Genomic DNA, 144179 nt, shown 5'->3' with positions numbered 1-144179 from the left:
AGTTGTCCACAGGCATCTAACATTTGACATTTCACACTTGCTGACATCTAAAAGATCATGTGTTATCTACACTGTTTCCTGTTGAAAGATGATAAATCCTTAACATTTATGGCTTGTTATTCCATCCAAATTATAATGTTATCAAATTATATAAACTGCAGATGTATCCACATCTTCTTTTCTTTTACCTTCATGGGTTTCTGTAGCTGGGAGAAAAAAAAATCTGTCTATTTGTGGTGGTATACAAATAAAATTGCACCTTTGCATGAAATTTAATGAATGCTGTAATTCCAGAGAAAGGAAGGAAAGCCAAGTACGGGGTGAAGAACATATTTAGCCTGTGGCTAAACTTTCAAAAATGACTTATCTTCAGTCGGCAGAGGTGTAAACAAAGCAAAAATGTCCAGCATGGTTGGAACACAACTTGACACAAGCTAATAAAGCTGATGTTAGAGTGGTTTCAGGGAGCTGCTGCTGCTCTGAGGGGAATATTTAGATCAAAACTGGCAGCATTAGCAGCTTTCACTGTAGGGCAGCCAGCACTCCTCACCACACAACCACAAACAAAAAGCAGGGATCTTACAAGTTGAACAGGTAGAGCTGTGACTCCTCCGGGGTGTGTGAGCTGGGATTGTGATGGTAGGGGCGTATAGCTGCTTTCAAATCCTGTGCACAGTGCTGGTGATTAGGATGCAGCGTTTGGAGAGAATATAGAACAACTTCTTCTACTTTCCCTGAGATTCATGTTTTGAAAATTATTGATCTATATTGTAGAACCATTCCCATAAACCATGTAAAAGGTCAGCTACCATCCTTCACTGAAAAGGGAAAAACGTTACTGTTCAAATATAGATTTATTTCCATATTCCTTCATACAAACATTTTCCAAAAAAATAAACTGTTGAAAGGGATGAATCAATATAAGTGCACAGTCATAGCTATGAACCACAAAATAGTCAGAGTGAGTAAAGCTGTGTGATGATTGGATATAAAGCAACAGACGGGAAACCTCAAGGTTGACACAGAATAAGAAAAAAGCTGTTTTTGTTGATGTGTCCCTTCCACTCTGTATTGGTCTCCAACACCTGAGTTGTAGAGGAGCAAGCGCTCTCAGCACTCTCGTCAGGCATAAGTACATTGGAGAGGTTTTGCTCCTGTGTGCAAAGACTCATTGGATTAGAAAGATAATTATGGGCAATTTCATTCCGACTTCATCCCCGAATGATTACACTGCAGGTGCAGCTCCGATGCAAATGTATCCATCATTACTAGTCACTTAATCTTGGGTTGAGTGTGTGAGTGTGTAAAACATTTTTTCCTTTGAAAGAGGGAGAAAATCAGAGCCAGCAATTTTCACTTGTTTTCAATGCAAATCAACTAGTGGAAATGTTGTTTTGACCCTTGTGATAGGCTTGACTAATGCACTTAAGAATGGAACAAGTGCCACTTCAGATTTCAGAGCATTTCCTCTCATTTCATTCGTTTTAAGATGAATTTCCACTCCATCTGTGGTCATTTATTTGCAGCGTGACGAGTGCACACCGGCTCTTTGTTGAGTAACTGTCCCCTCACCAACACACATCCTCTGTATGTGAGCACGGAAAAACTGGAGATGACCATCCACTATCAGTTAACAAAACGCTCCTCTTTGATTTCATGTGTTGCGTTCAGGTGGTTGGCCAGCTCTTGCATCACAGCATCTTTCCCAATCTGATCGTTCCTCCTCTTTTCCATGATCACGTCCTCCAGGCTCTGAAACTCCAGGACGTGGTTCTTCTTTTCTGAAAAGAGTAATTTTAACCTGTATGGCTGCTTTCCAATCCGTATCTCTCCTCCGATTTTGAACTCCCTTTTGCCAAAGCGGCACCAGGCGGCAAAACACTCCGAGTTCCTCCAGTACAGCTCTTGGTCTCGCGAGCCCACATGGTCCAGAGCGTTGCGCACAATCACCTCCGGCGGGAGCGCACGGTACCTGTAGAGGCCGTTCACTATCCTGCCTTTTTTGCCCTGGCTCACATCGGCGAGAAAGTTGTTCTTTATCTCAGCCCGGTGCAAATGAACCACCTGGAAGTCCCCGACGTACACGGCCCAGTGTGGATACTGTCCGGTGGCCACGAACTCCAGGAGGTCTCCCGGTCTGCACTTGTTCAGGAGACTCTCCGCGGTCTGCGTCGCGGCTCCGCTGTGCCTCTCGTAGACGCTCTCCTCCCGGTAGTAGATCGCGCACTCCAGCTCATCCTGGGGGTCGAACGGCTTCTCTTCGTGGTTCACCGCGTGGTTGTCGGATGAAAAGCGGTCCATGTTGTCGTCCTGGTCGTCGTCGTCATCGTTGGAGAAAATGTACGAGACGCCGATCCGCGGTCCGCCGTCGTCGTCCGGGTCGAAGCCATTTGGGTCCGACGTTGGCACCTCTGCGTAATTTAAATGCGTAAGTTTCTCCACCTGGTTCCCCATAAGGGTGACAGGTGGATGGAGGGAGGAGGGGTGGGGAGGGGGGGAGGCTGGAGCTGAACACGGGAACAGGATCCACCTGTTCAATAGGCGCACTCACTTCACCCGAGGAGGAGACGGGAGGAGGCGCAGCGTCTTAACTAAATCCAAAGCGGGAGAGACGGCACCAATAATCCATTGTCCAGCTGTACGCGTGCATCCAGATGAACACCCACTGAGGCCGCCTGCAACAGAGACACGGACGGAAGACTTAAACAGAGTTCACCACACAGATGACAAAGTTAAAACACCACGCGTGGTTGGCATTCCCAACAGGTATGACCTGACACACCTGTTGGCTCAGCGTCTCCGCCGAACTCACACAACAACTCCTGCCACGTTGACTTTGTATAGCTACACCCTCATCCCTGTGCAATGTCACACACACGCACACCCTATCTACCTTTAAGTGTGGACGTGAATTATTCATCTTCATTTTTTCAGCGGGTCAATTCACATTAAAGTGACCGAGCGGCGGACACGCACTCACCTGCAGCTCAGCTCGTCTCTGCAGCTCCTTCTCTCTCTCTCTCTCTCCTGCGGTCACATGTGTCAAATCAGCAGGACTTTGAGATTGAGGCCGGCAGCTGCTCTCCTTCCTGTGTGGTTTGCTCTGCTGTACAGACTGTCTGTAGTAAGCTGTGAACCACAGTGTTTTGTTGCAGCGAAACTCATCCAGGACCTAGTGACTGCTGGGAGGTGTTGCCATTTAAAGCGACAGTACGCCTCTCTGCCTCATTGCCATATTCACTCCAGTGTTGTTCAAGATACTGAATCTACAAAGAGGCTTAAATGTTCCTGTAGGAGCCTAATATTATTTGCACAAGAGGCCTATCAAAGTAAAATATTGCCATTATTCATTAAATCAATTGTAAATGTTCACAATAGTAAGAGCTTCTATATTAAAACTATGTATTTTAAAATTTTAGCCTATAAAACCAAGATGAAGAATGTTATAGTGATGCATAGGCCTAATTGAAAAAGAAAGTACATTTATCATACACACACACACACACACACGCACACACGCACACACACACACACACACACACACACACACACACACACACACACACACACACACACACACACACACACACACACACTGGAGTCTACATGTGATCAATACAGTGATTTCTCAAAGCGAGAGGAGGATCCCTAAAGGTGAAAAACAATTAAAACGCACAGTATATCTTGATTATTAATCCATAAATTTTCATTAACAAAAGCCGTTTTAATGCATTTCTACAAAAGATGTGTGAGCCCATTAAAAAAAAAAAAGTCGATAAGGAAATCATAAAATGTCAACATTTTCACGAACAGAGAATACGGGATGACACATCCCGTATACAGGAATGATAAGAGGGGCAGTTAAGGGTGAGGAGGAATAACATCCATCTAAAGACTTCCTGTCTGCTGTTATCAACACTGGATGATTAGTTTCAGACCAAAATGATGTGGGGAAATGTGACTGGGAAGAAAATGTTTGTACTGGTCAGACAGCCAGTCAGTAATTTCAGTATTTACATACAACTCAGAAAGTTGTGTAACAAGATTTAAAAGTTAAATCAGATTATACAGTGAAATCTCTTCTGCTATTTGCATAGTTGTATGTAGTTTACAGCAATTTGCAGCGTGATGTAATCTAACGACTACAGCTCAGGAGTAAATGCTGTTAAGTGCAGTTTTCGTCATTCTGAGGAGTAAGAAATAACATTTAAAAATGTATTTGATAAATTAAGGGCACACGTTCTATTAGATTTCCCACCAAAACAGAGGGTATATCATTTGAAACAGCAACACAGAACTTCACTTGATCTAATCCAAGCTGACTTTACAGAATTACAAAGCTCTTACTGCGTTTTTCATTGAGAGAAATATCAACTTTGCATTGGATTGTGACATTTCGCTTTAAAGCTTCCTGAGCTATACAATGTTTAAAAGTATTTCTGAAACGCACTCTGTCTGAATGCAACTTTCAGCAGTTCCCTTTTTAAAGCAGACAACATGACTTGTCATAGGACGGAGGAAAGTACAGGCATAAATAATGACAGGTGTTTAAAAGTCATGGCATTAGCATGTAAAATACCAGCACCCTGACACTGAAGCAGCTGAATGGGATTCAGATGTCATTCATTTCAGTATTTACACCTGTGTTTTCCCTTCTGTCCAAATTTTTCCTAACTGCAGTATTTGAGTGGGAGCACAGGAGTCCTGAAGCAGGAGGCTCCTGCAGGTAGATTTACACAACACACACAGTCAACAGTTTGTTGTCGTCTATCTACTCGCACTATATTTTCTGTAAATTCTGGTCTCGGCTGCAGCCTTAAACACTCAACTCTGCTCTGTAGGAAACTGCTATATTCACTTCAGAGAGGAGGGGGAGGTGAGGTGAGGTGGACAACCCCAGAGAGAAGAGAGATCCCCCTGAGAAAGCTGTGAGACGGTTCTCAACTTTGTCAGGCTCCTTTTTGATGGGAGTGTCAAACTGTTCGGATTATGCCCCCCTAAAAAAAAGAGCAGGAGGGAGCAAAGAGCGGCACCTGGATCAAACCAGAGTTCAGAGTGGCCGTCTTATCTGAACCCTGCTGTTCTCCTCCCTCCCTCCCTCCCTCCCTCCCTCCCTCCCTCCCTCCCTCTCCATCCAGCTCTGGCGCTGCCCCAGCCGAGGACTCCTGTGCCAGAGAGTGGGACTGTTCTCACTTCCACCAAGAGGTAAAATCCTCCTCGGACAAGCCAGATATCCAGGCTTACAGTGTCTCAGGCAGCCATTACACCTACTTCTTGGAGCTTTTGAACAGATGAATGTGAATTCCAGATCAAACATAACGAGAAGGCAGCAAACATCTATGGGGAATTGATTGGCTTTTTTTTTTCCCTCCCCCCCCCCCCCTCAGCATTGCGTGTATGTGCAAAACTGTGATTGAATTTCTGAGGTTATTTACAGCACCCGGATCCCTCAAAAGAAACAGCTTAATGGCTTTGCTTGTGATATGGTGAAAGCAATGCTGATGGTTTGTTTGTGTGCGCACGTTCCACAAATTGAACGGCTGTTGTAAAAATTACCTGTGACTTAACATGTTGGTGCAATAAACAAGATTAGGATTCACAGGGAGGTAATTCAAAATGAAGCCGAGTGGAGAAATGAATGAATCAACATTAGCTAGATCATTTGTTGCCAGTTAATAACTTCATTGGAGAAATGCTCTTAGTGCTGTGTGACGCACTCTTTGGAGGGAAGGAGCAATTAGAGATTTTTTTTTTTTTTTTTTAAATGCCTGATGCAAGGTTATTAAAAGATTAGCTTTACCTAGTTTCATCTCAACACAGCCTTTGTTTGTTTCTCTCTGGAACAAAGACCCTTCACAAGCAGTAAGAGCAGGCAGGAAGGGAGATTTAATCACTTAAGTGCATTCCTGCATACGTTACTGAATGCTTTGTTTATGACAATCACAAAACTGTTTTTTTTTTTTTGTGGAAGTTCTTCTGTTGTCTCCAGGATCCTCCTTCACTTATTTGCAGTGAGAACTCGTCTTATTTTGAAAAAGGATAACAAGGCACGTGATGATTTAAACAGTTCCAATACTCCTTAATTGAAGGTGAAAGTGAATTCACTGATTGTTTATATTTCTAAATACAAATACAATGAGCACCTCCTGGATTTAATTATCAGTGATGGTAATTAGCATCCCGCAGGCATACCTGGAGCTGAGATGGGATAATCCAGAGATGAGAAGTTCACGTCTTCTACTGTGGCTCTGCTGACTACATTAATCCTGGGTCCTCGTGCAGAGGCTGCTCTCTTGTGGTTCTGTCAAATTACTGCATCGTGTGCGACAGAAAAATAATTGAAATGTTATGTTTTTACCTATCCTCACATTACAGACACACAACCTCCGTGGTGTTTATATAAGCAAAGTTTGAAGCTTTTATTCCCATTCAACAAGGCTTTTAAAACAAAGTAGAAAAAGCTCCACTTGAAATACAAAAGTCATCATCATGTCAACAATAATCCAACACCAGCCCACATAGGCTAGAACTGAAAGCAGTGATGAAAACAACTGTCTCAAAATAGGACAAACGTCACACTCTTCTCTTACTGTACAAATTATTACCAAAGCGTTCTTTCTCTTTTATGATAAATAACTACGTCCGGTTGCTGTTTCTCTTTTGGCTCTGGATCTTTCTCCTCAGCATCTGGTCAGGAACGAGGTCTGACTCTTTCACATCCGTGTTCCCACAGCCCACCACAGGACAGCTGAGAGGAGAGAAACAGACAGTACAGCAACACGTTAAAAATATCTCTACGTATTAACCTTGTACCTGTCAGAGGGTTTGACACTCAAGATTTGTAATTTGTGTCAACCATCTTTATTTTTCCTTCCTCTGCCATTGAGGCTGTGCTGCACCCATGTCTTTCTGTCCGTCTGTTTGTTTTTTTAAGAACAAAATGACTCAGAAACTGAAACACGGGTTTGCAGTGTGGGAAGATCCAGACCATTTGTTTAACTCGTTTTTCTCGGAGGTCTGGTCTATTGGACACATAGTGGCTAATCTGGACTAATGGCAAGTTTCCTCGTGAGCTGGGTTTTGGCTGTAGGGTGAGAGAGGTTGGGAGAGACGGAGAGAGCCGGGCCAGAGGGCGAAGAGTGTAATCGATCACGCTGTGTTGTGGTGATCAGCCCAGCGGAGCAGGCTGCACTGCCCACTATTTTACGATTTTTATGGTTTTTTGGCTCATTACCATTAAGAAAGTGTCTGATGAGCCAAATGTCATTCCATTCCTTATAATCATGCGTAACTTAAAAGATGTACATGCTTTGAATTCCTTAGATATAGTAACACACTGCTGCTCTAAGCTGAATGGATGGCATACAGCACGTCACGGACGGCTCAACCCCGAGAGACTTGATACTTGGGTTGAACTTTCTAAAAACTGACTTGTGAGCATATCTGTTGTTAGCAGCGCCTCATTTATTGAAGTATAATTTTACATAATACATATTTAAGTGGTCAAATGCCTGGTTGCCTTTGCTTCATTGGGTTCGCTTTTCTGCGTTTTTATTCAAATCTATGAATAATACATTGAAGGAACCTCTTCAAACAACACACATGCACTGGTGAGTGCTGTTTGAAGCTTTGTTGCCCATGAAGACTTGAATGATGATGGGCACTTCAGGGCTGCTACTTTATAAAAGATAGCAGTGAGTGATGAAATGCTGTTGTACCTGTAGTCAACACTAATCAAGGAAAGCCCTCTTGGGTATTCCTGCTATGACTTCACATGTCAAAGTGTGCACGGTGACCACAGTCACGACTCAAGACAATAGGCAGGTTTCGTCGACAACAACATACGTAGACAGGCTCTGGGATTTCATCAGTTTTCCTCTAGGACAAGCCGCATTTAATTTGACTCCAACATCAAAGCGCTATAATAAAGAAATTGTGAATTAAGGCAGACTGCTGGTCCCACGCCAACCCGCCGAGTTGTTTACTGCAGCAAAACCTAATTCAACTTTCTAACAGTCCTCCCAGGGAGATAGTCTTACCGGCATTTCTTTTTCTGGCTGTGCCGTGTTTTGATCAGACCCCGTATGGCTTCTTCATCATAGTGGTGGTTGCACTTCTTATTCTTAACCGGATTCACCATTTCCACCTTGAATACAGATACACAGAGGTGTGTTTATAATGACACACGGTAAAACACAAATTGAGAGAATTCTCTGCATTTTTCTTCTTCGTGTCTAATATATTATTATCAGTGACTAGGTACAGACAGGTAACAGACATAGATGACAGTGCATAATTTCTAAAAAGTAAAATAACACATCAACAAGCTGGAGTAGTGTACCTGCGTCAGTGGGCAGGTCAAGTTGACTTGACTCTGAGCGACAGCGATGTCCTCATCGAGCTCCTCCATGTCTTCTGCTGACTCTTGGTTGGCTGAAAAACACAAAACACATACCGTACATACGATGTGGATGAAAGTACACACCTATTGAATACTGAAACATTTCTCTGTAATACTTTCAGAGCTAATCCTGGATATATTATCAAATGCTCATGGATTTTACTACAGGATTTAAGCCTCCATACACATGAATAATTTAGCACCATTCACAAACAAGATACACAGCCACATGGATTTATATAGCAGCAGATAGCCTTGAGACATTACACCAACAGATACAGTTCCCTCCCTGGACACACAAAAGCCTCTCCCACTGACACAGGTACAGACATCCAACATACCCACCCACACATTAAACAATCTCTCCCATGTTTTGAGTCCAAGTATTTATTGCTGTTGTTTCACTGCAGCTACAACTATCGAATGACTCAAAGGTCACTGGGGGCCTAGGGTATTCAAGAAAACTCTACATGTTGCCCGCTGAAAGTCATCTTTGCCACACTGCAACGTCACAGCCACAGCTACAGCTATGTGTCACCTCCAAAGTTTGTGCACCTTAATAGCAGCATGGAGTGATAGTTCTGACACTAATTCAGCAGACAGCAGTGATGTGACGTCTGATGGGTTACTTCCTCTCAGAATACATTGACTATGCATGAAATGATCTCAACTCAATTCACAAAGTTCACACCTTTAAATGTTTTCTCATATATATCTATATCTATATATATTTTTAACTGGGGAACTTCCAGTCAACCAGGGGAAAATGTCATGGCCAAATGCAGCAGCAAGTTCACTTGCAGCAGAATAGAGACAACCTAAAAAAAAACACAGCATTGTCTGTGTGAGGCCACCTTTTTAATAAGGGGTGCGATGAGGACGACAATTAAAAAGCAGAAAACAACAGCTACAGGGTGTAAGGCAAACATAATTATTCGGTAAATAAAGGGAGTTGTTTGTTTAAAACTAAGCTAATTATCCTGAACCACATCCCAAGATTCCTCTCCCCCCTTTGGTGAGAAGCTCTCCTGCAAGCACAGCTATTGTCAGAGTCTATTATAAACCCTGAGTCCACTGCACAGTCTAGCAATGACAAATTCAGACGGCTCCCCCGCCCCTTGTTTCTTTCTACAGGCCTCACCTGGGTTCAGAGAGTTCTTGATGCTGTCCTTGAAGGCCACTACTTTCTGGTGACTGTGCAGATCAGCATCAGAGAGTCTGGCCGTTCTCTCTGTGAACAGCTCCTTCACTCTGGCAGACAGGCTGAACATGGCCTCTGGCTGCTGTGTGGCAACCTACAGAAAATGAAGTATGTTTTATACTTTTTCCATGACCTTTACAATTCAAAGTCAACTTCAGTGTTTTTCTCTGGTGTTTCAAACTTCCACAAAATCTCCACATTTAAAAAAGCCATTCTAAAAACGCTGTGCGCTAAATTACTTAGGAAAGAATCAATTTGTCTTATTGCACTTGCCATTAATTTACGTCGTTCTCCCACTAATGCAGTTTTAGCCTGACCTGCTCACTTAGTATAGAGGAAAAAACATGTTTTCCATTAATGTAATTAGGCTGTGCTAGATTGCTCTCACCTCAGCTGTGACTTGTTGCACAACATCAACAAAGTAGTTAATCTCCCTGTCCAGTTTGGCACACTCCAATATCATGGCCTCCATCTCTTTGATGCCAGGGTTCACCTCCCCATCTGAAACACAATGAAGCACAGTGTTAGAGTGAGTTAATAGCTTCCTTACTGATAAGTCAGTGTAAATATCAAACTGAGAAGATACTATTTTACAAGTAAATGTGCTGCATTCAAACTAAAAGTCATTTGGCAGCAGAGAGGTATTAGTCGCAGGTAGTGTTGCAGTCCGGTCTTGTTGACTTGTCATGGACTCAACTAGATTTTTACTCGGTCTTAGTTGAGCTGGACTCAAGGTTTTTTCCCAAGACCAGTCAAGACCACAGCTGCAGTGACTTTTTTTTGTCAAATGTCAAATGTCTCTCTCTGTCACTCACTCACTCACTCACTTTGGTTTATGTAATGTAATTCAATACATTTAAGATAACTAAAATTGTTATTCAAAAGTATATGCTTGTGTAACAATAAAAAAAAACCTTAGTTGCATCAGTGTCAACAGTGGGAAAGACTTCAGCAGGTTCTGTGCTGCTGTGTTATTCTGTTCAATCCAAACTCTGTTTCATGGCATAGACTTTATATAATAATTGTAATATGTAATGTAAATATCGAGCCACATGTGAATTATAGTGGTACTGAATACAGTGAGGGTCTTCAAAACATTGGTTTGGTCTTGACTTTGTCTCGGGTTAGGTGGTCTCTTGACAGCAGCACTAGCAGCAGGTGACTTGAATTATAATTAATTGCTATAAATATGGATGATTACCTCAAACCTTAAATTAAGCTCAGTATCAGTGTTGCTGGTTTCATTTACCAGCCGTTCTGCACATGGGAAATCAATAGTACCACCACATCATTGAACACAAACACAGGAGACAGACAGTGACTTTACTCACCTTGTGCTTCCGCCAGGTCCATCGCCACATCGGTCACTATGTCCATTCCTGTCCCGATGTCTGTCTGACAGGACTTCAGGCTGGTCAGAGTCCCGTGGACGGCGCTCAGAGACATTACGACGACTGATTTTTGTTTTAACTTTTCGACTCTAACTCACAAACATAACAAATGAAGCTAACGTCACGTTAGCCTAGCTTGCTAACGTCTCCTGTTTCTGCTCTGTTTGGTTTAACCGGCGAACCAGCGACCTCCTGTTGGTGAAATAACAGTGTTTTGTCTCCGTATCTTGGTAAAAAGTTAGTGTGAAATAAGCACTGTACATGTAAAATACGTGTAACTATTACAAATCACCCGCGAAACTACAGTTGACTCCCGTAGGCAGCAGCGGTTCAGTTTCCATTTCCGGGTTTGATTTTCAAAGTAAAGGTCTCGATGAACAAAACAAGAGACAAAACACAAAAGTATGAACGATCGTTTTTATTAATGAATTTCATTTAGAAATGGCAAATGTTGGCACAAAGATAATTCATATTAATTGTTCTATCTATGTACAATCTCTTATTAGTGCATTAAGACATCAATGGTCTAAACAATGAAATGTTAAGTAAACGGTTCTTCTTCACAGAGGACATATCAACATGTCACCTACAAAAATCACAGGAGAAATTCATATTTATAATGACTGCCAATCATTTAGCTGTTGCAGGCCTGATAGTGTGCAAGCTGGCTCTTACTGGTACAGAGCCATGTCAGTAACAACTGTGCTTATCCCGCTATGACGAAGTCAAAATGTCTGCCGTGAAACAAGCCTATGACAGCATCATTTTCTGATGAAGTGGTTCATCCAGATCTTCACAATACTGTTCTGAACTCATCAAAAATGAAACTGGGCACATGGGCTTCAGCCACCTAAAAACAAAAGAGAAAGTAGAGTGAAATGCAAGTTGTAACTGCTCAAAACTGTCTCATGAAAATATCACAATGCATTTGCTAATCGTATTTTGCTCATATCACACTAGCGACTGTAAACTGTGGTCTATAAAATGTTTTTAAAAAAAATGACTAGCAGCATTACACAGCTGAAGGAAGCCATACCTTGCGTGACAACTTCGTGTATTTCACATAGTCTTCCAGGAACATCAGAGCTCCCACCACGTCAGAGGGCATGTCAGGGATCTTCTGACTACAATGGATTAAAATGGAAACTCCAATGTAATTTCATAAAGCCATAACAGGAGACACCACATAGTATTCAACTAAAGCAATCAAAAAGGACGTTTACTTAAAACCAGACAGCAATAAGTGCTTAAATATGTAATTTAAATAACAATTCGTTACCTTGTGCACTGCTCCATGATTGAGCGGATGAACTGACCGATGAGAGCCAAGAACTGATGTGTGTATCTAGAGTGAAACTGCTTGAGGAGGGTGAGCAAGCCAAGCACCAGTGGAGGCCAGTCAACTGGGTCAGTTGCCTTCCTGCAGGTCATTCCTGAAAAGACAAAAGGCATGAGTTATGCACATGTACAGTACATGATGTGGATGCAGCCTTACAAACACTAGTAACTCATGTACATTGACGGAAATATCCACCACAAAATGTACGACTGTGATACCAAGAGTCCTGTGCGCATGAATTCCTTGAACCTTTCAGGTCCAATTATTAACATGCTACATTTCCCCAGAATAATCCTCTATGTATGGTGAGTAGCCTGTCCACCACCGTCACACTCTCAGAAATACAGAAGCCGGTAATGGGTGTAGTATCATGTGTCATGTGTGTGGTAATGGTTTGAATGAAAATTATAGTCAGCAAAACCATCTAGGGCCAGAGCAACATGTGCTTTTTCCGAGATTGGATGGATTATCAGAACTAGAAAACGAGGCTCTGATTCATCGTAATACACTGGGTCACCTGCTGCACTCATAGATTTACGATTGAGTAACATCAGTACTTTGATTAGAGCTGTGCGTTACCTTGGTTTTTGTTGTACTGAAGTTTAGGCAGCTGAGCAATGATAAAGAGGAAGTTGATGATGGGAAAGTAAGGCAGACGCTTGGTGGTGATGTAGATCTGTGGATGAAATAAACAGAGAAAAAGGTCAGAACATCCTCCAAAGTATAACCAAACAAAGAAACACTAGACTTGGAGAGAGTGCAGATGATTAACACATGTGAAAAGGTTCCTGTTTGCTGCAGTTTCTAAAGTTTAAAATAAAAATTAAAAAAAGAACAGGTTGAAAATTTGCCATTTATCACATTGTGTGGGAAGGAGCAACCGTAGTCTGCTGCGCTGCACACCTTGTTGAGTGGGTTGTGAATGCCGCCAGCCTCCAGGTAGGCAGTGATGTCGTACAGAAGAGTATTGTCCTCTTTAGGGTAGGGCAGGGACGGGTCCTGGTAGTGGGCTTCTATGTCTGCCAGCAGAGACCTGGCAAGGTCACAGTCAGAGGTGACATTTAGTAAGGGAGCAAAAAAGGTTGAAAGAAAATCTGAATTAGGGCTATTATATGTGCTGAAATCATTTTTTATTATTATTATTATTATTATTATTATTATTATTATTATTATTATTATTTTCTTCTTAAAGCGAACAGCATAAAGTCATTAAAACTGTATCAGCTCATTTTTGCATTAGTATATAGTGCTTCTAATAATGTGCTACTATTAAAAGGCCATAACAATGTTGCTATTAGCTTTCTAGCAACAGTGTAACAATTAATGATAAATATAAAATACAAATATGATGGTTAATAGTGTCTGGCAACATTTTGACTTACTGTGGTAATCCCTATACACCCTATTATCAGGCAAAGCTTTAAGAGCATTTTGCTGCAACATCAAACAGAGGTACTATTGAATTATAAGCATTTTACAGGGAAACCAAACTGACTTGTTGAGGTTTTCCAGGGCTGCAGATAAGTGTTTGGAGTCAAACTTGCAGGAGTAGTTCAGCTCATTGGCAATCTGCTGTCGGAGGATCTGCATCTGACCAACCTACGAGAGACACCAATATTAACATTATTATTTTTTTAAATGGCATTTCGCCTTCTGCTGTCTAACACTAGAGAATAACTTGGACCAGTACCTTCATGATGGCTTCCAGGTATGCGCCCCAGACCTTCTGTGTTTTGGCCACAGCACTTGCGTACACTTTGCTGGCATTAGCTATAGCATATAATACAAATGTAAAAAAAAAAAATCACATTTTAGTATAAGGGTTAAAAAATCCTGGCAGGTAGGAATATTTCCTAAATCCTACTTACCCACAATGCCCTGCACCGGGTTGACAGCACCCAGCATCGCCTTAAAGACATCTACCACTGCTCTGTCCTTTAAGATGGTCTTCTGAATCATGGTCAGGAAGTTCTGATGGGAGAGACAGGTTGTTAATGCTAATGCCCCAGCAGACAGACATAGCCTTACAGACTAAGTGACAGCAGTTTGTTGATTAGTATTTCACTCTCCACCTACCCTAACCCTTAATTTGTTGTGGGATAATTACCTGCAGTTCTTTGACAATCATGAAGCAGAGCAGGCGGTCCAGTCCATTAAGGCCAAACGTACCCAGAGTGCCCTGGATCTCAGAGAAGAGCCTGTTGTTGGTCACCTCCTGGTGGCTCTTCAGGTCATACCAGGTGTTCAACTGGTCAATGTAGCACGTTACCCTGGAGGAAGGATCCACATTTACTCATGAGCATAAAAATACTGCAGAATCTTTCATTAAAGCTGTACAGAAAAGAAAATTGAATTTGAGCCCACTCTAGGTCATAAAATTAGTGTAATAACTCGGGATGAAAGTGTGTTTTTTTTTTCCGCATTGGATAATGCAGCCGCACGGATTATACGTCATGTTGCTCACGATTCATCAGCCACGGATATTGGATCCGTCATCCATCAATCAAACGTCTGAGACACACACACACACACACACACCGAGCTTGGTCTCGCCCCAAGCTTTGAATATCCCGCCCGCTCGATAACGACCAATCAAATTAGTTTTCCTTACTCGGGTAAACTCGTGCGGCAACTCGGCGCAACGAACAGGACAAACGGCCATTTCTGTACAGCTTTAAAGCCCAGTCGTTGTAAGAGGAAAACAACAGTGCCGACAATCACACTATCATATTAGCGGAGACGTACTTTGGATCAGTGATTCTGAGAATCTCTCTGCAGAGACGACCGATGAAGGTGGCGGACTCATCCACAGAGGGAAACTTGGGGATGGGGATGTGGGTGGACTGGTGCACACTCTGCCAGTCCTGGATCTGATTGGCACAAGGAAAGAACCATTCAGTCAATCATAGTCCCGTTAATGACTAGAAAACCAGGTCAGATCAGTGCTCAAGGATTTGATCAGAAACTGTTAACAGCACGTTAATGTTGGGATGTCTTGACCTTTGTTCTGAGGAAGCTGTTGCATTCCTGCTCCACGTTGTAGTTGATGATGCGCGACACTTCCTCCTGCCAGATTTTAAGGCCATAGATGCTGACGTAGTCTTGGATGTACTCAAACGACCTGTAGAAGCCGTCCATGGTGGCTGCCATGTCCTTCAGCTTGGGCATCAGCTCACTGGGCTGAGAGAGTGGAGTATTGTACGTTTATTTAAATGAATCCTTTAATTTTTCACAGTTGTTTACCTTTGTCCTCACAGGCCAAGAGCAAATACACATCAGTTCATAACTTTTTTAATTATAATTATAATCAGCCAATAAAAAAGTGTTGTAAGTAGTCTGGGCAAAACTTCTGACTATAAATTATTAATTGTTTTTGTCCTCTGTCCTGGAGAGATGATACAATTAATAATTCAGTGCTTTGATTTCACACAGACCAAACACTTCACAAACTTGTGCTCAAGATTGATAATGAGTGGCAGAGTGTACACATGAAAATATGCATTGGATCTGATGTCTGACCTTAGTTTTGGGATTGAAGATTAACCCCTTGTGCAAAGCATAAGCCACTCTCTTCACCAGCTCCTTCCTGATGCCGTCCTCCAGAAGCTGCTTAGGGTCCACCTACAGCATCACAGTCATTTAGTCAAGGAAAATCCAATAGATTAAATTATCTCTGGATAATAATCTATATATAATTATTCAGCCATCATGCTAAAGGTAAAGATAGAAAACTTGGAACCAAGTCCAAACTGCTTCATCACATCTTCTACCTTAATAATCCCAACTAGAGTGGTCTTCATCATCAGGATGCCCTCAGTGAAAATGGAGATGTCATGAGTGAGTTTGGCCACCTGTAATTACAAGAAGCAGAAGGATATTAAGGCACACATATAACAGAGAGACATCAGTAAACCTAAAATTAAATCAGTCCAATGTAGATGTTTGAAGTTTTAACTGTAGTCACAAGTTACACTACACTTTAAGAATCACTTGGACTACATTTCAAAATATGCATTTTCAATATCAGCCTGATAAATTCAAATAAAAAAAGAAATTAATCAAATTCAACCAGGGCTCTGCTGGCAGTCTATTTCTATGTCCATCTATCTTTTCTCATTTCTTTTTCACACCAAAAGCTGTGTGACTGAAACATGTTTAGAAATGCCACTTGTTCGTGATTGCCTCAGACTCACATATAGCAGACGGGTTGACATCAAAACAGAGCAACTTGAGGCCTCCAATATGATCATTTTAAATATGTATAAGATCTAATTATTTTTTTCATTACTTCAATGACATTGTGAATAACACTCAGTAAGTAGAGTGACTGTTTCAGCCACAACAGTTTGTTTACTTCATAGCGAGCCCCGAGCTGGGAGTAGTCCTTCAGCTTGTCCTTATCCAGCCGTGTGGGCACTTCCATGATGTCATGGATCTGAAGCTTGATGATTTTTGCCAGAGAGGTGAACATACTCTCTGGGATGATCTGAAGCACCTGAAAACGACACCAACAACCAAACTCAAATTATGTTTGATGGGTTTGAGAAAAAGGAGTCAAAATATTCTTAGATGGTACATGACACCAATCAAAGGAAATGTCTGTGTACAACTAAGAAAAAATCCTGAAGCATTAAAGGGATAGTTCACTTTGATAATTCACAAATTTTCTACTCACCATCATGCCAAGGAAGGGTTCGGAGAACTTTCGGATTTATCAAAAACGCTTTTGGAGTTCCAGGGGAGTCCAGCTGGCAACGGATTTTCATATAATGGCGGCGGATAGAGCTCACTTTTGAATCATCTAAAACACACACTATGAAACATCCAAATACCTCCATACTGCTCGTCCATACTGACCCAAGTGTCCTGAAGCCGCCACATGAAAAAGTTGTTCGGAAAAAAATAATTTGATCTCTGTTTTTAGCCTTGTTGTAGTAGTAGTTCCCAGTGGCTCTGTTGATGTTTGTGTGCATGCGTGACATTTGCTGCCAGATGTTTGTTTGTCATTGTAAACCATTAGACATGATGTAACCACGGAAGAACATCTATTTGATGTTTCATAGTGTATGTTTTGGACGATTTAAAAGTGAGCACAATCCGCCGCCATTATATGAAAATCCGTTGCCAGCCGGACCACCCCTGGAACTCCAAAAGCGTTTTGATGACTCCTCCAAACCCTTCATTGGCATGACGGTGGGTAGAAAATTGGTGAAGAATCGATTTTGGGTGAAGTATCCCTTTAAGTAACATACAATGTGGTACATTGAACAAGGAAGCAGCCTTCTATATAAGTAAGGAGCAGCTCAAATCTTATTTTTATGACATGCCTTTAATCAAATCAATTTTTATTTGAGATTCCTTTCATATGGTTTTATGGTTTTTATATCTTTAAATTGCATTTACTACTATTAGTCTTTTTTATTACCCGAATCACCTCTTTTATTTCTCTATGATCTTATCTCTTTTTCCTTTTCAGGATGTTATTGCCTTTTTGTTTTTTATTGCCTTGATGTGCCCTGTTTTTAAGTATCTGTCGTTTTGTCTTTGAGCTGCGGTTAGTTTTATGAAAGGTGCTCTATAAATAAAATGAATTGTTATTATTACTATTAGTTATCGTAGTAGTAGTTATTAGTAGCCTATGATGAAGATATGTGTGCATATGGCTCTAACATGACGTACCTTTCTGACATAAGCCACCAGCTCTCCAGAGTAGAACTGCGACACACTCAGCAGGTCGGCACTGTTGGCTTGGTTGATACGGAGCAATGGAAGATCCAGTGCAGATGCCAGCTGGTAAAACATACACACACACAAAGTGTTTTAATATTACAGGCAACAATTTCAAAACGAAGGCAAATTTATGGGAAAAAAACATCAATTTTGTCTGTGTCCGCGGGTATTAAGTGGGCACAAACAGACTGACCTTCAAAAATGTAGCTCTCAGTTTTGTGACCATTGATGGGTTGACTCTGATGCTCTCCTGCATTATAGATGTGAAGCTGCAGAATAAAACATAATCCAGAGATCAGATCAACAGACTGTCTCACAGAGTTTGGATGGACATATCTGCAACCATCAACATTTTATGACAAAATATTAAAGGATCAAAGGAAAATTTGTAATTAATAGTGTATTTAACTGAACTGTATAGCAACCAAGGATTCAGACCACAGTTTATTTGTGGTACTCTTTGCAATTTCTTCCTTTAACAGCATTTTGTGTGGCTTAAATATTTATCTGCGATTCAGTACCTGTCAATTATCTGCCATGCGTAGGAGAGGTCGCCGACTATCTGCATGGTAATGAGCACTTCTTCTTTGATGTTGATGGTGCGGATCATTTGGTGCAGGAACTTTCTGGTGTCAGCCAGGAACTGACAAACCTGCAGGTTAGACTCCAACTGGTGGAACTCCTGGACCTAAAAATGCAAAGAAATGCATTTTTATAGGTCCTCATAACTGCACAAAAATAAACAACAGAGAAAAGAAAAAAACAATCTCTTTTTGGCTTATAAGGATCATTTGTAATTTATATCCATGGACAAAATAATTGTGTGAAAGGAGATTTAGACTCAACTCAGTTTTCAATGAAAATGATATTTGTTTTGGTTCTAAGTTTATAATGGACTGTGGTAGAATTGCCAGGAGAAAACAAAGATCTTGCAATCCATTAAGCCAACAAGACGTTTCTATTATGTATTCTAATTCGTTTTTATTTATAAGCATTTTATAGCTGTTCATTCTGTCTTTGTTTTGCTACTGTTTGTAGACAGTGTTCTTGGATTTAGTAATTAGCCACATGCATTAAGATAAAACAATGAAAGCAAGCGTGAAACTGCATAATAATAAAACATGGTTCAAATAATGTTATCAAATGTTACTCACCTCAACAAGAGCCTGTATGAGCTGAACTGTCTTTCTCCCAGCAGCTGTAGAGTCCTCATAGTTCAAAGACTCGATCTGCTTTGAGATTTCTCTGAACCAGGCTTGTAAGTTCTCTGTGAGGAGTAATAAAGGTGTGTAGTACAAGCAGACAGATAATGTTATCAGTGTGTGTGTCTCTCCACTAAAGCTGGAGTCACAATGACAGAGTAAGTATGACTGATGTAAATGTAATCCGCCTCTCCCCACATGTGTTTCTTTTATGCAGGTTTTCCATGATGATTCTCTGCCTCAACATTTTTCCTCTGGAGAGCTTCAAGCTTTAACTCACTCCAACATTTGTGTTCCAACACCAAAACAATCCATGACATCAAAGCATGAAATGCTGCATGGTTGAGGCTCCTTTAGTCGCTACCATGTTTTTTTGCTACATGATGTGTAATCCTTCACCTTATCCATCATCTCACCGTTTTTCTCCACCCTGGTGAGCGGTTTGATGCCAGAGAAGACTTCGGCCAACTCAGTCATTCTCTCTGATCCCTCCTTCTTGTAGCTCTCCCACTTGATCTGCTTCTCTGACAGCATCTGCTTGAACATCTGGAAGAGGGACAGCACAGATGCTGAGTCGATGAGGAAGGATTAGTCTGATGAGATGTGTAATGAGAACGTTAGATTTGTGTCCTCTCCTAATGATCGACTGGCAAACCATATGCTTGTCTGAGCAGACAACACAGCAGACACTCCAAACAGATACACACTTGGCTGAATCAATTACTCATTATTGACATTAATTTCACATTTAACTGCTAACTTCACATTTTTCACTATTGACGAGTGACTCTCACCTCTTTGAGTGTGAACTCAAACTGAGCTGTGTCTAGAAGGATCTGGAACAGGATCCTGGGGTTGTACTTGGAGTCGTTGAGCACTTGGTCTTTGATCTGACGCAGTCGCTTGTTGTTTGGGTCATAGGCTATGAGATGGATTACCGGTAAGTAAATTTTCAGTCTTTCCAAAATAAAGCCACAAATCTGAAATTCTTAAAGGGATAGTTCAACATTTTGGCAAATTGGCCCATTGCCATAATCCCTATAGTCTTAGGAGTAGGTTTGTTACCTTTAAATGTCGGTGCAAGCTATTTTTAGAACGGTGGAGGAGCAGAGCCGTGAGCTGCTCAGAGCTAAGCTACAGAAGCTCATGGGATTTCTTGGTTTCCCATCTCATCAAACTCATCAAATACACAATCCAACAACTCCAAAACGCTCTGGTGGACAAGTTGTGACCTGCACGTTCACCACGCTATGAGATAATAACAGAACGTTACGAGACAGAGTTGTTCTAGAGGTAAATGCAGAGACTGCTTGATGAAAAACTGCCCCAGACGGGAACTCGCATCAGCGGTTTTGCATGAATTTACCTCTAAAACAACTTTCTCATAATGTTCCGTTATTATAGCAGAAATAATGTAGCGGAAATAATGAAAGTATGGCAAACAAACATATAGAACAAGCATATCTCCAAAATCAGGCAGGTTTCCAGGATGCCAAGTAGCCTACCGTACTCATTTTAAAAAAAAAGAAAAAAAGATCAACAACTTCATGATCGATTACCATGGTAACGAATGAAGCTTCGATTTTTTGGGTCAGCCCTAGTATTTGATGAGTTTGATGAGGGAAACCAAGAAATCCCATTAGCCTCTGTAGCGTAGCTCTGAGCAGCTCACGGCTCTGCTCCGCCGTTCTAAAAATACTTGCACCGACAATCAAAGGTAACGAACCTACTGCTAAAACTATAGGGATTATGGCAATGGGCCAATTTGCCAAAATGTTGAACTATCCCTTTAAGCAATGCACTGTATGAACTTTTTCACAACAACTAACTAGAAACGAATTAATTAATTTTATTTTGAACAAACGTGTCTAAAATGAAAAAAAAAAAGTATATCATCATCAAATCATAATATGCACAAGTTCGAAAAAGGAGTAGGAAGAAATGAAATTCAGGCTGAGAGAAAATAATATATTCACATTTTTATGACATTACTTATTCAGGAACAGGCTACATTGTGGCTCCAAATTGAATCTGCCCACTATGCTCACCTGACTCTGCAGAGTGCAGCATCAGCCAGCGAATAGCGACATTACAGTCCCTCAGACAGTTGAGCAGTTTGGGAATGTTGTCCAGGATGATCTCCTCCCTCAGGAAACCTTCCTTCAGCAGCTGCTGCACCTGAGGCCTCAGACTCTCCATGCTCGCTGCGTATCTAGTGGCCTTAACACACATACAGTAGCGATGGTGGTGGTGAAAAAAACATCTTTCATCTTGGATTAATCATATATTCACTCCCACTAACGGCCTTTTGAAAGCCTGGCAGTGTCGCCACACAAGGACAGACAAGGATCATTCAGCTGATTCATATCTGCCATGCTGCAGAGCGCTGCAGAGTTTTCTTTGTGATCATGACACTGTGGTTGTTTGTTCTTAGGCCTGAAAGACACACTGGATGTGTGGCGTGAGCTGCTGCTGCTGCTGAGAATCACTCCGAGTGGTCACACTGACTGCATCTCATCGTCTGCAGAGGGCTCGAATGTTAAGACGTCTTGTCATTATAAATTTATTTCTTATTCATTTTTGACAAGAAACATCAAAGTGCCACCGTCTCTCTCCACATGCAGCTGCTACAGCATTCAAAATAGATTCCTATCTTCTCATTTCTGTGACACATTCAGATTCATGTGCCCCGAAATGCACATCACTATGTTCTGCAGCTGCACCACTCACACCATGCAACCAGTGTGTCCCTGGTCTTACACTCTAGCTTTGGTTTCAGCTCATGAACTCACTTTTACTTTTTAACAAGCTAACTCTTCCAGAAAAGTACAAAAAAAAGGTCTTTCTAAAGTCACTGATTTGATTAATACCCTTGTGTTTCAATTTGAGATTCTGCATAGTCATTTCCAACTCCTGGACACTGTTATCAGGAGCTGCATACAATAGAGTGGCACACGGAGGGAGTGTAAATTGAATAAGCTGGAGTCTGGATGACATTGAAGGAGATTCATTTGTTTTGTACCTGCTCCTTGGTGTTAGCAGAGTCCAGGGTATAATTGAGAGCAGTCTTAGCCGCTTTGTATGGTTCCCAAGCCTCCACCAAGTTCACTGTGATCCCCATGTAAATGCTGATAACCTGCAGACGGACAGGCGAACAAACAGTTGAGGTCAGTACGAATGAAAAACTGCAGATCACACGCTGAATCTGATATCATGTCAAGAAGTCATTTATATTCAGTTCTTATCAGTGAATATTAAGCATACAGGACCTCCAGTGAACTGTCCTGTCATATAAAAAATGTCTTACCCAGTTGTCAGGGAAGTATTTATCCACTATCTCTCTCATCTTGGCCTGCTGGGTGTGGAGTATGGACGGGCTGAAGTAAAGGCAGACGTACAGCATTGCTGCCTGGTTAGCCAGCGCCGTGCTGCGATGCTCTGGTAGAGGGTACGCAGACACCTGACAGACACGAGGAAACATTTGTAACTCATACAATCTGCAACTAGGGATGTCACAATTACTTGTTTGCACAATTAATCGTGGTATTAAACGCCACAATTAATTAATCGTAAAGATTTTTCAATACCGCCACTTTCCAAAAAAAGATTATGTTGGAAACACAGAGGCAGATGTGCACAAAAGTTAAGGTAAATGTAAGAAATACTGGTCCATTTACCTAACGTAACATACAATTGGTAGGAATTTAAATGTTAGCATCTCATTTGTGATAAAAAACAAACAAACAAACAATTAAAATGAACTTAAACATTTGGTATAGATGACAATTAATGATTTGAATATTTGAAACACTTCCCCTGGAGGATTAATAATTGGTAATATATGAATAGTAGATACTTAAAATATTTAGTGTAAAAATGTGTAATGTAATTATATTTTGACTGTATTTGATTTTACACATTCATATGTTGTGAAATTAATTAATGCATAATAATCGTGATAATCATAATACTGTGATTAATTCTCTGACAATAACCGTACAAAGAAAATCTATAATCATGACATCCCTATCTCCAACAAATGCAAAATCACAACAAGTCAAATAGGAGCGCACAAAATCATTTCAGCTTCTAGACATCTGTGCAAAATGTTTCTCACTTGGTTGTAGATGTCATCCGAGCGCAGCCTCCCAATGACCATGCTAATAAAGGTGGCACTGATGGGAACTCTCTGGAAGTAGCTCTCTGGGTAGTTGGCTGGGCGTTTGGCTCCGGGCTGGCTGGAGTAACCGGTGCTGCGGAGGAGCTTGCAAATGTCGTCAAGGTTGGAGTCACCCGACGAACGAGCGGCGCTGAAGAAAAGGTGGAACGACGACACATTGTGAAGTGATAAGACAACAACAGAGGTGTATTTTTAGGAGAATGTGAAAGTGACTCAACATCGCTGTGAGCAATCTCGCTGGCTAACAAGTGATTGAGCACATGGAGCTCATGAGCCAGTAGGTGTACATGTGTGGGTGTGTGTGTGTGTGTGTGTGAATCACAAGTGCACCTGTATCTATAATAGGAAACAAGCATCCTCTCTCTGACCTCTCCTTCAATTTTCTGGTCAATAACCAGCAACATGACTCCGTACAGATACAGAGCCTCGCACTGGGTGGAAAGACAGAGATCACACAGTCAAATATAATATAATAGCAACTATCTACTCATCAGAAACGGGTAACAAAAGATGCAACATTATCTTACTCGAGTCGTTTAATGTTATAAAATGAAAACTTACAGATTTGCATCTGTGTTACTCACTAGAAGTTGTTTTCCATCCTCATTTAGAAGCACAGTCTCGAGGGTCTGCTGAATATAAACACCCTCATGTAGGTCATCCAAATATCTGGAGTGAAGAGGGGAATGATAAGACACCATCTTGCAACGTAAGGGCTTAATTATGTCTTGTGTTTTAAAATGGGGAAATGAGAAAATGTGATGTGAGCGTCAAACACAGTTTTGACTGAGCTGAAAGTGAACCTGACCCCCCCCACCTGTCTCACCTGTTAAGATCCACTATATATTTGTGGACGCTCTCAAAAGCCAGATAGAACCTCGACAGAATCTCAATGTTGTTCTCCCTGAACTCTTCATCCAGGTCTTGAAGCTCAGGTTTGGCTTCCAACTTCCCCTCATAATACTCTGGGCCCTGGAGAGAGGACGGCATCATAAAACAAACCCAGTGCAATCAATACTCATATCCTTATGAAGATATACACAAGGCTATGGAAGTGGGGCATCCAGTTATTTAAATTAGAGAACTATTATTGTTGTAAATCATACATAGAGCTATGTTTTATGCTTACAGTAGCACATAAGTAGTATTTAATGTGCACTTATTTCAAATGAGATTAATTTCCATCTTCCTCTTTCTACCATTAGTTAAATACAAGTGCTCACTCCTTTAGAAACTGAATATACATCATCTGCCTAATTTCCTTAAATCTATAAGACCCAAATGTATTTGTCCTCTCTATTAGACCGCAAATAATTCCTTGTATTGTTTAACTATTCAAGGCTCATAAATGATCTTGCAAGACAAAATCGAATCCGCACCTTGAAGTAGCTGAAGTCACAGATGATGTCTCCATATTTCTGCTGGTCACTTTTGTCCTTGAGTCTGAAAACTGTAGGGATGAAGTCAGAGAGGCGCAGGAGCTCAGCGATGATTGCATTTCCTCTGGAGACGATCCTGAGGATGGCCTGCCCACACAGGTTGTTCTCCGCCAGGAAATCCACCATCGCGCCGATGGAGAGAGACTGGAGGGAGGATGATGATGTACAAGGCAACCACACCTTCACCCTCTGTTATTCCAGTGGATGTCGCAGCTAAAAAAAAAAGGAAAAACAGTTTGAATACATAATGAAAGATGGTGTTTCTCTTTTCATACAGGGACAGAGTAGCTTCATCTGTCTCCAGTACCTGACTGGTCCTGAGCTCTGGATCTCAGATAAGTAGAGGGCAGAGGTCAGGGCTCCAGACTAACATTTTTTATTAGGAGCACTGTGGCCTGCAACTTAAAATTTCCCGGGTGCAAACAGAAAATGTAGGGGCACCCACTGTAAATCAACTTGCAAAGCAAATATTCACATTTCCTTTTTCAGTCATGATCCTCACACACATTGGCCACCTGTAATGGCAGATACCAGATTCTTTGAGTCAACCCTTATGTTTCACCAGTGTTTTTAAAAAAAAGAAAAAAGAGAGAGATGCAAATGTACAGGTTGCACATGTGCAAGTAGATGAAACTTTTACTCTGAGTCTCACATTTTTAGGGGTAAAATGCCCCCATTTAGGGTCAGTCTGGAGCTCTGGAGTTCATAGTTAATAACATTAGTATTACTAGTCCAGCCTCAGTGGAGGTTTCCCCACTTTAATATGAGTTGTTAAAGCGTTAATGCACAACACTGCTTTTAATGTTAGTCCATAAACGTCTCTAACATTAGCACTAGCTCTCGTAATCTCCAGGTTTCTCGAGAACACATTAAAACACACTGAATGCACTCGTTTAACTGAGACGTATTATCATTTTGTCTCTAAACTTAATTTAAAGAGTGTAGTACTTCTTCTACAGTCATGCAGTCACTGTTAGCTCCCTTACCACCGAGCTACCGTAAGCCGCAGCCTGCTAGCAGCTTTCATCAGCCTTCATGCTACACACGACAGCACACCAAGATATAAAAACACATCTGTAAGCATGAGTAACATTTGTTTTACGTTTTCATATTTTAATATAACGAGTTGTGAAGATCTAAGACAGCAGAAAAAAAACAACAACCTTGCCTCTTTGAATCTTTCCTTCCCTGTTTACTTCCTCATGACCAATCACATGACGCTTCACGCGGGGTGTGTGTTTGATTCCGTGTCTTCGACGCACCGGCGGAGACGAGCGGGGACAACCGCCACAAGTAAATAGGCTACAGTATTATTTGTGAAGGATTCTTACATTTCCTTTCCACTTAAGTTCATATGATAATTCATTTCAAACAACTCACAATGGGAACAAGTGTAATTCACAATGAAATATAAATTAGCACCTCAGCCTGCAGATATTAGCCTATGGACCCAACCAGGTTGGTTGCATGCATGAAGTTTCTGTAGATGGCGACAGAGATCCACTTTACCCTGAGTTTCTCTCCCACATTGAGGGTCTGTGAGTGCAGATTTCTGGCTCCGCGGGGATGCAGTGATTTGCAGGGATCGAGTGGTGGTGAGAATAAGCTGGAACCGAAATTAAACCAACCTACTGTGGAAATCCTCAAAGGTAAATCCACAGGGAAGAGAAAGTATAACATCCTCTGGCCTTCAGCTGACAAAATATCCTCCTCTAATACAATATCTCTTTCTGAAGGCCTCTGAGGGGACTTTACTGTCCCTTCCACAGTAAATCATTCCTCATTTATCAGCATCGATGCAATAATGTTTAATTTGCAGCAGAAATAACAAACTCTAACTTGTTAACACTGAGGTCTACCGGCAGCCACTGTGTCCTCGCATTGGTTGAAATGAACTGACAGCCTGCATGATCAACATGTGGTCAATATGGATGAATAGGCATAAGCCCTCATGTTTCCTTCAAGCTCTGATTGAATTGGACTTTGATTGCCAATAAGTCTTACACACTGGCAGGCACTTCCTTTAAGCAGTGTGAGCCAGAGGTTAATAACAGTCATATGGAGAGAGCTGTTTGTTTAACCTGTCACCTCTCTGTGTGGCAGAGCAGAGCCAGGTTTCATGTCAATCCTGAACCAGCTGCCATGACTGTCATTCTTCAACATTCAGCATTCACCCCCGGAAAGCTGTTGTCAGTACACTGCTGACTTTATCATTGACATGCAAAGGATTCTCCGCTTCAGGTGTTTATTTGTTTTTGAATTTAGTTTTATTTTTTAAGATTTTTATCCACATGCTGCTATTATTTCACTCATTAGTGCTGAGTGGTACTTGACAGGTAAATGGGAGACAGAGGAGGTTTGTGTCATCCTGAACACCGTTGCCTCTTATCTCGCTGAGCCACCGTTGCAACAATATTTCAATGCATTTTATAGTGGGACAGAGGAGGAAGAAGACAGACAGGTACAATTTAGATTCATTGCTCGCCTCTCCATTGACCGGGCTGTTCACAAACTACACACTGTGTCCCTGCGGCTGCTGGATTTATTACCCATTTACCATCACACCAAGGTCACATTCTCAGCAGCACCGGGGTCAGCTACATAGGCTTCCTGGGAAGCATCATGAAAGGTTTTTAACTAATGAGGGCTCTCACTACACAACGTCTTTATTAACCTCCTGGTGCCTTAAGGGTTTTCTCTTCTTGTTATCCTGATCTGGAAATTGCTTTTATAGTAAAATGCCAAGTTGTTTGTGATAAATCCTTTTGTACGTGCAAGCAAAGGGCAGCAGCAACAGTGTAACTCAGTAGTATTCCACGCATGTTGTATATTCATTTAGCCATTGAGTGAAGTGTGACCAAATGACACTCACATCCTGCCCATTAAGAGCATTGACGGCTCTCAGATCTCGTTCCCAGAGTAGCCTGTCGGCCATTGACTGCTGGGTCAGGTAATTATCATTTGTCAGTGAAAGCCTTCAACGGGCTGACAAATGGTCATTCCCTTTTTACCTGTGAGCTACTTTATGTAATAACAAACTCACCGAGCGACAGACGTTGAATAATGTTTTCAAGAAAGAGTGGCACAGATTTATCAACTGGAGCTTGTTACCAGTCTTCAGCAGAGGAGTCATTTTGAAGCTGTGAGTGTGCAGCATTTATGCAAAAAACACTCTTGATGCACATGCACATGAATGTGTGTCTATGCCTTGACTCATTAGTACAAGCATGTGTGTTGCATGTATGTCCGTGTGTGTGTAAGTGCGTCCCTGTGTCCCCTTAGGTCCTGTGTGCCCTTTATTAGTAGCAGGTTGACTCTATTCAGCTTGGCTAGTGATTAAACCCTTTCATGGCGGGAACTTTCACACCGCTGTGAACCATGTGAGGTGATTAAAGGCTGCTCAATTTGTATCCAGTCCCACTGCTATTCTTCCTCATTGATCTTTTTCAGGCCCTTGAAGTGAGAGCTGCACACAGCAGGCTTCTCTCATTGGAATAAGACGGGATACACTGGCTGCCCTCCTCTTTCTGTCTCTCTGCTCTCATGTCAGCAAGTATTTCACGGACGTGTATCAAATCTAATTACTGCTAAAATTAGCTGCCATGTATAGCTGGTATTTAATGGGGCTTATGTGATTGATTTTGTTGTGTTTCCTTTGATATTGTTGTATGAATTTAATGAGGATCTTTTATGTTTAACAGCAAGTAAACACTATCAATCACATGGACAGGAAGCGCTGATTTGTAGAGCGTATGAACAAATAGTAGAGCCACAGGTGATTTTTGAGGGAAAATGTAATGAATTTGTTCAAATATTGTTGTTTTTTAACCCTTTTTATTAAAAAATCTAAACATCATCAGCCATGCAAGCAGCTCTGTGAGACTGTGCTGAGGCTCAGTGGTGCTTTGAGCTAAATGTTGCTCTCAGCATACTAACATGCTCACTCTGACAGTGCTAAGATGCTGCTGTTTAGGACTCGGGATAGTAAATTTACTTTGTTAGCTGGCATGGAAAATGTGCGCATGGTAAGTAAAGGTAAATGTTTTTGTAATTCACTTTTTCCTTGTCAAGGTGTTATACAAATTTTAACCCCATAATTTGATTTTCATCCACATAGTTGAATTAAGACTTTACTTGATTCCTTAGAAAAATGTGTCTACTCTCAATTTCCCTCAGGAGTCCACAGCTAAAACACAAATTCAACACTATTACAGATTGCAGAGAGACAAGAGACAGCCAGGAGAAGGAGTGATTACATCACCAATACTAGATGCCAAAACACTTCCCACAAGGAGTTTTGAGGCTAACAAGCAGTTACAGGACAAATAGCAAAGACTGATTGTGGTAATGCTCTGATATCAGATCTGATCAAGCAGCAGATGTCTTTTTTTTTATTGCAAGTCATTACTGCTGTCATACGTATTAGCATATAAATGGCTTTTAGGCCTTCTGAGACCTAAAAGTTATTGCATGTGTAATTGAACCTGATCTCTGCTCTGTGATTGAGATGTTCTAACACACACACATTGTCGTGCACAAAGGGTGGTGAGCATATTGTGCTCATGTAGTAGCCTACATACACACATATCTTTCCTTTGTTTCTAACACATATTGATACAAACAGTAGAGGAGAAAGGGGGACGAAAAAGAGGAATGATGATAGTTATGATAGATATGACCTTTTGCACCTTGAACTTTTTCCAACTATTTGGATCAGCTGCCTGAAAACTGTTTCTCTATATAGCTTTATTGACTGATAGATATGTTTGCCTTGAATGATCTGCTCAAATCCATTAATGCACAGATAAAACAGGAGAAATGCAAATGCAAATAGTCAACAATTCAACAAAACTTGGGAGCAAATGCAAAATATGCATTACTTTCTGTCAAAAGAGTGTCTGCTGTTCATTGCAAAGAAAGAATAAAATATCAGTCTTTTACAGAAAATAGTAATTCGCTCTGAATTTAAAAAGGGTCATGACAGGGTGAAAGCTTTTTATGTCTGCCATTCAAATTTGTGCAGGCCTTTATGAGTGAAGCATATCACAGAAATTACTGCCAGAAGCAGAATTAGACTTTCATTATTCACTGGAGTTAACATTCACATTAACCTTAGTGTGCTTTTATCTTTACTGACAATTTTGACGAGAAATAATAATATCAGACTGATCGTCACAAGACAATGACATTTTTGTAAAGAACAAGAAAGCCCTTCTGGCTCTACATAGCACAGACTTACTTAGCCAATAAATTTAACATTTTGGTCATGGATTTAGATTCATTTGCCAAATTATCTCAGTGATATATTGAATATAGTCTAAGAAATGAATAAAAAGAGGCGTAATTTACATTTAGCCTACTATGTATTAATTTGGAGCCATCCTGTGCTGACCTCAATGCCTCATTTACATTTTCTAAGTTCTATATGAAAATCAATTGACATCCATAAATATTAATCAGTTACAAGCGATAGAAATTTCACCTAACAGCCTGAGAATGTATAAATGGAAGGACCACGCTTCTCCTCTCTCTTGGACTAAAACCAGATACAGTAGTTTGCTGTTTGCTTTCTTGCTAAACATTAGATGAGAAAATCTATGCGCCCAGCAGCTGGTTTGTGCACAAAACACTGTTACAAAGCCAAGCTAACCAGATCTGAACGAAACAAATGAGATGTAGCCTACTGGGTCAGGCTCTTTGTTTTGTGTTGCTTCAAATCTAACGCAGCCGTGAGAGTGGCATCGATCTTCTCATGTAACTCTGGGCAAGAAAACTATTTTGGGGGCTCCTGGTGTGTGATTTTAGAAAATATCCATCTACATGACTACATGACTCCCACTGAAGGTGCCAGAGGTACGGTATCATGGAGCCCTCCATTTAAATCTTCGGGGGCGATCCTACCCGCCACTTCTGCATCGAGGCTCTGACACTTCCATTTTTCACATCAACCCTTCATTTTACTTTTCGTCCTGATCCTCTGAGATGTGATTTGTGCATTTCAGCATCAACGCAGATGAATGAGGCTACTCGCCAAGGCTGTCAGTCTCGGTTGGGAGGGGACATTAAATCATCACATCCAAGGCTGTGCTCTACATGAAAGAGACACACATACATAGCAGTTACACACCCACAAATGGCTGTGTGTGTAAGTGCACATGCATAATCACCCATGTGTCTGCGTGGCTGTGGTATATACCAAACATTGTGATTTTTCGTGCGAATATATGAGTGGGATGTTTAATAACAAATCTGCGCTGCATTACAGTTATTGCTGACCTCAAAATGTACTCAGAAGGAAATAATAAATCTCCATTTGGCTGTTTAGTCTTTGGCTGCCTGACTTGCTGGCTGGCTGGGAAAACTATGCTGACCTGGGTGCATCCAAATTAGATATTGGCATGGTTGCGTGTATTACACAGTGGGAGTGCTGCTCTGGCTCAGTCACCCTGCTGCTCTAAATCTGGCCAGTACTCAGCCCAGCAAACACAATGCAACAGCAGGGACACAGCATCTCCACATTGTTATTAAGCGGTAGATAATAACTAAACACAGATGTGTGTGTCTGTGTGTGTGCATGCATGTGTGTGTATATAGATATAGGTATGTATTTGTCTCTATATTTGTTATATATTTGTCTGCATTCCTGGTTGATTTCTTCTTACTTTGTTGTCATGTTGGTTTTGAAGTGATGCAAATGAAATCCTACTGGAAGTCCAAAAATACATTTCAAAAAGTAAAGTGAGGGACTGTTACAAGTCTGCATGGATATACCACTTTAAACTCCTAGAATAAAAATTCAGTGACATATAAACAAAGCACATCTGATCAGTTTAGTGGCAGATGCTGAAGAACATTCATCTAACCACATCAGTCAGCGGCGACACGACACGACACCCCCCTCGTAAACCAGTTAAAAGGATGAAAGAGCGAAGAGATGGAAAAAAAAATACCAGAGAGCAACAGAGGGGACGATAGAGAGAGAGAGTAAGAGAAGGAAGAAGGAAGGCAGGAGAAGGGTGAGTGGGACAGAAAGAGGGGAGACAAAAGAGAAAGGGAGGAGGTAAAGAATGAGGAGGTGGGCATCATATCCCTCCCTGTCTTTGATCAGTGGCCCATGGGGAACTGAGGCAGTGCAGATAACTGGTCCACAGCTCCTGAGGAACGCAGCTTCACATTCCTCCTTGCTCTTTCCCCGCTTCTGCAAACTCACTTCTAGTCTTTCAGACCAGAGCAGCTGTGAAAACACATCATGGCTTAATACATGCCAGAAAAGACCTGGCTAATACACTGCAGTACCATTGTGCTGCTGGTCCATATTCACTGGTACAATTCCTCTCAGGGGCAATCTCTTTCTTTATCCCTACCTCACATTCTCTATTTCTAAATTGCATAAATTCATCTCCAAAAGAAAGGTCAGAGGTCATGTTCAACAACAGAGCAGCACTGCTGTACCCAAGGATGCAGTATTTTATTAAAAGGCCACTTCAGCTGGATCAATTTACTGATGAAGAACCTTCACCATCCAATAAAAAGCAAAAGAAAGAATCCAACTCCCCCAATCTTTCAGGCATCCTATTTCCGGTCTTTCAGCAGTTGTAGTGAATCACATATTAATACAGGGCCCTGAACCAAAACCTTCTTTGAAGCACGTTCCCAGTCCGCCAGCCCTGTGCCAAGATGGTTTATGGTAACCATACAGTAATGGACAATGCTGCCACTGCTAAGATTTAAACCCACTATAATTACAAACCCACTGACTGTGTATGAGAAAACAGTATGCCTGAAAACTCATATTACTATTATCACTGTGGAACATAATGCGATTGCCGTATTTTAGTTGTAGTGGCTGTTTTTACATTGAACATATAAAGAAATGACGATGATGTGAGTTTTTCATGGCCATGTACCACACAATCATGCTCCTTTATATCTGCCGAATATAATTTGTAAGCTGGAAAAGCTCTGTAGTAGCATAATGCTTCATTTATAGCATGTTTTAATGCATTTTTACCACGGTCAAAAATGTAAACCCTGAGAAAAATGATGTTTTTGATCACCCAAGGGGAATTTAATTCACACCTATTTGTTGACTCCTTTGTAAATAATAATAGCCTCAAACTAATAGCCTACCAGAAACAAAATTAAATTGTCACATCTGCAGTTTATATGACAATCATGTGATCAAAACTCTTTCTTTTTTTTCTTTTTTTTTTTACAGCCCTGTGGTGGTTGTTTTGTTCTTGCTTCTGCTTTTTTATTGTTTCTCCATTTAACTACTCTTCAACTTCTCCTATGGTTTGATATGGTTCAACAGGCAACAAACCACAACTCACAATCCTCTAGTCTAGTGAAATCAGTGCAGGAGCTCTCCCTCTCTCCCTCCCTCCCTCCCTCTCTGGATGTGAATGGGTGCACTGGAAGCCCCGCCCGCCTCGGATGTAATGGGAGCCAATGATAACGCACCGTGCGCCGTGGAAGGACGTCACATCATCATCATCATCATCATCATCATCGTCGGCAGCAGTCGTTTCGTCCTGGTGGTGGGACTGCTGTGCCGTGCTGTGCTGTGCTGTGTGCCGCTCTGCTTGGCTTGCAGTCTCTCTACAGCAGCAACTCCTCTTCTTCATCTGTGTGTGTGTGTGTGTTTGTGTGTGTGTGTGTGTAACGTTACTGGAGGCATTTACGGAGAAATTAGCCTGTCGGGTTACGTCGTGAGAGAGCAAAGGAGGGAGATAAGTTGTGGACAAAACGAGAGAGAGAGAGAGAGACATGGTTGTTGTGGACGCCGGAGAGGAGCAGAGCAGAGGCTGCCTTTCTGCCTGGCTGTCTTTACTTACTTTGATGCGACCGCTTAGCTAACAAGCTAACTGGGAATAATGTTTTCACAAACTAGCCAGGTGGTTAGCTGTAGCTTTAGCTTGCTTGCTAGCTAAAAAAGAAAGAAAGAAAGAAGCCTATGTTAGATACTAGCTACGTTACACTTAGCCACAATGATAAGCCTCTGTCTACACGGTTTAGTAAAAAAGAAAGCGCAGTGGTAATAGGTTGAATGTTTAGGGGCTGTGCTTGCTCGCCCTGGTAGCTAATTTCCAGCAGGGACAATAGTTGACTGTCCAGGCAACAAGTCTGGTCCACACTGCTACTTATAACAGGCTTAAGTTTGTGCTAATTTTGTGCAGTGTTATTATTAGTCACCGTGTGGCCCCCTGCTTAGTAAGTAAGGTAAGTAATGCTCTTGTTAAAGTAAAGGTAGCTTATATATTTTTTAATACAAAGGAAAGTAGGGTGTACCACTTCAGATGCACCAGATTGAAGGTGAAGGCAGCAGCGCTGTGGTGCATATTATATAGCAGAACCTGTTGTCAGTTAATCGATACAACTTATTGACGAGGAGACGAGGTGGATGGACATTATAAAATCGCCCACATGCGTTGGATCAGTTCCCGGACTTGTGAAAGAAGGCATCTGAAGCAGAAGAAGGTGGTGGTGGGGGGAGACGTGCGCGCACAGCCCTTGCAGCCCGGGGGAAGATGGCGGAGGAGCGCTCCCGCAGGAGACTGTGGTGGTGGTGAAACCAAAACTTGGGGACTCCTACTTCTTCTTGGATTTATCGCCAGACATCTGATCTCAGATCGTAGGACACATGCAGGCCAAAAAACGGTACTTAATCCTGTTCTCCGCCGGTGCGTGTCTCATTCTGTTGTTTTGTTTTGGGGGGATACAAGTCCCGCTGTCCAGCCGGCGGCGTGATGACCGCAGCCTCGCCGGTCATCATCACCATCACCCCGGGGCGCGGTGGCGTCGCTTCCCGGGGTACCTGCAGCCTTTCAGCTCCTGGGAGCAAGATCGGCGCGATGATCACAATGAACACATATCTCCCAGGCAAAAGAGGGACGCTAACTCCGGTGTTTACACTGGCAAACGCTGCAGGATGGACTCCTGCTTTGATTTCTCCCTATGTGAGAGGAATGGATTTAAAGTTTATGTCTATCCCCAGCAGAAAGGGGAAAAGATGTCAGAGAGTTATCAGAACATATTGTCCGCTATTGAAGGCTCCAGGTTTCACACACCTGATCCAGGACAGGCATGTTTGTTCGTCCTGAGTCTGGACACCCTGGACCGGGACCAGCTTTCACCCCAGTATGTACACAACCTGAGAGCTAAGGTCCAAAACCTCCCTTTGTGGAACGGGGGCAAAAACCACATCATCTTCAACTTGTACTCCGGCACCTGGCCAGACTACACGGAGGACCTTGGCTTTGACATCGGCCTTGCAATGTTGGCTAAGGCCAGCATCAGCACCGAGAACTTTAGGCCAAACTTTGATGTTTCAATTCCTCTTTTCTCTAAAGACCACCCCAGGACAGGAGGGGAAAGAGGCTACCTGAAACATAACACCATTCCCCCTTATAGGAAGTACATGCTTGTTTTTAAGGGGAAGAGGTACCTAACTGGAATAGGTTCAGACACTAGGAACGCTTTATATCATGTTCATAACTCACAGGATGTGGTCCTCCTCACTACCTGCAAGCATGGGAAGGACTGGCAGAAGCACAAGGATGCACGCTGTGATAAAGACAACGCAGAGTATGACAAGTAAGTACCACCCAACTACATTTATTCATATTTTATAGTAGCTCTTTGAGATATGAGTTGATTTATGTTTTTGGTACTCCATCTTGTCTCTTTATTTTGTCCTTATTCTTGCCTGAATCAAAACACACTCATATTTAACTCTAATAATGACAAAGAGTCGTCAAGACACCTTGAACTTTACTTTTTTAGGTATCTGTAACCATGGCACACTAAATTTAACTAAATCTTTGTGTTTATGTTGCTGCAACACAGATATTTAAATTCATTAATGATTAATATTAATATTTGTCCAAAACTTTGCCTTTTTATCTGTGTTTTTTCCATGTTTTTTATGCTTTTTATTTCATATTGTGTATGACTGGTTAAGCTATAGCTTTGCTATTATTGGAGTGCAAGGCGATCTCACACAGCCTGGGATGTCTTGCACATCATTTGTTGTTATGCATCCCATATATGACAAAGTGTGATGATAGTCCTAAACACAACATGGTGTCAAGGCAGTCAAAATGCTCTTGTCCCACATTTTATAACAGTTCTATTTGCATTATTGTTATATTCAACAGCAACAGAAACACACTGACAAACATAAAAAAAAAATCAAATTTAAAAAATCAAAATTTAGTGGTTTTCACTGATCTTCATATCATATGACTTAACTTGACCAAATTACACATCACAAGGCACAGATAAGTAGATTAGCTTTAATGTTGTTTTCCACAAAGAGCTACTTTATTAAACGAATTCAATTGATATCCGTATCAGTCTCTAAATACTTCCTATTCACCAGTGAATATGCTTCCATTACTCTTGACCTTTCCACCTTCCTGCTTGTCAGTGTATAATGAACTCTAAATCACTCAGTGTTACAATGTACACACGCAGCTACCTGTTGCCATGATGCTCTGGATTTATGAGCAAAAAAAGATGAGTCCAAGTACCCCCATCCCTGCTGCAGGCAATATTGCACAGCCCCATTGCGTCAAAAAGTTTCTCTGTGATCACCACCCAGCCCTACAGATAAGCCAAACTGATTTCTGTGCCCAAATCTGATGAGCAAACCGGCGTCTGTCTCCCTGCTTTGGCCAGTGGGATTCATTTCGTGTCCCCCCAGACTGTGCTGTGTTGTTACTGGTGACTATATGGCGCTGGGTGTTTGACTGTGGCTCTTTGGAGTGGATTAGTGGGGACAAAGCGCTGGTGCCAGTAAGGGGAAGCCACTCTGGCCCCTGTTTGCTCAGTCATTTCCCAGACAAACCCAACTGCATCAGCCAGGAATGCCCTGGCCCCAAACCGTGTCCTGCGTGACCCCGGTGTTGTTTGGGGGCCTGTGGTGATTGACCCCCATGTTGCGTCTTCATGATGTTGTCAGTTGTTCAGTTTGGGTGACACACCATTTTATAGTGTGTTGAGGGGTCAGCTATGGCACTTGATTGCAGTATGTAGTGAAAACAAATGGTATTTTTTTTTTCTTCCTGTCCTTTTTAACCTTGTGCTGTATTTTCACATCATGTGTTTGCTTAGCATCGATCCTCTCATGTTGGTGTGTGCTTGTGCAGGTAAGTACCAGCTTATAAGGTTCATTCATTGGCTCAGCAGAAGAACATTCTCCATATCACTCTTAAGACACAAGCTATCTGCTCACTCTGCCTTTCTGCCAGTTGACTGCTCGCTGCCAAGTGCTTCCAGGGAGTGATTTCACATAGTGAGATGGGTGGCATCAGAGCCATAACCCAAAGGAAAAAAAATAATCCCCCTGTCATTAAGTAGCATAGGGGGAGAAATGGGCTTTTGGTATCTCACTAGCCCTCGCCAGCTTAGCTCCATTGCGTGGCTACGTAATGTTCAGAGGTTTTCAGTCAGTACATACTCAGTAAGCCACACCACTATAAGTCAACAGGCTTTGGCTTGATCCATAGTCCGCTGCTGAATTATTGTTGAATTATATAAAGTTTATTCGCTCGTTCCAAAACTGATATGGTTACAAGAAGTTATTGCACTTAAATAACGAGGAACATATATTTCATGCTGTTTCAAACAGGAAGCTTGACAGTCCTCTTCATCTGAGCCAACCTGTGACTTTTATTGTGCTGGAATATATGGACTTGAAGGTCTTGCTCACATTATGACCTGGTTTTGCCAGAACACATCCTCATATTTTAGATCTCAGTGTTTGAAATACAGCAGCAACGTTTTCATCATACAGATTTCTGAGGAACAGAGGAAGCAAGATATAATACATTATTTATAAGAAGTTTGTTTGGAAAGGATCTGGTAAAAATATCTTCAACGACCCAATGATTTTCTAGAATACATTATATATATTGTGTGTGAAATAATACTTGATTTTATTCCTACTTTTTTAGGACCTGTGTTTCATACCTGATCTATTGTAGGCTGTGCAACACTGAAATTAATGCTATCTATCAAGCATGTTGAATTTAGTATTCATGGATTACCTGGTATGATTGACTGGCTTTAGCGGTGATGCTAATGGCACATGTGTCATATTTCTTTTTCTGTTGTGGAGGATGAATAATGAAAGGATGCTCATAATATAAAGTAACTCACTCTGATTTTCTAGAAGATGTTAAACACAGAAGGCTTGCTTAGGGGTTCGTTGTTAATTCATTAATTGCTTTCTGGCCACTGTCCAGCAGGACATTGGGTCATGAAAATCCTATTGTTACATTAAGCTTTTTAGCACGTCTGTCTGGGGTATACGGTCGGCTTTTGCCTTTTTTAGGGGTGAATCCAAATGGTTAATATTAGTTCTGACACAACCCATTCATCAGTCCCCAGAAGCCAAATCATTTTCAGCTGTAATCATACCCAGACCTACTTTATATCCTATATTATATCACCCAGTTATGCACAGCTTTCCAAACAAGTGAGATGTGGAGGGGTTGCGATGTGGGTTGGATAGTAGTGGCGGCTGTTGCCAAGGAGATCAATAATTGTTTTTGTATCATGGATCAACTTTTCAAATGAAAAGTGTCTCTGACTTATATTGTGCCATGAACAACACATTGGCTAGAGTAAGCAGCTTGTAGCATGTTGCAAATCGGAATAATATTAAGTAAGCTGAGCTCTTTAAAGCATCTTTGTTAATTAGGTAGCTGTTTGTCAGACAGATTTAGACTCAGGCTAAGACATTGGGCAACTTGTAAATGTGTCATATAACAGCTGTAGGTATGCCATATTTATGCCTGTTCCCTTCAGAGTCATCTGATGGACATAAAGCACAAATTAAAATCTTTAGATTGAACTATTACTTTGCATCATTTTTGGTTTGAGTTCTGCATGCAGGTTGATGTGTGATTGTGACTGAGATGCACAGTCCTATGGGTCAGACAGTGCAGTCTGTGGTCTAACTGGGTGGAAATAATAGTTTCTGTGCCTGGCTGTGGCCCTTTGTGCAACAAATCCCTCTTATCCTCTCCCACTGACAACAAGGAAGTTGTGACAGGCTGAATGCTGCCTCTCACTATAATTACCATGTAATGGCCATGTCATTTTTCTGTAATAGTTGAGAGACTTGATGCTCCAGATGTTAGCTTGGTATGTATGGGGATTTTGATGTGCTTTGTATGGACTTGTATGCTGTAGGTCCCCTGTTTGAAGTGAAATGTGATTATATCTGGGCACGGCATTGCATTCTATACTGTATAATTGTATTTTCTTGTTTGCAGTTGTACTGTACTTTTTATATTCTTGTGATAAATATAGTGCAACAACGACTGAGTTACTGGCCTATGTTTTGTGTTAATCACCATTTGTTTTGTGTTAGTGATGTTGGGAACTGTGACTAGTTTGCCAGCTGGGTGGGGGCTTTTTGCTTTTCCAATGAATATTACTTGGACACAGTACATTTGATGAGATTAGCCTGCATGACGTGAGTAGACGATGAACAATACAAGGAATAAGTTGATGGCAATATTTGCAATAGGCGGAGAAAGCTGTGTCAGGATACTCAATGCATATTGCATTGTAACAAGTTCCTGGGCTTGCTAAGGAATGTACAAGTCCTAAGGTGTGATTAATCAGTCTCTTTTGGCTACCTGCTTATACATCTCTTATTTCAGCTGGGCATGTTGTTCAGATAAAAAATGCCTAGTTATAGGTTTTCCATTTGGCTGGTTCACCTGTTATGTTCCTGCTGTTTCCAGCCAGTGGGAAGAGTCAACTTTCTGCTTCCCTCTTCACCACACTCTGTCTTTCATACATCTGCTCTAGGCCACTGTGCACAAGCCTGTGATGCAGCCAAAGGAGAGAAGAAAAGATACAGCAGGAGGCAGGTCAGATGCAGTTTTAACCTCAAACTGAAAGCCTTCTCACAGCTTGTTTCCAATTAAGAGGCCCTGCCAAGCGAGAGAGTATGAGAGGGATAGAGTGAGAGACACAGAAGACTGGGAGACAAACTGAGAGAGGGAGTTGGAGGGGAAAATAGGACCACAAAGAGAAAGAACATTGAGAGTCTGAGAAACTTAAAGACGAAGGGAGAAAGTAGAAGCAAGTGAGAAGCAGAAAAGAAGAAAAACACATGCCAGCTATCCAGCAGTGAGAGGTGAGTCCAATAGCTGGCTGGGTGCTGACGTTGGTCTGCTAGGTGTATTTATAGACTTGCAGGGTTTTAATCCTCAATATTGGCCAAAGCCCCTGGCAGAGGGCTGCCAGCCAACTTGATGCAGGCTTTGCAGAGCTTGGGGAAAACGATAATCATTGGGGGAGGATGGTCGATCTCAGAGTTCCTGCACATTAACAACTATAAATGCCCCTTTTCAGTCTTGTCTACTCTTGCACTGATCAGTAGTTCGGTTTTTATCTTTAATGGTCTCTTCTGAATAACTGAATATTCCTTGGTTAACCATCATTGTGATACCAAGTAAGCATCAACTCGGTTGTACCAGAGGCAGAGCCTTAGATCCTATGCGCTGCGCCTTGAAACACCTTGAAACAGAAGCACTACTACTAAGTTTGGACTGTTAAAATGCTTTGTCTCATTTCATATACCTTGTTTCAATCATACACTGTTTGTATCTATCTTTCTATTCATTTCAATCACCAGGGTTATTGTTAATCTTCGTGCAATGTTTTCTGAGCTGCTTTAAGGTGAGGATATGCTGTACTTACATGGTAGTGTGTTTTCTCTTGACTGATATCTATGTTTTATTAGGGAAACTGGTGGATAATTATCACACTGAGAGCGCTTCTTCCTGTATCAAGGTTATTGCAGATTGTTCTCATAGTCAGTTTTGCCTGTTTACCATTCTCAGTCCACAGTCGTTTTCTATTATGCAGCAGGCTATGCAGAGTTAAATACAAAGATGCAACTTCAATCGCTTTCTATGGAAGGCTCCTTTATTTGCTATCCACCATAACTCAGCTCTGCCAGTAAACTGCTTGAGTTGACCTCACTGGAAAGAGCCAAATGATACAGCAGGCAGTGAAGGAGACTGGTAAACCACGAAACCACTCTGCATGGATTATATGTTTCCTCTTCATCATCATAGGCCTAGAATTGACACTAACATGACCACATGGTCTGTATTTTTAGATTCAGTTTCTGATGGATTGACCCAGACCAGTTTGACTATGAACATAAAGGTCCAGGTGGTGGAGCAGGGGAGAGGCCTTCAGGTACCAAAAAAATTAAGATGTCCAAGTAGACTCAACACCAACTCTTTCTCACTGTTCCTAGAAGTTATACTAGTCTGTCAGCAAGGTCTTTGTTCAGGTGCACTATCACTTTGATCTAGGAATGAGTACCTTTCAGAATTTAAACTGATACAGTACGGATACCCGTATCCTGGGAACTAGTCCCAGCATGCAACAATATAAAGTTTTCTGTACTTATTTTCTTCGCAAAAACGTCAGTCAAAACTTCAGAATTTTGAAGATATATTGTTATGGTTCAGTGTAAACAAGCAAGCCGGCATAATAAGAGGTCTTCCTTACTTCATGTAAGTGATTGCTGACGGAAAATAGGACTATTTAGGACTTATATTAACAAAAACATTCCACTGATATCTGCTTTAATTGCATTATAGCGGGATCACTGTTTAAAATGGATGCACGGAGAGGAGGGGCTATTCACAAGCAGTAGAGTTTGGTGCCGAAAATTTAAACTCCACCCGCAGGTGTTAAAGCCCTGTCTTGTCGTGGCCCACCCTCTCTTACATTAATTAATAGAGGAAGCCCGAGGCCAGACCCAACCCGAGTCATTTGTATATATTTCAGCCCAAACGAGAGCATTCAGTCGGGTTGGTTGGGCTGGCCCGGCCCGGCCCGTTGGGACAGCTCTGTTGTCAGTGTGTTTGTGAGAGATAGAGAGCAGGGCAAGGAGGGGCAATGTGCTGCACACAGCTCTACAAGGAAATAAGACTTTACACATTTTGTGTTTGCGTCTGGCAGACACTCCTTCACTCACCGTTTGATTTGACATGAATCAATACTCAGGATGCTATGGGAATTTGGTCGGTACTAATAAAAGTACAGAATTCTGTACTCATCTCTACTTTGATCTACCCACAAGTCTTATGTTCTCTTTTGTGTTTTTCTTTGCAATAGATACAAGATAAGCCATAACTAGATGTATATTGCTCAGGAGTTGTTTATCAAGAGACTAGAATATTGTATGCCAAACTAGACTGAAGAGGCTAGTGGAACTACTTTTGCACTGATTCATTTTGTTGTCACTTTAACTGATGTTGCTAATTTCACAGCTAAATGCAGAATGAATCCAATATATATTTTTCCTGCTTGCTTGCTTGGTTCTCTGTCTCTGTCTCGTCTGAAGGTCTGAAAAGCAGATTCAGTCCCACAGATGAAAATCATTTGCACAACAATCGGCCACTGACAACAATAAGTGGGAACAAGCTCTTCCGAATGCTGTGATTGGGAACAAGTTTCTTATTTTTGTCTGCTAATGTTGATTCGTCATAATGATGACAGACAATAGATCAGAAAATATGTCAGTGGAAGTATGTCAGTGTGACGCAGTTTTCCTCCCACTTCCATTCTACTTTTATCTTTACTTCTGCTAATTTTCTACCATATTTTATGTTTCTTGGTGGACAGTTTGTTTGCCTGTGGATTTTAAATACACGACTTATCTGAGAGATTCTCCTCTCATTGTTAAAGCAAGAAAAAGAGCTTTTGTATACTTTTATGAATATGCATCAACCAGATGTTGTGTATAGTGTATCTTCTGCTTTGTGACTACTGTGTACAAGGGGATTTATTTAGCCTGTGGAGCCTAATGGCCCATGGTCTTAGGTTAAGGGGGTGGAGGGCTCAACTAGATGGATGATGCTCATCTTCCTTTAGAGCCTGGGGATTACAAACTGCTCATATTTAGAAAGCTCGTGGTGTAAGTGATAGCTGAAGAAACAAATGCAGGAAAGCTGATAACTGAGCAACCAGGCTATCACATGGCCATCATTGTTATTGCATGTAACAGTATCGTGTTATACAAAAATGACTAAACTAACTCACTTCCTTGTGACAAAGGTTGGTAGGTCTTACTTATCTTGTTAAAGATCAGCCTGTCTACTCACATCTTGGGACTGAAGTTGATTTTTTTTTTATTAAACCTTTATTTAACCAGGTAAAGATTATTGAGATAGAATCTCTGATGACCTGTGCAGAATGTCTCCTAACCTTCTGTCCTTTCACTTTCTGTTGCTTAAAAAATAGGCTCTGGATTTTCTATACAACATATAAGATCATGTATGTTTGCGTTATGTGTGTGTGTTTGCATGCGCATACATCCCAGAAACAGCAGAAACTGAATTGTTTCCCAGTGGAGGTCAGTCTACTCGTCTCTCAATTGATTGCCATCTCATTTTTCACTGCCAGGATTTATAGAGAGGGAGGTTGAGGGTGACCAGAGGGTACTTCCATCAGTGTTCACATCTTATCACTCATTAAATACAACCAGTTCTAGCTGGCTCTCTTCCACCTTGACTTCAACTCTTGGCCACTGACCTGGTGCAGCCAAATTTAAAAAGAGTTGAAATCTGGCACCTGGAGGCATTACTGGTAGTCATCTTTGTCTTGTGTAGCCTACTTGAGCATGTGCCTGAATGGAGTGGTTGCAGTGGTTTTTTGCTCTTGCTTTTACACTCTCTCCCTGATTCAAATTCAAATATGCTTTATTTGCTTGAATGGGTTTTAACCGCACTCCTACTCTCATTGGAGGCTAGTTGTATGGGACAGAGGGCAGTGCCATTTGTTTGCCATGCTCCCCTCCATCCCGGCTCTTGTCCTGACAGGATGATGTATGTCTCGTCCTTGGCAGCAGTGTGCAGGTGATGTATTCCACTTGGAATGCAGGGAGAGGGGAATAGGGAACGGGTCGTCCATGTGCCAGGCACAGAGTGTGGTCCATTCCAGCAAGAGCTTTCTGTCATGTTGAGGCATACATCACAGTTTCCTTACTGCTTGACAGATGTGTTAAAAGTTTGGATGAGTGAAACTGCACGGCATGAAAGTAAGGGATGCTGCCAAACAAATGTGAATCTGAGAGGGTTGGGATGTTGAAAAAGTGGAAAAAAAGAACAAAAACAAAAACTTTTATGGTGATGGGGATGAACTGAGTGACCTTCATGAAGAATTGATCTAAAATCCATTTTTATGTTGTTTTTTTGGGCCTGATTGGAGTGGTTTATCCAGACCTCACACAGCTTTTTTGACAGGTTTGCTAGAACACTGAAGCTTCTGTGGTACTTGAAGTGTGGAAAAGTCTCTTTTCACCTCCAACTATTGGTCTGCTTCCTGAAAGCCCAGTACCACTGATATGAAAAGTACGATTGATTGATTGATTGCGTAAATTTTACATGGAAATTTGATTTTCTCTGGTGAAGTTAAGAGTCCCTGGCGGAGCATCAAGGGACAAAGATGTGACGTTATGGAACTTGCTCATCATTCAGCAAGGCAGTATTTGCGTGACCCATGCGGCACGTTTACCGTCCTTTCAAACACTCAGATAAGTTGCTTGCTCGGCATGACAAGGGCTTTCTCAATTATCCCTCATGTACAATGAAATATGTTGTGAGCGCTACATGCAGAATTAAGCAGCACTCTAAAACCACAGCCAGCCAAATCCTATGGGCTTTTAATCCTTCAGTTAGTGTGGAGAGTAGGCCTGCCAAGCCCACAGACATTTTTCAATGTCTGTGACTCTTGTCTCTGTGCAATGAAATATTTTTTAAATATTTTGTGTATTATTTCAGGGCTGGAGGAGGGGATTACAGTACAATTCAAATATTTTTAAGACTACTTCTGTTTTTATGTGGAGGAGATGGCTGGCAAATCCTAAAGAGCTGAATTACATGACCATGACTGTCCTTGTATCTCCTCAAAGGTACTTTGGCAACATATCGTCACCATGTGGGACTATGCTGAGCTGTGTTAATGTAACCACACTTGGCAGCATTGAAAAATTATGAGCCACCATGTTGTGGGGCATGGCTGGGTAATGACTTGGATCATCAGATAAAACTGGCATACACACACACTCAGATACACTATCTCTCACTGTCCTCGTTGGACTCCATTTTGTCAGATAAGGGCTTCAGACGGCACTGTGAGAGGAAGGGAAGCTCCAGCACTCAGGATGATAACCCTGAGTATGTGATAGTCTGAACTCTTCCGTGAAATGATGGCCTTACTCAGCCTGTTCTTTGTTGCAGTCCTTAACAGATTAAATTAGACTCACAATAATGGTAAAGTCACTTCATTATGCCAAGAAGAAAAGCAACAGAACATTTCAATCAGGATAAACGTGTAACTGATGGCAAGCAAGTGATCTTTACAAAGACATAAAGCAACTTGTTTGTTTATAAAACACTTTAATGTTTTACCAGATGAGAAAGTTGCAGTGTGAAGTGTGTGAAGAGTGAAACAACTTTTTACGGGGACTGTGATTTCGTGCCTGTTGGCTAAGCTTCATAGAGTTTCTCTCCTTCTCTCACCCGGTGAAATCTGTGACTTCCCCTTGTGAGGTCACGACCAGAGGGCAAGACAGGAAGTGTTGTCTTTGATCTTTCCCGCTGTTCAAACTAATTACCTGCCCGCAGCAGCAAGCACTGCTGGCCGTGGAATTCATTAACAGATGATAAAGCTTTGTTCTGGGCCAGTGTGTCTACGGATACGGAGGAACTCAGCTCCCTGAGAGGGTACGGTGCAGTCGTCAGTCTGCTCCCAGATCTGGTGAAGTTGTCCCTGTGTGTAACATTAAGACACTAGAGATCTTGCACAGAAGATTTTGGTATTTGGCTAAATACATGACCTTAAAGAAGTAAAATACTGGACAGAATTGAGGACCTTGATGTCTGATTGAAAGGACTGGCAGAGATTGGTTTTAGAATAAAATAAACTATATCAGAGCAGCTTATTCAGACGTGAGATTTGAGGATATGTTTATCGTCCTAAATATGCCAGTGACCTTAGCCTTAAGACCAACTGACAGTACATCTTTTCATGCATAAGTTGTAGGTATGTGTATGTACTGTACATACATTCCACACTTTAGACTGGAAAACATAATTCTGACCCTGAGGAAGAGTTATTTAGAAAATTCAAACAGAATTGCAACACAGAAAAGAAATAGTTAGAAACTGTACACTGTGCACAAACTGAGCTTCCATTTTTACTTGTTGGTCACATGTGCATTCAGCGTTTACAGTGTGGACTGTCTCAGCATATGGACTCTGGGAGACACAGATACGGATAGCATGGATTAACCTTTATACAGAATGAAATGTAATGTTTGCCAGATGAGCTCATTAGATTTTCATGCAATTGCATTGACCTCATATCCACAGGTGTTGACATGGCTTTATGGTTCCTGCACCCTCTCATTCCACAAACTGGCTGTGGATATGAGTCATGGAGATGAGAAGTAGTTGAAGGGTAGAATTAAGTAATTAAAGTTGTAGACTATGACAGACAGTTGAAACACGAGCGGAGCGAAGCAGCTGGACCTCACTTCAGTTTTCATCGTGCTAATATGTTGGATGCGGTGTCCAAGTCGTACTGAATCTACAGTGATGCCTGTGACATGATATGACAATGTTGTAAGTGTCCCACAGTAAATTACAATCCATGTCAACCTTTATACTCCACCCTCTAGCCTCCTTTTGACCTCAGATATTTTCAGTTTCACTGATTTTACATCATGTGTTTGGCAACTATTGTAGCATATTCTTTTTGGAGCTGATTACAACATTCTTGTAATTATTTTAAAGATAATTCAAGGTCTGCTAAGTGCTGTGCAGTAGAATTTGTCAGTAGCTTTTCACAGCCCCCTTACTTGTTGTTGTTGTTGTTGTTATTTTTTTTTAAGGTTTTAGGACTAGCTTGTGCACTAAGCACGGTTACATTTTGCATCAATGATAGCCAGTCAACATGGAGGTCTGTGTGTGGTGTATCATGGTATCCGTGGAGGATTAGGTCACCCTCCCCCACAGTCATCACATTACTGTGTGAGGATTTATTAGATGGCTTAAAATCTGAGAGGTGGTAGGTAGTGATGTATTGCAAAGCTAACCCTCCTCTCAGTTTAGGGCTTTGTGAGAATGACAATGGTACAGTGACGTCAGCATAGGAGGTAAATTCTATGCTGTACAATTCCACTTTGAATTTTAATTAATTAAACAGACTTAGTAGTATACCCTTGTTGGAAAACCTAGACTCATCACAGTAGCACTGACATATTTCTGATCACATAATGTTGCTTTACTGCAATAGGAACCTGTTGAATGCCTTTGTGGATGTTTATGATTCAATTCTCTGAGGGGGAAACGTTTTTTTAACTCGACAGCAGAGATATTCACAAGTCTTTTTTTGCATGTCCAATCAAGTTTCAAGTCTTTGGTCACAAGTCCGAGTCAAGTGTCAAGTGTCAAGTCTTTGTGGGGTGATTTAGGCTGTTAATTATAGTAGGTAATAAGATAGAAAGAAGAACTGGTTGTTAATTTTTAAATTAGCTCCTAACGTCATCAACTCATGGGGCGTGTCAACACGTGTAGACTTCCACGCGTGCCTTCAGTCATATTCCGCAGCAAAAAATTAAACAGGAGTACTTAGCTTACATTAGCCTGATATGTGCCAGTTTTGCAGCAGTCCTCGTGAAGGAAGGTCAGGCAACAAATGGACGTCTACATGTGCCTCACCTGTAAGGATGGTACCGCTGTTAAAAAAAACAAAAAAACTGCAGTCACATGTCACTCGAGTTCAAGTCGCAAACTCAAGTCCCCATCTTCGCTCGACAGCAGACATGCAGCAAATAAAATATCCCCCCTTCATCTTTCATTTTGAAGAGCATTGCCAAAGCGTTAGCTAAGTACCACAAATTTCTGTTAGTTGCTGCAATTTTGTGTATCTAGGATAAACTGCAGTATTTTCGCTGCTCCCATCATCATTAGCACAGCCACCACCCTGTAATCTCTCTTTCTGTCACTGAGGCAATGGGGCTTCTCTCTCCTCTGTGGTCTTGTAATTGTGAGGTAATCATCTTTTCCCTCTTGAGAGCTAAAAGACTGTGTTTACACTTCGTTTTTGGCGGCTCGACTTGGCGAGACACTAATTTACTCTCTCAGCAACAGAATGCAACCGCACTTCTCGTTATTTTGCACTGGCTTTGATGTCAGCCGCTTTTTTCCCCAATGCATTTGAAGCTGGTTGTCATTGACAGGTTAAATATTTTAATGAATTTATTGATATTTTTAGCAAATGTTTTATTCTCTTGACTGAATTTGAAAATTCTTGAAAGTATGCCTGTGGCATCTTATGCCTCTGCGCCAGCATTGGCTAGAACCAGAAGCATATTGCTTTGGGGTTGTCTATCCATCTCATTCTTGTGGACATGATGTCTTAGCAATGCCTTGAAGGAACTTCTTTAAATTTTGGAACAAACATTCACTAGGATTCAAGGATGAACTGGTTCTACTTTGGGGGTTTAAGCTCTTAATCATTAATATTGGTGTTGCGTACTTTATTTGTGAAGACTGCCCAGTCAGTTCCCTTTAAAATGCCTTCAGTCCATTCTGACGATCATTGGATTTCCCTTTTTACAGTCTTGGAAAGATTACATTTTGACATGTTGCGGAGGGTTGTTTGACATTTGTTGGTGACAGTTAAAATAATTAATACTGGTTTGCAATGCTATGGCCTCCATTTTCCTGTCCAAAGCTCTTCAGCGTGAGCTTAGCTAAGCCCCCTTGGATATTTGGCTTTTGTGGTTTCCTTGGTTAGAACGCACACTTGTAGTCACACTTGCACTTCCAGTCCAAAAATGCAAAAGTCCATTGGGATGTAAATGGTTAACACAAGTAAACAGCATAAACACTCTCCTTTTTCCTTCCCCCTACGACTCAGTCTCTATTTTCCTCTCTCTCCTGAAACACTTGCAGAAGGCCATCTCCTGGAATGTCCTAAAAAAAACCTCATGCCTGTACACATTCACACATGCACACACTCACGTCCATGGCCTTGCAATTCAGCTGTCGCATTACCCCTCGTCCCACATCACACCCACACACAAACAAACACAAAATCCTTCAAAACAGACTTCTCGGTCCAGGCAGATCCAAGCCCAGCAGTCAAGTTTTTATCTAAATCCCTCTCTCAGCGTGGCGGATATTGGATCAGATCAGACACAGCCCACAAGGCCATTTGATGGAGCATTGATAACAGACTCAGTTGATAACAGCCCATATTCTGACCCAACAGACATTACAAAGCCCCCTTCTCCCTGTCATAGCTGTTGTCACGGTTGCTTTGCCGTTAAAGGAAGGAGGCTGTCTGAGAGTTGACAGGGTTTTTCACCCTGGTTTGAAAAAAAGAAAAAGAAAAAGATAAACGAAACAGCTTTCCACACACTGATACTTCACAGAACTCACACAGGTAGACAGTTTATTCTGTGGATGCACATACATATTTTATTTCAGACTTTTTTTTGGTCCTTATTTTTGCTGATCATATTCCCTTCTGTCCTTTAATCTGTTTTATGTTTCCGTCTTCTTTGCCTGTCCTCCTGTTTCCTTACATAACCATCCCAACCTTCATCGCTTTCCCTCTTCCTCCCACCATAACTCCTTCTCTCCCTCCCTGTCCTCAGTTTCCATCTATTCATCACCCTCTCCTTTCCTGCTTCCCTCTGCCTCACCCTCTACCTCTGTGTCATTCAATCCCTCTTTCCTCTCCATTACTGTTTCCCTTGTCATGTCCTTCTATCTCTACCTCCATTCGTCCCTGCTTGGCTGAGGCACAGAGACATTCCTGACCTGGACTTATCTCTCTTACCGAGCAGCCAGTGCAACGGCAGCTCTATCTCCAGCAGAAGTCAGTTACTAACTGTGTAACAGCATTCCTTCAAGATCAGGAGCCTCTCCGATGAATCTGCTCAGCTTCCACCTTCGTTCAGAGGAACGATGCATTTACTGACTTTTGTCTAATGTGTAGATTCATTTATACGTGTTAACCAGAACTTAATTGGTGGTTGATAATTGATCTGTACCTCTGGCAGCACAAGGCCAGCACAAGGAAAACTGTTGATTAGTTGTTGTTGTTGCATGCAAGGTTATTAAAAAAGTGAGATATGGTGGAATAAATGGCAGTCTAGACAATTTAGGGATTGAGCTATATTACTCTGTTTAGCTATGTTATGTTTTATTTATATTTCTTAAAACCACTCTGCTATTACCAGAGAGGGCAATTCTCACCATGGTCACTGCAGTAGGATAATTTGACCTGGGCTGTTTATTCTGACATCTTTATGTTGACTGACTGACAGGCCTGACATTCCAGCACTAATGGCTTTTCCATTAACACTCATTTCATTATCTCTAAGACTCCCTTGTTCTGGTTTATGGTACCCAGTGAGCACTTCAAAGCATCCCTCTCATCAGCCTCATCAAGCTGATGTATGGCTGATTAGAGAAGTGGGCAAAGCTTCCTCCAAACTCCTTAGGGAGTTGGGGAAAATCAGCTTCTCTTTTATGACAAACATTTTCTGGGTAGATGTTGATAAGTCTGGATGTGTTGGTCAGTGTGTGTTGAGCTCGCTGGAACTAACTCTAGTGTGGGCGTGAATCCATTTTGTGTAGGGATATTTGCAGATGAAAAGGTTTTGCTTTTTGGTTCTCCTGTTGAGAGGGGCTTAAGATGGATGGAGACTCAGAATGGGAATTAGAAAAGAAGAGTGATAGAAGATTCAAAGCAGTCTAATTAGGTGAATTAACCTGGGGTCATGTGGAACTCTGGTAGAGCTTGAGACCCCCCGTGTGTGTCTGTAAATGTTTTATAAAGCTGTCTTTGAACTCATTAACCAGAGGAAGATGAGTGAGCCCAAGGTGCTTTGAGGAAATGAGCAAAGTGTGCTTTGTTTTTCAAAAAGCCATGTTGGTACTCACATCATCTTTGCTCCACTGACTCAGGGCGGAGCACATAGCCACCGTTAAACCTTATTAAGTGGATATGTTGTTTTTTTTACACAGTTTTTACTCATGAAGTGTGAAAACAATTAACTTCCATCCTTTCAGTGTGTACTGAAAACAAACACATGCAGTGGTTTATTCTAATTATGCAATCTATTACCACTCAGTCAAGTGAAGTGTTAACAACCCTACATGTGTTGTTCGATATCAACCTGAAGAGAAAAAGTAGGGGGGCACATTAAACACTACTAGGCAGAAGTGGAAAATGTGTGCACAGCAACAAGTCTGCTGTAACTTGTCAGAAAAAAACTAAAACTAAAAAACTTTGCAAGCCTGCTGTATGCATATATCTGGCACAGATCAGCAGGGACAAGTTACAGACAACCAAAGGCCAGAATGCAAATGGTATAACGAACGGAAGAGGAAACAATGACAAACCTATCTAAGCGACTGAAAGACAGGCGTCCAGTTTGTACATAGAATTCAGGGAGTTAGTGTCACTTGTTAACTTTATGTTAACAATACATCACCTACATTGCAACAGCTGGCATCGACAACACAAGTTTGTCTTTCTAATGTTGTTTGTCACTTTTAACTATGGCTTTGTGTGTTTGTTTGCTGTTTTTACCTGTGGTATCAAATTTGGAATTGAAAACTGTGGAATTTCATTGATATTGCTACTGATGATCAGATTTCTGGTATTGTAATCTCCCTCTTCGTGACCAATAAGTTCATAGAAATTGGACAGTTATCCCTGCAGTCAACTGCCTCTGATCAGTTCTGTGTTCTCAGTTGGCATAATAATTATCTAGAACCAGCACGTAGTCTACTGTGGCTCAGGCTTCACAGACAGGGGAGGTATGTCAGCACTTTATTTGGACTTATTTTTCAGTCTACCTCTTAAGTGAAGCCTGTTTTAGGAGAACTAGATATTCCTCCACAGAAAATATGTTCACCAGTGAATTACTTGCTGGTGAAAAGGTAGAATGCTTAATTATAGCCATCATGATACAGCCAAGCTTTGTTACAATGTGCAGTCTTTTTCAATCAATTTTTTATTTTCCCTGAAGCTCTGCTGCCATCCACTTTTTTTTTGTCTCAGTATCATGTCCCCATCGCTGCCCAGGGCAACATCAGCCTGCGCTAATGCTTCAAAAAAAAGTCACTCATCTCTCATGGCTGCAGGTAAAACTGTCACGATTAACCATCCCATTAAGTGAGGTCTCAGACTTTTGGGCCCCTCTCGGTGTCATTCATAATAGTGTTGCCGATTAATCTCTAATTCTCACATCCTGAGGCCACTGGAGTATTTTCAGGTCCATAACTAATTTAAGCAAGTTAGTGTCGTGTTCTTCAGTTTTCCTGGCTGCTAAATTATTTGTCCTCTACCCCTTAAAGTTACCAGGTATTGTCTGCGTTTCATTATTGTAGTCTAATATGAATCCAGACGCAGATGTTAAGCATTCTGCGATGGCAGGCTCTTGGATTGGATTGGTATTACCCTATCCCTACACGTTCAGTAATACCACACACTGTCTAATGTTACCACGTTCCTTATAGATGACTCTAATATACTCTTCCCATACCGAGGCCTCTCCGCTCTCTAATATCTGTCTCTGATGGCCAATTAACCCTGTGTAACAAGAGTATGAGGCATGCCCATGCTCATTAACCCTATGTTATGAGCAGCCCTTTGATTGCTCTGTGGATTTGAAAACAGTAATGTAATGATCCCTCTCATGCGCGAAAACACAAGAGTATGCTTGTTTAGGTTTTTTACAGGTTATTTGCAGGTCAGTTGCAAGTCCTCCACAGAGGTTGTGTGTGTTTTTATGACCCCATGCCCGTCACTGTGTGTCGTACATGTAACTCTCAGTGTGTCGTCCTGTCAGGGAGAAACAAAGCAGCTCGTACTGGCAGTGTCCTGAGCTATTGAAGTCTCTCTGATCTGTATTGAGATCAAAACAAGTCTTTATGTGTGCGGTTGTGTTGTGTGTGTGACATTCTTGCCATGAGTGGCGCTGGCTGCGTGGGGCTTGGATATAGCGAGCCGGTTGTCAACTGCTGTTTTTTTCTTCCTTCCCTTTCTCATCTGATGACACTCACTTTTACTCAGTCCCTTTCAGGCTGAAATTCCTCTGGCTTGAACTCAGAGTCCTGGCAACAGCCAACTGCCCATCAACATGGCTGAACTGTGACAGAAAAGAGGAAGCAAAAAATGAGATATGAAGTCTGTATGGGATGGGAGACAGCAGAAAGAGAGCAGGACGGTAGCAGAGTTGCCTTCATTTTCCCCTGTGAAGTTCATCTTGGGGAGTTTTCTCTCGTTAAGGATTTTCTCCCTCTGATCAAGAGGAGTGATGGCTGCTCTATGAACCGAAGGCATTTTATTTGAAAGAGTTTTTTGTTTTTTTTCAACTTGAGTCTTTGATTATTCAGGTGATCATTACAGACCATTAAATTTAACTCAAGTAAACTACTTGGTGCCCACTGTGGATGTCAATTCATTTCATGGTACTGATGAAATACTGATGAAATTAATCGCGTGCAGTGAATTTACTCTATTATTTTCTCAGTCATGTAGTCTGTAAAATGTCAACACACTTGAGAAGAATGGGAACTCCAATATTTGTATTCTCCGACTCCACTAAACTAAAAATAAACTAAGAAATGTATAGGTTTTGAAAATGATAAATGAAAAACACTTAGCAAAGTTATATTTCTGATCTTGTCATGGTGATAGTATTAGTTACTTTTGTTCTTTTTCTTTTTTCTTTTTTCTTTTTACCCCTAAAACATACAAAAAGACGAGGTTTGAATATTTGTACGGATTCACTTCCTAATTTATTTAGCAGTTCAGAAATCTGCACAAGATGTTCAAAGTGAACACAAAGTGCAGAACAGAACAGAAATCAGATGAAAGGATAAGGAGAGTCATGTTGTTCCCTGTGACTGGAGCAGATGATCTAGTGTCATGTCATGGTGTGTGGTGGATTAACAGGCCTTCTGTCCCAGGACAGACGACAGTTTGTGGGGAGAAGCTTCGTGCATTTTCCACTTGTCATAGATCATCTGAAGCAGTGCCTCTGATTGTGGTCCTCTCTGTTATGTTAGAAATGTGTGTGGTCCCAGTGGATTATGGGAGACTTACACTTTGGCTGTTCTTCTGAGGCTCCTCAGGCACTTGACAGAATGAGCCATGCATTTCTCTTTCACTCCATCCATTCCCGTTGCTAGGAGACTGGTTGATGTTTTTTTTCTTGACCCAGCTCACCTCCTGTTATTCTTTTCTCTTTCTCTGAATCAAACAGTTTTTCCTGCCTGCAATATTAATAAATAACATTGCATTATTATCCTTGAATGAATCGATGAAAATATACGGCGGTGATATAACAGTTGCTCTCCCAAAACATTATACTAAAGGTGAAGCTTTACCATTTCACTGGCCAGTCCAAGCTCCTTTCTCCAACAAGAGTAAACTTGAGGCATGTTCCAGGAATAGGCTGTTTAATTATTGATCTGAGTTATGGTGTTAAAGTGATGATGCTGCATGAGTACACTTAAGATTTTATCCACTCACCTCTCCTGCTGTGGATTGAGGGAAAACTGTTTGCATATATATTTGTTGAATTTGGTCATGATCTACATCCCCCATGTTAAACCTATATGCAAATCACAGTAAGCTGGCCTCCGCGTTTTCATCTTGGTCATCTCTCAAAGCAGACATTATTTCACAATGCCAAATAATAGAAGTTCCTTGGATGTAACTCCATTTGTATGAGTAAGAGCCCAGCCCATAATATCGAGCTTTACTTTGCTCTCGGTTCATACAGAGGGAGAATAGAAAGAGCTTATTGTTAAGTCTTTGTTGCATATTTTTTAAGATATTCAAAATTAGTCTTGGGCATACTGTTTTGACTTTCTTCTTCATTATAGCCACTATGTCTACTCAAACCGAAGAATTTCAAGTTCTTTTTTTAATGTTCCACCGTCTTTCTCTCCCTCCCTCTCTCATGCTCACACACAGTGATAATAAGAAAGAGCTGTTATTTTCTTAAGATGGTTTCTTACCAAAGTGCAACAGAATGGTCAGAAATGTCAACAGTGTGGTCACTCTGAGTGAACAGTTGGTCGAGGACGAATCCCCACTGAATATGTCCAAGTCCACCACATGCATTCTCTCAGTAGAGAGGCTGAAGCCTTGTGCAAACCTCTACAGCAGGATCCTATGGGATGATCAAGATGATGAGCATTACACTATATTGATGTGCCTGTGTGCATTTCAGTGTAAAACCAACATTCGTCAGTATTATATGGAAATAATATATGTGACAATGTGTACTGTAGTCACCTAAAATTAAATGTTAGTTTTAGACAGTAGTTTATCTTTATATTATTCATGCACTCCTACAATGAAATGAATAAAATAAGCTTTCGCTGAAACACCAACTCAAGTTCATTACTTAAGCTGTGTGATTTTTATTTATTCATTTTTTTTCAGTGATGCCCAATCTGTTACTGTGAGACAGCTTTGCTCACCAGCAGCCATCTGCATGTCGGAGCAGTGAAAATATGGGACAAGGCAGGATTTACCTCGTATCATGTAGAGTTAATTGCAGGCATTTGTGTGAGATACAGGGTATGAGTAACTGCTCACTGACATCTATACTACTTTTTCGCAACTGGACCAATCTGTTGAACACCTTCACGGATCACACTGCAGAATCTGGGACAAATAAAAGAGGAAAATGCACATCAGGACAGACGGTAGTTTATGGAGAAGATGCTTTCTCACTCATCCCTATCGTCTCCACTGACATGCGGTAGCATACTGTGAGACTTCTCCTCCCCACAGGCAGCCATCTGGAAGAGTAGGAAAGAATGGAGGTATGCAGGGAGAGGAACATCTGGTCTTCTCTGAGGTTGCACTGTCAGGAAATGTAATGGATGGTGGATTTACACCCTGTCAGACCCAGATAAGGACCTATACTTTTGTTTTTATAAGCCTGTGAAGCGCTCAGCTGTTACGTGGCTCTGGCAGGATTATTTGTCTGTCATGCTTAATGATAGTCTCATCATATCTGCATTGGAATTAGACTAATGAAATGAAGTCATGGTTTTATAATGCACGGTTGAGAGCAGCCTGTGGTTTTATTAACTCCTATTTGCTCCATAGATAATGGATTTCTGTGTACATTATAGTGTATTACTATAGATAGAATCTAGCTTAACTGTAGCTTTTATGCTTTTTGTGGATGTTAATCTTCTCTAGAGTCACTGTAGTGGCTGTTAATTGTAAATGGTATGTGTGCACTTATCGGATTATCCAGATAAATATAACATAATCACCAAAGTTGATTCAACATTGTAGTTGATATTTTGCATTGCACCCCCATATGATGGTGCTGTCAGTGCTTGGTGTAAACACTTCAGTAAGGCTTTGTATTTGGTGATGTAAGGCTGGACATTTTAATCACAGTGTAATCAAAATCTCAATTTGGACAAGTGCAATATAGGAGGAGGAGGAGGAGGAGGTGCAATTCTTTTGATAAATGTAAAATGTGTCACAATAAATAATATTCTCAAGATGTATAGGGACCTATTTGTTTGGTAAAAGACCCAACAAAAAAACACATCATGATTTTTATGTATTTTTGAATGTGAAAAGAAAAAATTCTCATTCCAGCTGAAATCACAATCTCAGTATCAGCCCATATAATCGCTAGATGAAGTTTTTTGCATCTCATGCGGCTCTGTGTGAACTGGTTACTGCAGTGGATAATGCTTTTCTTTTTTTTAGGCCACACACAGAATAAGAACATAATTAAAAAGTTGTGTTTGCTTGTCCACCAGTTGTCCTTGACCTCCACCAGAAAAAAAATCCTTATCCTGGCTTATTTTCAGAGGGAAACTGAGTTCAAAAGATTTGGCCTGACAAATATCCACTAAAATCTGTTTGAGCCTGTCAACTGGACGAATCTACAAAGTGTGGGTGGTGGTAACAGACACAGACTTCTGAGGGGTTTAACTAGATCTTTCCACTTAGATACTGGGTATATATCCACATATATTGCTCACTATATAACAACTCACTAAATGTCAGTGAACCTTGCCAAACAACAAGTCAAACAAACACGACTGAACATAATGTTTTTCGACTCTTAGTTCCAACCACAACACTTTTGAAGTGATGTTTTAAAAAGCCATCGATATTTCACTCAGTGTAATCATGCATTCCCGCTATAGTGTAAAAGCTTTTGAGGACTTGACATCCAGCTGGCTTGGCGCTCTGTGTCTTTGCTGAATGAAAGGAGTTATAGATGGAAGCACTTGTGTGCAGATGAATCCAAATCATTTGCTTGACATTTGGCAAGCTTTCATGAGCATAAACAAACCCAGCAGATTTCAATATGGAACATGAAATGTGTGAAAGGATGCAGCTCTGTAGTTCATGCATGCTTTTTATCGACCGTTAAATTGGTGAGATGGCTCTGGAATTACGGAAATCAATGGTACCTACTGCGTATAATTGAACCTGCTTGTTGTTTTGTTTAAATCTTTCTATTATGCATTGCTACTCTGGTGCATTTTCATAACACCATGTATACAACATAAAACTGACATGTGTTGTCTGTGCTGTGACTCATAGTGTTGACAATACACAGTGTAATACAGCCTCAGGCATAATAAATCTATATACTCACACACACATATATAAATATACAATAAAGTAACGTGTGTGCCAAGAGCTCTTTCCCCACTCCTCTGTGTACACGGATTGTCACTCACCTTCAAACCCATATTTTCATTCTCATGCAAATGTGACTACAAATGATTTAACATGGGACATAATATATGCGCACTTTTACGGTAGTTGTTGTATCTCACAAAACTCTGTCTGAATGCACAACCAGGCAACTCACAAAATACACACTTTCTGACGCACTCTCTCCTGCACGCATGTAATATTGACACTGAAGGAATTCCAAGCAGCTCCTTAATCCAAGCAAGTGCTGACTGAGGCTTAGATTGGATGGAGGGAGCGAGGAAGAAACAAGAGATGTTGAGATGTGCAGGTGAGAGGGCAAGGGGTTTAAAGATGCACGAGAGAGGGGAAGAGAGAGGAGCCAGGATCAAAGTATGAGATTTTCCCTGAAAGTGCTCGTGACTTCCAGGTACTTCATTCTCCAAAAAAAGAAAAAAGAAAAAGAAAGGCGTCTCCTCTGCTGCACTGAGACTGTTTGAGGAAGCTTCATCCTGATATTGGCTGCATTCCCACAGTCAAGATTTTATTACATGTCATTTTAGTAGCAGGCTTTGTAAAGTAAACCCATTCAAACAAATGCAATGGGTTCTGATGTGCGGGGCGGTGACGTCCTCTGTGATTTTGTATTTACCGTCCTGCATCTCTGAGTAATAAACACTGTGCTGATTTAAATGTTAAATTCCTGATGTTTATCTCTGTTTATCGCTCTGCAGATACGACTACAGGGAGATGCTGTACAACTCCACATTCTGTCTCGTACCCCGAGGACGACGGCTGGGTTCCTTTCGCTTCTTAGAGGCTTTGCAGGTCAGTGGCACTGATACAGACGCATCTCAGACGGAGCTGACATTAAATCTGAATCTTTTGTAATAGGTGCAGCACTGATATCTAAGAACATGCAATGTGCAACATTCAACATTACGAGTTTGATTCCTCCAGCACAATGAACAATAAAGCCATTTATCAGTGGCTCGGAGTGGAAAAGTGATGCACAGAGTTACTCCCACTAACTCACTCATCCACTGCCTGCCAGTCTTTTTGTTGTTGTGCAGCTTGTGTTACTTCTGCAGCCTCTGACTCTGACTTCACTGCTGTGCCTGCTTGCCAACTTTTCTTTCATTTTGCTTCCTTTCCAATTTAACTCCTCTCCTCTATTTTCTACACTTAAGCCTCTATTTGCCTCTGTTCCCCTTTGATTACTGTTACACTTGTGTTTTCTGCACCAAGTCATACGGATTTTATTAAAGCTTTGTTATTCTCAAAATAGGTTTTTGGAATAATGTCTTAGACGTTGCTCTCCACCGTGATCAAACTCCAAATGCGTTAATATGTTTGTTAGTATCTTTTGATAGAGAGATGGAGATTGGCCAGGAAACAGGGAAGCTGTTTTGGAGGCTGAAGTTTTTCCTGTCGGTTTTCCAACAGTGCCGAGTCTGTCTTACTTACTAGAGGTCTTATTCATACAATCTGCCTACTCTTAGGTGAACAGAGATGTTGGTGCCTTGGCCTTATGTGACAGAAGCCTTGGCCCAGACCAGAGATCTGTATTACAGATACAACCTTTGCGATGGAATTTTAACTTGAGGAACTTCAAATGCCCTTTTTACATTCACACACCTTGGTTAAAATATGTAAAATGTACATGTACTGAAGTAAATACATGTAGAAGAGTGTGTGAGTAAAACAATGGACAGCACTGGAAGACTCTGTATTTATTGTCTCAAAGCACAAAATGTAGCTGAAGTCAAAGCGTTAGTTTCCTCTGCATGAGTAATGTGTGTGTCAAGTACAAGGAGCACCGCTCCTAATAAAAACAGCAGAGAGATAGTTTGTGAAGGAAATATGTTTTTGAGCAAGAGGAATAAGAGTGATAGCGTTTTTTTAGTTTACAGTAGAAAATGTGCAGTGACTGTGTATTGACTGGAAGGGGAGGATAATTGGACCACAGGGGAGCAAATGGTGAGGTGAAGTGAGACCATGGACTGATGACCAGGATGACACAGGAAGGGGCAAAGCAGTGCAGCTCAATTGAGGTAGCATGCAGACAGAGGCTGGCTGTGGAGCGGAGGGCCCGACCATCGCCTGCAGGTATTAGTGTCTCTATCCAAGCACAACCTTACACGGGAGCACAGAAGTCGACAAGAGCAGGCAGAAATTGGGGAATTTGGGGGGGAGGTTGAAGGCCCGAGTGCTGCAGTGGTTGCACAGGCTCAGCGGAGTATTACAGCCAAACAGACAGAGCACAGTATTGGAGTCGAGAGTGAAGACGTTTAACTGATTAAGCCAGTTGTACACTGACAAGGACCAGCGCGTGCACAGATATGAACACACTTCAGTGCTATTTCATTCATCTTTCAGACGCAGGCGTTTCATTTTCAAGTGTTTTTGAAGTGTGTCTTTTTTTTCCCACTGAACATAACGACCATTTTTATGAAACCACACAGCTTCCTCACTGTGTTAGTGCTCATCAAGGTACTGCAGTGGCTCTATAGTTAATAAAAATGTGTTGGGAGATGCATTGCAGTGTTTAGTTAAATTGCCAGATGTGATATGTTTGAAAAGGACCTTGATGGCATGCATTCGCAGATCATAAAACCATTTGTTGTTGCTTTCTTCTCTCTCTTCTGTTCAGTTTATCTTTATTTTATTGCCCATACAAATACTAATTATACACAAGGGTGATACTTGGTTGTTCCTTTTGAGAACAAATATTTTCCGACTAATGTCCCAGGGGACATGGCACTGACAGGTTCATATTCAGCTTCCCCACACCACTGAGTTAATACATGTATTATTCATACATTATTTCTTGTAGCTATGCGTTTGCATTATTTCCAAACCGTGGGTGTCACAGTTTCCACAGAGCAACTTTTTTTTGACTGATCCTCTCATTAACCCTCAGTGCATTTTGTGCGTGCTGTTTGTGTGTTGCCATTGCAGGCAGCTTGTGTGCCCGTGATGCTAAGTAATGGCTGGGAGCTTCCTTTCTCGGAGATCATCGACTGGAATACGGCAGCTGTGATTGGAGATGAAAGGCTGCTATTACAGGTGGGCACAGCTTCTTCTGCTGCAAAGACTTACTACATACCTAAAGTTGATTTGCTTTAGTTTTTGTCACTGCTGCAAGGGAAGACGAAACATTTTTATCGACAGACCATTGTCCCATCACAAGTTAATTTTCATTAGCGTAAAAGCTTGAGCACATTCAGAATGTTTTTGTGTGGCCGTATCTTGAGGGTTGGTAACACAGCAGCAGTGTTTAGGTGTTCTTTGCTTCTGATTCCCACATGTTGTATTTATGGATACATTTATAATTAAGCTGTTAATTAAAGCTGTTGTAAAGCTTTAGCACTTATTGAGGCAGATCTTGAAGTTTTTCTACAGGCTGTAGTACTATGTGGATTAAATGACTGTATCCAGTACAGACACCTGGGGTCTGCGTTTGCTCTTGCATGTTGACATGTGTTCACCTCTGTCCCAGATCCCGTCTACGGTGCACTCCATCCACCAAGACAAGATCCTGTCCCTGAGGCAGCAGACCCAGTTCCTATGGGAGGCGTACTTTAACTCTGTGGAGAAGATTGTACTAACGACACTGGAGGTACGCGTACATGTTCATGCATACAATAAAAATGCACATGCTTTTTTATTATGTCATAGTAGTAGGGTAGGTTAGGTTAGGTTAGGTTAGGTTAATTTTATTGGTCTCCACCAGGGAGAAATAGTAGTAGTAGTAGTAGTAGTAGTAGTAGTAGTAGTAGTAGTATACACATTCTTTTTCATTAAAAGAAAAAAAAAATCATCAATGGGGATTAATATTAATTATTTGCCTTGTTGTGCAAGAACAATCATGCATGCTTTCACACAGAGCCATATAAAGGAAAAAATGAAACAAACATAGTATGTATCCATTGAAACCTTTTTCAAATAAAGTTTTTGCAGTTTCTCGACCTTGTTCGTCTTAGATATTTACTTTGTGCTCCACTTTACAAGCCACCTCACTGCGTAGCTGTAAACAAAGAAGGAAACTGCTCCAGACTAGCCTAGAAAACCAAGTGGGATGATATATATCGTTAACCAGTGCTGTCATGTTTCTGAGGCCGTTCCTTGTTGTGGCTTGGCTATCAATCACGTCAGTAATTTGTTCCTGTCAGAGTCCATTTATCTGTATTCTTCCTGCTGAGTACCAGGCTATCATACTGCTCTTGGGCTAGAATTACAAACAAGCAGGGAAGAGAGCAGGGAGGAATGAAAAAGGATAAGGCAACATGACAGAGAAACTGACAGGAGTGTGTTAGGCCTAGCTGTAAGTAAGGCAGAATTCAGAGCTGCTGTCATACCAACATCTTGGATTAGCATTAGTGCATCTCCAGAGCCACCAGCCTCTCACTGTCTAACCTTGACATGTGTATCAGTACTGCATCTCTAACTTATGACCTACCAGAATGATAGGCAAAGAAAATGAATGAATCAACATTTTAACCCATACCTAGTGTAAATGTAATTCATTTAACCCAAATGTTCTATTTAAAGCAACAAATAAGAAATGTATTAGTGATGTTCAGTTACATGTACTATAAGCTGTATTGCTGACTGCAGCTTACAGTTAGTTAGTTAGTTAGTTGCTGTCCACAGATAGTGTTACAGAGGCCTCGTCCCCGGGGGTAAGAAGTCAGGGCGCTAGAAAGCAGAGCTGGGATTTCTCTGTCAGCGGGGTGAGGTTACAGGCTCAAGAAGCTGATCTTCGATCTGTTTACACTCTCAGTATCTTAAAGTATCTGTTTGTCTCGACATACCATAGTACAAGAACGGGAAGCGGTCAGAAGTCTTGGCATCTAAAAACCATTTGAAAAACTGACATGATGTCACTGTTAAATTACATTTGCACTACTTTTTTTTTTTTAATCACCCATAACAAGTTTGAGTTTATGAAGCCATGCATGCCTCCTAAGCCAGACCATTATAATTGTTTTGCAGTATTGTTCCCTAAGTTTAAAGTTTGGAATGAATTTCATAAAACGTTTTCAGCTACTGTTTCATAGTCTGTCTGCAGACCTTCATTGCACACAAGTAAAAAAACCCAACATATTTTAGTCTGGCTACTTGATACATTAACAGTGTTTATGTTAACAAAGATGTGGATTATCAGTTTGTTACTCTCAATGATAGAGATGCGTTTATAAATACATTTTTAAAAGATGGGAGAATAATAGACCACATCAAACATAACCAGTCTACAAGCAAACATTAAAAAGAAAATTGAATTAGAGGGTATGAACTTGTTGTGTATGATAACAACAGTTTAATGAACCACTCATTTGTAGTCTGCAGGGTCCTTGTTTGTTTGAAATCACTCATTGTTTCAGTTGTTAATTTGAGACGTGCCAGAGAGAGGATCTATGTCTGCACTCAGTTTCCAAATAGCATGCAAGCTTGCCATGTTTGTTTGATTTGTAAGTGAATGAATAGAGATCTTCCAAGAGCTTTGAACAGATCTGATGTCCTGCTGTCATCTCACTGACCACAGGGGATTGTGTGATTCTTTACTCTGTCTGTCACAGAGCTGTGAGCATTTTACTTCATTGATTGATTGACAAACCTACAGACAACACTGATTTGTGTTGTTTCCTCTGTTGCAATATTTGTGCAGATCATCCAGGACCGAGTGCTGCAGCAAACCTCAAGGAGTAACCTCATGTGGAACAGCCTGCCTGGAGGTCTTTTCACCCTGCCTCAGTACTCCACATACCTGAGAGACTTCCCCTTCTATTACGCTAAGCTGGGTCAGTTAATTATTCATACATATGGTATACAGTGCGATAACAACCTCGGTAATGACACACCCTCAGGTTTGATAGACTCATTTTCATTATGAGACGGCACAGGAACAGCTGGTGCGTAGCATCTGCCGAATCCTTGTAAACTAACATGCGAATCAGTGACATTGCCACAAGTTACGCAATATATCTTTATTAATTCATGATTTGTCTCAGAAGCTCACCAATTAGACCTGCCATGTTGTTGGTTAATTGGATAGATATGCGGCTTGTTGTTGACTTTGGGATTTGGTTAACTGACACCTTTTCCTTAACAAGCCTCATTAAACTTGTTCGGCTTCACTATATGTCAAGTAAACACAGCTCGAGGTAAACAAGCACCAACAAGGAGATGCTCAAAACTGTCAAAGAGATGTTACCTGTGATTCTTACTTAGAAAACATGGAACTGCAGATGACTTTGTGTCATTATGTAACACGAATGTTAAATAATGCATGAGTGAACTTTTCAGGAGGTTGTTTCTTCAGCTTGAAATCCTACTTGACGGATGTAAATTGCTTGTTTTCTTACCTTTGGTGTGTCCCAACCTTCAATGCAGGTATCAAGCCATACTCCAAGTTTACAGCAATCATTCATGTGGTGACTCCACTGGTCTCCCAGTCTCAGCCAGTCATGAAGCTGCTTGTGGCTGTGGCCAAATCCCAGTACTGTGCTCAGGTAATCAAAACCCCCGGACACACAACACTGCGTTACTCACCTCACACCTGATCCACAACGGTGATGAACCTAGTGTTGAATGGAGCTTAATTATGTAGATACTTACTCTATCCAATCAGATGTATGTTTATGGCAGAGTGTTTTAAGATGTTAGACGGTTAAGAAAAGTGAGCAAAGCGATGAAAGGTCTGTTTGTCATGTCACTGTCACTTAAAGGCTTCTGAACGTCAATGTTTTATTCATGTTGGAGATGAAAGGAAGCTGTCTTTATGATTTTCAAACCTCTATGCCACAACAGATCCACTCTGACACTCTGTCTTTTGACAGTTAAATACTATAATCAATGCTAAATAAAACAAATCCAATAGTAATGCACATTGTAGAAAATATAGGAAACCACAGAACCATTTAATGTGCGGCTGTCAAAAATCTAAATTGTTCATAATGATGCGAGTGAGCTCATATCTATAAAGCTGTTTAAGATGCTGATGGTGACTGTGGTGAGTTTATGGTAGTAAGCCTTTTAACCACTGTGTTATATCGTGAATCAAAGTTATTTTTTTCCATTGGACTTTATTTCACCCATTTTTTTTTTGTATTTTCACAAAAAGAATGCACAACAACCATGAATTGTATTTTCCTGCACAGCCATCTTGAAGATGTCAGCACATGTAGTTGGAAGCATTTACAGTTATATGGTGTGTTGCTGTCACATTAACTGTAGGCGGTGTGACAGCGCTGAAAATAGATCAGCAGTAGCATGAGGAAGTTGTTGTCTCCCACATGAGAAAGGAGAAAATAAAAATAGGGTTTGACTTGAAACAGGCTCTTAATGCAGGTTTTTAGATCTGTTCATTTAATGCTAAGCTGGACAGCTCTGTCAAACATTAAATGGCAATTAAAAATTCATCACACATACATAAGGTGTTCACATGACTGGACATTTTGTGTTCAGAGTGACTAAGCTTCGCCCGTTTTCCTTTTGTTGCAGGTGATAGTCCTGTGGAATTGTGACAAGCCTCTTCCTGCCAAGCACCGCTGGCCTGCCACCTCAGTCCCCGTCATTGTTATAGAGGGGGAAAGCAAGGTAAACACCTTCACTTGATGCCTCGCACAGACAGTGTTACTGCAGCCATTTTGCATCAGGCGCTGGAAGACCGTGTATGAATTTAGTTTGAGACATAAAATATAAAACAGCAGGAATCCCAATGTTTTTAAGTGTATCCAGCTGTATCTGCCTGTCGTGGAGTGGTTTTAAACAACGAATGTTTTCCTTTTCTTTCCAAATTGGCAACAACACATACTCAGTTTTGGAGTCCAAGAACCACAGGCATCAAATTGTACCGTGTCCCAGCTTCAATCCGTTTTTTATTTGAAGGATTTTGAACATTACAGCTTTTTTAAATTTACAATGTAGGACATTTGATTTTTCCTGGTGTAATTTTGGAAACAGCACGTGTTAAAACCCTACTCTAATTCACAAACTGCCTGCCATGATGTGAATGACTCATTATAACGAGCATGGCATGGTCACAAGGAGGAAGAGAAACACATCTCTTCTTTACCTACAGTATATTTACTGAATGCAGAATTTAGTGAATGATGTTTCAAACCAGGCGGACAAAGAAGTCACTCTGATTGTATATATTCATGAAGCTTTATGAAAGTATTACCGGTATTAAATATAGAGGCTGGGCAGGGATCGCAGTGCTGCCTTGGAAACATCAAACTAAGTCCCTTTTTTCATCATTTGTGTGTGCACCACTGTTGAGTGTTTATATAATTTGGCCCAGATCTTGTAGGTAAATATCTGCGTGGCTCTCCACAGTTACCGCTGTTGGGGATGGAACCCCACACACTATCTAAATTGAAACTGGCATTTAAATTAGTGTGCGCTTATTTCTAAAATTGGAACCCACCTTCTATGTACTTGTTACAGAGTAATTTGCATAGATAGATAGATAGATGGCAAAATCAGAGGCTGCATTTCTCATCAGGGAGTGTAACACGCTCCGCTGCTTGTAGATTTCTATCTGTGGGCTTAGCTCATCAGTGAGATGCTGCAGTTTGCTGTCATGGTGTAATGTCAGCTTGTATATTTAGCTGACTCCGCTGTACGCGCAGCGAGATGAAGCGACTCTGCATCACCAACAGACATGAAGAAAACTGTTTGCTTGTCAGGCAGAAGTTACCTCGCTCGTGTTCATATGAGCACTGTTGTTGCACGAATTGTTGTGGATGAGCTGCATGTAAACCGTTTACGTCCCCTCACAAATAAACCCAGGTGATAAGCAGTCGTTTTCTGCCGTACGACACCATCCCCACCGATGCCGTGCTCAGTCTGGATGAGGACACCGTGCTCTCCACCACTGAGGTCAGTCTGCCAGAAACACTACAGCAATTTGTCATCTAGACCACATGTTGCACAAGTTCTTTTTTTTTTTTTTTTTTTTAATAACTCTTCTGGCTTCGTGCCTGCTCCCCCTCTTCTGTCTCTATTCATTTCTTTCTGATCCTGGTCCAGGTGGACTTTGCTTTCACAGTGTGGCAGAGTTTCCCAGACCGCATCGTTGGTTACCCAGCCCGCAGCCACTTCTGGGACAGCAACAAGGAGCGGTGGGGCTACACTTCCAAATGGACCAATGACTACTCCATGGTGCTGACCGGGGCCGCCATCTATCACAAGTACTTACTCTCTACTCTACTACTACTCTTGTACTCCTCTTGCTTCTGTGGTGTATTTCTCTCCATTGTCATTTTTTTTTCTCTTCAGTTCAATACTAACACATTTCCCTCTCACTTTCTTTCTCTCTTTAGATACTACCACTACTTGTACACCACTTACCTTCCAGCCAGCCTGAAGACGATGGTTGACCAAATGTCAAACTGCGAGGACATTCTGATGAATTTCCTGGTGTCGTCGGTCTCTAAACTACCACCCATCAAGGTCACCCAGAAGAAACAATACAAGGAGACCATGATGGGACAGGTAAGGCAGATTTATTACGATGTAAAGTAGATTCATTTTGATTAAAGTCTAAAGGTCGAACAGGCACAGGGATTTTTTTTTTTAGAAGTGAGTGTGGTTATTTATGGATCTGTGACATGGTTTTTCCCTAAAGAAGCAAATGTAGTACATTTCAGAAGTAAATTAATCTCTCTTTCACAAATTCTAGTAGCTGTCCTTCAACCTGACAAGAACACAGGCCTTTTAAACAGTAAAAACCTGCATTATTTAATGATCTATTTTTCACAACGATGGTCAGTTTATAACAGACCGTCAACTGTTTTGCTCCTTATTATAGGGGTGATGGAGGTGACCGTCTAAACCCTACATTGTTACCTGTCAGCAGGGGAAAACAGATCATCGGTTGTTTGTTTATTGCAATATGGCATTTCAATAAGAAAAAGTCATGAATAATTACAATAAGCTCTGAAAGGTCAGGATAATTGCTGATGCATTATTCATTCTGTTGGTGTCTTTCCCTCTCCCAATGCACCTTGTGCACCTATCGTTCTCTTTTTTACCTCTGACTTCACTTTTCTTTTCTGCCCTCTCATCCTCCTGCTGTTCCATCCACATCCTTCCTTACCAACCCCCCACTGTCATTCTCCCTCTCTCATTCACTCTCTCTCTCCACCCTCCACCTCCAATTCCCAGAGCTCCCGGGCGTCTCGCTGGGCTGACCCGGACCACTTTGCCCAGCGTCAGACCTGCATGAACAAGTTTGCCAGCTGGTTTGGCACCATGCCCCTCGTCCATTCTCAGATGAGGCTGGACCCAGTCCTCTTCAAAGACCAGGTGTCCATACTGCGGAAGAAGTACAGGGATATTGAGAGACTATAACCCTTCACAGCCCCCACGCTCTCTGGACCCAACAAAAAGAATGAGTGAGGGGGCGGACATGTGGAGAAACGCAGAGCCCTTTCCATGATTGCATGGACGGATCAATGGAAAAGCAAATAGGATTGAGGAGACGAGGGGAGGAGGTAAAGAAGCAAGGACGGAACAGGAGAACAGCACATTCATTGGTCTCCTTCATGATATCCTTTGTACTTCCTCCTATTTCTCCCCTGTACCTGTTCTCTTATGTGAATTGGGGATAGCTGAGCGCACCGGCCCCACAATTTCACGATGACTATCAACAACTGAAGGACACCTGAGCACTTTAAAATGCTCAACTTTGAACTAAAAGTGGTCAAATTCACGGAGTTGGAAATCACAGATTGCTGCTTTAGTGTCCCAACAGTGGCAAACCACTTCCAACTCCATCCCACTGAGAGAGACTGTGTGTTCTGCTCTGCACACTATGCACAGGTCCCCGAACGTTTTTGCTGACAGAAAATTATTGATAATTATGACTATGAAGAGGATAACACTATTTTGGATTGTGTTTAGCTATTTTTTTTATACAATGAATGAATGGCCTACTACTCTCTCTGTATTGTCTTAATTAAAACCAATAGCAGGGTGGGTGAAGAAGAGGAATGACCTCTCAACCATCGTTGATCTGATACTCACAGTGCCTCAAGTTTATCTAACAGCGTTGGGATGTGGGAGTCTGAGAGAAAGGCATGGTGCAGAACAAGCACCTTGATCTTGCTGCTTTCTGTTTTGTTCTTGTTCTCATGGTTTGTGATTTTCGTAATGATTGATACATTTTTGGATCTTGTAGTAAATTCTTCAGGTCAGCATACACCGTTTTTTCTTTGCCGAAATATAATAAAAATGTCTTTTTAATCAACTGAATTAACTAATGTATCATTGTGAACTTTCTGCTCCTGGTAAAACTGCAACTAGTTTGATTTCTCGAAAAATTGTTATGTGGGAACAGATATTCACATATGCAATCAAAATCCAATCTTTTATTCTAGCTTTGTTTCTTGTTTTTCATTTGCAAAGGTTCATTTACCAGGTAGAATTGGTTCCTGGACATGCTGGCCTGAAGAACAATATAGGATCATAAGAGTTGCCTTGGTTAAAGGAGGCTCATTTTGCCAAGTGAGACAACCAATGGTCTGTTTGAAACGCAAACCACTGTGAAAGCCAGGGAATGGATCTTTTTGGGCTTGTTTAGCGAGGATATTTATTCACGGTTATTTTCTCTGCCATATACCCAATTTCATTTTGTCCAGTGGCAAGTTTGGCAGTTAAGTAGGCCAGGCTCACAAGTACATCACACAGTCTTACATCTAGGAGAATCACATGGTGTTTGATGCTGTCAGAGGAAGAGTTGGCATAATACTGAGTAGACTGGTCTAATTTTTCCTCACTGTTCATGTGGCCAGATCGACAAGATTTCTCGCCATGTGAGTCTGTAAAAGAAGGCAAAGGCAAGGATTGGCACCTTTGATGGGATACGCTCTATTAAATAATTATTCTCATTTGTGGGTTGTTACAACATATTTATCAGAAATGCATGTAATTAGAAGCCTTTCAATTCCTTGTATATTTGGACAATGCCAATTTGTATCTGATCACAGATTTAAACATCTATTCATCTCTTAGAGATTCAGATTGGCAGTGTGATATTGTGCTTGGGCCACATTCAAGAAGCAAAATGTAAAACCAGGATGCTTAGAAATATGTTCCATTCAATATGTCTCATAAATTACATCTTTATTGCTCCCTGTACATAAGTCTTCTGAATTTGAGACATATCTCATTTGCTGCAAATCTGTTCATTGGCTGCCAAGTGTCAGTGGACCATGAAATTGGGTTTTTGCAGATGGATCAATAGGCTAATTGGCTTAAACAAATTCTACGTGTTTGGTTCCATTAATAGTCAAGCTTCATTTTTTGGATCTCGATGTGTCATATCAGATTATCTGAAAATGCTAATGTAATTTGATGAACCTTGAATGTGCACCTGAGTTTTTAAATCACTGTACATCATCAAGTGAAAGTGTATCTGAGCAATTCTGTTAGAAATCTAGTCACACCTGCCCTGACTCCTCCTCCAGCTTCTTCTTTTTTTTTGTGAAAGGTTTTTGTTTTGTTTTGTGAATGATAAAACAATCTTTCTGGTGAGCTTCACAGTCCTTCACAGACCACAACATGTGCCAATAGATCAATTGTGATGATATGAGGATGCCATGCATTCCCATATTTATCTGGTTCATTAAAGTATTTGTTTGTTGATTCAAGAAAGCAAGGAAATGTGTGAGAAAAGGGGAGAAGGGAGAAGGAAGGAGAGAGTATATGTGTGAGAGACTGATAAACTGACTGCATGGTATTTTTCACTTCTGAGAATGTGCTATCAGACTGACAGCAAGTAAACAATCGCGAATTACTGAACACAGCGCTATCAAGACAACTGAATATGGTGGTAAACAGAGTCACATTTCAGAAATGAACTTGGTGCAATATTTAAGATGACATTTTCTTTATCTTTTTCTTTTCCTTCCCTTTTCTTGTTGTTTCAGAGGGCAGGGAGTTATATATTGATGTGCCTTCAGAAGAAATACACTTTTGAGTTTTTCCCCCCCATCTTGTGTAACAAACAGGTCCCTTTTTTTTCATAGTAGTTTTTTTGTTTTGTTTTCTCTATCAGTATTCAGTAACTCATAATGGCTCCCCAAATAATGTTTAACACTGGAATTCTACTAAGACTTATCACCAAACCTCTGATACTGACATTCCTGCCTTTTCTGTTATTGGAACATTTTTCAAGATCTTTTTTGACTCTTACTGACACATGCACTGCCTTGTATTATTATACTTGCGAGGGCCCAGTGGTCCCCTCCTCTTTGTTGTCACAAGTATAGTAATACATGTAATGCACAAATAATTCTCTCACAAAATGAGTCTCAAATGAATCTCTGCCTGCTTCCTTCATTCTCCTCTGTAACTGCAGACCTAATTTTATAGAGATGGAAAGTGGAACGATAGCGGAAAAATCACAATTTTGTAAAAGAATTTTATAAAAACAAAATAAAAAAATCAAGAAATAAAATGTTTGATATAAATGGACTGTCTGTTTGAGTGCTTTGGGTCTTATTTTTGTCATATTTTTAAATGTTTAACAACTGAATGTTGTCTGGTCGTCCAAATAAAAATTGAATTCGACTTCTCAGATACTGGAATGGGATCGGCTCTCAAAGGTACAGTTCTCTTTTCTCTGTGGCACCTTTCTGGCCCTTCTTCCTCTGACCTGCCAACAACCCATTTTCAGGCTTCCCAAACATATTTTGCAGGTTAGTTTTCTGCAGTGCACCCACAGAGGGAGAGCCAAACTAAATAATATCTTTAGCTTCCTCCTTGTGCGTGTGTGAAGCCCGTCCTATGCCAAGAAACTGCAGTGTTTACATAAATCTGTGTCAGGATGATTGGTTTAGACACGCTGCATAAATAACAGCATCTATCCAGGATGATCCCATGGTGCATGAGAGCTGCCAACTCAGCTGGAGCAACAGCTACAGAAGAGATCGCTACCCCCCGAAACACACACACACAGACATTGAACTGGGCAAGTGTTAAAGCAAAAAAAAGAAAAAAGATGTGCCATGTGTAAAAAGCTGGATCAGTGCCTACACAGGATAATCGATCTAGTGTCTCACCAAAAGGAAACGCATTTGAACCGCTAACACCAAGAACACATCCTCTTTGTCTGTGGACCAAAACATGAGATACACATGTGTTTGATAAACTGAGTATTGACACAGACTCTGCTGCTGGAGCGTTTAAAACCACACCCAGAGGGGCTTATCTGATGGCAAGAGCCTCCTCATGATTTAAGAGCATGCTAATCAATCCAACACATCTTAATCCCATTGATGAGATGTGTATCTGCAGCGGAGAGGAATCTCTGCACGCAGGGAGTCGAGGCTCTTCATAACAAAAGTACTTTGACTTGAGGCTACATTTGATACATGTCCTCTCTCTAACGGCTGTATTTCAGAGATCATTGCAGCATACTAAGTGAAATGTTTGAAAATACTCTCAGCAACATTTTGATTGATTATAGATAGATTGGTACATACACAATGGGATCCATATGAGAGTGGGCACATAAATACATCATAATTCTTCACAAAGATAAATCCTACTCACTTGAAATTAAAGTAAACAAAATAAAGATATGAATTAAAATAAAATGTTGCCAACCATTATGTTTAATGGTTTTCAGACAGTTTGATATGGTTCCAGAAATCCCCCCGGTTTTTGTCACATAATTGACCCATTCTCTCATTTTTCATCTATTCCCAGCTACATTATGTGCAGCTGAAGGAGCATTTGGTCTCCTAACTCATACTGTGGTCTACAGATTAGTATTCCAGTTTGCCGTCTTGGGACATGATGTCGTCATGGTGGCACCTGCCTGTTTGAGTTAACTTTATTTTGAACACTGCAACTAAAACTATAACACACCACATGAGAAATTATTGTCGCCACATGTTCCGCTGCTGTACTTTGGAACTGAATTTGGTGAACTGCATAAAACAGTAACATTAGAGAAGAGTAGAAGGGGCTCCCTGTGGCGAAATAATTGAATACATTTAGATTAGGCACATTATGGCACTATTAGCAAGAAATAATTAATTTCACAGGATTAAAGGAATCTAATTCCAATCAGTATTTGCCTAGATAAAAATCTGTCTCTGCTTTTAGCCCACGTCTCCTCTTAGGGCGTGTGTCTGTGTAAAAAAAGCATCCATGAATGCAGAGAACAAGATGTTTTTTTTTTCATACAGCTGTGCAGATAATAATATACTTCTCTTTTGGTATGTAGAAATAATCAGATGTTCAGGCTGTGACTCACACCTTGTACGTCAACAAAGTAGCTCTTCTGAAGTGGATACAGAAGAGGCTGCTTTCTCTTTGTTTGGATGTATGTGTCAAGTGATCAGCTATCTGGATAAAATTATCCTGTTTAACAGAACGCAGCCCAAACTGTGTCACCATCCAGACGTGAGGATGCTGTGAAGCGCTCTGTTAGAATAGCTATATCACACACCAATGTCTGTGCATGCTGCACAAAGAATGAGATATCTCTATACAAAAAATGGCTTGACGATATTCACATAAATTGATGATGCAACACGTTGAAAATCTCCATCCAGTTTTAAATTTCAAGAAACAATTTAGAATTCATTACTGTCTCTTTTACATCCGTTTGCAGACTCAAATTTTGTTTTTAATCAATTGGCCTGTATCAATGAATTTTTAATCTCACAATGAAACTGCTCACTGGGAACATCCTCTCTTAAAACTGAACATGTTTTTTCTTTAACCATGTGATAGTGATGCACCATCAGGCAGCTCAGACTTCCAGCAACACATGGATGAGTTAAAATGATACAAGTCAATAGCCTACTCATACTAGGTATTTAATAAAAACAAAATGTAACCTAACATTAGAGTAATGATGTGTGCACACTCCCTCTGTTATCAACCAACCATCCATGTACAGTGACATGCTGCCCTGCTCCTCGTAAATCATAAACATGCTCAACTGGCAGCAGCTCTACTGCAACAGATGCTGCAGCCTATGAGATAAATCCGCTTTACTGCATACCAATTTTGCAATTTGATTGTAGATGAGTCAGTCTCTCTGTCGGGCATGTTCCTCCTCAGCTCTGTATCTAATATACTGTTTGGAAATTGGTTTTGTTGTCTGCATAAATGCCCAGTCCCCTGCTTACTGAGGATTGTGCTCAAAGGATTGATTTTGCTTTGTAGGCTGCAGATTGTTTCCTTCTCATGTTAATATTTTTGCTACCCAATATTATCCTACTTTATAACTTCAACCTTTAAACATTCAATTAGCCATTACAAGGCCTTCCAAAGCACATATACACTTTATAATGTTAACTTGCTCCATGTAAGGCTCCCAGTAAGCCACAGGCCCTGCAACTGAGATCCTTGAATGGAATTCAGTAGTAATTTCATCTGCATATTTCCTGCAAAAACATGTTACTGTCTTTGAAAAATGTGAATCGGGAGACCACAATTTGTTTTAGGTTAGAGAGACTATTGATGATATATAGAGTACAATAGGGCTGAGTCAAAACCAGTTTTACAAAGGGTTTATTGTCTTCAAGAGATTAAAGAGCAGCTGGGAAAGTCAGGGATGGGAGCAGACAATGCACTTGAGACAGTTTGTTGATATTCGGTAACCTGAGTAGTAGTAGTAGTAGTAGTAGTAGTAACAACAACAACAATAATAGGCTGTTATTGTTTGTGCAAATTCTCATTTGTCCAGGTCAAATTATAGTCAACTGGACTTAGTTTTTTGTCTTTACAAAAAAGTCCAGTTGACTTGATTCAATTGCCTAGATATTATTGTTGTTGTTGTTGTTGTTATCATTATAAATCTTCTGTATGCAAACTATTAAACATGCATATTTAGTGTCCGGTAAGCACTGTGCCACAGCGCCGCCTATCTGCAGCGGGCGCTCACAGCGGGCTGTCTGTCAGTCAGCCCCCAGCCAGCAGACTCCTCCTCCGCCATTTTTGACTGTAAACATCCTGCCGATTTTAAAAGGACAGCGGTGAGCGGGAGGAAGGCGACTGGCGCCATCTTGGCTGTTTTAATGAGTACAACAGGGGAGAATTCGCTGGGAGAAATAACTTAATCAGTGGGATTTTCACTCTCAAAGGGGCTCCTGTCGGTAAGTGTGTCTGCAGGAGGAAATATCCGCGCATCGCTTTGTGTAATGTACGAGACGAAATAAGCGTGCACGTCTGTGATTATTATTCGCCGCGGCCTTCACTGTACAGAGAGCCGTTAGCCACCAGCTAACGATACAGCTCTGCTTGGTTAGAGGGAAAAAAGTGCAAGCAGGTTTTGTTGGGGCATGTTTCTACTTTCTTTCAAAGCTTAGTCTGTCGTTATTGAGAAACGCTTTAATTTCTTTGCTAAGAAGAACAAACATCTCGGCTTCACAAGCCCAGCGTACGATGTAACTGCTCCTTTTGTAGTTAGCTGGCGGCGGCGGCGGCTAATTTAGTTGACCCACTTGATGGCGCCGACTATTTACTGGCGATGACCAACCCTACTTTGGCGCTCTAAATACACTCTCCTGTAAGTTTGTGCCTGGGGACACACAAATATTTATTTTTTAGACGAGCCGTGTTGTCTGTGTAGTTAAAAGAAAGCGCTGTTCATTGAAGTACAGTAGGGGGAAAAGTGTCGGTTACCGTAGGCAGACATGTGCATTTCCAATGTTTGCCTCCCTCACTGGGAAATAGGCGGAACTTGAATGAAGTCAGCGCTTGTTTTGATAACGTTAACATCTTTCTTTCTCTGAATATAGTGTTTTGCGTTGGTAGTTTATAAACAATTATGAAACAGTTAAAGTGGCTTAAATTGTGCTAAACAAAGACCAATTTTTTTTTAGCTTGATCGATTTTTTTTTTTTTTTTGGAGGGGGGGTCACGTAAGCGATATGTTAGCTGACGAGCCCCCCCGGCACGAGATTAGCAAACCCTCGAGTAAGATATTTGTTAAAAGTTTACTAAGTCGACAATGGCCCTCACTTTTGTCGGATGCATCGCAGGCTAATCGTTGCCTCAAACCCCGAAATGACGAAATAAAACCAGCCCTCATGCGTTACCATGCCTTTTCTTTACCGCGATGCTTCCCCTCTGTTAATGATCTGGTTCAACGAAACAACAAACAAATTTAAAACTGCTCACTCTTTTTTAAATTTAGTTTGCCCATTGAGACTTGTATCTGTTCAATTTCACAACAACGTAAAAGGAAAAAAATAAACAACCATCTGTTGAGGAGTTAAGAGCTTTGATTCTGTGCAGCAGTGAAGCACTTTCTGCAACTTTTGTTCAATTCGTCCCAAATCTCCATGTTATGAAGTGGCTGAGATAATGAGCTAGTTTTGCTGAAGATAACATAAAGGTATTGTTGACTATAGACTTTAAGGGGATGGTCTGGTGCTGTCTTGCAGTGTGGCACTTTGTGTGCCCTAGGTATCCTGACCTTATTAAAATGGGCCTCTCCTTACACATAAACCATATATCTGTCATGTTTTCCAGGTAGCCTAAACCTTACTGCAGTGTGAGTGTGTGAGCCAGGACAACCAGGGCCATGTTCTACGCCCACTTTGTCCTCAGCAAACGTGGGCCGCTAGCCAAGATCTGGCTAGCGGCCCATTGGGACAAGAAGCTGACCAAGGCCCATGTGTTTGAATGCAACTTGGAGAGCAGCGTGGAGAGCATCATCTCACCCAAGGTAAAGTTCACTTTCTGCATTCTGGCGATCCAGCTGCTTGCCACGTATTGCAAGTCCAAGCCATGCTTAGATTCAGAGTTTTTCGCCTTTATTGTTGCCTCCCGATAAATAAGAAGAAAAATGACTATTTAACACTGTTTGCTACTTTAAAACAATCACTTGCATAAATAGACAGGAGAAATGGAAAATGTCCTGTATAAACATGAGTTGTCTCTAAAATGTGGGCTGTTCCTTCCATCTGTTCTGTTCTTTTAGGTGAAGATGGCGCTGCGTACATCAGGCCACCTGCTCCTTGGGGTGGTGAGAATCTACCACAGGAAAGCCAAGTACCTGCTTGCTGACTGTAACGAAGCCTTTATCAAGATCAAAATGGCTTTTAGGCCAGGTAAGGACAAATGTTTACACAACCTACTAAGAACGCAAGTTTTTGGATTTGTCTTTGTTGGAACTGTTATAACCCGAGAAAAACAAAAAGACTGAAGTAGTCAGTGATCTTTTTTTCCCACTACTAGTTAAACTAATTGGCATATACTGTATGAACTAGAAAAATTCTAACATTCTTTTGAATTTGTTCTCCATTTTGCATTTACGTTGGACTGATGTGTTGTTGTTTGTGAGGGATACAGTTTCAGAATTATGTAATGTTCTAATGTCATGGCTCGTATTTATGTTCAGGTGTGGTGGATCTACCTGAGGAAAACAGAGAGGCAGCCTACAATGCCATCACCTTACCTGAGGAGTTCCATGACTTTGACCAGCCGCTCCCTGACCTGGAGTAAGTTGAATCATTCATCTCCATTTGCAACTGCTCAAGTGTTAACTTAACAGTTAAAAGATCCGACACCCCACACTGTTTTATTTGTCCTTAAACTATTTTGTGTGTTATTTCAAACAGTGACATAGATGTGGCTCAACAGTTCACTCTGAACCAGAGCAGAGTAGAAGAGATCACCATGAGGGAGGATGTCGGCAACCTCAGTCTTCTGCAGGACAATGACTTTGGTAGGATTGTAGTTTTCAACATGAATGTACAGTATTGTGGAGAAGTTTAAGGCAGGTTTGGGGGGAAAAAAGTAAGAATGCTTTCAAAAATATGAATAAAGGATGGTCACATCAAATATTGATTTGATTTAGATTTATCTTCTGTTCATTCACTGCATTTTCACGCTTCTATTTTTGAAAGCATTTTTAGTTTACATTTTTTCAAACCTGCCTAAAACACAGTTCTGTATAATTCTACAAAATAGTTTTGCATCGCATTGATTTTTAGATGTTACATGTTGAATGCTTTTAGAATAATAGCACTGTTATGTAGAAGGAAATAAGAATCACCTTGTTCATATGTTAAAATAACAGTCTGTTGTCCTCTTCAGCTGACTTTGGTATGGACGACCGAGAAATGATGCGTGACGCCAGCACATTTGAGGAGGATATCATACACGGCGCCACAGCCTCTAACCTTTTGCTAGAGGCTGAGCCTGGTCCAGCTAATCTCCCCGACAAGTCCAACCACATGGAGTATGATGACTTTGGGGATGGCTCCATGGGCACGACTGATGGGGGGATGTTGGGTGAGCAAGATAATGGCGGGTTACTGTTAAAGTTGGGCTCATGATAATGTAACAAGATCTATTGTTGGGTTAATCCTCTTTGTTATTTTTGCAGTTGATAAGCTGCTGAGCTCTGAAGATGGCGGCGGTATCTTTGATGATCCTCCTGCTATCACAGAAAGCGTCATGATGCCTCCTGATCATGGAGACGATGAGGATGACTTTGACAACCTCCAGTCACGTAAGTAAAGCAAAGATAATTACAGTTAATCCCGTTTTTCTCCCTGTAGTTTTATTGTGAATCTGTGAAGGGCATTTACATAGGGTTTGACATGTGGCCAGTAAAACCTACTTAGTCATGTACCACAAGAAGAAGAGTGCATGTTGTGTCATTACTTGCTTGTTTAAAAGGAAATGCAATTGTGTGTGTGTGTGTTTAGCGGGTCCAGACAGCCCAGACTCCGGCCCGGCAGAGCCACTGCCAGCAATGGCTGATCAGACAGAACAGACAACTCTGGTCCACAATGAGGAGGAGGCGTTTGCCCTGGAGCCCATTGACATCACTGGTAAGACTCTTCCTCATCCTTAAAGATGAAAGGCTGTGTTTAAATATGTTATTTGTATTTTTCATAAAGTTCTCTATTAATTACTTCTTATAGGAAGTTTTTTTTTGAAAGACCTGTTCCCTGAATGAAACTCTGTACATTTTAAATTGTCTTCAAGTGCGCTAAATTAGAAAGTCATAGGAAATTGTGCCAACAAAAGCATATTGAATGCTAAAAATTAGGATTGCCCAAGATGACTAAATACCACTGTAAGACCACAGAGATTTTTTCAACCTGTCGATTGTGCTACACCAATGTAGTCATCTTTTCTCTGTGGGTCTATTCAGCAGTTGTACATACTGTTTCAAGCAACAAAGGGCAAAATCTCTTGTGCTAAACTGTAAAATTGTAATGATGAGAAATGATGAAATAGTCAACAGCTACTTTCTTTTTCTTGTTTGCAGTGAAAGAGACAAAGGCAAAGCGTAAGAGGAAGCTGATTGTGGACAGTGTGAAGGAGCTGGACAGCAAGACCATCAGGGCACAGCTGTCTGACTACTCGGACATTGTCACCACCTTGGATCTCGCCCCTCCCACTAAGAAGCTTATGATGTGGAAGGAGACGGGAGGTGTGGAGAAGCTCTTCTCTCTGCCTGCCCAACCCCTGTGGAACTCCAGGCTGCTCAAGGTAACAAATCTTTGTCAGGCTGCATGTATTTGTGGATTAATATGCACGCACTTCCACCCCAAGATATTTAAGAACATACAGCTGTCTACCTGAAATCACTTACAGGCCGTAGAGCTACTGGGTAAATGGTAATGAGCAAGTTACCCTCAGTGTCTTAACTCTGCATGAGGCTCCGACTTGGAGTCTGTTTAATGGAAATGCAGAGTATATATTTTGTATCTTTCATTGACATTCAGCTCAGGATGTGGAATTTAAAATGAGAACACTGAAAGAACAGGAGGTGGAGGAAGCGATTGGGTTTGTCTATCTTTTCTGTATCCTCTTCCACCCACACATTACCCCTCCTGAATACTGAATGGAAAACGTGTCATGCATAATAGAGGAGACATCCCTTTTTTGTCTAATATCAGTCATCCCTTAATTCCTTTGGTTTCCTTAATTTTATTGCCCTGTTATTATCTTTATCTTTCTCCAAAATTAACTGTCAAATCTCCATTGTCAGATGTTCACACGCTGCCTGACGCCTCTGGTGCCAGATGAGCTGAGGAAGAGGAGAAAGGGTGGAGAGGCCGACAGCTTGGATGAGTTCCTCAAAGAGCTGGAGAACCCAGAGGTGCCTAGAGAGGAGGTCATGAGTCAGCACAGAGATGTTATTGGTAAGTAATGCTGAGATATTATAATGCACAATGCAGACATGTCCTCAGTTGCATGAGAGAAAGAGAGACTCGTGGCAGAGGTCTTGCATGAGATAACAATGAATAACGAAGAAGAACAATGAATCACTGTTATTCACTGTTGAGTGACACATTTCTTCATGAAATCTCTTTATGCTCTCTTCAGACCAGACGATCATGGAGGAGCCCAGTCTGCTGGCAGCGTCCACAATGGAGGGCAGCAGGACGACCCTGGATGAGACAGTTATGCCTCCTCCCTCCACCCCCCGCGGTGTCAAACGCAAGACCCTCGACAAAGAGGCTGCCCTTCCTGTACGTTTTAATTTCTACGTCCAAACAATGTATTTAGGTTGCGTAGTGTATGGAAGTGACAAAATGTAGATATTCAATTGCAGTTTAAAGGCTCTTTTTGTTGTAGCTGTAGCTATGCAGTGAATAACAGCTTGTTGTTATCTAAAAATAAAAACAAACCAGAATAGGATTTTTGTTCCTTATTTTCTGAAGAAGTGAACTTGAAAAAATGCTCAACCGTGAAATCGGTTCAGTTGACTGCAATGCGCCCTTGCTTGGTTCTGACTTGCACCCTGCTCTCCCTCTTTCAGATGGCTGCATTGGAGCCGCAGCAGGTTGGTGACCGCTCAGTCTTGTCTCAGAGGTTAGATATGCCTCAGGTGGATCTGCCCCCAGAGGAGACCCTCACCCTCACCCAGCTCGTCCCGGAGCTTGACCTCATCGGTGAGAAGAGCAAGGACAAGAAGGATGATAGCGACGAGGAAGAGGTGAGGAGGAAAATGAATAGCTTTTTCTGGTACTCTGGAACTTTATAAGTGATAGTTCTGATCCATTTCACACAGCTTTCACAAAACTGCCCAAAGTGCAATGGCAAAATCACAATAACTTTTTAGTAAAAATATAAATGGCAAAGCTGAAGAGTAACATTAGACACAAGCGTCTATTGAATTGTACACGTGTTGTATGAGCGTGGGCTGGTGATGACTGATGACTCTTTGTCTCTCAGGAAGAGGAAGGTCAGGGCGGAGACCAGGACCAGGAGGAGAAGAGATGGAACAAGAGAACCCAGCAGATGCTGCATGGTCTCCAGGTACGAAAACATCATCTTAAACAGAGTTCAAGCAGACTTCAAATGTTGCTATTGAATTAATAAAATCCCAATTTGATATTCCCTTTGTTTATCTGTATTATCTGAAATACAGCTTGTTTATATTTGATTGATCCCCTCATGTAAAGAAAGGCCTTGGACTGATGTTGTACGTGTCTGTCTCCACAGCGTGTTATGGCTAAGACTGGCGCAGATTCAGTCAGCCTGCTCGACCTGTGCCGGAACAACAACAGAAAGCAGGCAGCTGCCAAGTTTTACAGTTTCCTGGTTCTTAAGAAGCAGCAAGCCATCGAGGTCACCCAGACTGAGCCCTACAGCGACATCATCGCCACCGCTGGACCAAGATTCCACCTTATTTAGACATTGGAAGAACAGAAAAACGGCTTCTTCCAACAGACATACCTTTTTAATTACTCAAGTTTTTTGCCTTTTTATTTTGTGTTTTCCTGTCAACCTACTTTGTTTCTGGGGAAGGGGCGGGAGTAGTGGGGAACGGGTTGGAAGCTTTTTTTAAAAAAAAAAAAAGGATTTTACTGTACTACAGACGGAATCATGCAGTATTCATTTGGTTCAAACGGAGTGAGGAAGAATGTTTAACAATTATATTTATAAAGCAACCTTTTTTTAGACACCAATTTGTAAGCTTTGCTTCATTATGTTTTGTAAGGTAATTTCCACTGTCTGCTCATTCCATAAGTTTTGTACCATTGCCCCTCTCACACCGGAAATATTTTAGATTAAGAGCCCTGTATTTTCACATGGAACCCTGTCTCGAATCTTAACATGTTTTGGAAAGGTACTGTTTTATTGCTCAGAAGTGTAACCTCTCCCACCCTCTCCTTGTTGCACTTGTTCTCTCTTGATGGTAAACAGAAAGGTTAATCTGTCAAAGAAATTGGTAAATCGTACCTGGTATTAAATATCATGTCTCAGATGTATAATTCAGGCAGTTTATCAACAAAGGTTTTTTCGTTCAGTTTTGTACCTTTATACGTTTATGCTTATTCACCTTTTTGCATTATGTAACTAGGTAATGTACTTGTTACAGTTAAGTTCAGTATCCCACCTTTTTAGTCTTCTGATTACTACTAGTTGTGATACATCTGTAAAGATTTGAAATAAAGTGTTTAAGTACTTGGTAACAATATATAGTGTCATTTTGTCAACAACAATCCCTCAATCTCAGTTTAAAAATAGGCATCTCAAATATTTTACTGGACAAAAGAATGATGACCAAAATTTTACAGAATTACCACTAATTAAAGAAATCTTTGAACATATCACGGTGACCCACATTCATTAAACAGCTGCTGAGTGAGAATGAAGCTGGGGTAGGCAGGGTTTGTTTTGAAAACAAGTCGACCCTGTATCTTTGACCAATCAAATATATTCTGGTCTGGGGGTTCCTGATTGATTGAATATATTTGATTGTCCAAAGAAACGGGCAGCTGGCATGCAGAATATAGAAACACTCTGATCGCCCCAAACACACAGACCTTTCCTTACTGATAGCTGAATGGGAAACACAATTTTGTTTTTGAAACAAATCCTGCCTACCCCAGATTTTATTTTTTTTCAGATGTATGTCAACATTTGCAGCCAATCTAGCTGTGCGTGTCTGTAATATAAAAGACAGACTTATACGAATTGAATTGAATGAACTTTATTTATTTAGGGAAATTAGTTTGTCCCAGCACCACATAACAATGAAAGGCAAAAACACAATATAGACAGATAAATACTCCTTGGCACGCCACACACACATCATTCATTAAAAATATTAAAGATTCAGTCGTTAGTTTTATTATATGCTAAGCTAACGACCTTTTTTTCTTTTTTCTTTTTACATTATTATTATTATTATTTATTTTAATCGGGCCTACGCACCCCGCAGCTCTTGTTTCGACACGGACAGGAACACGGACGTATCGTTACCGGAAGTGTCCGTCGACGAACTCTGTCCTTCCTTTCCGCGTGTATCGGTTTGTAATGGCTTCACGTAAAGAGTCCGTCTCAACACCTACCGCCCCGATGGTTTCCACCGGCGGCACATTGGACTCTCCGGTCAAACAGATCCAGATTGAGGGTCTGGTAAGTGTCACGACTATGCTATTTTATTGCTATTTATTGGATCTCCATGGCAACTGTGAGGAAAACCGGCTCCCTGATGTTGGATGCTAAGCTAAAGTGTGAGCATCATCATGGCGGACAGAGAAAGAGAGCCGGTGTGCCCAGTAGTTTTTAACCTGTTTTAATCTTTAACCGGTACTTTCCCGATTATACAGACACGTTTAAGTGTTTCTTACACTTCCCCAAACTGTCTTACTTGCCAATTAAACGTGTTTTCCAAGTTAGCTGGTGTTAGCTTTCACTAAGCCATACGGGAACGTTTCATTATAAATGTAGGACCCTAACCCTGGTTGTGGTCAGGTCAGGTCGCTGTTCAACATTTAGGATGATGAAGCTGCCTTCACCTCACAGTTGCTGTAGTTAACCACATTAAAGCGTGTTTTTTTTCTTCACTTTTCACAACAAAACTTTCATTAGCGACAAACACGTAAAAGTAAAAGACTTGAATCCTCAGCAGGCTCCACATTGTGTGTACATTGTGTGTAAGTTACCTTCTTGAAAACAAAATAAAATTTAGGTCTTTCAACCAGGTTGTGATTTTAAATAATCAAAACAAAAAACTAACTAAGAAATAACTGACCTTAGAGCACAAAGTAGCTTTTCAATAATCTCTTGATGTCTAGTATACAAAATACTATTGAGTGCTTTAAAAAGTGTGTACTTCAGTCAGGTTTTCCATTTGAAAAGATTTGTTTTGCTCTTTTCAATTCAGCCCTCATAAACATACCTGATATATAAAAGCAAGTCCATTCTGATATTTCTCGTGCTTGGCTATATTTCTTCTGCTATTCAGTGGTTATGCTCTCAAGACGCTAAGGCTTTTTGCAATTTGGTGGCAGTGCCTATTGTCACATATATGTACATTGTACATACGTACATACATCTTGTTCTGTAGTACCCTCATATAAACAGCAGAGGACAAACTTGCTTCATTGCCATGCACTTTCATTCTCCCTCATCCTGTCCTAAACTGCACTGGACACAAAGCAGCTCATTTGCCTGGTGTGCCTGAATGCAGTAGCAGGACTTCAACTTGCCAGCTGCTGCCTTCCTTTTATCTTGCTCATTAAAGCTGCCCTGGAGTCTCGGGTCGTAATTTCAAATCTAAATATTTCACCTCGGTGTGTATTATTTAGACCCCTTAATGAGATTTTCTTTATTCATTTTCTCAGCCTTATGAACCAAATATTTTAATCGCAGCAGTTAAATTAAAAACTGTTGAGAGCTGTTTATTGTGCGACCGTACTTGGATTCAAACTGTTGAAGGAAAGGTGTCCATTTGAAGTAAAAGTATGAAACACATTTCACCTGAATGCATTGATATGCAGGAGTTGCTGCTGTGTTGCGTCATGACCCGCCTGTCAGAGGTTTTAGCTGGAGGGTTGCCCACAGACAGCATCACCGATGCTGTGTAGTAAAATTGGATTGTTTCCTTGCTTTTGAAGAGGCTTCAATGGTTGATGTTGCCACAGGAGTGGAGTGCTGCACAGCGATGAGTTCCATTAAACACCTACCGAGATCACACAGTCGTCTGTACGTTTGAAAAAGTATTAATTCATTCTGATGTGTGATGCGCGACAGTCACAGGTCTTATTCACGTACTGTGAATTAAGGAGCACATTGCGCGCCGCATTTTGGGACTTTGATGTGAAAGCTCAGGGGCACAAAGAGACAGGAAATATGTCAAAATGAGTTTTGACATGTCTTTTTTACCAGTGGCAGACATTGTCTTTGTTTTTTTTTCTTCACAGTGAATATGTGAATGAGTAAAGCACTGTGGCAGAGCAGTCCCTTCTTCCCCCCGAGGCTTTTCCACTTGCCTCGGGTCCTGAAGTCTGGGCTCATCAGGAAGGTGTTCACACTATGCAATGTGACACGGATCATCTGTAACACACACAGACAGACACGAGTGATAACTTACTACCCGGTGGAGAAACATGTGTTCCCACCTCTCCAGTGGTTACTCTATCCTTGCCTCATGATAGATCCTACATTTTACTCTCGCAGCGTATTTTACAGATGTAATCCTTACAACATCAGTCCTAGTTGACTTGGCAACTCTGGTGGTATGTGAGCTATCGGGAAGTGTGGTGTAATAAGAGCTCAGATTTTCTCTGAGCAAGGTGTTTGGCGACAGAAGAGTTTTCAGCACATCCAAACTGTCTTGTGTTTAGGGCTGGGCGATAAAACCATCTCGATACGGGATCACGATGAATTTATTGATCGATTTCGGTAATTTCCTCAATATCACATGGCAGTAAAAAGCGCAACAGCAGCCTGTCACTCTGCCAGACCCTGTGAGCATGTACTGTAGAGTTTGAGCTGCAGCTAAAGGGAGGAAGGATAAAGTGAAAGTTGTAAAAGAGGGAGGAAATGAGTGGAAGTGGAGCCGATGGCAACTGAATGGTAGCGTGTGGAGCGGTCAGTTCGTCTTTCTGTCTCGAGTCGTCATGAAAAGAAGCCTGGCAGTGTGGAGTCAGAGCGACCTGGTTATACGACGGTCAGAAAGTGGAGGAGAAAAGTCTGACTGTGAAAACACGGAGCTGCCTGGACGTTTATTTTGCAGTAACACGTCTCATATGTTTGCTCATGTACGGCGTGGTACGTGTGCAAGGCTCCTGTGGATGGTGTGTGTCAGCGCAGGGACACACACGGAGCATTGCGTCAAAGCGTTGAAGTGAAACGATAACCTGCAGATCACCTACGTTGACGTGAACTCTGCTCATAGTTACAGAGTCAGATCAATAAAACAGTCAGAGAAAAAAGCTAAATATTAAAGTGAACTCATATCATCCTCCCAAAACTCAACACATTCTCTGCTTTCTTCAGGATGCTCCTTGAACTGGCAGCATCAGCAAAAAACTACATGTAGAATTGAAATATCGAGGATCGATATGGAAAAATAAATCTTAATAAAGTTTTTTTTGCCGTATCGCCCAGTCCTACTTGTGTTTCAATAAAAAAAAGTATTCAGTCTAAAGTAATTGCAGCAGCAGTCTGGCTTCATGCTGAGCACGGCTCCACACAACAGAAGGTCAGAGTAAAGTTAGTTATCTCCCTGTGGCTGCCCCTTTTTGTTCAGCTGCTGCCATGAAAACATTAAAACACAATCTCCCGTGACCACTTCCCAGTTCACGTCAGTCAGCACATGTCACATCATTTGAATGGTTTTTGAAGTCAATTAGCAGCAGAAGGAACTAGTTTTCATTCATTTTTTTTTTCATCAACGACAACTTAATGCAGCCGATTTGACTGGGAGGCCGAATGATAAACAGTGAGGCTGGTATCAGTAGGTAGCATCACGGTTCACACACCATATACTGCACTGTTTCCTGTGAATCTTATTCTTCTCAAGGCATTTTAAATCTAATGTGATAATGTTACACTCTGCCACTGACAGTGATGATTAAGATAATTACAAAACATGCATGCAATCAGTGGTTATGGTGAAAAAAAATACAACACACCATGAATAGTATCAAAAATTTAGATTTTTTTTTTTTTGAGACATCCACAGTGACATTTTATGAAATATCTTTAACTAGGCATTCAGATAGCCTAATTCTTTTTCCCCCGATACTGATAACAGATAACTTCCTGCTTCTCATAACCAATATCGATAACCAATAACATTTTTTATAGTTTATATACACCTGAGGTTAAGAAAAACCAAGATGTAGTGAGTAAAGATGAATTTACCATTATAGCTCTGATTTAAACCAAATAATATAACCAACATCACTACTGTTACACAAGAACAACATTCAGCTTAAAGGGCAAATGGATTGAAAATGAGCAAAATCAAGGCAATGTTGGCTAGAATTGTCTTTATTAATATTGAACTATTAATATTGAACTTACCTGTGAATTTTGGCGGATATTTGTTGGACTAACTCAAACCAGTCATGCTGTTAAATATTGTTGGTGCAGACAGAACTGAACGGCCCCTATGTGAGCAGGTGCTGTTTATAAAAGTCAGTTCTTGATTAATTCTGCACCTGCAATGCAATAACACTTCTTAGTGGATGTTGTCAGAGTCACTGAGTGCTTCACATTACAAGTCCTACTTGGCTCAACAAAACCAAACAACATGTTTAAAAAAAGATCTCATCATCAAGCCAGCTGCCAGATGAAGTGGGAATGTGTGGTGGTCATGTCGCGCAAAGGTGTTCCCTCCCTCCTGTGTGTTACAGCCAGTGTCAAGTGTAGGGTTTGTGTACACATCAGCGGTGCAAAAAGAAAAACTCATTATGGGATTGTCTCTCTTGCGGTACTTTCTCATAACTCGAGCCCCGTTGTGGCGGGAATATGAGTCCTTTTGTGTGTGAGTGAGGGGAGATTTATGATAAGAATTAAAGGCAGGCAACGGGGGATTTGGACTGCAATTGATTTTGCACAATTCAATTTTAAGCTTGTTGATTTATAAGGCGCTGTCCACATATCAATCTTATGCCTCTCCACATGAGGTGAGCTCACTATAGGCTAGCTGCTGGTGAGCTAGATCAATAAAAAATGTATGTGCGTGTGCATGTTCGAGAAGGGAGAGGTAGTGTACGTGTGTGTGTGTGTCCATGCAGGTTTGCACGATTAAACGTGCAGTGCTCCAGCCTTGTGCTTCAAAAACCTGATGGCATTTACTCAACCCCAGGAAGCCAGCACAACAAATCCACGGAAACCTCCCTCCGTCCGTTCTTCCTTCCTTCCTCCTCTTGTCTTTACTGCAAATGCCTATTCAGTTCCTCTCTTTAAAGCATTTCTGTAGATTCAGGAGTTTTCTCAAAGTCCTGTGCAAATTTAATTTTAATTTAATTTATTTGCCCTTCCCGCTTCCTGTCGTTTTTTTGGCCCGTTGTCCATCTCTCACCTCCTCTTTTTCCAGACGGATGCCATTTAAGTGTGTGATGAACAGATTGCCAAGAGTTAGATAGCTGAGAGCATTGTGTGCATCTGTGCTATCTGCTCCCACTGATGGAGGGAGATGAGGAAAGCTATTTGCTGGCAGAAAGAGGAGCTCAAAGAGGGGTGAGGGGCTTTGTAAAGCAGCTAGCGATGCCGATCCTGAGGCCTTCCCCTCTCTTCCTCCCTCGCTGTCGTTCGGTCACCCATCGGTCTCCTCGCCCTCCTCCGGTCGCCTCGTGCTCTTTTGTCATCATTACCTTTATCCTCCTGGATTTCCTCTCCCCACATTTCCACCGTTGCATTTCCTCCTTTTCCATTTCCGATCACCTTTTTCACTCTCACATTTCTCCCTCTCTCTCTCTCTCTCTCTCTATTCATCTCCTCCCCCCTCCACCGACCTTTTGTTCAGACCCTCCTGCCCTCTCACTCAGAGCAGCCAAAGCAGACAGGCCGAGTGTGAGATTTGTTTTTCTCCCCACTCCACCCCATATCGTCTCCCTTTTTTCCCCCGTGCCCCTAGCTCTTTTACTTGTTGCACGACAGGTCCAGCACTCCGTTGAAATAAATCATCTCCCAAGACCAAGACGGATGCATGAGTGTGTTCGCTTGTGTGTGTGTGTGTGTGTGTGTATGGGCTTGTGAGACCAGTAAGGGCTCCCTCATGGCGGTGATGGGTGTTTTGTTGTGAGCATGGCTCCAGGACTGCCACCCTGCTCCTGCATGTACGTATATGTGTGTATTATTAATGCCTCTGGCTGTGACCTGCCCACACTGTTATCAGCATGATTTATGCTCTCCCTCTCCACTCCATGCTTTCAGCTCCTTGTCCTGTTCCCGTTCATTTAGACGCTTTGTCTTATTTTCCTCTCTTTGCTTTCGTTGTTTTCTTTTTTCAGTGGTCAGGGCGTCTCACAATGGGAAGGTGTTTGTGTGTGTGTGTGTGTGTGTGTCATACATTCATTTTTGTGTGCGTGTAGAAATAAGCCAGAGCCTTTTTTTTTTATTACTGTCCTTGGTGTCAGTGATGCAGCAGTGGAGTTTAAAGCGGCTCCTCGATCACGCGCAGGCTTGTCCTTTTGGCCCATTTATATCTGGTATTAAAAATTAAACGCACACGATGATGCATGGACACTCTGTCCCGATGAGGCACGGCGATGTGGGATATCAGACCACAAGTCCAAATATACCCTCCCACCATCCGAGGGGAGCATTTTTCTTAAAACTGCATTGGAATCAGCCAGGTTTTGTTCTGTATGTGCGCCACCCCCTCTTCCTCTAGTGTAAATTGCAAAGCCGCGCTGAATACTAACTGGCCTTTTGTATGCACTCAAGATCAGCGATGCACCAGTGTTGGAGCCTGCAGGTGGTGCTTACCACTCAATTTACCACTCAAACCACAGCCAGTGATTGCCTGAGTAACTTGTCCCAGAATTTGCTCTTAACATAACAACACTTTTTGGCAACACTGTGGTTTTATGTAAGAGCTTGGTGACCAGTGAAGAGTGCAGAACGCTGGTAGAGGATTTATTATACAATTTAGTGTCAATGTGACTAACATGCTGCGTGCCCCCAGCCGAGCTGAAGTTTAAATCCTCCTCACTTTTTGTTTAAGGACGTACTCTGGGTCCATTTTATTAGGCACACCTGTACAGTCTTATGCAATCCAGTACGACTGCTCTGCTTTTATGATGCCTTCAGTGTTCCTTAGTATCAAAACGTCAATGTTTTAACTAAATCATACTCGTAGAAGGAGGCAAACAAACAGGACAAACGGCCATTTCTGAACACCTTTACCTAAATCATATGTTTTAGCCTGGAGGTCATAGTCAGTGATGCTGTTTTTTTTCACTGGACTGCATTATATGGAGTGATATGGATGACCAATATGAACAAAGTTATGATTTCCAACAGTTGCACCAAAAACAAAATGTTTTCAACTTTGAGAAGGTAGAAAAACAGCAAAGCTACGGTATTGAAGTGATGATTTTTCCCCCCAGTGTACCTAATAAAGTGGCCACTACACACATTTGTAGAAACATTTTCTCCACTTCAGACCTCAGCAGCAGGTGACTGACATGTGAAGGTTGGTGTTGCGAGGTGATGTGCTGTCAACTTCCACAGTGTGCTACCACCTGGAGCCCAGAGTCGCCCTGTAGCCTACAAATATTGACACAAAACGTTTTTATCCTTTATCAACAAGCCCACATAGTGTTGCTGATGTACTGTACTGAAATCTTTGCTGTGCAACTTTTCACTACCTCAGAGGACCTGTCGTTCTCTTAACGCTGTACTCCAATCAGAAAGGCAAAACCTAGCAAGCGGTCCTAAGCATAGCTATAACTAGAGCTGCACCAGTAAAACCAACTGGGACAGTATCGCTGTTTGTTGATATTAGCTCTTTGCAGATGTATCACTGTGACTGTAGACGTGGGCCCAAAAGGAAGAAATTGCAGTGCAGAAATGTTAAATTACGTGAGGGAATTTAAGAAACCCTGACATGTTTTGCTCATCTCAAAACAATTTGGTTTTTCAACCATGAAATGTTGCACTCAGTATGCATCTTTGTCACAATTTAAACATCTCTGACTGGGATTCTAACTATCATAAAAATCGATATGAAAAAATTCATAACCTCCAAAAGGTCGTAGCTTCCCCTCGGAAAATGCATGATGTCTTTGAAAAATGAATGAACACATTGATTTTATTTTATTTGGTAATTACAGTTTTGACATATGCCCATAAGGATACATTTATTAAAAAGAAGTGTAATTACAGTCTGAATATAATTATTCTTTATTAGTGTCCTTGACAGACGACTGCAGTGCTGTTGGGTGGGCTGGACCTTGTCAGCAGTGTGGCCTATAAAGGCTGCACAGGCAAGGGGCAAACGCTCTTTTCAAGGAAAAATCTAATTGTTTCCAGTCCTGTGAAGCTGTAGTTATATAACTACCGGTACAGACCTCCGCTTGTGATACCAAGAAGTGTTTTATAATTCACATGGTCTTTATAAAGCGGTGTGTGTTGGTTGTCTGGAAGAAGGATGAAGCCAGTAACGATATAAACCACGACTTAATTGTTTTGATTGTCTAGTATGTTGTGGTAATTCTTTTACTATGGCCTTACGCTGCTGTTTATCTGTGCAGCGTCTTGAGGAAATTAAGTTGTGATGAAAATATTCTAGATTAAGAAAATCCATTTGCAAGAGCATATTTAGTTTTTTTTAATCAGCTCCTAAATCAACATCATTATCTAATAACACTCACTCTACCAACACCTCTATACATCTGAACATGCCGTTTAATGTGCACTAGAAGAACCTATTTTTGTCTGCATTTTTCCCATTGGTGTTAATTAAGTAGTTCAACGGATTTGTTCTGTAATAAAACCAAATGTGTAAAAGAACAGATAAATAAGCAGTGAGAGATTAAAGGGAAAAAAAGCACCTTGTGAAGATATACTTATCTATATCTCAACCAAACTAACCTCAACACAAACTAATGAGCACAAATCAACATGACGAGCGGAGACGCAGCTAAATCGAATAACATAAATCAAAGGATGATGAATTACAATAAGAATACAATGAGAAATGCTGTAACAGCCACAAAATGCACAAACAACAGGCTCGATAAATAAATTGGCTCCGGTTCAGAAAACGAAATCATTTCTCAGAAACTGTTACTGGAAGGAGAGTGAAGCCTCCTCGCCTCCCTCGCCGTCTCTGTTCTGTTGGCGGTGGTTCGATACTTCACTGATATTGCTCTTTCTGTTTTTCACAGGTGGTGCTGAAGATTATCAAGCACTACCAGGAAGAGGGCCAGGGCAGCGAGGTGGTTCAGGGCGTCCTGCTGGGCCTGGTGGTTGAGGACCGGCTGGAGATCACCAACTGCTTCCCCTTCCCCCAGCACACCGAGGACGATGCAGACTTTGATGAAGGTAACTGAGAATGTGCTCCCTTTTCTATCTATTCTATTGATCCTCTCCCACAGCAGAAAAAAGGCACCCACACACACACACACACACACACACAATGTAACATCACAACAGAGTTTGAAACGCAAGTCCAAAATGCCAAATGCATGGCGTCTACAATGGACCAAAGTGGTAGATTCAAGAGAGAATATTTGAATGGTTTGATAACATGAAGGCTTTTGGTATTTACTTTTTCTCAATTTTTGAAACTCTACTAAAATGCCTTTTTTGTCATTTACTGACATTTCGCGTTGATGAATTGCAAATTTTGGAACACATTTTTAATTAGCGCTGTACTTGAATACCAAATGGCACTGAAAATGTCAAGTTGAAACTTTTTTTTTTTGAGAAGAATGTATTGTTTCGTCGATTGCTATTATGTAATACGACTGTCCCAAGGGGGCAGTTGTGGGTCTGAGAAGTGAAGCTCACTTCCGCGTTCAAAAAACTGCAATCCCCTCGGATTCCTCTGGGGGCTGGTGTCAGAAGGGAGCATTCCCCATAGACCCCCGTGTTAAAATCGCCGACTTTACATCCTCAGTAAACATGTTAAAAGCCTGGTGTCAGAACGTTTTTTCGTCTCAATCGATAGTTTCTACCCCCGCACACACTCTGAGGGGGGTGAATTTTTTTTTAACTCTATAGTTTTACTGTTATTAGGTTAAAACTCTGGCCAATCAGGGCGCGGAAACGTTGAGTGACAGGTCCGAGCAGCTCCGTGGACAGGCTGCTTCGAGGCCAGTGGGCGGGTTCGGGCCAATCCAACATGGCGCTGTTCAGGCCGCCATATTTGAGTCACAAAAACGACTCCCCAAAACCAATGGGTGACGTCACGGACGCTACGTCCATTCTTTTTACTGTCTATGGACTGTCCCTGACAGGTGGGCTGACGGAATAATTGATTGAAAAACATAGTTTGCGAATAAACAGAGAGTCCTTGAATGCCTCTGAAACGGTGTCTTCAAATTGTTATCTCAACACAAAGCAACATAATTCTAACTTTTGAGTTAGTTTTCACAATGTGCCTTTGAATGATTGTCTGGGGTTCCCTATTCTCAGCGCTCCACATTTTCTACAGTTGTTAAAGCAACAATGAACTACTGATGCAAAGAGCAGAAGTGCAATCAAATCAACAACACACTTCTCAAAGGCGTGTGTGTGAAAGAAGTCTCTAAGAGCACTGTTAAGGACAATGCAGCCTTTTAACTAAGCTAACTAGGTGCTGGGTGTCCTGCACTGTCGGAGCAGGGGTTGATGTGCGAGGGCAGCGGAGTAGGGGTGGAACGGCTCCAGGCTTCAGGTTTCAGGTGGGCGTTGTGAACGTGCACAGGGTTTGATTTTAGTTTTCATCTGCACTCGCACACAGCGCTTTCTTCCCCTCCTGCCTCCCGTCAGTGTTTATATCAAAGGATGCCGTGTCCTCTGACCTCAGCCTCTCCTCTGTCAGGCCACGCTGTTACCTAGAACCTTGTTAGCACAACAAAATCCGCCACAAGTCAGGCTGAAGGACGGGTAGGTGAGCAGATGCGGGGAACGAAGGAAAGGGAGAAAATCCTGCTAACGAGCAACTGTGGAAAATGCAGCAAGAGACGAGGGTGCCAATGGTGGCTGAAGGTTGTTAGTGGCAGGAACAGCTCACTGTAAAGCGTGCATGTCTCTGTTGGTTAGTGTTACGGCTTGTTGTACCTGTTGACTTTTGATGCGCTGGATTTTCCCTCTGTCACTGTGTTAGTTAACAAGGGATTCAGTGAGGAGCGCTTTGCCACGAGCCATTGCAAAAAAAAAAAATGCATAGAGCTACAGCAGAACTCCTCTCAAGGTGACAGACTTCAGGTTATCTGTCACCACAGATCATAATGCCGAGCGGAAATGTGCTGCTGCTCCATCATTGTCGCGCGTGCTGTTTGTTGTCGAAATGATTATGGATGGAGAAAGGCACGGCACAAAAGAGACAACTCTGTAAACTGCTGAATACCTCTGTCTCTCCCCACGAAGTGTGTTTACGTTGCACGCAATTTCATCTACTAAATCACAGTAAATGGGAAGAGAGTAAGAGAGGCAAAACATGAAAAATGGATTTTATTCCCGTACATTTGGTCATTTTGTTTTCATACTTCAGCCTGAATTATCTACCCACGCACACAGCTGACCAGCCAGACCACTCACTTCCCTCTCTCTCTCTCTTCTCTGTCTACCCTAATTGTTAGTGTGTTCATCTGTGCTGATTTCGGGGCATGTTGCCTCGACCTACTGCAGATGCACAGCACAAAGAACAATAGACTTTGTTGCAGTGGGCGAAATTGCACTTTGAAATAAATCATGTCTTTGTGGAGGATCTGTGAACTTAATGTTGCGGTCATTGAAATTCAGGCTCAAGATTCAGAGCTTAACTGTGAAACCATGGAGATATACTGCTCCGATGATGCCATGCATACCTATATTTCACATTTTTATTTAGTAGCTAATAACTGCGCGCTTCCAAAATACTGTCTGTGCTGCCACATAATCAACAATGACAAACAATGGGCGTCCTCTGTGTACAGTTCTCAGTGAAATACTGCAGACTGGCAAAAACCCTGGTCGGCGTCATCGGCCTAAATCCAGCCTTTTCAACAGAGCTAGCTGGGTGTGTGTTCTTGGCAATAAAACAGCTTATTGCCTTAAACTCGGAGTAGTTACTGTAGGAGCCAGTGTGCTTTGGAAGTCGTTGCTCCCACTCGCGTTGCTGTAACTTGTGCTGTGTCGACTGCTTCTGGGAGTAATGTTTCAATCAGCTTTCTATTATTCTGTACCATGCTGGGTTTTTTTTTTTTTGGAACTGGATGGCCTGAAGTAGGTATATGATTTGAGAAACTTTGCAGGAAAAGGGAGAGTTAGACGCAGAAATACACACACACCCACATAAAGTTACACTACATACTCATGCCCACACAATAGACGCAGGAGGATATTTGGCCAAAATCAGTTTTTGACAGTTGTATCAATTTTTGATGAGTTTGGCTGGGTCACTGTGTTTTTATTTGTGCTATAGCCCTATCTCTGCCTATTGTATTGACTCTCTGATACATATCAGTTAATTGTTACACCCCCAGATAAGGCTGGAGATTTAGGTGTATAACGACTCAGCAGAGCAGCATGCACTCTATTTACCTTCAATCAGGCACCCAGAGCACGTTTGGTTTCCAAGGTCTCTGTGTGTGGCTATATCTGTCTCTCTGCTGCGTCGTTGCCTCAACCCGCATATAGTCTCTGTGTGTGTGTATGTACCTGAGTGCCTGCTAGAGGCCTCTCGGATCAGAATTACTTCTCCAATCCATCTCTAAAAGAAAGATGGACAGGATTGGCAGCGATGTGACATTGTGTGGTTTTTTTCTTATGTGTGTGTGTGTTGTAGAGAAAGCGTGCGTGTGGTGCGTGTGAATGCTATGCTGCGTTTTCATCAACAGGTGCCAGTGTGGAGCTGCACTTGCAGGACAGCGCATGGCAGCAAATGTGACCAATATGAGTGAGAAAAAAAAGGTTGAGAACGAGAGTAATCGAGTGAGCACAGCAGAATCAGCCACAGATAAAACAGAGAAAAAAGGAAAACCTTGGCTGGACCCCAGCCTTCCTATCACCCATGTCCTTGCATACTCTGTCCTTGTATCACTGGCAGAATATATGGAGAGATGTGTAGTGCTGCAGTTAGTTATTCTCTAGGCATTTTGTGCAACGGGCACACAAGTAGCATCTTAATCATGTGCTCTGGTCCTCCTCTTTTGGTGAGATAATACAGAGAGTTATCTTGAGTGGTCTCAGATTTTATTTGACTCTACTGTCGAGGGATTATTAAGGACAAACAAAATTTACATCAGGCCTTGCAAAGTAGTAATTGTGACCCTCAGCAGCTCTGACACGAACAGACGCACCTGCCACTTGCTTAGCAGTTGTAAAAAAAGGATTTGTCGCATAAGAGACGTAACTTCTCAGGTATTAATTCTATGATGCCTTTTTGTATGAGCATGTAGCAAGTGTTGCAGGTCCCACTGAGAATCAACTCTGCAGCTTTCAGCTCGGTTGTTTCGCTCGTCCATATGGTGGACTCCCCATGGCTCTCGCCAACCTCTGCACTCTGTCAACGCGTAGTGTAAGTTTATTGAAAATGTCACTGCACTTCAAGTTTTGACAGCGTGTGGGCGTGTATTTTTTCCTGTTTCGTCCTCACATGTTCGGCCATGCACCTGTCTATTCTTATACAGGTTTACAAAGATTTGTTTTCAATTTTTTATACTCTTACCAAGCGCTATCGTAAAAAACAGGGGGCCAGTGCCTCCCATCTGCTCTTACATGCTCATGCAAATAGATTGCAAGCTGCACTCTGCACACCGCACACCGAGCTCACTGCCCATTTCCAAACAGCAGAGAAATTACATAAGTGAAGTAAGAAGTGCACCAGGTATTTTTTATTGGAGGTGGTGCACTCAGATCAAAATGGTAAGGAAAGCACAAAAACAAGTCAAAGGGTCAATCACCACAGTTCATGATACTAAAAACTGTTTTATTGATAGCTGATATGACAATATGGTGGATCACAAAACTATTTCTGTTTTATATTTCATTGATTTTGGTTCGATCTGACTAACTGAATAACTAATATCACTATCAGTTATTTCAACAATTGAAATGTGTCTCAGTGCAACCCAGACTTAAAAAGCCTATGTGACTTGTAAGGAAGGATTGTATCACACTAACTGTTGCTCAGCACCAATTTTGGGAAAATGTTTGATATTCAACCCTTGTCACTTGCATTCAGCAGGAGGAGAAGGTATCCTGAAGGTAGAACAAAATTAGCCTGTTCCCTTTTTCTTCCCGTTTTACCCTCTAAAACCCCTCTCTCTTCTCCCCTCCTTTCTCTCTCTGAAACTGAGTAAGGTAAAAGAGCTGCCTCCGCCCTTCTCCTCCACCGTTTCCCTTCTTTCTCCTCAGCAATCACTGACGCAGCTTCCTTGCGTTTGCTCTTTTCACCGTCCCGTCTTTTATCTTTCTCTTCCCTCCTTCTCTTCCGCGTTGTATCGACCTACCCCCTCTACCCTCCTTCCTTCCCTGCCACAACCATAGGCGGATTAATTAAGCAAGATACTGTTGGAAAGAGAAATTATGTAAGCACCCGACCAATGTCCTGCTGGTAATTATGTCCTGGGATTCAAGCATTCATTTTCTAAAATAATATGTGTTTAAAAAGAGGTTTGTGTTTTATTTTAGTGAAGACAGCAGTGCATCAGCGACAGCCCATGGAAATTTGGACTTAAGAATTGGGTTATTTCTCAGTTTCCCCTTTTAAGAGAATACCTGCACCACAGGGAAAGGTACCCAGTCCAACAACAATTATGATGGATACTCTTTGGTATGGTGTATTTGGACAAAATGTGTGATTTGTATTGGGATATAGACCTCGTTTTAAGTATGTCCATATTAATTATGATTGCATAATTTTGTATATACATATGTGCGTGGGTTTTTCCCCCTTGAAACTATTTTTTTTTTACAGCACAGCACTTCCTTCTGGCTATCCTGCTGCCCCATGCCAAGCCACTCGCTCTCTGCCTAGCACAGGTGGTAGGGGCTGCCAGGCCCCCTGTCTGGGCTCGTGCTATGCTTCATATTGGCCCAGAGAGTGGGAACAGTTGTCACACTGGTGAAACAAACAAGTTTCGAGGGTGCTTGGTTTGCAATGCGTTCTGACTCGGTAATTAGAGATTTTTTTGCGGCCAGGCCTCTTAGACAGCGTTTGATGGTCTTTTCTTGGCCAAGGAGCCATTCATTTGGATGTTTGACGTGACAAGATATAACAAGGTTGTTGCTTCTCCACTCCTAACAAGACAGTTAATTAAAAAGGACGCAGAAAGTTCCTCTTGATGTATAAACAACCTGTAGTCATTAACAAGGTTGATTTTACTGATTGGCACCCTCTTTTCACTGCGCTATTTGTTGTTTATATCACTCTTGTTGCCACTGTTGAAATTACTCGGCAAGCAATTAGCCGCACAACTTCAGATTGGGGGGAATGTCATTTGGCTGTGTCATAAAGACTCTTTTTCCTGCAAGGAAAATCTGGTTGGTGAAACTAAAGCACTAAAAAGAATGAAATGAATAGTACTTCTGAAATTTGCCATCATTTACACATTTTGAGATGTGTAACCCTGAAAAGCAACCAGACTGGAAAAGCAGTTGAGCTGTAGCTCCATGTAAAGGCCCTACACTCTTATTTTACATGCCCAGCTGGTGCTTTCACAGATGTTGTGTGATTGGACCTCAGGTTAGAGTTATGTAGCGTTCCAGAAAGTGCACTATAATGGCAGTCAAACTCGTAACTTAGGCCTACTACCCGTGAACTCGTACCAGATCGAACTGGTATGAGTTCACAGGTCGGAAAAACACGGGTTACGGGTTGCCCGGAACACACCATTAAATCTGCACAGTTGTGGCTCAGTATATACTTTCCAAGCCATATCACAGCCTCTGCAGGAAGACGTGAATATGACACCGTTGATCTGAATTATACTAATGTAACACCTCAGACTCTGAGGAGAAATCATACTTCCCCCTCTCTCTACCTGAAAAGTTTTTTTTTTTCTGTTTTTAATGTAGGGTCAGTTAACATTTTAACTCGGTTTGGTTGTACAGATATCCTTAGGCTGTCGTAGTATCATCAGCATCCAACAACGTTTCAGCCTCCAAGTCTTTGACAGTAACGACCAACACCCTCTTCTCAAAGCAAATGCTTAACGCACTTGTCAAACACAGATGTAACTAATTACATCAATCATGGCTGCATCCCATTTCGAGGCGTTCCAGATCGACGGCCCTGTGCAGCCACATGTGTGTGTGTGTGTGTGCTGTCTCCTGGTTGGTGAAGTGGAGCCTGAGCACAGAGCAGAGTGCTCGTTAATGTTATTAGTTACACCTGTGTTTGTCCTGCTGCGACAAGTCAAGACTGTGCTGTCAGAGTCTGAACCTCCCGCGCCTCTGCTGCCAGAAGACTCCAAAACATAATAAATCCACTGCAGCGTTTAACGGTTTGTTGGATGTTCGTTTTTTTTCTCCCTCTCCCCACATGCTTCTCTTTCTTTGCCAGCCATACATTTTGTGATTGAGTTTTGTTCCATCAGTCTGCAGCACTTTGCTCCAAAAAGCTTCTGCTTGATCAAAGTGTGTGTGTTGCATACACAAGGCAGGGCTGCCTTCTGATGGGACCAGTGGCGGTTTTACATGTAAAAAAAAAAAAATGGTGGGGCACCACCATTTAATAGAAAGGCTGCACACCAGAAAAACTACTGTGCTTTTTTTTGTTACTGGTGTGTTCATGCATTGTAGCAATCACACAAGCCTAAATGAAGAATGCAATATTCCATGTCATAAGCTCAGAGCAAATGAGAGAACAGGGAGGGAGCAGCAAAGAGCTCAATACTGAAGGCCACAACGGAGCACACAGACGACTGTTAGGAAAACAGATCCATTCTATTCAACACATTCAACAACCTTATGATGACAACAACAACCTCATGACAATAACAATCTTAGGAGGACTCTTCACCATCTATAGAGATCCAGCACAACAAAATAGCGGATTGCAGTTACAATTGATTACAGTAGAATAGAGTAAATAAACATGTTGAATGCACAGACCATCACCCAAAAGGCAGCATGATGATGAATACGCTGTTACTGCTGGACTTGGCGAACCAGACCCGGGCCACCTGAGCAATTCACTCCCAAGTCATTCAGAACATTTCCTCGGCGCGCACCGCGGTCTCCGGTCGGTCTCATCTCCGACGGTCCGGTAGACCGGCACCGCATCGGCAGGTGTTCTCATGGATGAATGTTAACGGAGGCAGAGACGTTTCACTGGGTGGTCAGATTTCTAGTCTTCTGTTTCTCAAGGCCGTATCTTCACAGTCAAAACACAGAGAGTGACTGAACCAACTCTGAGAAGATCGAGCTGCTCGATCAGCTTTGTATCGATCAGATGATCGCACTGTGAAAACCTCTGGTCCACCTGCTGACGTTGATCATTTGCTAAGCTAACTTAGCTAGATCAGCTAGATCAGGGTTAGCTAAGAAAGTTTCCTCTCGTGGATGTCCATGTTTCCTCTGAGAGAGTTTTGTTTTTCCCGCTTCTTGCCGACTGTCCAGACACGTCACAAATGGAGAGCCAATCAGCTCTGCCATGTGAGATGACGCTGTGGTGGAGCAACGGGCTGACTGCCCCACTGTCCATCACCTTCCTGTCTTCTACATTAATGCATAAACGCTGTGAGCATGCGCAGTTGTGTTTTCTTCTGTACACACAGTACAGTTTGCATTGAGAGAGAGGGGCAGCTCCAGCTCTGCCCCACCAACGCGCCTCTGTAACCATAGCTACCGCAGACGGGATTCAGGAGAACTGTGGTCAGATCCAGCAAGACAGGGAAAAACATCAACTAAAATCGTAACACAAATGATATATAATTTAGAAAAATGCTATATTTAAATTATAGAAGATAATAACCATTGAAGATTAGTAATAACATAATGTGTTTGCACTTCTTCCCTCTCCTGACGTGCCCCTGATGACCAGTCGCCACTGGATGGGACGACAGTGTGGGTCCTGTTGGTGCACACAGTGATTTATACAACGAGGGAGGACGCAGTCTGGCTGAAAATGTTAAAATTTACATATCTTGCTAAAACTACGTACATTTATCATGTTGCATGCCATGTCCTTTTTAAACGATGACTTACCACGAAGTGCTGTAATGCTAAACATCTACACAAACAAGCAGTCGCAGCTACCTGATATCAGAATCTGATTTCTGTGAACTTCCATACTGCACCTCTGTTACTGCTGTGTGTTTAAGTTATTTGATAGGACAGTGAAGAGAGACAGGAAAACAGGGAAAGAGACTGGGGGAATGTGGGGATTCGATAACTTTGCTCTTGGGCAATGCCAACATGGGTTGTGTGCTCTGTCCACTCAACCACGGAGCACCTCTGTCACTGCTGTGTAGAGATGCTACTATAAATATGATGCAGAGTATGGCGGCAGATATTAGTTTCCATAATTATGCCTAAGAAAATAGGTTAACGTCAATATCGATGACTCTTCTCCCATATGTCTGTCATGCGCACAAGCACCCACACACACGCACACCATCAAACAGCTGAGCAGAACCAGGTAAAGATTACAGAAGATCACTGGAGGTGATAATGTTTACGCCTATACTGAACTTGCTGTTGCTTTCAGAGCAAAAAAAGGCGAATGGCCAATAAGAACTTTATCAAACCACCTGCCCAATTATCAACAAGCAACAGAAATGGATACTTTCATCTATTTTGTTGCATTGCATTATTAAGGTTATAAGTAAATTGCGAGGAGGAAGCTAAAACGAAGGCTTTCTGCAATCTATGATGATTCTTATTCACCACAAATGATATTAAGATTCATATAAAGGCAGAAACTGGCTGAGACAAATCAGCCCAATCATTTAAAACCATGTTCCTCTTGTGCTTTCCTATTAAAAAAAAAAAAAGTCTGAGCTCGATCAAGATAAAAAATAAAATCGTGACGATACCCATCCCTACAGCTGGTTCGTGTCTTTGTGAAGCTGAGCACATTACACTTCAAACCCCTTCACTACGGTTATTTTGTGATCATTATTTTTTTTTATGGAGCACAGTGAGATCAGTCACAAAAATGTGAGGATTATTTCACTTGTAAGTGTTGTCTATTTATTAGACCCAGGGAGAGGCTTTTAGTCCTTTAGTCCCTGCTAAAACTCTTCTAAAAACAGGAAGTCGCCTGCTGCTGCCTTAGAATTTACACTCGGTGTTTGAGAAAGTGTCGAGGCCAGATCCTGCACTCATTGACCAGCCCATTGTGTCAGTTGTCAGATTATCTAATAGTTAGAAAGCTGTTATTGGCAGTCCTAGTGCGGGGGCTCAAGCTTAGAAAAAAAAGAAGCATTTTCTTTTGTGCTGTTCAGTCGCACCTTCTCAGTAAAGCAAAGGGTCAGCAGGATCAAACTCAAATGCTTGACAGTAGTGAGTGTGAGGGAGGTGAAGTCACCTCCCCACACCATGGACTGATAAAACAACACCTTAAATGAGGGAAATATCTATTCTGAATACTGATCTACATAACGTGTATTCGTATTGGCACATCTATTCAATAAAGCGCTTGGTAGTGGCACTGCTGCGCCACAAGCAAATGATTAAATTCTGTGATATAGCACCAAGCAGATGAAAACAGGCACACCTAAATTACTGTTACATTCTTCTTTGTCATTTGTGGTTTGCTGTTTTTTTTAAGACAAATAATAAGCATGACCTTTCCATGTTAGAAAACACAAAAGCAATTTTCTGGGTAGAAAGGTCACTTCATGCCTGTGGAACAAATTCTAAAATTGATATTAAACAATTTTACAGTCGTCAGTAAGGATTGCCTCAAATAAAACTAGTTAATCACAGCGGTCCCCCCAGTCTTTCAGCGAGCGTCTATGTTGTAATGGTGTTGGACGGATAAACAGCAGCTGGTGGAAGGAATTCTTATTTAGTGGTGTGGAAATCTCCTCTGCTTTGACTGTGTCTGGCAGGAGAGCTGCAGCACCTGCTTCATATTCTTCTGGCACTTCTCCATCCATCATTGTCCATCCAATGGTCCTTGACACCTCCACTGAATATTCTACATCTCTTGAGATTGTAGTGGATCCCCAAGTCTCCTTGCCTTCCCTTTATCCTCCTTCCCTTCATTTTCGTCTGGCCCGCTTTGGTCTGCAGATGTTTTTCATTATTTATGAAGCTAGCTACCTCACTCTTTGTGATGTCCAAGAACCCAGATTTGAGATGAACTCAAAGTCAGGCTGAACTATATTTGGCCGACAACAGATAGACCATTCCCATGCATGCTCCAGCATGTGTGAGGATAGTTCAAAGATGCTCATCAATGTTATGTTTGTTTAAAATTTGACAGAAATGTGTTTTCTTATATTGATTTTGGTTTTACTTTCAGAGGTTTTCCTGAAGTGGGGCACCCACATCATAAGTCTGTATTAATGCTGAGGGGATTTTCTTTCTTTTGCCCCCAAGTCTTGAATAACAGCAAAATGAGCACTAAATGAATTGTTTTTTTCAGTGCGGCCAAGGCGTGCTGCACTTTTCAACAAGTAAAGACTGTATACAGTAACCACAGCGCAGGGTGAGACATGAAATCTTTCACAGCAGTACAATTTCCAACCATTTCTCTAGTATGTTTTTGCCAAAAAACAATAATGAAAGTAGTTAGCTACAGAGAGATCATGCTGGAAAGAGTACACTGGAGGGGATGTTTGTAAAAACAAAATTTAAAAAATCTTAATCTCCTTAAACCAAAGCAAAGAAATGGAAGTGAAAACACAAACAGAACTAATTAAGGCCAATTACATCAGCATTTTTCTGCAGTAGGGTCTGCAAGGTTAGTCCTTGGTTTTGGGAGCTTTAATTGTCGTCCGTGGCAGACATTTTCATGGTGGGTTAATTGAAGTCAGGGGGATTAAAATGCCTCTGCCAAGATCTCTCTGCTCCGTGCTGTAAATACACCCTTCAGTATGCAGTGAGATGCGTGTGTGTGTGTGTGTGTGTGTGTGTGTGTGTGTGTGTGTCTTTGGGGTGTGTGTTTTATAAAAAGTTGGCTCTCTCCTGTCCTGATAAGGTCCTCCTTGGGGTTAGCCCTTCAATAGATCACTCTACCTGCCCCAAATGGGAAATTGATTACCTCCGTTTTTCCTTGCTCTCCCTCAGTGAGGCTAATTAGAAATCACTTGGCAGTCCACCCTTTAAGGGAAATACAGAAGATATTATGTGCATTGTTATGTATTTGGGGGACACCTTTCCCATGCTCATAAACACTCTCGTTCATTGTCTTTTGCTCCTTGTCCCCAGACTCTCACCTTTCCCCTCTCTCTCTGTAGCTCAGTGAACTCTCTCTCTCTCTCTCTCTCTCTCTCTCTCTCTCTCTCTCTCTCTCTCTCTCTCTCTCTCTCTCTCTCTCTCTCTCTCTCTCTCTCTCTCTCTCTCCCCGTGTATTGTAGATCTGAGACTGGCTGTTAGTAGCGAGCTGGAGCAGTATCTGCTTTTGAATGCTCACCCAGCGTTATAAATCAAGAGTGTGGGTCCCCCGGGTGCCGTCACCATTGCCATCAGTTCCACTGTTTTATTCATCTGCTCCTTTGTCTCATCACGATTCTGGCCCCACATTAAATTTTGTGTGTGTGTGGAGGTGGGGTCAGAATGCATTACCGCAGACTGCTGCTAATCCAGGTGGGCTGCAGGGAGTCGTAGGGAGGGTAAAAGGTACGGACAGAAGGATGTGACAAGGATGAGCGAAATGGAGAAAAAGGGCTGAGTACGGCAAGAGCAGAGGAAAGGGAGGTTGGATGTTGGGGGAGTTATGAGGGAAAATGAGAGCAACCAGGCAAAAAGATTGAGGGTTTGGGCAGGAGAGAGGAGAACTTGGATAACATAAACAGTACAAGTAAACAGCAGTGAGAGAGAAGCTCAGGGAAATAAATTACAAGATGGTGAGGGAGAAGAAAGGCAAGGAGGTGTAAATGGGAGGGTGACAGTGAAAGGAGTGAGGATTGGGAGGCTTTTCCAAAGCATGTTTACCTAAAACCTGAATGCCTGACACATTCACTCCTACTTTCCTGTTCTGTTGGGCTCTGTTAATCACCAAAGCTCCTGTGGTTCTGTTTGTTTTTTTAAACAAAGGTAGGATATTGATGAGCCTGTATGAGAGAGGTTAAAGGACCCTCCACCTGTGAATAAACACAGTGAGTCCAACTGCTGCATCTGTGAGTTGCAAGTTTAGCCAGTGGGGAAATAAGGGATAACTGATGTGTTTAACAAGAAGACGTGGGCTCTTAACAAGTGATTAAAAACCATAGGCTTTAAAATAAAACATAAAAAGATGGACATCGCCTCTGTGGCTGTTGTGGTTTTGAAGCTTCGAGTGAGCTGCAGCACCACAGTCGCCATCTCGCCATTGCACTCCGCCAAACTTGGGCGAAGATGAGAGGGGCATGTGGACTTGGTGCACGCCAGCCTGTGGTAAGCAATAGGCTCCGCCAACTGTCAATCAAAGTGGCTTACCCTTTGATTGACAGTTACCCTCAATTATGCAGAACTTTAAACCTAAATCAATAGCAAAAAGTTGTCATGAAAACCAAAACCTTTTTGTACCAGGCTGTAAACAGGTTTATCTCTGCTGTAAAGTTGGTGATTTCATTTTTGGTACTTCCTGCTTCATTATTCAGCCTCAGAGTTTGCAACTTATAAAAAACACAAGGACGCCTGTGTTGTGCGCACTTTGACACATTTATAATGATTTGTGTTTCATACATGCCCCATTTCTGAAATGTAAATGTCCTCACGCGGCTTTTATATGGAGTAATGATGAGTCATGATGGCAGAAATAGGCTATGATACCCCCCGCTACTATACCTGCAAACTCTGATCTTCTCACATGTTCTTAGTATACAGGCTGCTAAAAGAAGATCAAATAAGAATTCCTTTACCCTCATCTCCCATTCAAAAAGACAGACAGGATATGCACATATGTATGCGAACAAATCCACATCACAGTGTTTTCTCCCCCCCTGCATCATCTCCCCATTCCCTCTGTAAAAACAAAGCCCCGTGACAAGCGGTGCTGTCAAATGTGCATATGGTGAACTCGTCAGTGTGTTATGCACGCAAAGCAGCTGCTTCACTGTGCTCTCACCCTCTCCCGTGCATCAGCTCATCACCGCATCACCGAGGGTGTTTGCGTCCCTGTTTGTGGCCCGGCGTGTGTTTGTATGTGCGCGCACGTGTAAGCGAGACAGCACTCCGCAGGGCTTGCTTAACTAAGATTAATTGCACCTAATCCAGTGTGCCAGGTGGAACATGAACCACGGTGGGTGCACTCGTGCACACACACACATACACACACACACACACACGGACGTACTCACAAACAGGCACACACATCCCATTATAGCCTTGCTGTTGAAAATTAGCCCCGTGCTTCTCCTGACACCTTGGACTAGACCACAACTCGATACCACCATTTACTTCCCGACAACTCGCACATTTATCACTGCTCCCTCCTTCCGACAGATGAACACGTGGACGGACAAAATGCCATGACGGGAGGACGAGCTATCTGCTCTCTCACATCAGCACCAGCTGACCTTGACAATATGTGGGAAAAAAAGTGTTTGTCCTCTTTTCTCTTCAGAGGTGCAGCAGGAAAAGAACGTGTCTGAACTCGCTGTGCGCTGTGAGGCACATGAGAATTGGGAAGGGAACTGAGATAAGGTTAGCAATAAGCCTACTGAAGAAAGTGATGTTAATAAATCATTACATAAATTAACAGTCATGATTTTTAATTAATTTGTTGTTATTACAGTCATCTGCGTCGTAGAGTACCCTTGAGAAATGCTGATTGACAGTATCATTAAACTTGTGCCGTCAGTTTGCCGGAAATTATGCTTTGAAAATAGACAGCGTCTTATTCTGACAGTGAAATGTAGCTAAAGGTTTGCGTCATTCAAGTTGAACCATAGACTGTAAAAAGAATGGACGTAGCGTCCGTGACGTCACCCATTGGTTCTCTTTAGGACTTGTGTCATTAAAGAGGAACAATGCAGTGTTTGTATCTTAACTATGCTACATGTTTACCTTAATGAAACAGTTATGGCGTAATTGTGATAATAAATGGCTTAACTTGTTACAGGGACAATGGAGGCTCTCTGCCTTCCACGTGTGAGTCACTTACTGTGTCTCTGGGCTGAAAACCCACCTTGCAAGATCAGTGCCACATGGTCTCGTGTCCCAGCTCTCGTCTATGCGGCACCGCAACACAAATGCGCCCCGTAAACCGCAATCTCTTCTTTATGACAGATTAAACTACACAAATATACACGTTGTAACATCGTATATGATATGACGTTATCCACCGCTGTATTGATTGATTTCTCGCCGGCTTTGTTGTAAACAAATGCACATGGCCAGGAGGAGGGTTAGCAAACCACTGGAAAAGCGACCAGACTTGCATAGTTCCTCTATAAAGATGCATTTTCTAGTTATTTTTATGTCAAATTGTTGATACTTAATATCTTTCTGTGTATCCTCAGGGTTAGTGCTGTCTCGGTTGAGAATCACCTTAATAGAAACTGCCTCTGAGCATGGGTGGCTCTATTCCCTATTGTTAATTTTGTTTCAGCTCTTTGGTGGGGGCAAGGTTTAGTATGAGAGTGTGTGTGCGTGGTTATTTTCTATTTTTCACTTTCCTTTTTTAATCTTGGCTTGTCTTTATTATCAGCTGCAATAAGTGGTGCCTGGCAGCTTCCAGCTTGCTCTGTACCTGTGGAAAAAACAGCTGCTTAGTCAGCCCTTTCCTACAACAAACTGTGCCTGTGTGTTCTGCGTGTGTGTGTGTGCGTCTGTCGGTCTTCATCTCTATGTGTCTCTCTTGGTGGCTGAAAGCAAAAATTGTTTTTTCTTTCAGAGGGACAGAAAGAAAGTGAGATTGAGAACAAATAAAAGAATCAATCTAAGGCTTATGCAGGAAGCACTTAGGAGTTCACTCAAGGGCAAAACCAGGTAGCTCAAGGTCTAATTGGCATATTGTATTGTGCCAATGGGACAAAAGAAGCGCATCCTAATGAATGATACTTAGACGTCATCCATCAGCTTATTGAAGGTTTGGTGTTCAGTGGGGTTTTACGGAGGAAACAGCATTTTAAGACGTTTTCATCCATGCCATTATCACGTTAGAAGCTCTATTTTAACAGTCCAAAGTGCATGGCACAAATCCTTTCACAGTGTGTCTGTCCATATCACTTTTTTTTGCTATTTTAACGGTGGAAAAAAGGTCGCTGCAACAGGTGCATGGTTCAAAAGCGTTGTACTCAGTCCATTTTAATAATTCATGGGAGTGTTTTGGTGCAACGTGCAATAGAACAAATCAGCGTCATCTTCCATTCCCTTGAAAAGCCAGTCACGCCGGCACCTTGGCGCATTGCTATTATAATGAGGCAGTGTTACTCACAGAATGACTTTCTATTTGTGGTAAGTTCATTACATATTGTGAGTGGCCAGCGGGCTCAGTCCTGATGTACGCACATAACACACTCTGTACGACCTGAGGGGCTGAGCGAACTAATGCAGTGAAGCAATGGAACAAAACACAACATTAGACATCTCTAATGTTATATTATCAGAAATGTAAATAAACATCGGGATCATTATGAAACTGCGGCGAGATAAATTTAGTTTAGATAATGAATACCAAAAACAGTTGAGCCTCATTTATGACCTAAGAGACGTCCAAGATGCATGACAACGCTACGCAAGACACGATATATCACAAAGCACGGTCGGATCTCCTGAGGCTGTGCTGTAATGATCCACCTGACTTATCCAAACATCTTAAACTCATTTTCAGCCCACTCTGCTTCCACTTAACAGAGTGAACACACTTTGTGCACCTGCCTATGCAGGCACATATTAATATTTATTATTTACTATCCTGGTCTTGCATCCGTAACATTGGAATAATGCACCATTGACTTCAGACCAGATTTGCCATGCTCGCCGTGCAATATCGCATTTCTTCTTCCTTGCATATCTATATGAATATCTGACCCCAGGGGTACAGGGCACACACTTTGCCATACATTCGATTATGTTAGATCTTAAGTGTCCTTGAGAATAATTTAGCATCCACTTTTTCTTTTTCTATTCATCGTGGATGTGTCATTTTCACTTTTAAGCCTGATTTTATTTCAGTTCATGAAGGCTGAGCTTTGCCCTCAAGAATGAATTACTGGTATATAGACCCAAAATGTACAGGGCATCAAGGACACACTGGGCCTCCAGGAGCTGAGGACTGGATTCGAAATGATGAACAGATTCAGAGTTGGGAAAAGTGTGTTATCATCAGGTATTCTCTGTCCCTGTTTAGGGAATCCAGAGGAGTAGCAAGGTTAAAGGAAGGAAGGTAAATATAGGAAAGCAGCAGTAGAACAACAAAGCAGAGCAGGCCGGTATAGTCTCAAGGCCTTCAAACATCAAGATTTACTTTTGTATGGAATGTTTTGTTTGGTCGTACGTGGGGTAAATTCAATCCATCTGCATTTAAAGGAGCAGTCTTGTCACGGTCTTGTAAAGACTGAAATTAATGTGTAAACGCTGATGGTATTTTCACCTCACAACTCAGAGAAGTAAATGGACGTCAGAATGGAGAGCAGAGAATGTATTGGTACCCATGTGTCAAACTGTGCGTAGCCTCCCGTCTACACAGGTTATTGTGATGTTGCGAGTTGGCAAAAAGGATAATAAATGTGTGAATTTGAGAGACATTTCATTTAGATATTTTTTTCTTTCATTACATTGTGTTAATAATAATTATGATCACCAACTACGTCTTGATGTGATGCAGCGACTGTAAGTGTGCTTGTTTAATGAAACAAGAGGACATTTTAAAAAACCTAGTTTATTTCTTTTGATGATTCCCGCAGTATCGGTAATCACTTTGTGATTATAGGACACGGTCGGTAAGGACACATGCGTGCGTCCGGCTGTTGCGCACTGGCACCGGAGGCACCAGGGTCTTCATCACAGTCTATGAATAAAACAATGAACATTGGAACAAAGAACAAACTAATTAGTTTTCATTGCATGTCCGATTGCAATAAGATTGAAACTGGATCTGTGTCTCCTGATTCATCTGGCACAATGCCACTGACGGCAGTTTGCATCAGGACAGAAGCCGTGCGCACAATGAACGGAGAGAGCGCCGCGATTCCCTGTCCTCCTCCAGTAGCTTGTGCTTCTTAGCATCACGTTTTTGAGTCGGACCGTTTTTTTCTTTTTCTTTTTTTAAATCTCCAGTGTCCATGGCTCAGAACTCACTGAATGTACTGCACCCTGCCATTCACCTTGCTTGGTTTTATACATTTCTTCAACAATGACTTCTATTTCACAATCTGTGAAATGGCACTTCTTATTCAACTGTTTCTTTCTTGGTTCTGCAATTTCTCTTCAAATTAACCCCTGACCTTTTTATATGCAAAACGGTGAACTGGGGGTGTGTCGGAAGCCATCTATACTGAATCGTGGGCATGGTCAAAGGACTCGTGCACATGCGCATACTGTATTTCAAGACAATTGAGATGTATGGGGGAAAAAAACATGTAGGAATATACGTACGTGGAGTTTTATACATCTGACGGAAAGACTGCGTATGCATGTTTCCTGTTTTGTGCGCACACAGATTTCTACACCTAAATATATCCAGAGTTTTATACATTTGGCCCCTGGTGTGCCGACTCCTGAGGGTAAGATTAAAGAAACTGGTGAAGCTGTGGAACCACACCCATCTCCCCACTGAGCAAAACACTGGTAGAACGAGGCATCTTTAAATTATAATGCACCTAAACATTAGTTTTGTTTTTTCTCTTGACTCTGAAGTATTTATGAAATGCAGAGATGAGCATGCTTTGTTGTCACCACCGAGCACCACAGGCAGCACATGAGGAGTTAGTCATTTAGAGCATCCAGAAGAACTAGCAGTGCCATCAATCATCCAGAATGACACTTTCTGTGTACGTTTTCCAACTTTGAGAGGATATTGACGGGTCATCAAAAAGTAAAAATGTTTTTTTTTCTTTCTCTCATGAGCAGGGTAAAGCAGTTACAAAAACACTGAACCCCACTGCTGCTCTGCGGAGTGCAGTTAAGTCACGGGAATATTTTTGTTCTAAAACTAAGCTTATAGGAACTTTTTTTTTTCCCTCTTCACTATTTCTCATAAACTGTCTTTGATCAGTGGTCCATCTAAAGCTCATCATCTTACCTTCATTGTGAGTAAGAGTAAGTAAGAGCGGGGAAAGTCTTAGACAAAGAGTAATCAGGTTATTTTTGATAGAGGTCTGATTGGCTCATCTAACCTCAATTTAAACTACTCAGAATTTCTATTCACAAAAACTCGGGAAGAAGGGGAGGGCAATGGAGGGTAGAGGAAATGGAGCTCGCAGAGTTTCAGACATTTGACACCGTTTTATTCTATTATTCATCTGCTCAACTTGACATTAGTGGATATAAACTACAGCTACTGTGTGAATGCGTCTATCTACTGTGTGTGTGTGTGTGTTAAACCACAACAGACTTTTCAGGCAAGGCCCCGTCAGCCTGTCAAGGTGGTGATTAGAATGTGTTGTGACACGCAGATACGTGCATCCTCACACACACACATCTCACTGCATGTGCTGAGATGTTGTGGCCTGCAGCAGCATGCAAGGTCTGATGCAGTTCACCTCTTGTGTCATTGAGTATTAAGAGTATGGACTATCTGTCTGGTTCATTGCGAAGACACACATATATATATACACACACACACTCACTGGTAGTGCCATGTTGATTATGACTCTTAACATTACCGCCCATGGTGTGGAGTTTAGCTTCCAGCTGATAAATACCTCCACTCCGCCATACATAACACACAATCGCTTTTGATGTACAGCACGCAGTACATGGCGTCCTTAGGCTTCAAACATAGCACAGACTCTTTTCCAGTGCGTTTTCCACACATTTAAGCACACCCACCTGCTCGTGAAAACGAAATCACATCGCCGCTTCCCCACATTTCGTGCTCCCGCTAAGCATCGCGTCCTGTTTTCTTCCTCATTTTCCTTTCCCCTCACCGAACGCCTTTCCCCTCACCGAACGCATGGTTTCACATGTACTCTTTTAAACACACATTCATTTTGTTTCGCTCTTGCGTACACACACCATCCCCTCTCCTCTCCTCTCCTCTCTTTTCTCACATATAATCAAGCGGTGCTAAGGGAATGGGCAGACTCATTCTCTGTCTGGCCCCGGGACCTGGATTGATTGATAGGGGAGGCGGCAGGGCAGTAGGAATGAGTGAGGAATAGCAAACGGCGGTGCACGCTCCCCTTCCATGCCTTGATGATATTGTTAAATTGGCTATTCTCTGGCTAATGCTGCCGTTATGTCCACAGAATATTACCATCCGTCTCTGTAATGCAACAGTGGGGAAGCAAGAAGTCCTGTTTTTGTCCCTTTTTCTTTTGTACAGAGAATATAGATGGTGTCTAAACAAGGCTGTCATACAGCAGCCTGCAATCTTTTTTTTTTCATATGCTTGAGTCATGATCCCAGGCAGGGTCCAGATATGAAAGATATTGATGTAATTCTACGATGTGAGGGCTCATGAAAGAGCTCCGTGATGCGTGGTGGCTGTTAACCCATAAGGACCCACGGTGACACGGGTGTCACACTGCCTTCAAGTGTCCTGGAAAGCCCCTTACACATATTTATGTTGAACTTTTATTTCATAAAGTCCCTAAGTGACATCTACTCAACATCCTGGTGCAGTCACATGACTCTCTGTGAATCTCTCTATCCAGGGCTGTGTTCGAAACCACATACTCCATACTACATACTTCCATACTGCATACTTCCATACTCCATACTACATACTAATCGATCATACAGTATGCAGAGCGTTCACACTGCTGCGTACTATGATAACCCACAATGCATTTTGCTCCTGCCCGAGCCGAAATCAGCCGCCCTGAAGCTGATTTCACTTAAGCTCTAAACTCGGTAAATATATAACTTCAGCAACATTTGAAACATTTTCAGGCGAGAAAGTACTACTTCGTATCCCCATGGTGTTGAAAAAATGACAAAATAACACCTATTTACAATTTTAGTCGGACGAAGTCGGACTTCTCTGGCGTTAGTAAAACCAGCCGTAGTGAGCACTGTACTTCCGGTTTCTGTGTCAAAATAAAGCACCCGTTGCAATTGACCATAAAGAAAGCCGTTACAATGACGTCAGTGCTCTTACTTTATAAACAGGAAGTGAACCTGTCCCCACTGTGGCTAGCTTGGAAACGCCGTTTGGACCGACCTCGTGCCGTTAACGGAATTTGCCCGTTCAAAATGCCTTACCGGAGAGTTTTGCCTGCTCTGAGACGAAGATCCGCCCGCCTTCTTCGCTACATCATAGGCTACTTGCTCTGGACTGGGGATTATTTCAAAATTTATAGATTTGGACAGCTCCTGTGTTTTCTGTGGCCATACTGAAGAAACTTTAAATCATCTGTTTTTTGCATGTAATGTAACAATGACATTTTGGTCAGACTTGTGTTCTTATATTTTCTCCCATGTAAACATGTCATACTGCTTCTCCCTTAAAGATGTTATATGTTATTATGAAAATAAGAAGAACAGGAGTCTTCAGTATTTAGTTAATTTTTTCATTTTATTTGGTAAATACTTTATTCATAAGCAAAAGTTTGCAACCTCCAAACCAACCTTTTCTCATTTTTTAATTGAATTCAATTCTCTCTATAAATCCCTAGCCTTAGTTAAAAATAAGAAGAACACAACTTTTTTAGAAAACTATGAAAAGGTATTTATTGTACTTCCTGACATTTAATGGAATTTGTTAACAGTGATTATTACACACCTATGTATTGACATGACAATATTTATTTATTTTTGTTTTATTTCTGTTTGTCTAATTTTCTTCATTTTCTACTTATTTGAATGAGATCCTTGCTGTATTTATTTATTTTATCCATTGTCTTTCTGAATATGAAACAGCTCTCGTGTTGTGTTATGTGTCAGTGTTTGACACTTTTTGTACACTTTGAACACTTAAATAAAGAAAAAAAAAAAAAAAAAAAAAAGCAAGGAAGAGGCGGTCCTTGACGTCACGTTGCGTTGCATCTTGGGTAGTTTGAGTATGAGTAGTGACCTCATGATGTATACTCAACATTTCGGCCGAATCTAGTATGCATCCGGGAACTTCTCGCCTACTGCCAATCGCATACTGCGCAGTGTGAACATACTGCATACTCAAATCGTTAGTATGAGTAGTACGAGTAGTAGGAGAAGTATGCGGTTTCGAACACAGCCCAGGACAACATTTCCAAGATGGTGGCCAGCAGAGTTGGCACATTTCACAGAGGCCGCTACTTTTAAAAAGCTTGCCTTCTGTCAATAAAATAAGCCACCACCCATTTCACAATGCAAATCCTTTTATAACATGTCCCTTGTTGTATTTAACCTGTTCTGACCTCATTTTTTGAAGAAACTCATATAAAACAACTTAAGAAAATATTGCTGTGACATATACGTCACATCGGGCCTTAGCCTTAAAAAAGTCAGGAAAAATACCATGTGACGCCTATGTCACAATGAGGAAAATGGGAAAGAACTGCTCAATTAAATTAGGTGATTCAGGTATTTTGAATTAATATACTCTATGTTGTTCAATTTAAAACATAATTTAAAAATGTTAACATAAAAATAATGTCAAATTCAATCAATATTTAATAAAATGATATATCAGTCCGGAAATTGAACCACAGATTTAGCAGAGACACTCTTCTCAGTAAATGAACAAGATTTTAGTATCCCATGCTGGTCCCATATTAATGTAATTATGCTTTTTTGCTGTATTTTCTGTAACAAAATAGGATACAGTGTTCAGGATGTACTGACGATCATCAGACGTGCAATAGATGTTGTATACAGAACAACAAATACAGCAAAGAAGAATGAGAGTTTACATAAGAAAATATTAGGAAACAAATAAGAAAAGTTAACTCAGTCAAACAGTCATGAACCAGGTTTGAGACAAGGGTTCTGGACTGCTGTACTGATGGGAGAGAGGGTCCCATGTGGTGCATTGTGAGAGAAGGACGTTTACCAAGCTCAGTTCTGACGAATGGAATATGACCCAACTATCAGTTCTGTGAGTGGGTACCAATGTTTTGTGATTTCATAGTTAACAGAGATGATAAATAAAGAGACAACAACTGTGACAGGGCTTTAAAAATGGATAAAAACCAATGCTGTTTTCCCCGTACTGTCAGAAATGACCAGCCGACATTCTGATAAAGAGTGCCGTGATGAGTATTATATGAATCATTGGAAGTGAAATGTAAGGCTGAGTGGTAAACAGCATCCAGGGGAATCAAAGTGGAACTAGCAGCTCTTCCATAGATGTCATCTCCATAGTCTAAAACAGAGAAAAAATAGTGTCTCCAATTTTTTTCCTGTGGTGAGTAGGAAAACGGTGCTTATTTCTGTATAGAAAGCCAAGCATTGTTCTTAGTTTAGCAATGAGGGTGGTGATATGGTGCTTAAAATTAAGACAACTGTCCATCCAGATGCCAAGGTATTTGTAGTTGGAAAGAAAATTGTGGTTGCACAGCTTTTAAGGCTTCAGTAACTGGTTAAAGCCTTCAATATGAGGCAATATTCGCATTTCTATAGTGTTTGCCCTTTTTTGTTGTGAAACTTGTCTTAAAAAGGTGTTAATAGTAACCAGCAAATTTGTAATTTTGATATATGTTATGGAAATGCAAATAAAAGGTCAAATTTGTGTTACAGAGCAAAAGAAAATGTTAAGCCCATTTATTTTCAAGTGAAAATTTAAGATACCAAAAACGCCCGATGTGACATATATGCAACATTCCAGATCTCTGACAATAGGTGGCGCTATTTCAAAAAAAACTTCAAAAATGTGTTCCATGCATTCCACTTGGTCTGTGTTTCACCCCGCTTAATTTTCCTTCAAGGATAAATGGGTCTGGGTTCTTATGGGTTAATGTCCTTTCAGAAAAGGAGAGAGAAAGAAAAGCAAAGATCTGTTATGCACAGGTTCGCCAACTCTGATTGATGCTTAACTCTTTGACCCGAACCCACTTAACTCTGTAAAATATTTGAATTTGCAAGTTTTTTTTATTTGTATCAAGACAATCAATGTTAGGAGTATTTGCTAGACACGTCGGAGCTACCCCGCCAACTGAGTCCTCAAGTCTGAAAGAGTGGCTCATGGTCAAGTGTTCTGCTTCAAGTCACCTCCACCTCAGTGGTAGCTGAACGAACAGAAAACATTATTCATTCATGTTCCACTATTCAGATTATTCCAGGCCAATTATTCAACCTCGTCTGATATCCTATGGCCACACAATTTGTTTAGCTGTTTTTTTCCCCAGCTGTAGTTCTTGGTTTATGAACAAACAGTGGAGTCAGGGTCCTATGGCATTTACAAGGCTCCGTGCTCTGTCTTAGATCTGTGGCATATGAGCCGACTGGAGCTGCCTCTGACCTCTTGTCTCACTCAGCCATCTGAATCTTACTTTAGATATCAGGCAGCATGTCACTTGGCCCCCATGTGTCGTCCATCTTTTTTTTGCTGTGACCTGGGCAAAATGTCACCCAGACGGATATGATGCAAGTCAGTCACCTTAAATGTTTTAACCCAGTTTGTTGGGTCAATATGCTCCGAGGACAACTCCCTACAGTATTACATTCTATACACAAAGGCTGTCTTTACACTGCAGGTCTTGATGCCCAATTCCGATTTGTTGCCTATATCCGATTTTTTTGACGGTCTATTTACATGTTCTATCAGAAGTGACCCAGATCTGATAATCTGCATTTACACCTGCTGTGCCTGCATGAAACGACCCGCTGGAAATAAACTAGTGATTTCAGGAAATTGTCACGTAATAATATAAGAATATTTTTAAACAAAGGTGAGTCTGGTGTTCAGAGTTTATATCCAACACGTCACTTACAAAGTGAACGTTACAAAATAACGTTAGTGAAGTGGCTGCGTGGAGCGGAGCTGCTGTGAGATGAGCAGCTGAGTGACGGTGACAGTTGTGCCACCGTTTGATCCTCCGTCGCTCACGTCGTGAGGACGGGGACAGCCTCACACATTTGTATACAATGTTTGTTTTTCCTCTCTTGATTTCTTATCGGCTCCGTTCAGTTTTTGCCGGTAGGAAAACGTGAAATCTGGTGTTTATCTCGTGCTCCCTCGCTTGCCCTCGTATCGATTCGCATAGAATGTTACTGTAGTGGCTATATGAAAACAAGAACTAGTGAGGGGGAAAAAAACAGACGCGCGGACACCACAAAAATTATTTTTTTATTTATTTAAACCTTTATTTTAACTCGTTGGTCACTGAGGTTTCCCTCATTTACAGGGACGACGAGTTTATTAAACACTGTAACGCCTGTGACAGTGATTACAGCTGGCCACAGCTGGCCACGGTAGTCCCGGTCAGCCCCACGTGTCAATCACGGACTACAGAGGTTCAGCGAGACGCGTGAGCACGTGAATTAATATTATCATTGATGACGTATGACACGCATTGCCAGGGAAGATCCGATCTGTCTGTTTAGACTGCAGACGCATTGGCAGAGATCCGATTTGTATCTGATTTATTTCCACATATAACGGGGGCCTGAATCTGATCTGACAATATCCGATTCCATGCGCATTTGTCCCGTTTACACATTCATGTTACAGATCCGATCTGAGCCACTTGAGAGAAAAAAATCGGAATTGGGCCACTTGAACCGTGCAGTGTAAAGACAGCCAAAGACTTCTTCTTAATACTTGCTTTCAAGTAGGATACATACAACTGCTGCTGCAAAGTGACTATGCAGTGTATATATCAGATTTTGAAGTCACATTTTTCAAAGTGAATTCTTTGTAATTCAAAGGAGAATATTGCCTCTTGACCATTTAGCTTCATCATCTGTGTCACTTACAAATAAGTAAGATTCGTGAAACGCTCCATGTTGCTATCCTGAACAACGATCTTACCTTGCTTTCAGTAGTTCCCGTCTCTGTGTGCATGCTCCCCCATGGGTCTTGGTCACTCGGCTGCTCAGTTGACCCACCAAGTCTGCGGGAACACCACAGCATCCCGTGTTCTTAGAATTACTCTTGAGCCAACCCTGAGCCTTTGAAATTCTCGGCACTTCAGAAATGATTGCATAACCTTCCCCCAGATCCATGCCTTTTCACAGTTAAGTCTTTGAATGCTACACAAAGATTCAGAGCACAACCAGTTATAAAGAACTCTCAAGGACATTGAGAAGAATTTGGAGATAGCTTTAAAAAAAACTCCCAATACCTACCACCAATTTAAACTCTAACATGAGATGAAGGAGTCCTCCTGAATGTACTGAAGCTGAGGAGGTTGATAGAAAAAGCAAAGCTGCTGATTGTGAGTTGTGCATATTGTCACTTACAAAGACATCGCCCTGTTAACGGATGCTCAGACTTGTAACACAGTCTATAAAGGGGTGGGTTAGCTGTCACTTATTTAGACCGATTACACATTCTCAGTTGTTCCATGTCTTTTTATCATGTGCTGTTAAAAAACCTTGGTTTCCTATCTGTTCTTTACAGTTCGCCAGTCCCTCAGCTATTTAGGCAATAATTAGCCAACTGTCTGATCAAATCATGACAAATGAAACATCTCTTTGTTATAATAAAATGTTTAAGAATCTGTATAAGAATGATTAAAACATTGGGGTCAATCCAGAGATGAGAGATCTATTTTGTTAATAATAAACAATAAGATTAAAAGAAAAAGTTATAACTTTGTCAAACAAACACGCATTAAGGTAACAGAGAACCAGGAGGAGAGGTGAGGCGGGAGGGGTAGCCGCTTGGTTTTCCTGCTGCTGTTGTCAGTCCTGCAAGCTTCAGCTTTCGCTCTCCAGACAGATCACTTTGTGCACAATTTGCCCACTAATGATAGGGTGCTGGGGCAGGTATACGCATCAGTGGCACCTGAGTGGTAAGTACCCATACTGATTGGCATAGGAGTGCCGAGGCAGATATAGTAGTTAGGTAGGCAGGCTGCCCCCCCTCCCCCCTCTCTCCCCTCCTCTATTCAGCTCTGTGTGTCTTGGCGTCTGCTGTTAGCCAGCCCCTGGGCAGAGCCGCTCTCCAACAGACTAACTCTCAGTCTGTCACGAACGCTCTCTTCTTCTCTCGTACCCTCTCTCTTTTTTTTCCCTTCTACTTTCTGTTACTTGCCTCTCCCGCTCTGCGTTTTAATTCTCACCTTACTTCTCATTCGTCACTACAGATTTACAAAAGAAGACAGTCGTATCTTCTCCCACCTGCTACTCCGACCAGCTAATTTTTTTCCTCTGTGAAATATACTATATACATATTCCTCCTGTGGCTGCTCTATTGCGCTAAAGAAATCACAGCTAAAACACACACACACACGGAGCCAGACACTACCTGACAACGTCCCCCTGTGGTTTTCACAGAATGTGAATGAAGCGTCGCTATCTCTTTTTCCCCTCATATCCCACCCCATCTTCCTCTCTTCCTCCTCCCCCCTGTATTCCCCTGTCCATCTACTTTGCTCACCTTTGTCTCACTGACCATGTCAATCAGTAGAGAAAGGGCTAGATTAAAAGGGTAGATTGGTTCACAGTCCAGTCCTGCAGGACGGGCTGTGTGAATAGGGCCACTCAGCCTGTCTGTGCCCGTCGCCTGATTCAATCCAGCTGCTGTTAAAATTCACTGAAATTTTATTGTCAGGAGCAACAGACACCTCAGACCCCCCAAGAGTAAAATGTTCAAGTACAAGAAGGCCCTTGCTATTTTTTGTCATGTTTTTTTTTCACCACATGGAGAGTGTGTGTTTGGTTAAAGATGGGCGGAGTTTCAGATCAATCAAAGCGTTGGGCGCATTGCTTCAGACTTTGCTGAACCCCAAATGGCAGCTGTGGCTGTTGCTGTGTGTGCTATGTGGACTCTGTTAGGGCAGATGCCTAGAAGTGACCAGCTGAAATGTTAATGTATCTTGACTTAAGTCACTTCCTGCTTTACATAACATCACCAGCAGAGGTCGAATCCAGGCCGTTAGAAAGAAGCCAAAAGAGAAATGTCGTCCTTGTAATAAGGCGACATTACTTTGTTTTATTCCCCTCCTTTGTCTTTCTGTTTCTGTTCTACTCTCCACCATTTCTCTCTTCAACTTATTACTTTCCTTTCACTCCATTCTCTTCCCCAATCTTTAACACCTTCTTTCTCCGTTACCTCTGTCCTCAAACTTTCCATCTTCACCCTCTCTCTCCCCCATCCCCTCGGTTTGTTCTCGTTAACAGCCCCAGCAGGAGAAGGATGTGCTCTACAGACTGGGGTCTGTGGGGCCACAGCTGCCCAATAACGCCCTGATTTATCAACCTCCCCCAGCTAGCCTGCATGGAGATGCTGTTTTGCTCGCTGGCTCTGGTTGTTACTTACAGCCTGGCGAGACAGGTTGTTTGTATTTCTGGCCGCGCGTCCTTAGAATGTGTCTGCCGTAATGAAATGGCTTTGCTCGTAATGTATCAGGCCCTCTCTCCATTCTCCAATAGCTGAAGCCTGTCTGTGTATCTATCCAGCTGTTGTTGTCTCCCAAGCAGCGTATATTTACCGACATAAAGAATGAGGAGGTGACTTGTGATCCCAGTTAATGTTTGCTTTAGAAATCTCCACTACAACCACTTGATAGACGAAGCCTTTTATTTTTCTCTGTTTCTATCAACTCCTTCACACACTTGTCGGTGTTTTAAAGGGAAAATTGAACCCCTGCTCTGTGTTTAAACGACATGCACAAAAATTGGTAGGCTTCCAAAACATGCTAGACGCACAAAAGAGCCATAATAGTCTAAACAAACCGACGTGCTGTGAGATCCCCTGCAGGGCACAGGAGCTGGAGGGGCCAGTTCATTGCTGCTTGCAGCTTTTTATTTTCCGTTGTGTGTTTCTTATGTTTGTCACATCTTCTTCCTTTCTCACAGTCCGCACACAATGTCCAGTTCCAGATGGAGGCCAGATATTCACAGATCCAGGAAACAACAAAAACTAATTGATTTTAAATAAGTCTAAATTAAATGTTTTCTCTCTCTTCCTCCCTCTCTGTCTCTCACATCCTCTCTATCCACTCCCATCTCTCTCTCTGCCTCTAGTCCAGTACCAGATGGAGATGATGCGGTCCCTGCGTCACGTCAACATTGACCATCTGCATGTGGGCTGGTACCAGTCCACCTACTATGGCTCCTTTGTCAGCAGAGCCCTGCTCGACTCCCAGTTCAGCTACCAGCATGCCATTGAGGAGTCAGTTGTGCTCATCTATGGTGAGTAGATCTACAGAGAAGACTGTCGACCAAATTACAACCCAACCAATTAATGAGCCATTTAACAGACAAGGGAGCGAGTCCAGAAGGATGGGCCTGTGTCCAGACAGGCCAGCACCATTAGGTTAAACATAGAATCAATTAGTTTATTGGTTTTGCACTCATCCTCCCATGGTTTGTAATCAAGTATGTTAATGTTAATGTCTGTTCACATCTCATATAGTTGATAAAGGGATTTAATAACAGGTATTAACTATAGTTCAACATAACATTCTTGCAATGACGTTGACCATTCGCCTTCGAGTGAGTCATGCCATCACTTCATCCCTTTATCTAATCGGACCTTAATAGGAAACCCTTTCAAAATTTGTCACAGAAATCTTGACTTATGGTTAAATGGTCACAGTAAACATTGATCAGATTCCACTCAGTTTACCCTCTAAATGGGGCCTTGGCGCCAAATTTTCCAAAATGAGATGTCACGTTCATTGTGCTGAGTCATGATAAACAAAACTGGATTTAAAAATATTCCTTTTGTGCTGTTGTTATCCCTGAGCTGTGCTACAAGATACAAAATCAATGCCAGATTTCTGTTCTTTATTAATGATAGTTTTATGGTGAGCACAGATTTTATCCTCTCATTTCAGTGGCAACATAGACCCTCTTGTTCAGTATGTTTGAATAACCAAGACGGGTTCAGCAGTCGGTCATTCCTCACAGCGGTCACATGGTCACATTCATGGCCAGTGTGTTGCCATCACCACCAGGAAATGTTGAGGAAGCTGTAAAGAAACGAGCCCAGAGAGAGAGGATCCACTGTTACAACGACTTGATCACAACCATTTTTGATTCATATTAATTTAGGATTGAGCCATGATTAAACAACCGCAGTCAAATTTGGTCTCTTTAATCAATAGGCATCCGAGAATAGGACTGTCAGTGAGAAGTCTTAAGATGTGGTCTTCAGCATTAAATCCCCATAGTAAATTAATGCAACAGAAAAGAAAAAGATGAGTCGAGGTCAGCACAAATGTCTCTAAATTTAACCATCATCATTAAGGCAGATGGAAATATGTATATTTAGATTTGACAACCTTCTATCAAACAACATCAGTGCATACATGGGTGTTGTGGTAGAAAAACGTAAGATCCCGTGCAGGTGCAGCACTATAAAATGTATCAGCAGCAGCAGCAAGTGTGTTGCAGAGATAACCAATGTCTGTCTGAGACTAACAGCACGAGTGGCTGTGGCAGAGAGGTAGAATAAAAATGACTAACCAGCTGGTGGTCACCATCATACAACTAATGGACGTCATGTCCCTGCACGTGCTTCACAGTTAAAAACCTTTAAGAGATCGCCACAATGCACACCTGCTATCCCAAATGGCGTACAGTCATCTTTCAAATGACAGCAGCATTAAAACCTGTCACTATGAGAGTGTGTATTTAACCCCTCACTGTCTAACCAAATGATGATGCATTACTTGTACTGCCGGCTTTTACATGTGTGGTCCAAGTCACAAAAATGGGAAGAGTGGTTTCCGACTTTTGCGCCATGTTGCTGAAATAGGAGCCACACAAACTAAGGACACACAATCAAATATTGATGTGTGGAAATGCCAGATAATATCAGGACAGTATTTTCTGCCTCTATTGCAAATTTTATGATCTGCTGAGTTTACCTCCCTCAGGTTTATGATGAGAAAAATGAGAGTAAAGAGCAGCCAGGGTGTTATATAAAAAAAAACGTACAATGAAATCACTATGCTGCCTTAAATCAGCTTGTGTTTATCCACTCACTTAGAGTCAAGTGAGAAGCAGCAACTGTAATTTTAAAAAAAATGATGAAAACAGCTTTCAATGTCATCAGCGTTTCAGCGCTGGTGGGTTTAAAGGAGCTCCTCCCTGCTCTCGTCGGTGTCCTCGGCACTCAGATTGTACAAATCCATGATGGACAAAGATTCATTTTAACCAGTTGACACATGAACCCCTCTGATCTAGTTCTGCCAGCCAGCAGGCCACTCAGGCAGCCAGTCAGTCAGCCCGCTCTCTTTCTAAACGAGGGCTCCTGTTAATGTCAATCAATAATGCAGCGCTTAATGGATCAAAGCACCTCAAAGGAATTGACATTATCTCTGTTTAAAGTCAAAGGGAAAGAAAATTGATTCCTTTTTTGTTCTCTTTGTCATTAGCCTACCAGTCATTTTATGCCAATGGACGAATCAATCAGACGACCAACCGGCGAGTTAATAGCATCCGTCCAGCTGCAGCTTCGAGTTAGAGCAGGTTAACCAATCAGAGGCTGAATGACTGGGTAATGAATGGTTAAATGGGTTGACCATTACAGCAGTTTTCTTACATGAGGAGAACAGTTACAGATGAAAAGGCAGACAGGCATAGAGCTGACCTCCACAGCTTTCAAGTCAGAGTCATGTACAAGCCATCAGGCACAAGACGTCATCAGAGGAAAGCTTTGAACGCCACTCAGAAGTCAGTCTTCTGTTTGATTCATCCGAGGAAGCGTCAATACTTTTCTTTTTGAAGTTGGAACATCTTTCTTTAAGAAAATTGATCACAATTCTCTAAACTGACTTCAGGAAACTGGACATCAGCTCAGTAGAGAACGCCCAGCATGAATTGACGTTGGCTGTCAATTGTTAATTCTGTCTGGGATTTTCTGTGCTGTAGGCAAATGGCTTTTCACAGTGGGCCGCTGGGAAGGGAATAAGTCTCAGTCAAATTTTTTGGTAGACTGTGGTTTGGTGGCTGTCAGCCTGTCCAGTCTGAGCCAATATTCCCACTTTCTCTCTGTAGCGAGAAGCAGAAAGGCGAGTGAAATAGAATTGGACGAGAGAGCAGTTTCTCTGAGTTTGGTTGGGTACTATTACCTCTTTTTAACTGTTACTTTAACTTGACTCTCCATAAAAAGAAATCAGTTAAATGAAAATGTACAATGTACAAATGGATGTTTAATGAGATAATACATTAACATGAGATGTTCCAACTCTTGTGATGTTGCATTTCTTTACGTTGCATTACCCTTTGTTGCTGCATTGCTCTTCTACCCTGAGTGAAAGCAGTGTAACCCATCATCCTGATGATCATCTATCACCTTTATCATCTATCATCGTCCACTGGCTCAACAAAACCAACACAAACACACTCGTAGCTGCTTTCCACACAGAACCTTCTCAACAGCAGTGTTTGATTTAACTAGTTTTCACCGTGATTCTCAGATCAGTTTGACGTCTTTTGTGTTTGTAAATACTAATCTAACACCTTTGATATGTGTCTGGGAAAAACACCCAGAGACAAAGACACTTAATTGTGGCGCACCGCTTTTATTTTCAGGACAATGTGCAGTCTGAATTAGAGTCAATATTGTAATTTTGGCTCATTCTGGTGGGTCATCATGCACAATGCAGACACACGCATCTTTATTCTGCAAATGGAAAACAAGTCATTTATCATGTCATGTTGTCATGTGATGCCAAATTGCATTTGCAGATTTAGTGGTTAAATTTAGCTTTGCTTATTGGCAGGACAAGAAGAGGGGAGCCTGTGAATCTCTGTAATTTTATCACCAGCCTCTTGGTCAAACATTAGCTTAAGAAAATGGTTAAATCTAAGTGAGTTAAATGTCCGCTCCAGTCTGAGGTGAACACAATATATTAACGGATTAAATCAATTTCTTAGGATGTTACAGAATGTGAAAAATTACCATTGACTTTTTGTAGATTTATATTCACTCTGCATACTTTGTCCTTTTCATACACACTGTTACTCTGAGGGAACAACTTTGATAACCAGCTGCGAATTAACATACAAGAAGCTTTGCACTTGAAGTGTTCAGTTGAAAGCAGCTGCCCACAAGAGTAAAAAAAAAACGGAGGCCTGTAATAAGAGGCTTTTTGACAGGGAAAATGTGGGCAGCTAAAACTGAATGACAAATGTTCATCTGTAAGGTGGCCATGAGCAAGGAGCTTAACCCCCATCTCCTTTAGTGCATGCCAGAGCACCATGGTACAATGGACCTCCGGGGTGTGTCTGCTGCTGTTGACTGTAAAGTTTTACATGATACCAGTTGCTTCGGATCGGCCGCAATTCAAACCACTTTTTTCATATGTTTTAGAAAGCCACAAGATAATAGATATTTAATTTGTATACATTTTGAACAGCAGCCTTGTTGTTTGTTGGATTCACAGACTCTCATCTCTCCCACTTGTCATTCTAGACCCCATAAAGACGGCCCAAGGCTCCCTGTCCCTCAAGGCTTACAGGCTTACCCCAAAACTCATGGAAATCTGCAAAGAGAAGGATTTCACACCTGAGGGGTGAGTAGCTCACAGAGCAACGCATGAAAAGAAAGACAGTGTTTGGATGAGCGTCATGAATTACATGCACACAGAAGTGCAGATGTTCACAAATAATTCTTGTGTATGTTTTTGTGCATATGTATAAATAAACACTGCTCGGAGGAAAGCCTAGACTTTCCCTTCTTTTGATTCTGCTTCTTCAGTGGTTGCAAAGGAGAGGCATTTAGCAGCAGTTTGGAGATGGATGCTGATGGTTACGATTTATCAGCTTGTCCTGGCCCGTCAAACAAATGTACCATGTTTACGCTTTTCTGACCCCAAGGCTTATCGTAATTGCTTTTAAATTGCAGCTAAAAATGAATGTAATGAGGGGGCCATTTTCTAGCCAGTTGAGGGTAGTCCAAGTGCACACGCTCTCACCAGCATAAACACATGCATGAAGTCGCATGCACATGCCCTGACAAAAAAAGCAAGCTTAACAGCTCAACAAAGAAGTCCCAGAGGCATCAAATCGCTGCCCATTCAGAAACTTCAGATATACATTTTTAAATCCACTAAAAGCAAGTGTACTTGCAGGGAGAAGAGACAATTTAACCGCATCATTTCATTTTCACTTTCCCATTTCCTCTGTATTTCTCCACCTGCGCGTCTCTATTACCAGGCATTCTGTTATTGACTCTGTGTGTTTGGCCCAGAGTCAGGATACTTCTCATTCTGCAGCTTTTCATTAGTTCCTATGATTTATTACTGCTCCAATCTGTGGCTATCAGAGTTCCAAACAAGCCCATGATTGAGGGAGGGCAGCTCAGGGCTGGAAAGGACAATATCCCCCCACATTACAACAAACTTGCTCCTGTCCACTTATTTTCAGAATAGCTTAGAAATCTGAATATCCGTAATATATCTTTTTTTTTTTTTCCAATGATACAAAACTTCAAAAGTTTTTCAATTTTTTTTACACTCATTGCAGTGTGCAGAAAAAGCACTCTCTTTCATGTTGCTGTATTTGATGTTACATAAGCTTGCATATATTGTGCACCTTTTTGAAATGAAAGGCAGGAATAGATGAACGCTGAATGGACCCATCTCTTTGAACTGGCCTCCAAGTCCACTGGACTATTGGAGGCTGTGGTCAATAGCCTCCACTTGAGCGCACAATCTAAAGCATCAAATTAGTCAGCCTGTGGAGTCAACCTTTGCCTTTGTCCAGCGGGGCCCAACTTAGAAAGAGCGTGGCATTAAGTGTGCCAGAATCCAGTAGAGTTGAGCCATTTGTCCAGCCCTACAGTGATCTGTCCTTCTTTTTTCCTCATAGATGCCTTTTTATCAGGTGTTTGAAAAGGTCATAATGTGCAGGAAATATTTTATGGCACTGCAGATGGATAATTGTGCCAATATGTATAACAAACAGTGTTCATACCCTTATAGATTTTCCTTATGGACGGGTGTTATCCATACTGATTTGTGTCCTCCGCCCTGACAGCCCGAGGCAGGATTGTCCACTTCCGTTGCCTCTGAGTCTCCTCTTGAAGTTTGCCTGAGGTGGTGCTCAACTTGGAATACAAAACAACATTTATCAAAATGACCTTATCAGAATCAAATGATGTTCCACAACCCTATTTGTCACACAGACAAGCACAGTATAAACGTCTCTGTTTCTGGTACAGTGCACATGGTGGATTATTGCAGCGAGCGTATTGATCCCATAACAACCACGACACGTCTAACGAGCCAAAATTAGACATATGCACACATTAGTTTGTAGCTCATGCACTGTGCACAAGTGACAGGCTGAACCAAGGCAGGCAGTCAATGCCATTGGATTTATGTGAGACATTAGGCAAAGTTTGAGGTTCGCTTTTGTGCTAACAAGCCCGTGTCGGAGGGAGAGAGAGAGACGCACGGAGAGAGGGAGATGCAGCTTTAAGATCCTGAGGTGGTTAAAAATCGCTCGCTGCTTTCCACAGTCATCAGCAGAGCCCATCAAAAAGTATTTAAGGCTACTCAGTCTGTTATAGCTCGGGATAGGCAACATGAATGTCCTCTGGTATTAAGCTATTTAAAAAGGCAACATGCATGACGTTAATTACCTTTATATACTGTATGACTTGGGTAGGTGTAGGTGATCTGGTAAAGTCTGTTTGGGAAGAATTGCAGTCCACAGATCTTAATCGCGATCTTCATTCAGTTTCCGCACTGATTTTATTGAGCTGAACTGAAAGTTCAAACGGAAGTTGTGATTTCTATCTCTCCTCGGCTTTGACACCTTTTTGGCTGCTTGCCTGCTCAGCACTACTCTACAATACCTTACAAATTGTGCCACAACAGGTCTTACTTTTCATAAAGTTCATATGGAGTATTCATATTCGGACAGTGATGATATTAATTTGGGATGCCCAGACTGTCCGATTTCCATAAAATATACATGATTGATGGATTAGGATTAATGCTTCTGGTCACTGAACACCTTAAAACGATCACCTGTGGTTAATGTCTGCAGCTGAGAGAAGCGCTGTGGAGTGTAGGGTGTTGTGGCAGTGCAAGGATTGCCGACACCCACCATGGTTCGCGGACTAATTGTTTGACAATTAAACTGGTCTGGTGAGCACTTAGCGGCACTGAACTTTTCAATTAAATATCTAAATATAGAAACTTCTCAGTGGTGACATTCTGTAAGATTGTCCACGATACAAGCTCATCGGATCAGCCACTTCTAGACTGAGGTTGAAATTACAAAGAAGTGCGAAGCAAGTGGTAACAATACAATACTCCATTTGCAATTTGTGTTGTAATAGGAAACAAACAGTACGCCTACAAACACTAAAACATGCAAATAAGTCAGAGGGAGACCTGCGAGGATCTCTGCCAGAAAACAGATGTAGAGGCAGAATAATTGTTAACCCCACCCACTCCCTCTTCACTTTGACAATATGTTCAAAATGGCCCTGGATCAGCGAAGAGCTGGGTTTTTCTTGGAATGGGTTTTGTTTGTTATAGTCTAATTTCCACCTCTGATTCACTCTTATGTGTTGTGTCTTTGTGCATCAACAGGCAAGCTGTCCCCTCAAAACCACTCAATGTCTCAGGCGTAGAATGAAATAGATAATGTTCTCTGGGGTTTTAGCAAATAGAACTATTTGTTCACACAACAGAAACAACGTCTCTGTCATTTAAGGCTGGAAAATATGATTGTAATTCATACCAGGATATTGAGGGGAATTTTACAGTGGCTCAGAATGTGTGTCATTGAAATCTTCTTCAGTTTCACTGGAAAAAGCACAAACATTTCACTCAACAGTAAATAAATCAACATCTCCACTGTGAAGGAAATTATGTCTTAACTTTTGTTCTCTTGCCCCGTCTCTCTCTGTCTCCAGCTTGAAAAAGGCTAACATTGGCTTCGAGCACATGTTCGAGGAGGTGCCCATTGTCATCAAGAATTCCCACCTCATCAACGTACTGATGTGGGACCTGGAGGACAAGTCCACGGTCGCAGACAAGCACGAGCTCCTCAACCTTTCAAGCAGGTCAGTAGCCATTTACCAAGAGGTCCTGAGGCCAGGCACCTTGCTTGTATAAATGCAGGTGTATGGGCTATCTGGATGAACTATGTCACACAGGTTCTCCTCAAGGGATCAACATTTACAAGATGCTGCTGCTTCTTGCGGGGAATTGTGTTGGATTATCAACATCTGTCCTCTGTAGAAAAACCTCCGACCCCGAGTCCAGCAGTGCATTTTCAGACATTGTTGAAAAAACACAGGTGATGTCACTACTGTAGATACTCTAGTTGGGTTTAGGTCTCACTCTGTTTTGTGCATATAGCACAATACTTTATACCTAGTTTAGAATCAATGCACATTAATCTTTTTACTTATTTTCAAGCTGTGATGGTCACTTGAAGAACATAGAAACTGAAAGGGTTATATTTCTCTTGAAAAGATCATTGAACGATCATAATTGTCTGGAGCTTTCCAATCTTGTGACTTTTTTAATTGGGCCCATGTTCCGTGTTGTCATTACATTAAGGCATCTCTTTTTTTATAACGCTTCCTCCTTCGTGCTGCTTTCTAAGCACATGAACAAGATCCAACATGAAAGCAATAATGACATAATAAGGTTTATGAACAGACCTCAGTGAGTCTCATCAGCCACTGTGTAAAATTATTCTACAATCAAATCCAGGAAATGGAGATTATTAGCAAAGTGTCACGTTAATTTCATCCGTTGCCTCTTGGCTGCAATAGTACTGAGAATACATATCTACTGCATCTGCAGAATGCAGTTACCTTTGAACAGTGTCTTTCTTTAAAAGCATGTCATGGTATCTTACAACCTGTTGGCCTCTTTAAGAGACAAGAGTTAAAGCTACTTCTAAATTAAAATTGATTTGACATTAGGGGACCCCTGGACATTAATCTGTGTCCTCTGCTCTGAACTGTTCAAGGTTGGAGGAAGGAGTATGTCGTGTCCTCGGTTTACCCACTGTGCATGTTGTTAGTGATGTTTTCAATACATCCAAGAAAGGCTGGTTTGATTTTATCTTAATATTGTCATCACGAAAATCCCACACAGAGGCTAAACAGTGAATGTATCTTACTAACAGGAATCGTCTAAAGCTGGTGTGTCATTAGCCTCCAAAATCTATTACTAAATAAAAGAGCTGTATTATTACATTGATTTACACATGCCTTCACCACAATGAACACAGCATCTCTGTATTTTCTAAATAAATATAAATTGAATTCTCATCTGACAGCACACAGTCAGATTAGGTGGCCCATCATAAACTGGAGCAATCAGAGGGGAAAATACAACAAAGAGCTGAAAAGTATGAACGACACTGTCCCTGTTTGTTGTGATGAAGTAATATGTCACCCAGTGCAGCTCTATGGCTCTTTTGTGTTTTTAATAGTTTTCAGAGGTTATTGGAGTGATATGGTGCATAAACTGTGAGACTCCACAGGGCTGTACATAACAGGATGAATTCTTTGTTGGCTTTGGTCTTTTCATGGGATTTGCTAATAATAATAAAAAAGGTCATCCTAATTCTGAATACCAGTGGTCACCAGCTGGCGACCCACAGACCAAACCTGACCTGTCTGCAATAATATCTGGCCCGCCATATTATTTTCATAATCAGATTTTAATCATTGTGCAATATTATTAGTGTTGTATAATTATATAGATATTATGTCTAAATAGAGAATCTACTCCACCTGAAGATACTTATATTTGTATTCATGGTTGAATGAGGGTGAATGACGGACACAGTCACTCATCAGGCTGAGGCCTGCACTGCAGTCGGGTGCTGAAATAGATCTCCATCATGGTTGCAGCCATGGCTTGTCCAGATTTTTTTTTTTTGCTGCAGCGGTACTTGATTTTACCGATAGTAAGTCCCAAATGTTCTGTTACTTGCTATACTGACATCTGAGAAGGGCAGACATACTGTATGATGTGTGATATGAAAAAAATAACAGCAGTTCAGTAAATCCATAAAATGTGTGTGTGTATATATATGTATGTGACTTTTGGCCACAGCAACAAAACAAATTCCACTTGGATTCTAATCAATCAATTTCTTAAATTAGCCTTTGATTAGGTTCTGGCCCGCCAACTAATGGATTAGAAAAAGAGTGGCCTGAGGCCAAACTTACTTGCCGACTCCTGCTTTAAACCTTACTTTAACCACCTTGCACTGCAGTATCAGGACACTGGAGGTGTAAAGTGCATAATGCAGCCAAAACAAACCCTAACAAGTATTTGTTGCCTGGATCAGTCCACATACACATTCTACCTATCTGATTTCAGGGGCTTAGTGGTGTGCCTCTGGGTTAGTATTGGTCGTTTGATTGGGATATAGTCTAAAACGAGGTACAGTAAATGCCACATCTAAATGTCAAAGAATATTTATTCATAAATGTCTCCAAAAGAAGGACTTGGTGCCAAACTTTGTCTTCCATCACTAATGAGCACAATATGAACAAATATCACCCCACCATATCAACTCACAGCCGGGCTCTTTAAGTCTTGCATTTAGATCTCAGAGGCTCTCAGCATCAGTCTCAGGAGAATTTATCAGCAATCATTTATGGAGATAAACTGCTGCAAGTGGAGCAACAGCTGTGAAGCTGCTAATCAAAAAGCTTCCCAGGGGCAGGTGTGAGAAATTAGCACAATAACGACTCAGAGTGCTGATTTGCACTCTGTTAGCGTGCAAACTCACTGTGCTTAGTTATGCACCGCTTTGTAGTACACTAGCAGTTGTTGTGATTCTCATCCTCTATGTCCTGTGACACAAGTAACCCAACAATTTAATGAACTCTTATGTTTAGAGTGTGCAGCCAGCCAAGCTCTACACCAGCATACACACCCATTTGTTTCAGATTGTCAAATAGACTGAAGGAGAATACCTCACTTCTCTTGCATATTGCTCCATTTTCCAAATGACTACTCAGAGGGTGAAACATAGCTTTTGATATGACCCTAAAATGTTGCAGAAGCGGCCCTGCCCTCCCCATAGGTTTCTCGACGTGAATGCTGATGGGATGTCTGGCGAGATGAAATTGTTTCCTGAAGTTGTCAGATTGCGGCGCTGCTCTGTCCTCGTATTGGATTGTAACGTCCATCTCTCTACATCTTCTGCTGACAGCCCCACCCATTTCTCCTCATTTCCACCCCTTCAAAAAAAAAAGTAAACGATAATGGGTTTTATTTAATGTTTTTCCTTTTGTCTCATTTTCCAATCTGCAGCCCCATTTGTCAATGTCATCTATGTCTAAGGCTGAGTGAATGCAGTTTCACTCCAGCAAACAGGGTTTGTTCTTACTACAGATGATGATGTTGATGGAGGTGATGGATTGCATTGATGTAAATTCATTTATGTAACTTTTCGCCTAAACAGTCTTGAAGTGCCTCTGTGTTTGCAGTGTTAGAAAGTAGTCTATATTCCTGTTAGGCCAGAAAGCCTTTCCTGTGTGGGCCCCCTTACATGGTCTTCATCCATCTTAAACTCTTCCCACTGTGGAGTAAATCATCCTTTAAACCTCATATTTGCTTTTTTGTTCTGCAGTGTAAAACGGGCTTCTCCATCAGCTCATTACCTTCTGTCTGATTAGTGTAATTGGCTCTCTGTACTGAAATGTAGGACAACAGAAGGATTTGTAAACATAGCTTTCTGCTCTAAGGAATAACCAGACTCAGACTTCTGGACCCCAGTGTATATTCAGCATAGGAGAAGTGGAGTGAGAGAGGACAAGATCTGTAAGACTCTATTTGAGTTGCAGATGTAGAAGGAACGAGACAAGTGACGAAAGTGTAGAGAAATAACTGAAAATAGGATCACAAAGAAGGAGGCGACAGAAATGTTGCCATGAATGAAATACTCTCGGGGAAAAATGAACCTTGACTGAAAAATTTGATCCAGTGAGATGGACTTTGAGGAAATGTGTTTTGATCACCAGCCAATAATAGTTCTTTTCTCTGATAATGGATTTTTTTGTTCTTTTCCTTAATGGAATAATGATGACGGCTGTAGGCGATTCACGCTCACCGAGATTAGCTGAAAGCCGACTCGAGTCGGTGTGAAAATACAGTCTGAAATATGTTTTATGCAGAAGTTTTTCAACTTTTCACCACAGTAGCATTACACACACACACACACACATGCTGGGACGATGTTAGAGTTTGACTGTTAAACATATTACTCTGCTACAGGGGCAGGGCAGCGATCCATATTTTGGCATCAGTGTTAATAAAAAAAAAAAAAAGGCTCCATCAAAGTAAAACACTCATTTTATGAATGAAATGCACTTCCTTGGCAGCTTTGTTAAACAGCTCCCCCCCTGAACTTTCAATTTACTGAATGCCAGCCCATTTTTGCTTGCACATCAATGCAGTTTTAGAGTTTGTCCTCCGGTGTCCCCTGTGTATCAGAATCAGTTTCATTGACCAGGTGTCTTAGCACACGTAAGGAATTTGGTCATGAGCCTGTGGACCTGAGCACACATTAAGTATGAGCTGCCATTGAACTTGACTTTAAAATAGAATCTGTGATGATAGGAAATCCCTCAATGGGCTTTGATTACTAATTCAGGATTGATGGAGGAGACTCACTGATCCATCTGAATAATTTAACCTTTCAGGGTCTACGGCCAGAGCACCGTGTAGGGTAGAATACATTATACATTGTATTTTTTTTTTTTTTTTTACCGTGTGCAACTTGTAACATCATATTTTTCATGTTGGGAAATGCTTAAAGCTTCAAAGTTTGTGTTCAACCATGTAAGGCGTTGGCTTAGTTTTCATTTCACCATTTAATTTATCTAATTTCAGTTGTTTAAGTTTTAGTTGGCCCCTTTAACCATCATAACTTGATGCCTTAACCAAACATTTAACCTGTTTCTGACAAAAACCTAAATCTTCCCAACTCTAAACTAACCCTTAGCCCTAAAAGAAAAGGAAGGTCTGCCTGTGGGAACGTTCATTTTGTCGTCACTATGAAGTGAACCCCCATGGGTTAGTGTGTAATCAGGCTGAAGTCCTCATCCACCAGGATAAGAAAAAACAAGCCCACACATGCACACAGACGTACACACACTCGCATACCCTCACACACACTCTGTTCAGTTTAGCTCCAACACTTGACACATGCATAAACGACAGATGTTTTCAAGGATCCTGCTCTGACTAAATGATTTCCTTTGCATACATTATAAATGCACACCACACAAATTAGCTACCATCTTGCTTGATGAAATAGTTTTAAATGGGCTTTCGTCAGCGAGAATCAATTTTGACGCAGTCAGAGGGACACAGTGGGGAAGTGTTATGGCGAGATTTGGTCCTGGTCCATCAGTTTTCATGTTTACAGCTCTGACACCGCACTGCAGGGTTGACAAACTGATCACACAAACAGTCCTCGGAGGCAAACATGATGGTACTGGAAGTGACTCAGGCGCTCTATCCTATGAAAGTAATTTTTGGGGCGAGTGAACATCATACAATATTCCCTTTTTTTGTGTGTTCTCGACAGTTCAATAAGTAGGGAATGGAACCATAAACCCATCTGCAATGTTTGTGCACATGCACTGTGGTAGATGATTTCATTACTTACACTAACACACCTAATGCAGCTGCCAAGTTGTGGTATAGATGGGAGTTTTTATCAGATTGTATAGCATGTGAGAATGGCGGTATAAATCAGCAACGGCTCATCAGGAGTGTTCCTGCAGTCATCTGCATGCATGCATGGATCCATTAGTTCCCCTGCGTTCAGGCATGTTTGCATGTAATTGTAATGACGCCGTTACCAGTCGGCTGAGTGATACAATGAGTAGGTTCAAGATGTGCACATAATACACATGTACAGTTACTTAATTCTATGCACATTAATCTTTTTTTTTTTTTGTCTGTTTGTTTCTATTGTGGTGAGTGTCGTAGCCACTGAGCCTACTTCTTCTTGGCAGTTTGCTAATGTTAATACTCTCTGACAAATACTTGAGGTGAAAACAGAGTCGTACATTGAACATGATTTCTTTTTTCCCAAACTACTAATAGCAGAAAATGTAAATCACCCATGTTGCAGTTTGTGCATAATATGATTCCATAATGATTCCCCTTTGGTTTCTTACCCTCATAGCATTGAAAGTAAAAAAAAAAATCCAAATGTTTATTGTAATGAACTTTAAAAATGTAATTTTCAAACTTTTTTTTAATATTTTGTAATCCCTAAAGCCTTCAACAAAGTTGTACACACACAGTTTTAAGTGGCTCACGAGGGCATTTCCTTGAGTTCTCCTTGGTAATGAAGCCTGTAGGCCCACAGGCTCAAAATGGAGAATCTCTCTAAGTAAAGCTGCATTTGTTATGTTGGCAAAGTAGCCATGACTACTCTATGTGAAGCACCAGACCAGATACAAAAGAAATATGTACCGAAGCAGGTTTTCATAGAGGGTTGTTCTCACGGGGTTGCTAAGTCCTCTATATCAATATACTTCAAGAAAGTAATTCACAATCAATATTTTCTAGACATAACAGCAGTGGAGATGGTGGGTAGGATTTTTAAAATTCATTTTAGGAGTTTGTAAACTCCAGGAAATGTTAAAGGAGATGAGAGAGGGCAAGAGAGAGCAATATTGATTCATAAAACAGTTAATTGAAAACCCCAAGCAGAGTGAAAAGTAGTTTAAAATCACACAAAACTCTTTCCACTCTGTCTCCACACACACAATGTACAGCCACAATATAAAACACACATGCACACAAAAACAGTAACATCTGCACAAGTGTATACACACCAGCCAAAACACACACACACACACAGTGCCAGCAGTCCTTGCGGGCACAATTGTCATTTAAATAAACAGTCAGAATCTGTTTTCCCACAGTACACGCTGCATTATGTAGCACCCAGACAGCCATAAATGAAACAATATAATTCCACAGAGAAAAGTACAAGAAGCAGGGAAGACTTGAAGTTCAGCTCTGCTGTCGTGCGAAGGTCAAACTTTAAGGCAGTTGTGAGACATCCTGTTACAAAAAAACAAAAAAAAGGTAGGGGGGAGCGGGGGCTCATGGGAGGAGAGAGAAAAGGGAATGATGGTAGAGTTGTGTGTTGAGTGTTGTCAGCATTGTCAGCACAGCAGTGTTGGGGAAAAGATGAGCAGAGAAAACTCGACTGCACTATCAAATATAGAGGCGAAAAGCCCCCCCCCCCCTCCTACAAAAAAAAAAAAAAAAAAAAAGCAGAGATGTAGCACAGGGACAGGAGGACGGGTCCACAGGTCGGAGTACTGTCAAACCCCACAGTAGGGGTTTGATGTAAGATGTCTCTTGGGATCCAAAAGACCAACATATCCCAACATATCTGGTGTGAGGTGAACTTGAGAAGATTAGGTCAGAATAGATGGCAGACAGTGAGCCTATAAAAAAAAAAAAAAAAGTCCATGTAGCATTTTTGGGCTGCAACCGGGAGGGAAAGCTAAGAACATCCGAGTGTCCTGTGGTTTAGTGGATTTGGTAAACATGGCATTTTTGACATTGTCTCTTGAGAAATATCATCGACCCCTCGTTGTGATATGTGAATCTGATCAAAGGGCTTTTCACCGATGTTATCTCAATTCCCTACACTGTGAGTGTAGCATGTAAACTGCCTGAGTGGAGGTGACTGACAGGTGGAGTTAAACTTTCCCATACATTGGAAATGGCTTTTCGCTGGGGAGTCGTGCAACTACTCGATAAAGACTGAGCGAGACCAACCTGTAGGTTTTTACACATAACATCAACATATACATCAACACGGTGCCCCGCTTCAGAAAAGTTTGTTTTATTTAGATAGCCCTCAACTATTGATGTGCACATATTCCCCAACACTGTAGTAGGTGCGGTGAGCAAACCGATAACAAGCACTCAGATTGAGGTTCATGTTCACATTACATTAACGGTGTATGTAGTTTCACATGCTTATTGGTGCTTCTTGTCTTCATAAATACCGTCATTATCTGATTAACTGTATATGTATGAAGGAAGGCGTCATCAGCCTGTGACCATTGTGTGTTAAAATAATAATAGTTATTCATCAGATTGAATTAAAGATGAGTGCATTATTGAGAAGACACAGGCAGACAAACAACAAATGAATTACATGCTGACATTTTTCTTCCAGCAACCACTTGGAGAAGAGCCTTCAGCTTCTGATGGACAGAGTGGACGATATGAGCCAAGACATCGTCAAATACAACACCTACAGCCGCAACCTGAGTAAGCAACAGCAGCAAAAGCACCAGGTAACTCATGCACTCACACACTCAAACACAAGTGAAGTGTATATATACTGTACCACCTACAGATCGAATGAGCAAGCAGCAGCAGCAGAAACACGCACAAACCAAAAGTGTATTTATATAGCGTGTTTAAAACAACTGAAAGAAAAGGCAACACAACAAGCGACTAAGCCTGGGAGAGTCGAAAAAGTTTCTGTGCGGAACAAGCAGTTGTGTACTTTTGTTTAACCTTTTAAATGTGCAGTCTAGCAGAGACACCCTGACTGCGAGGTGCTGATGCCAGGGGACGACAGTAGACCGCTGCTCGAAGTCAGTAAAGTGTGTTCTGTATGTTGGTGGCTCGTCTTTGTGAGCCTCATTTGTTAGGGTGAGTGGTGAGACAGTCGATCCCAGAACAGTTTGAAATTGTCAGAAAAACCCACACTGAGACTTGAGGACAGTAAGTTCAGCGTTCTGCTGAAGTGACTGGCCCAGAGCGGGAATTGGACGTGAGATAAAAACAAATTTGTTCCATTGTTTTAGAAAGTTAATAAGGTTGTTAAAATCGATTTGGGTCAGCTCTGACTGGTGACAGGCTGTTCCCCGGTGAACAATCATTGTTTTGATGGATGTGGAGAGACGGGGCCGATAGAACCTGGAGGTTTTCCAGGATGACAAAGGCCGTGGGACCTGGGAGACGGTGTTAAGGATACATACACCCCTGATTATGAAGGAGCTGGCTGTCAGTGTGGTGGTAGAGGAGGAGAGCAGCTGCAGCGATGGAACAAAACGGTGTCTATGAGCCACTGACCACGGCACAGACGGCACAAACCTCACCAGCTGTGAACGCGTGGTCTGAACAGGTAAGCGCGGCGGTAGGTGACGTGAGGGACCTTCTCGCTCCTCTGCCTGTGGGAGCGAGGCGGTTCTCTCCAAACTGCCCTTCAGCATCCTGCCACAGGGGGGAGGAGGAGGAGAACCTACTCCATCATCTCTCGGCCGTCCCACGGTGGATGGGACCAGCTGTCCGAGTAACGCCAGCGACAGGTGGAGAGAACTGGACCAGTCCAGCTTGGACGGTTGCAGAACTGAGGAGGCATCTGCCGGGGGGAAAGCCAGAACCACAGGAGCTTTCACTGGTTGGACTGGACTGTTGTTAGACAGGGTCACATAGCAACGGGAGAGACGTTGGCGAGATGGCGAGACCGCCTCATCTCGCGTCCATTGAGCACTTGAGCTCAGGATGACTGACGTGTGAGGTGCCTAGCAGGAGGAAAGCGGCGGATAACTTCCCACAGAGCCGAGTCCTCAACAGCTGCACTGACGGAGGCAACACATCTGGACCGTGCAGCTGCGCATGAAGTTGGAGTTCCACGAAGTTGGACGCAAGAGAGTCTTTCAGCAGCAGTTCATCAGAAAGCTGTGAAATGTCCTCCTCAAGGTTAGCAATCGTTGTGTTAACTTTCCTAGAGGAGCACACAGTCCTCGCAGAGCACAGTTGGCGAGGCTGTAAAACCTCTCAGTAAAAGCGAGCGGCTGGTATAGCCACCAGGCTGAAAGGTTATAGCGTGTGACACATGCTGAGTCACCCGGGTACGATACCAATCAGCCAGAAAAAGCACGTGTTCTCGCCCCAAAGCAAAAAAAAAAAAAAAATTCACCCCCATGTTTTCAGATACACCTACAGCCACAGACTCAGCTGGAAAGCAGCAGGTACACTTCTCTCAGACATGGACACAACCAATTGCAGTCATAATCACAGCAGGCAAGCGGCAACAGCACCAGGTAGCACAAACAAACACACAACAGACACACACCTACCATCACGGGAGCTGAATTTTCCTCTGATGAAGGAAGAATGTGTCACAATGTTGTGCATTGTTAGCACCACGAGCTGTTGTTGCTACAGAAACGTCACGACCTGCACATCATATTCTCCACACAGAGAGGAATATGTTTGTTTGTTTGTTTGGCACAAAGACCCAACAACAATCACAATCATTGTTTTCAGTGAAATACATGAATACATATATACACAGTGACAGTGATTTGAATCACAAGAGGAGTGGGACATGGCGCCGGATTGAGTGGGCTCCAAATTATATCCAGTCTGCCTGACGGAGGCTGCATTAATGTTCCAACATTAATTAGCAGACGACAAGAAAATCACCACTAATACGACTCCTAGTAACTTTGAGTAAAGACACAGGGGCTGGTTTAAAAGTCACTCCTGTTGTTTTGACGGAACACTAATGAGATAAGAATGACTAATGTTAACCTTCAAATACCTGTCATGGTTTTATCATTCCCCCACCTCACTGCGGCTGCTGACACGCGCCCACTGCAGATCAGCATCGCTTGAATTTCAGACACGTTTCTTCCTCCATCTGCTGCATTATTTTTTCCTTTGAAAGAATTGTTCGTTTTCAGCCAGACGAGGGTGCCTCGGCGATACCGTCATTAATTTATCCTTATGTAAAGAAAATTTGGTTCAGAAGGTTAAATACCATGAGTCATGCTCAGACAATCTTCAAATACGGTTGGAGCCAGGGGGGCGCGCTGGTAGATACGGACACAAAGCTGCTATTAATAAATGAAGTCTTTCTTTTATTTAAATGAATAAGTGAAAAGCGTCTGTTTTTCATTCTTTTTCTGTACCAGAGAGACACATCACAAACCCAAACTTCATTTAAAACCAGCCACAGTAGCACTTTGTAAAACACACTTAACTTCAAACACAAACTGTGCCAGAAGCACCAAAAAGACCAGAACAAAAAGTGTGCATTAAGCACATACACACACACACACACACACACACACACACACTCACACACACACACAAGGATGAAGACGTACCATCTGCAACCACAACCTCAACCAGATGCATCATAAACATTCAGCAGCACATGAAAACACAAGCAGTTAGATTGATAAACACACACACACACACACACACAGTCAGGAAAAATGGAAGCAAAAAGGCAGGAGGAGGTGACTCACACATTTGTGTGGTGTGCGTGTGCACGAACTGACACCTACGTTCAAACAACTACAACAATACTCTGTCTTTATTCTCCGCACGTGGAAATGACGAAACGTCTGAAGTATTAATGTCCATCGTGCTGAGTCATCATCATCTTGGCTGACAGCGGATACGGCCGAGGCAGAGCTCACACACGTTATGCAGACTTCCAACAAAACACGCATCGGTGTGACCACAGGTAGTTGCGTGTGCGTGTGTGTGTTTGTGTGTGTATGCAGCACACGAGGCATTCACAACCAGGACGGTGAAGTTGCACACACCTACATAGACACACATCCTCAGGCCAATCCCCCACACTGCAGCCATTATGATCCATCATCCTCCACCACCGACCTTCTCATCACCGCAGCCCCCAAGCCTCACCCCTGACACACACACACACAACCACACACAACCACACACACATACACACGCAGGCACTCACAGGCATTCATGTCACACACAATACCACCCAGACAGCCTCTTTAATGGCACCTACTTTTTCCATGTTTCACGTGATTCTCTACAATGAGCAAACAATACAGGCAGCGAAGCAGAAAGTGAGCCTCTATCACACCTTTCAGACATCTACAGTACGCCGGTCTGTGTAATCTTGTGTTATTGACCCCGCTGCTTCCCGGACAAATGGAACCTTATTAATCATCATAGAAAGTTGCGAAAAGGCGGTGTGCTGAGAGGGGCTCCATTTTTCATTTATAGCCCTCTAAATTTGGTAATAGCAGGTTCCCAGGCACAATCTGTGGCCAAGTTAGTCTTTGTACCGGGAAATTTATGTCTCACTACTCCACATTTATTCATCCTCTATTTTCTTTCCCGACCACAGAAGCAGGCGACACTTTGCAAAAGATTAGGTATGGCGCGGTGCATTAGGCTTATGAACCGTGGAATCATGATTTATGGTGAATAACACAATTTGGCCTCAGTTAGATGATTCAGCGCTGAGTTATTATTTGTGAACCATATAAGTATTTGTTATGAAATTAAACCATGTCAAATCGTCATGGCTGAAATGTGTATCAGAAGAAATTTATGGTTGTTGAACTCCGCAAGTTCGACTGGCGTATGTGTGTGTGCCAAACAGGTGGCAAAGAAGCTAAAATAAAAGAGTACGAGGGTTTAAGTGTCTGACCCAGAGGTCCTCGGTTTGGACGACATCCAGAACAGACCCACTGAAAACCCTTTATGAACCATTACGTGCATATCTTTGACCTCATCCAAAGGGAAGCCAAGGATAATTAGACCGGGATGGGTGGATCCCAGCAGAGCGCCGGTAATGAGAGAACACCGAGACAATCAGCAACACGATACCGGCCCTGGAAGGCCCGGGAAGAGCCAGCGCCAAACAAATAACAACAAAACAGAGAGGCGTCGTGCTGCGATCAGTGAGACAACTCTGACGGGAGACAGGATTATTTTCAACCAAGACAACAACCTCAGACATAAAGCCAAGGCTACACAGGAGACCAGGCCTCAATCCAGTTCAGACTTTGCGGCAGGACTTGAAAACTGCTGCTCCCTCACAGTCCCCGTGCAACTTGACAGAGTCTGAGGAGTTTGTAAAGAAAAACTGGGAAAAATAGCAGCAAAGGCGCCTTTAGCAAATACTGACTTGAAGGAGGATGTCTTGTAATTGTACTTAATTTAGATCAATTAGATGTTTTTTTTTTTTTTACTTTGACATTTACTTTGAAAGGGGGGTGAATACTTCTCAGAGAGTGTATGTCTATATTTATATATAAAAGGGTAAAACTGTTGTCGCTTGTTTCTACAATTTGCATGCAGTCCTACATTAGCATTTTGATTTAGCACAGTGATGCTGTGATGCATTGGGAGGGAAAAAAACGAAATCAGTCAGAACTCATTTGGAGCAAAAAGTTGTCTTTTTCATTTATTGTTTATCTGAGCCAATTTGATCAGCTTTGTGGTGCATTGTGGGATGCTTGGTTTGAAAGCACTGAAGTCCACCCACCCCGCTGCTTTTCCTGCGCGGCTGCCGCGACCTCCACTTCCACTGGTCTGTGTCAGTCTCTCCTCCATCTTGCCAAATTAACAAGGCTTTTAGGATCTCCAGAGACCCAGCACCTCGCTGATTTACCGACTGTCAGGCCTCCACTAATCACTCCATCCCCTGTCAGCACTTACAGCTCTCCTTTTTTCCTCTCCGTCTCTCCCCCCACCCCACCTTTTCTTTCATCGCCACGTTTCTCTACGTCTCACTTCATTCTTATTAGTTTTTCTCCCATAGTTTCCAACGCCGGCCGTTCTGCCTCCCTCTCCTCACCACCCGCTGTCGCTCAGCTCTCTGCATCTCTAACTATTTCTCTCCTTCCTGATACCTTGCCCTTTCCTGTTCCTGACTTCATACCTTCTTTTTTTTATCTTTCACTTTCTCTACTCCCACTCCCCACCTTCCTGTCATCATTCTCTCACCCTTTCTTTTCACCTAAAATTCCTATTCACTCCTTCTGGCCTCCATCACCCCCATGCCTTCCTCTTATCCTTTTCTGTCCATTATCTTTTCTTTTTTTTTGCACTATCTATTCCCTTTTCACATCCCTCTCTCTCTCTCTCTCTCTCGCTCACTGTGCTATTTATATTTGTTTTTCTTTTGCCTCCCCCCTCCTGTGCCCTCCTCCACTAATGCCATCCCTTTGTCCCTTTGTGTCCCTCCCTCCAGTACCTGCAGAGGCGGCAGCAGGAGAACGCCCAGCGACAGAGCAGAGGGGAGCCCCCGCTGCCTGAGGAGGACATCAGCAAAATGTTCAAGCCCCCCCAGCCTCCACCACGCATGGACACGCTGCTTATTGCAGGTATGTGCACACACTTGACACAAACACACACACAGAGCACTCAGAGACCCCCCTCCAAACTCCATCAGCTGCCTCTGCTCCCTCACAGGAGCTCGGGTTCGTTTTTGTAATTATCTACGCCATTATCTTGAAATTACATTAATTTAAAGTTTATTGACTCAATCTCCAACTCCACCGCCCCTTTCCCTGCTGCTTCATGCTGTTCAGCTCTCCTCCACCTTCAGACAAAATGTCTGATCTTTCCGTTTATTCAGTTTTCTTCCACTAATTCGATGTTTTGCTGTGCTGCTGCCCCCCCCCAAAACTGCCCTATCTGTCACCTACACCTAATTGTGTGCATGTCTGTGTACAAATGCACACATGTATGTATGTTTCCGTGGGCGTGTGTTTGTGTTTTTGTGTGGGGGCGCATTGATTCATGTGGCTTCTCTCCAACAGGGCAAATTAACAACTACTGCAACAACGTGAAGGAGTTCACCTCGCAGAACCTGGGGAAGCTGTTCATGGCCGAAGCTCTCCAAGGCAACAACTAGAGGAAGGACGACGGGGGGAGGAAGGATCTGTGAAAGCAGGGAAGAGAGGGCACGAGGGCGGGTGGGGAGGTTAATAAAAGAGAGATGCAAAACCACCATTTGTTTTCTAAAAATGTATTCATTGTTTTTATGCCAAAACTCATCTTGGATACAAGATTATATTTGAAGATCACTTGATTTTGATTGAAATAAAAGACTCGCATCTCTCCATCCTCTCCAACTCTGTATGTTTTCACACCTGAGCTAAAATCTTCTTTTGATCCTAGCTGCAGTGTTATTATACTTTAGGCTTTGACATGTTATGCACACAAAACAAAATGGTTAGCTTTGTTCAGAATATGCTAAAATGAATCTCGTGCATTTTACAAAATAATTATACACTAGAATGGTACTTACATAATACATCATTTTATTGCTACATGCTTTTCGTCTTGCAGTTCAAACGCCAAGCAGGTGAAACCAATTATTAGTGGATTTGCTGAAGTGTCGGTTCACGTGGTGGGAACAATGATATTCTTGTAAACAGAACTGCGATCAGGGAAAGTTGAGCGGTAAATTGCCAGCTACATACTCGGTCCCCACTGTCTCGCCGCGCTGAGAAGTCTTGATTGTCTTTTTGCTTTCCTGAGGTGAAATTACACGATGCAGCAGAATCTGCCTTTCTTCCACACAGGTAGCAATTAGCACTTGTTTATTTTTGGGATACAAAAAAATAAAGTCCCAGTGG

The 144179-nt window shown here is 41.8% G+C and overlaps 6 protein-coding genes across 7 annotated transcripts; 3 read left to right on the top strand and 3 right to left on the bottom strand.

Moving 5' to 3' along the window:
* Positions 1–835: 835 nt before the first annotated feature.
* On the bottom strand, positions 836–3121 carry lratd2b (LRAT domain containing 2b). The gene is made up of 2 exons (XM_085802587.1): positions 2981–3121; positions 836–2675 (listed from the first exon to the last, which is right to left on the bottom strand). Exon 2 carries the CDS (start codon positions 2452–2454, stop codon positions 1627–1629), a length of 828 nt encoding a protein of 275 aa, XP_085658713.1. The 5' UTR covers positions 2455–2675; positions 2981–3121; the 3' UTR covers positions 836–1626.
* Positions 3122–6388: 3267 nt separating this feature from the next.
* Positions 6389–11316, bottom strand: nsmce2 (NSE2 SUMO ligase component of SMC5/6 complex). The gene is made up of 6 exons (XM_085802586.1): positions 10934–11316; positions 9991–10103; positions 9543–9696; positions 8342–8433; positions 8040–8146; positions 6389–6748 (listed from the first exon to the last, which is right to left on the bottom strand). The coding sequence occupies exons 1-6, from the start codon at positions 11046–11048 to the stop codon at positions 6637–6639; spliced, it is 693 nt and encodes a 230-aa protein (XP_085658712.1). The 5' UTR covers positions 11049–11316; the 3' UTR covers positions 6389–6636.
* An 80-nt stretch (positions 11317–11396) lies between these two features.
* Positions 11397–26095, bottom strand: washc5 (WASH complex subunit 5). Its single transcript, XM_085802585.1, has 29 exons — positions 26047–26095; positions 24824–25096; positions 24271–24416; positions 24029–24113; positions 23775–23875; positions 23382–23574; positions 22572–22724; positions 22287–22400; positions 21313–21484; positions 20059–20186; positions 19681–19810; positions 19217–19329; positions 18584–18750; positions 18256–18331; positions 18012–18122; positions 16687–16827; positions 16103–16183; positions 15852–15953; positions 15333–15512; positions 15078–15202; positions 14440–14602; positions 14201–14303; positions 14023–14102; positions 13828–13931; positions 13236–13365; positions 12912–13008; positions 12273–12426; positions 12030–12117; positions 11397–11843 (listed from the first exon to the last, which is right to left on the bottom strand). Exons 2-29 carry the CDS (start codon positions 25007–25009, stop codon positions 11787–11789), a joined length of 3480 nt encoding a protein of 1159 aa, XP_085658711.1. The 5' UTR covers positions 25010–25096; positions 26047–26095; the 3' UTR covers positions 11397–11786.
* Positions 26096–33351: 7256 nt separating this feature from the next.
* Positions 33352–71148, top strand: LOC146972398 (exostosin-1a-like). The gene is made up of 11 exons (XM_085802584.1): positions 33352–35479; positions 58399–58492; positions 60626–60733; positions 61167–61286; positions 63336–63468; positions 64061–64179; positions 65171–65266; positions 66464–66553; positions 66704–66864; positions 66997–67168; positions 67841–71148. The coding sequence occupies exons 1-11, from the start codon at positions 34527–34529 to the stop codon at positions 68024–68026; spliced, it is 2232 nt and encodes a 743-aa protein (XP_085658710.1). The 5' UTR covers positions 33352–34526; the 3' UTR covers positions 68027–71148.
* A 3521-nt stretch (positions 71149–74669) lies between these two features.
* LOC146972397 (double-strand-break repair protein rad21 homolog A-like) lies at positions 74670–82089 on the top strand. 2 transcript variants are annotated; one of them, XM_085802580.1, is made up of 14 exons: positions 74670–74793; positions 76175–76370; positions 76626–76755; positions 77046–77145; positions 77266–77372; positions 77744–77941; positions 78036–78161; positions 78361–78486; positions 78930–79153; positions 79656–79809; positions 79994–80139; positions 80430–80606; positions 80846–80929; positions 81116–82089. In XM_085802580.1, the coding sequence occupies exons 2-14, from the start codon at positions 76227–76229 to the stop codon at positions 81305–81307; spliced, it is 1908 nt and encodes a 635-aa protein (XP_085658706.1). In that variant the 5' UTR covers positions 74670–74793; positions 76175–76226; the 3' UTR covers positions 81308–82089. The 2 variants fall into 2 exon arrangements, with proteins under 2 accessions (XP_085658706.1, XP_085658707.1); XM_085802581.1 differs by having other exon boundaries at positions 74670–74803; positions 76191–76370.
* An 820-nt stretch (positions 82090–82909) lies between these two features.
* On the top strand, positions 82910–143659 carry LOC146972396 (eukaryotic translation initiation factor 3 subunit H). Its single transcript, XM_085802579.1, has 8 exons — positions 82910–83038; positions 91756–91912; positions 120818–120985; positions 125220–125319; positions 128679–128828; positions 136970–137090; positions 142787–142919; positions 143358–143659. Exons 1-8 carry the CDS (start codon positions 82937–82939, stop codon positions 143450–143452), a joined length of 1026 nt encoding a protein of 341 aa, XP_085658705.1. The 5' UTR covers positions 82910–82936; the 3' UTR covers positions 143453–143659.
* The last annotated feature ends 520 nt before the right edge of the window (positions 143660–144179 follow it).

This window comes from Trachurus japonicus, chromosome 16, assembly GCF_045865225.1.
Source record: "Trachurus japonicus isolate A0001 chromosome 16, Traja_1.0".
NCBI classification, from domain to species: Eukaryota; Metazoa; Chordata; class Actinopteri; order Carangiformes; family Carangidae; genus Trachurus; species Trachurus japonicus.
This window is presented reverse-complemented; position numbering and strand designations above follow the sequence as displayed.

Bases quoted from the DNA above. Each gene is read 5' to 3' on its own strand.
- nsmce2 (XM_085802586.1), bottom strand. From the start codon at position 11,048: ATGTCTCTGAGCGCCGTCCACGGGACTCTGACCAGCCTGAAGTCCTGT. The intron at 10,104-10,933 runs GTGAGTAAAGTC...ATTGTGTTTCAG, and splicing joins GGACCTGGCGGAAGCACAAG to ATGGGGAGGTGAACCCTGGC. The intron at 8,434-9,542 runs GTGAGGCCTGTA...TGTGTTTTTCAG, and splicing joins CAAGAACTCTCTGAACCCAG to CCAACCAAGAGTCAGCAGAA.
- LOC146972398 (XM_085802584.1), top strand. From the start codon at position 34,527: ATGCAGGCCAAAAAACGGTACTTAATCCTGTTCTCCGCCGGTGCGTGT. The intron at 35,480-58,398 runs GTAAGTACCACC...ATCGCTCTGCAG, and splicing joins GACAACGCAGAGTATGACAA to ATACGACTACAGGGAGATGC. The intron at 60,734-61,166 runs GTGGGCACAGCT...CCTCTGTCCCAG, and splicing joins ATGAAAGGCTGCTATTACAG to ATCCCGTCTACGGTGCACTC.
- LOC146972397 (XM_085802580.1), top strand. From the start codon at position 76,227: ATGTTCTACGCCCACTTTGTCCTCAGCAAACGTGGGCCGCTAGCCAAG. The intron at 78,487-78,929 runs GTAAGACTCTTC...TCTTGTTTGCAG, and splicing joins GGAGCCCATTGACATCACTG to TGAAAGAGACAAAGGCAAAG. The intron at 80,607-80,845 runs GTGAGGAGGAAA...TTTGTCTCTCAG, and splicing joins ATGATAGCGACGAGGAAGAG to GAAGAGGAAGGTCAGGGCGG.
- lratd2b (XM_085802587.1), bottom strand. From the start codon at position 2,454: ATGGGGAACCAGGTGGAGAAACTTACGCATTTAAATTACGCAGAGGTG.
- LOC146972396 (XM_085802579.1), top strand. From the start codon at position 82,937: ATGGCTTCACGTAAAGAGTCCGTCTCAACACCTACCGCCCCGATGGTT. The intron at 125,320-128,678 runs GTGAGTAGCTCA...CTCTGTCTCCAG, and splicing joins AAGGATTTCACACCTGAGGG to CTTGAAAAAGGCTAACATTG. The intron at 137,091-142,786 runs GTAACTCATGCA...CCCTCCCTCCAG, and splicing joins AACAGCAGCAAAAGCACCAG to TACCTGCAGAGGCGGCAGCA.
- washc5 (XM_085802585.1), bottom strand. From the start codon at position 25,009: ATGGTGGATTTCCTGGCGGAGAACAACCTGTGTGGGCAGGCCATCCTC. The intron at 24,417-24,823 runs GTGCGGATTCGA...TCCTCTCTCCAG, and splicing joins GTGACTTCAGCTACTTCAAG to GGCCCAGAGTATTATGAGGG. The intron at 23,575-23,774 runs GTGCACTTGTGA...CCTTTTCTTCAG, and splicing joins GTTTCCTATTATAGATACAG to CGCCGCTCGTTCGTCGGGTG.